Here is a 144,179-nt window from a genome sequence, read left to right as displayed (position 1 = left end):
GATTTAACTCCGCTGAACAATTTTGTATCATCTGCAAATTTGATTACCTCACTTGTCATATTTCTTTCCGGGTCATTTATAAATATATTGAAAAGTATGGGTCCCAATACAGATCCCTGAGGCACTCCACTGCCCACTCCCTTCCACTGAGAAAATTGTGCATTTAATCCTACTCTCTGTTTCCTGTCTTTTAGCCAGTTTGTAATCCACGAAAGGACATCACGTCCTATCCCATGACTTTTTACTGTTCCTAGAAGCCTCTCATAAGGAACTTTGTCAAATGCCTTCTGAAAATCCAAATATACTATATCTACTGGTTCACCTTTATCTACATGTTTATTAACTCCTTCAAATAAGTGAAGCAGATTTGTGAGGCAAGACTTGCCTTAGGTAAAGCCAGGTGCCCTTGTATGCACATATCTCCCACTATGCACACAAGTCAAAAGTTCAGGAAAATGGGGGTGGGGGGTGGGTGGGCATGGTCTGGGCATGGTATGTTGGGGGAAGGCCATGCTTGCACAGGTTCATGGCAGGGTCCCCTGCTACATAACTTTACTACTGCTATGGATGGCATGCAAGTAGAAAAACAAAAAAATCTAGGCTAGTCAGCGGGGTTTTAAGGGTTGGGAGGCTAACAAATTAGGGAGGTTTGGAAGTGCTATCCCTAACCTGGGTGAACTAAGAAGAAACTGGAATAACAGGGATTGGTATTGGCATGCATCCCTTACAAAATTTGTCCACTTACACGGTAGTCATGGCATTTGCGTGGACATGCATGCATCCATTTAAAATTGTGCGCACATATACACATGTACAGCCCATTTTAATACATATACATGCACATATGCATATACGCACGTATATTAAAAAATAGCCGCATCTCTAGATGCGAGCCAGCAAGTGAGGGTATATGTATGCCTGCGCGGCTGTTTCAGTTACCATCATAGTTAGTACTTTCCACGATGCTTCCTAATTAAAGCTACCACTATGTGCACAGTAGGAACGCCAGATAACACCAGTATTCTTTGGTGTTTAACTTGAAGAAATTCTTTTTCCCTATTAGTGAGCTAGGCCTAGGATGATGCATGTATAACCAGCCGCTTGATCTTTTCTCCTAAAGTAGATGTCTGATCTCAGGATTACTGTAGATAGTATGATGTTTGCACAAATTGTTTCTGCATTTCTGTTACATAATTATTATGATCCATCACTACCACTCCACCTCCTTTATTTGCAGGCTTGATAACTATTTCAATGTTGTTAGCTAATGAATGTAATGCTGATTGTTCTTCAGCTGTTAGATAATAAAATGTTTGAACATTTCTCCAAGATACCTAAATCTGATATTACCAAATCTTTAAAAGTCATCATAGCGTTTTTGGCTAGCTATGATGACAAATATTCCAACAATTTGAGGCCAGGGTAAATATGCTGGACTTCAGTTATCTAGATGAAAACCTTGTACTTGGAGAACTTTAATATATTCTCAAACTGTTTTTGTTGAAACATGGTGTCAAACATTTTGGCAGCATTCTTAGCTTTGAATGGGATATGTAAATTCAAGATCAATTAGAAAGAAAGAGGACAATTTTCATGGCATTTTAGATAGCATCATTTGGAATGGATTCTTTGTTACTGAATCCTGGCATCATCAGTTTGATACTGTTTTACTTAATGATGTCTGTCCGGAAGGGTATACTTATATTCAGCATGCTTGCAAACATAAGCAGGATGGAGGAGTTTTAATAATTCACAGAAAATAATTTGTTACTTGGTGTCTTAAACAAGCTAATTTTCCACCCATAAATCTGGTAACTGTTAGTATTCATTCTTGGGTGGTCTGTGTAATATACTGCCCACAAGATCTTGCTATTGCTGAATTGAATAGTTTTCTGGCATTTTTAGTTTCTTTATCATTAAGGTTACCTAAACTAATAGTAATTGGTAACTTTAATTTACATATTGATGATATTGTGTTTGCTCGAGCACAACATTTTTTATAGCAACTCTGGAATCTGCTGATCTTATGCAAATAGTTATTTTTCCTACACATGAAGCTGGGCAAATTTTACATTTCTTATTTTGTTATGAATGTAAAGCTGATAATGATTTCTGATCTTGTATTACATGAGGTTTTATGGTCAGATCATTTTTGATGCTTTTTGATGTCTGTTGAAACCTTCAAAACTTTATAATAATATTTCTCATAGTAAGGAATAGCAATGTGGGGCAGTAAATATTGCTGTGTTTCAAGATGTTTGGATTAATGATATTGATAAAGTAAATTGAGATGATGCTCCCTTGAATGACGTACTAAATGCATGTGTTGCGTCCGTCGGTGCTAGATGGCTTCGCCCCGTTTGCCTCACCTTATTCACGGCTCTTTCCGCTTACCTGGGTAATATGGCTACCGCAGCATCTACAAGCTGACCTCTCCGGCATCCCCGGAACGGCTATGGTGCAGCCTCCCCCCATTGCTCCTCCCACGTACCTACTAGAGTGCGCATGTACACCATGCCACCCTTGGCACGAACCTCGAGGGCATTCCCTCATGCTTACATCATGCCATCCGGGTTTATTACCTTCACTAGTTTGCTAGCTCTTTGAGTTAGCAAGGACTCAAATTTGTTCTTGTCTATGCTACTCTGCTGCTTCCGTGCTGCTGCTGGAAGCTCTCTGCCCTTCGGGGTAACTGCTAACCTGGGTATCTTCTCCTCGGGGGCCCTCTGCTTTATTTCAGGTGCCTTACAGGGAACAGGCACTCGCTCCTTGAGGGCCTGCTCTCCCTACCTCGGTGCCTGTACCTTCTTCAACATATCTGGTGGAATCGCATATCAACAGCAAACACCTAGTGAGTATTCTAACTCTCAGTCTATCTCATTCACAGTATCTCCTAGCTGGAAAACCTGCTGCAGAACCTCCTATCATCATCAAGGAGAGAAAGGCTCCCTCTGCCAAGGTCCCTGTGACTGCAACTACCAGACTGCCTCACTACTGCCACCTCTGGTGGTTCTCTTCAAGCTGTTTAATAAAGAACTGTGTTTTGTGCATTACGAGTCTAGCCTAGTGCTGTGGCTCCTCACGGGGCTCCTCCCCATGAGCATGATCATCCCCAACAGCACCCAAGGATCCACCAAAACACACTTAACCAAAACAGCATGGTGTCATAGTTTATCTAATATGTATGATAAAGTGGCTCTGCAAAGAAAGGTTTGATGTAGGAAAAATCTAAATGTGCTCCTTGGTATATCTCTACTTTGTTAGATCAGCAGAGCGAGCTGGATAGAGCTAGAAGAGATTGGAGGAAACATTGTACACAGCAAACAAAATTAGATTATGAGATTTTATTACATAAATGTTGAGTATCTTGTCATCAAACAACATGCAATTATTATTCAAAATTATTTGAATCTTCACTAAATAAGCCTTTGGAATAATTCAGGGTTGTAAAAATGTTAACTGTAAAACCAGTGCAAGTGGATGGGAAACCTTCCTCTCTTGATGAGTTAACAGATTATTTTGAAAGCAAGATTTTGAACATTCACAACAAGCAACTTGGAATATGTTGTTTCTACTACTATTATTAATATTTGGTCTGATTTTAGATCATTGACTACAAGAGAGATAACATCAGCAAATATGGGCCTTTGGTCTACCTTCTCACATCTGGAACCTTGTCCTTTCATTTTGGTAATGTTGCGTTCATGCATCTTCTTGCCCCTCGCTCCACCCTCTTACCTTGGGAGCGACTCCTTTTGGCTCTGATGGACAGTTGCAGCCGCGGCTTCTCTCTGCCTCTTGGTCCCGGTGTCCCCGGCCTGGCTTCATGCTACGGATCTGCCATGTTCCTGATGACGTAAGGGCATGTACATGCGCGCGCTCCAGACTTGTACCAGCAAGGGCGCAAACCTCGGGGGTGTCCCCCCCATAGTGATGTCATCAATGTCCACTTTAAAAGGTCTTTGTTTGCTAACCTCTAACGAGTTAGCAAGGAACTCCAATGGGACTTGCTTCGGCAGTCCACGATACTTGCAACAACGATCCGAGTTAACCCGGGGAATCCGTCCCCACTGCTCAGCCTTTTCAAACTTACCAGGAGTACCCGCTCCACGGGGGATCCACTCTCTATTCTTGATTTCAGAAGACTCCTCATTGCCTGGAAGCGATCGCGGACGTAAACACAGTGAGTTCTATTGTACATAGGAACCTGTACTCGCTCCATGAGGGCCTACATTCCTATAGCTCTGAAGACTCTCTTCCGTCTAAGATGTTATCGCAGGTACAGAGATCGAGAGTTAGATTGGCAAGATTGCAGACATGAACCTGTACTCACTCCATGAGGGCCCATGTTCCTAGAATCCTTAGACTCTCTTCTACGCTAGAAGCCATTTCATATACAACTATTGTGAGTTCTCATTACAGACTGTGTAGGGAACCAGTGCTCGCCTACGGCTCCTGTTCCTGAATATACTGAAGATTCTCTGTGGCTTAGAGACCATTGCAGACATCTACTATTGTGAATGTACCATCTTGTATCCAGTATACCCTGTCTACTCACTCCTTCTAGTCTCTCTCTACAGCTCAGCGACCCAGAGATTACATTCCAGAATCAGAAGGACTTCAGCCCTACTGGACACCTCAACTCTCTACTGCCACCTCTGATGGTCCAGCTTCCAGCTTAATAAAGAACTATTTGTGTTTACTTCATATTCTAGCCTAGCCGGTGGTTCCTCTCTGGATCTCCTCCTGGGGACGCTGCCAACTGCCATCAGCCCAGGGATTCACCATTTCCTCCTAGTGGTCATTCCTTACACTACTATCACTCTGTGGGAGCCAACCACTACAGACCACTAACATCGCTCACGGAAGTATTATATAGATCACTACCTTCTCTTTCTTTGGGACTTGCCAGAAGCCTATATATAACAGATTGCTACTCCGTAGCAGAGGCATGATTGATTGCTATCTCAGTAGCGAAGTATAATATCCTATTGTTAGCTCCTCTCCTCAGAAGAATATAATAGAACAGATTGCCAACTCCTCTTCCCTGGGGAGTTGGTCCATAACAGCTTGCTACCTTCCTTTCTTACAGGAACATCTAACAGTAGTTCACTACAAATTACTAACTCTTCCATCCTGGCGGGGTCAGCACTACAGATAGCTAACACCTCCCTTCTGGAGGAGCAGATCATGACAGATTGCTACTTCTCCTTTCAAGAGAAAAGCAGAACAGTTGCTACTCCATCCTCCTGGCAGGGTGAGTGGCAGCAGATTGCTGACTCCTCCCCCCTGGAGGAGGAGAGTGCTAACAGGTAAAAGTAATGAAGGAATATTTTATATTTTTATGATCCTATAGGTAATATAGTCAACATATCACTGACACAAGGCCCGGGGACTCCGCAGATTGAGCCCTTGGATTCCCGGGCTGCCTGGGCTTAGGTGGGCATCTGAGGGTCTCCCGGAGAGGTAGCGGAGAGGTGTGCCCACCTAGAATAGAGGTGCATGGCTGACGGTGAACAGATGAGCTAGACTGGAACAGAGAGTCCCGAAGACCACGGGTATGAGGCAGGAGCTGGAGGTCCTCCAGACAGAATAGGCAGCGCCTAGTGGTCTAAATCAAGGAAAGCCGCAGACAGCTTCAAGGCAGGTAGACCTGGTGGTCACAGGACAAGCAAAGAGAGTGTCCAAATGGAGCACAAGGATTTCCCGCCGCAAATCGTTTTCGTACGGAAAATGGCGCCGGCAGGAGATCGACTGCAGGAGGTCGTTCAGCGAGGCGCCGGAACCCTCGCTGAACGACCTCCTGCAGTCGATCTCCTGCCGGCGCCATTTTCCGTACGAAAACGATTCGCGGCGGGAAATCGCTCCCTGACCCCCGCTGGACCTCCAGGAACTTTTGGCCAGCTTGTGGGGGGCCTCCTGACCCCCACGAGACTTGCCAAAAGTCCAGCGGGGGTCCGGAAGGACCTCCTGCCGTCCAATCTTTTTCGTCTATGGCCGCCGCCATTTTTCGGCGCCATTTTGGAAAATGGCGCTGGCTGAAGACGACAAGATTCAGGAGCAGGAGCCCGTTCCGGACCGCTGCCGTTCCGGACCGCCGCTGGACCCGCAGGTTATTTAAGTTATTGGGGGGGGGGGTTCGGGAGGGTGGGGGATTTAATTTAAAGGGTCGGGGGTGGGTTTTAGGGGGTTTTAGTGTGCCGGCTCACGATTCTAACGATTTATAACGATAAATCGTTAGAATCTGTATTGTATTGTGTTCCATAACGGTTTAAGACGATATTAAAATTATCGGACGATAATTTTAATCGTCCTAAAACGATTCACATCCCTAATATTTAGGTCCTAGTCTCTGTGAGGGTAAACGAAGGCGAATGTGCCTGGTACTGATCCATACCTTGTAGCCTGGAAGAAACGTGGGGGCAGCGCGGCGATGTGCATCCGCAATTCTTCTTGCTCGTTTGGTGGCCTGACCCAGTCTCTGACTGACCTGTTTCCAGAGTTGTTGTATCGACTGGGCGGTAGCTTGGGCTGCTGGAGTTGGTACATTCAAGGGAACTGGCAGACAGGGCTGCCAGCCGTAGACTACGTGGAACGGGGAGCTTCCTGTGGTGGCTGCGACATGAATATTGTGAACGAATTCTGCCCTTGGGAGGAGATCGGTCCAATTGTCTTGCTGGTCATTCATGTAGGATTGAAGGAAGGCCTTTAAAAACCAGTTCATCCGTTCTGACTGGTCAATTGTCTGGGGATGATAGGCAGAGGTCAAATTTAATGTAATGTTGAATTTGCGACAAAGTGAACTCCAATCCTTTGCGGCGAATTGTGGACCTCGGTCTGATATGATCTCCTTTGGGAGCCCATGAAGGCAGAAAACATGGCTCAAGAAGAGGCAGCCCATTTCGGGAGCTGAAGGTAGGTTTGGAAGAGGTACAACATGGGCCATCTGGAGAAATGGTCTATGATGACCCAAATCACAGTGTTCCCTTTGGAGGGTGGCAGTTCATCAATGAAATCAGTGGCAAGGTTAGTCCAGAGTTCTGTAGGTACCAGGAGAGGCTGGAGAAGACCCCACGGGCGTCCAGTGGGCATCTTTTGCTGGTCACAGACGTAGCAGGAATCCACATAATCCCGAGAGTCCTTTACCATGCTGAGCCCCCAGTAATGCCTGAGGAGCATCTCCAGGGTTTGGGCCCGACCGGGGTGACCAGTGAGTCGGGAGTCATGAGCCCAGCATAGTACTCACTCTCGGAGGTGATGGGTCACCACCGTCTTACCCGGTGGCACGGTGGTGGTAACTGCGAGGGAGATGCAGGTGGGGGTCTATGATATGATTCAGCGCTTTGGGTGTATCCTCTGGATCGACTGAGCATGAGAGTACATCGGCACGGAGATTCTTCGCAGCTGGACGGTAACACAGCTCAAAATTGAATCGTGCAAAGAAGAGGGCCCAGTGGGCCTGCCGTGCATTCAGTAGCTGGGCCTCCTTCAGATGTTCCAGTTTTTTGTGATCTGTGTAGATGAACATATGTTGAGCCCCCTCAAGCCAGGGATGCCACTCCTGGAGGGCCAGCTTCATGGCCAGGAGTTCACGATCCACAATGGTATAATTGCGTTCAGCAGGTGAGAACTTATGGGAATAAAAGGAGCATGGAACTAGGGCTCCCCTGGTAGAGTATTGGCTGAGAACTGCCCCTGTACCAATAGCAGAGGCATCAGCCTCTACTATGAAGGGGCGGTTCAGGTCCAGATGTCGGAGATAGGAGCTGGTACAGAAGGCCTCCTTGAGGGCCTGGAAGGCAGACTGGGCTTTGGTACTCCACTCCCGGGGGTTACATCCCTTCCTAGTCATGGCAGTGAATGGAGCAGCTAACGTGGAGTAGTCTGCGATAAAGTAATAGTTTGTGAATCCCAGGAACCTTTGCAGCGCCCACAGACCAACAGTCTTGGGCCAGTTGTGAATACCCTGGAGTTTATAAGGATCCATGGTGAATCCTTGGCTGGAGATGATATAGCCCATAAATTGGAGACTGGACCATTCAAAGAGACATTTCTCAAGTTTGGCGTAGAGATGGTGGTCCCTAAGCTGCTGGAGGATGGTCTTGACATGAGAGAGATGAGATTCCACGTCTTTAGAGAAGATCAAGATGTCATCCAAATAGACTACTACATAGGAGTAGAGGAGGTCTCAGAAGATCTCATTCATCATTCTCTGTAAGATGGCTGGGGTGTTACATAGCCCAAAGGGCATCACTACATATTTGTAGTGTCTATCTTTCATACTGAACGCCATCTTCCAAAAATCTTCATGCTGAATGAAGAACAGATTATAGGCCCCAAGCAGGTGCAACTTGGTAAAAATTTGGGCATTCTAGAGCTGATCAAATAGCTTGCTAATGAGCTGAAGTGGGTACCGGTCTTTGCAGGTGACGGCGTTCAGACCACGGTAGTCAGCTTAGGGTGTTGAAAGTCCAGGAAGGGTCGTGGAGGTTAAGACAGGCACAGACAGGGACACCCATCATAGGCAGTGTGTCTGGCACTGAGAACTAGAGATGTGCATCAGGTGTCCAATTATTTTCCCTTTGAGGTTCATGTGGCCGCAGAAAAATCTAGTTTTCCTGCGGAACTGCATTTTTTTTCATCAAAAACTCATTTTTCGGCTTAGTGTGTGCTAACAAAAATAACAAAAACTAACATTTTTTTGTTAGTGCCTGACCTGTTATATCTGAAGCATGAAGTCTGGGAGTTGTATTAGACTCAGAATTCACATTGAAGCCTCATATTCAGCACCTAGCCAAGGTTGCATTTTATAAGCTTAAGATGCTAACACCCCTTAAGTCATTTTTGCCTGTCCATTTGTTTCATCTGGTGCTGCAGTCTTTAGCACTGGGAGATACTAATTACTGCAGCAGTCCATTTCTGGGTCTTTCAGATAATCCATTACATACTCTTCAACTTATACAGAATGCAGCTGCTTGCGTGTTATGAGGTTAATCAGAATGGGATCACATTACTCCAGCTTTGCAGGATCTGCATTAGCTCCTAATTAAATGGAGCTAATGCAGATCAGTAGCATGGGTTCTTCTTAGTGTTTGGGTAATTGCCAGGTTCTTGTGGCCTGGTTTTTGGCCTCTGTTGGAAACAGGATGCTGGGCTTGATGGACCCTTGGTCTGACCCAGCATGGCAATTTCTTATGTTCTTATGTTCTTATGTTCTTAAACTTTAAGATTTTAGTTTAAACAAACAAACTTGTATATGGTGCCCATTCATGTTCTTCCAAACATAAAATTGAGTAATATAATCCCTCATGTTCACTAAGCTCTTCTGGAGTGCATCTGTTGCATGTGCCATTTACATGAAATTATAGGATTGCACAAACTTTTCTGACTGTATTTTCTGAATGTTTTATCTGTGACCATAAACTTTGTTCTGGAAGTTGTGAAATATAAGATTGCTAAATAAATGAATAAATAAAATAAATAAGGATACATGGGGCAGGAGGGACCCAAGAGGACCACAGATTAACCAAAGGATTTTCAAAAAGGCAATCATTTTTAGAATGGGGATTTTGATCCCATCAAGCAAGATGTCCTTTCAGGATTCAACCTAGCTTGATGATCTTTCTACCTGGGTAACATGCAATAATTGTGGTATTACCACAAAGTGTGAAAAGTTAACGCACTTTGCAGTAATACCAATGCGAAGCGCTAAAATATCGCACATTGCGATAAATAGGCTATTACCATAAAACATGCCCCTCTTCTTATCTCATGCGGTATTTTGATGAATCTAGCCCATAGTTTGGATTTAAGGGCAAAGAAATTATATTATGAACTTTAAACTGCCCTGAAGTAAAAGGATGATGACAGCTTTGTTTGCATATAGAAATTTGCTTAAAAACCTTGACACCCTATAATTTGTTACATTTTGTCCAGACAAACACTTAAACACCCAAAGTAAGCATAGCTCCTCTCTTGCTGCTGTTTATTTCCTGGCCCTGATCATGTCTTCATATGTGATAACTTCTAATATTATAAAAATGAGGCAGGCTTCAAACCTGCTTGCTTCACTGAGCTTGGCAGCATAGGGGAAGGGTATAGCGATAGGAGTAATCTACCATCCACCTGACTCAAAATGATAAGAAGCGTGATGAAATGCTAATAGAAATAAGGGACGCTAACCAATTTGGCAATGTAGTAATAATGGGAGATTTCCATTACCTTAATAGAAAAGAGAGTCAACAATGGTACCTGAACAATGTCAACTGAAGCAATAAAGGGAACCAGCCAATTTTTTAAATATAAACTAACCTGAATGAAAGTTTCAGCAAGCCTGAAGTTGTGTATCTCAACAGACACCAACCAGTCTTTTAATCATTCACTTTTATTATACATTTTTATTTTAATGCCAAAAATATTTTTTCTTTCTATTTTTAAGTTTTCATAAAAACTGTCCCCGGTCTCAAAACAATGGAAAATAGACTCGTCTTAAATATCCTTAGAGAAAAGCCCGCGAACAACAATATCACAAGAGTCTTAACCTGGGAATGATAACACAACAGTCTTAAAAATCAAATCAATTAATCTGAAAAGATGAAAATGTACTTATCTTAATAGCAGAGGTTACCATCTCAGAATGGACTCGGCATCTCAAGATTTCTTTACCGGAACAGAGGAACTAAAGCCGATGTAACGTCTCATTAACTACTCAGCTGTCATCTGACATCACTGAAATATGTAAAAACCTCAGGGGTAGATCTTTAAAAAATACGCGATCGCGTACTTTTGTTCGCACACCAGGTGCGAACAAAAGTACGCTGGATTTTATAAGATACGCACGTAGCTGCGAGTATCTTATAAAATCCGGGGTCGGCGCTCGCAAGGGGGTGCACATTTGTGCAAACTGCGCGCGCCGAGCCCAGCGCGCGCTGCCTGTTCCCTCCGAGGCTGCTCCGATTTCGGAGAGGCCTCGGAGGGAACTTTCCTTCGCCCTAACCCCACCTTCCCCTCCCTTCCCCTACCTAACCTACCCCCCCGGCCCTATCTAAACCCCCCCCACCTTTGTCGGCAAAGTTACGCCTGCTAAAAGCAGGCGTAACTTTGCTCGTGCCGGCTGGCAGCCCCGCTCCGTCCTCCGGTCCCGGGGGCTGGTCCAGAAGCCTCGACCACGCCCCCGGGCCAGCGCCGCATCCCCGGGCCCACCAACAAAACGCCACGGCACGCCCCCAAAACGCTGCATCGTTTCGGGAACACCCCCGGACACGCCCCCTCCTGCCCCTTTTCGAAAGCCCTGGGACTTACGCGCATCCCGGGGCTTTACGCTCACCGGCAGCCTATGCAAAATAGGTGCGCCGGCGCACGCAGACCTTTTAAAATCCACCCCTCAATGTTGCTATCTCCTTCATGAAGCAATAGCCAGATTTCAATTACCCCAATATTGACTGGGTAAATATAACATTGGGACATGCTAGAGAGGTAAAGTTCCTGGAAGGAATAAATGAATGCTTCATGGAGCAATTGGTTCAGGAACCGATGAGAGGGAGCTATTTTAGATCTCAGTGGAGTGCAAGATTTGGTGAGAGAGGTCAGTGGTGGGGCCACTTAACAATAGTGTTCATAACATGATCCAATTTGAATTAATTACTAGAAGGGGAATAATAAGTAAATCTACAACTCTAGCACTAATCTTTGAAAAGGGAGACTTTGATAAAATGAGGAAGATATTTAGAAAAAAACTGAAAGGTGCAGCTACACAGGTTAACAGTGAACATTGTTTAAGAATACCTTTTTAGAAGTACAGTCCAGATGTATTCCACGCATTAACACAGGTGGAAGGAAGGCTAAATGACTGCCAGATTGGTTAAAAAGTGAAGTGAAAGAGGCTATTTAAGTAAAAAAAAACTTCCTTCAAAAATTGGATGAAGAATCCATCTGAAGAAAATAGGAAAAAGCATAAGCATTGGCAAGTTAATTGTAAAACATTGATAAGACAGGTTAAGAGAAAATTTGAAAAAAGGTTTTCCATAAAGGCAAAAACTCATAATAAAACCTATTTTAAATATATCCAAAGTAGAAAGCCTGTGAGAAAGTTCCATTAGATGACCAAGGGGTTAAAGGGCTTTTTGAAAAGATAAGGCCATCACGGAAAGAGTAAATTAATTCTTTGATGATGAAATTGTCATGGAGGATTCCTTCTTTTTACCTTTTCTGGGCAATCCTAGATTTCCTGCTGATAATCTAAGTAGTAAGTACTATCTTTCAGACCTTAGAAACCACACACAAAAATATAGTGTCTTCTTTTATTCATTCACAGAGTAAAAAGATAGATTCTTTTCAATATTGCATGGAGAATTTAAATTTTCAGCAATGTGATTATTTTGCATATTTCTAGATGTATAGCTTTGTGAAGAAAACCTTTGGTCTATGTTCTCAATTTTATACCTCAGAGGCCTTTCAACACTTTGTTCATTAGTGCTTTTGAGAGAAATATTCTTTTTCAATTATATACAAGTTTTTACACTCTGTTCAGTCATATACTTTAGCATCTTCGCTTGCTGCACAATGGAGTGCGCTTTCATTCTGAAGACAATATTCTTGCCTGTAATGAGATAATTTATAAATGCTTGAGCTTTGTATCTTTGAGAGAACTACAACTTAGAATATTGCATAAAACTGTTATTTCTTCTGTTCAGACTTATAAAATGGGTATTACAGATAATAGAAATTGTTTAAAGTGCAACTGCATAAGGCTACCTTATTACATGGTATAAGGTCTTCCCTTCTTAATTCTCTCTTCTGGAAGGATGTCTGTGGGAAAGTAACACAGACTTGTGTGTTGGAGTTGATTACTCATCTGTCTCTTGCTGAGTCTCACCAGATATTCCTATGTAAGCACTGTTTGATTGGAAAATAATGTATATTGTTGAACTGGTTGATGTTTGAAAGTTGCGACCGTCGCTGCTCGATGCCCTCACTCCGCCCTCCTTACCACTGTGGCGACTCCCTCCGGGTCTGATGGACAGTTTGCTACCACAGCATCTTCTTGCCGTCTTCCTCCGGCGTTCCCGGAGCGGCACGACGCTGTGGATCCGCCATGTTCCTGATGACATAGGGCGCGCGTGCTCCGAAGTATTTACCAGCAAGGGCGTGAACCTTGGGGTCATCCCCCTGAACTGACGTCATCTGCTTCCGATATAAAAAGTCACAGAAATTGCTAACGGATCCAGTTAGCATGGGAAACGCATTGGGATTCATTCCAAGCTACTCCGCCTCCTCGGACTGACCAGGGGTACCCGCTCTTCGGGGGCCTCGCTCTCTTTTCTCTATTTCAGATTGCTGATAGGAACCGGTACTCGCTCCTCGAGGGCCCATGTTCCTGAACACTCTGATGATTCTCTACTGCCTGGAAGCTATCACAGATACAGACATTTGTGAGTTACCATCGCTCTCTCAGAGCTTTCCATGGAACCAGTAGAGATGTGCATTCGTTTATCACGAATTAGGCATTTTAACGAAATTGCCTAATTCGTCATGGGTCGGGGGCCCCGAACCCCGAAACGGATTTTCCCAGAACTTCAGGGAAAATGAGTTTTTCGGGTTTGTACGGGGGAGGGGCACATTTTATTTTTTAAATAAAAAACCACCCCAAGCATTAAAATTTACTATAATACAACCCCCCCCCCCCCACCATCCCAATCCCTCCCCAAGACTTACTAACATCCCTGGTGGTCCAGTGGGGTCCCGCGAGCGATTTCTCCCTCCATGCTGTCGGGCTGTCCGGCCTGCCTCGCATCAAAATGGCACCGATAGCCTTTGACCTACTATGTCACATGGGCTACCGGTTCTAGGGGTCAGCCCCTGTCACATGGCCATCGGCGCCATCCATTGCTCCTACCATGTGACAGGGGCTGACCAATGGCACCGGTAGCCCCTGTGACATAGTAGGTCAAAGGCTATCGGCACCATTTTGATGCGAGGCAAGCCGGACAGCCCGACGGCATGGAGGGAGAAATTGCTCGTGGGACCCCGCTGGACCACCAGGGATGTTAGTAAGTCTTGGGGAGGGATTGGGATGGTGGGGGGGGGGGTTGTATTTAATGTATTATAGTAATTTTTATTGTTTGGGGTGGGTTTTTTAGAGCTTCGTTTTCCCGTGTCATTTTTTTGGGTCCGTTTCGTTTATCCCCGTTTAGTTTTTGTTCGTTTTTCCAAAAAACTAACCGAGGAAAAACAAACTTTACCCCGAAGCATCAGACTCAAAAAATGACCCGGTAGAAAAAAACGAAGCTCTAGGAACCAGGTACTCGCTCCTCAAGGGCCTAATCCTTTCCAGCTACTGAGCTTTCTAAAGACCTAATGTGAGATATGTCATCCAATTCTATCTATGAACTCAGTATACCTGTCTACTCACTATCTATAGTTTCTCTACAGCTCAGTCACCCTGGGATTGTGGTTCCATTTTTTAAGATGGTGCCGGCCATCCAGTGCTCCCTCCATGTGACAGGGGCCAGCCAATGGCACGGATACCCTGTCACATGGTAAGGGCAAAGGCCATCGGTGCCATTTTTATTAGTGGCACCCGACGGCTCGAGAGCGGGAGATCACTCCCGGGACCCCCACTGGACCACCAGGTACCTGTAAAATGTTTTTGGGGGGTCCGGAGGGTGAGGGAAGCAAAGGGATTAGTTTTAAAGGGTTAGGGTGGGTTTTTTGTTTATCGGCTCGGGCGCAGCCGATAAACAAAACCGCGATCGGGCCCGATGGAAAAAAACCCCACATGTGAATCGGAACCTGAATCCGAACCGATTCACATCTCTAGTATCCACCCCTTCCCCAATGCTCATCTACTTTCTTCTGCCTATCATCCCCTCACCTCCTCAAAATCATTCCTTGCTATTCATCTTATGCTCTACTTCTAGACCTTTTCTTCTGTTTCTTACCTCTTTCCAGCTTCCCATTCCTCCTCTTTCACCATTCCTTGACCCATTTTCATTCTTTCATCCTATCCCTTTCCATTGCTTCTCATCCCCTCCCTAGTTCTCTAGATACTTGGCACCATGTCTTGCCCATTTCTCACTTGTCAACCCTCATCTTGCACCCCACTGCTAACACCCTCTAGCTCATATCATATCCCTTATTCATCCTACCTACCTCCTATATCACTAATTTTCATTCATAATTCCAGTTTCCAGGTTCAACCCTCTAGACTCACATCCCATATCACCCAACCCCATCTCATCCCAGTCTCATTTTTCCAATCCCCTAGCTATCACTGACATACCAGATGCTGCTTTCCCTACACAACCACCCCCAATCTTCCTGTCCCCCAAAACTCATCTCACCTAATCACACAGTCTCCATATTCCCCCTCAATACTCTAAGTGATGCTTTCTGCACCTTATCCCCCAGTTGCCACCTACATACCCATAATTCAGCTACCACTTTTTCCACTCTTTATATTCCAGTCCTTAATTAAAAATCCACCAGTCACCATTCACCTTTTATCCCAACCCCAGTTGCTGTTCTCCCCACAAACCAAGTCACCTCAGAATCTCAGATCATGCTGTCTATATCCAACCCCAGTTTTCCACTCTCTTCATTCCCTCCTACTGCTAATCTCTAAATCCCCATTTTCCCCCAACCCAAATCCCAAGGTGCTTCTCTTTCCCTCCTAAACCCTAGTCCTCACTCTGCTCCTTACTGCCCTAGGTGTTGTTATTCCCTTTCCAAACCCAAGCCTCTGTTCTCCTCCAAATACTCTAAGTACTGCCCTTCCTTCCTCACTACTTTCCAGCCCTCACTGATACCACTGCACTGGCTGCCAGTACAATTCTGAATCTATTATAAAGTATTAAAATTCATATTTCAAATCATCCACACCGATAACCCTGGTCTGATAGGCATGACATTACTACTATGCACACCCAGCAAACACTAAGATCTCAAAATAAAGGGCTATTGACTGTGCCTACAAAACAGAGTACACATCTGACGCAAATAAGAGATTGTATGTTTTCCATAGCGGGCCCAAAACTGTGGAATTCTCTGAGATGCTACGTTTGATAGCAGAAAGAAAGAGGTGCAAAAGCGAACTGAAAACTTGGTTATTCAAAAATGCGTATAACCTAACCTAAAAAACATCAGAACGCAGAGCATACAATAACAAGGACAAAGATAATAATAAGTAATGCGAGAGTAACAGCATGACGATTATGTGAAAATTGTTGAAACAGAATTTCTGTACTACTAGCCTGATACCATAGAGCTTTAGTTTATATGTATCAGAACAACAAATTAGATTTATATGTTACTTTTGTAAACCATTGTGCTCTTCATTTGGAATGATGGTATATAAAATATCTAAATAAATAAATAAATAAATAAATAAATTAAATAAATACATAAATAATAAAGATTTTAACCACTTTGCATAATCTATATTAATTTTTCGATGTGCTTTTTCTTAGTAAGGTTCTCATATAAGTGGATACCTAAATCCCATATTTGATTTGATGCAGTAATTTGAAAATGACCCAGGTCCATAGCACTCTGCATTTAGTACAAAACTCCACAAAAATTTAGATTTCATGTAATGACTTTGTTATGATCCCTGCCATGGAGTTTATCCCCGCAAGCAGGCATTTTACCTTTTTCGCTGCTTTTTCCTTTGCGGCACATTGCCGCCGTTCTCGGGCCTCTCCCGCGGCCAGAGCCGCGGACTTCCTGTCCCTCTTCACGGCACGGAGCTGCCACCGACGTCGCTGATATCTTTGTGGCCAGGAGGCCATATCCCCGGGCTGGATTGGCAGCTGGAGCCGCCCCCAGGGTCCCCTGCAGTGGCTGGAGCCACTGCCGTCATCGAGGCCTGCTTCTCAGGCTAGCCCTGCCTTCTGCGTGGAAGACGTTGGTGCAGGCCGCTGTCTGCGGTCCTGCACAGTTCCTGCTTTTTCCCTTAGGCGCCAGTGCGCGCCTCTTCACAGAATTTAAAGGGCCAGCCACAGGAAGTGTGGCTGACCCCACCTATGAACTGATTTCCTGCCTAGCCCTATAAAAGGGCTGTCTTCACAGTACGTCTTCGCCTTGCATCGGAGTTACTTCACTCTGGAGGCTCCTGCCTGCCAGAGCTCCGTCAGGTCTTCTATCTTCTCCATGTAGTTCATCGTCTCATCTGTTCCTCATCATGCCATGTCTTCGTGCCTGAGGTCCTCGTCCAGGTGTCTTGGTGTCTCGTCTTGATCTTCTGCTTCCTGATGTCCCAAGTTCCTTGGTGTCCTGCTCCTGTGTCTTCAACGCTCTTGAGCCTTCCGTCCTTTCGGCCATAGGATCTCCAGGTGATGCTTCTTCATCTCGGGCGATACCGGCAGTGAACTCCGGTCCCTGTGCTCCTGAGCTTCCTGACCTGCAAGCCTTTGTGGAGCTCCGGATGACATCTGGCTCTCTCGTCGAAGTTCTGCCTCGGCTGGATTCTTCCCTGTGCTCGTACCGTTCTCAGCATGGTCCATGACCAGCCTCCTCGGGCTGTGTAGGGCGCGCAGTAGGACAGGGTGGTCTGCGACCAGTCCTGCAGGTGGACTGGTAGGGCACCCTGAGAGACAGTGCCAATGTCCTTCCGCCCAATCTCTCATCTCGTCTAGACTTAATCAAGTTCCTCGTCTCGTCCCGGATGCTGTTGCATCAGTCTTGGTACCATGTCAATGTCTTGTTCCTGATGTCGTCGCATCGACCCTGGACCGGGATGCCGTTGCATCAACCATTGGTCCATGATGTCTTCGCATCAGCCTTGGTGTCATGTCTTCAACTACCTTGGTGTCATGTTTTGTGCCAGCCCTCGTCTCTGATGCCGTCCACATCAGCCTTGGTGTCATGTCTTCGTCTGCGATGCCGTAGCATCGACCTTGGTGTTATGTCTTCATGTCAAGGCCAGTCTGCCCTCATCCTCAGGCCAGGCCTGCTGCTCCATGCCGATCCAAGCGGCAGGTCTGAAAGGGCTCAGAATGGTCGGAGGCCAATTCACATTCCAACATCATCCTGTTGTTGGCCTTGGGAGCTTGCAGGCCTGGCGGAGGGTAAGACCATCTGCCATAGTGGAACATGCCGTCAACCCTTGGTTCGGATCCATCTGGGGTTGGGCTGAGGCCCAAGTTCTCACTAAAACACCCCATTCTTAATAGAATGCAAGGCCTTTCGAGGCCATCCACGTAACAGAATGCAAGGCCTTTCGAGGCTGACCAACTAACAGAATGCAAGGCCATGTGCCCGACAGTGGTGCTCCGCTGATGGATCCGCCTTGTTCCAGAGTCTTGTTTGTTCCTGGACTGGTTATGGGACCAAACATGTTTTTTTTCAAGATTTTGTGTTCTCGACCTGCTGGAGGCACCAGCTTGTGATTTAAGTACTCTGAATAATTTTGTATCATCTGCTAATTTGATTACCTCACTCATCTTATTCTTTTCCAGATCATTTATAAATATATACTAAAAATCATGGGTCCTAGTACATGTACTTGAGGTACTAGGACCCTAGCTGGATAAGTCACTTATCTAGCTATCTTTTAGCCAGTCAATTTGTAGGTGGGCAATGGGCAGATTGGGGTAGCATTACTTAGTCGGATAAGTTATCCACCTAAGTTCTGATCTTCAATCTTAGGGGGTTATTTTCCAACTCGCTTTATGGCCTTTTTGCATGCAAAAAATGCCTTAATGCATACAAAAAGCACCATAACGCATGGTGTGATGCTAATTTTAAAAGGGGAGGAGTTGGGGCTGGCTTCAAAAAGCCATATCGCACAGTTTTAATGATGAAAATAACTACACTTTTTTCATTGGCGTTAAAGCTGTGCGATATTCCCATAACGCAAATTGCATTTTGGGCTGGGGAAGGATTGGAGAAGGACCCAGAGAGAGAGAGAGAGAGCCTCGGAGGATGGCACCATAGTAAGCAGCTACTTATGCTAATAGAGGAGGTCCACCTAGTAACTCAAGATGAGGTTTAGGTAGTAGTATAGGGGCTAGAGGTCACTTTGACATGCAGAGTGAGACGTACGAACAGAACAGTACACTCTAGTGAAGATTTGATATCCTTCAGAGTGAGGAAACTCACAAAAAGATGAGATTTGTACAATGTTCTCTCAACCTAGCTTGATATAGTCTATCAAGCTAGGTTGAAAGAACATTGTACAAATCCCAATTTTGTGATATAGAGAGTCCATCAAGCTAGGTTGAGAGAACATTGTACACATCTCATCTTTTACTCCGAAGGACATCAAATCTTCACTAGAGTGTACTGTTCTGTTTGTATGTCTCACTCTGTATGTCAAAGTGGTCCCTAACCCCTACACTACTACATAAACCTCACCTCGAGTTACTAGGTGGGCCTCCTGTAGAGATATAATAGCTAAATACTAGAAAACCCTTATAGCATGTTTCTCTCTCTCTCTCACCAGTGATTGTACATAAGAACTATAATAATTGTGATATTAACTGCTCTAAACTTACCTGAGTAATACTTATCTGTCTGAGCAGTGAATTGCCTGTGGATGTTGAGTAGCATAGTTAGATATGTCTTTCCAGCTAACTTAGATAGACAGCTTTTGAATACTGACTCCACAACACTTTCTGTTATGTAAGTTGGTATATTCAAATGTTATTTTATCAATCAACACTATTAAGCTGCATTCAAATGTCTCTATCAAGACATATTCCCTATGTCATGTGAATTAATATATTCAATCTTTATTTATTACCCAGTCAACCTGCTTGTAAAGCCCTGTTAAAAAATCATTGCTAAAGATACTCTCACTGAATCCCTCATCCTTCCAGTTAGTCTATCTTAAGCTAATAATATATTTGTTAACAATTACAATCATTAAAACCTTGGGAGAATAAAAAGGTTTTAAGTTGTTATCTAAAATGAATAAGAACAATTTCATTCTTTAAAGCTGCTGGTAGTTCATTCCACAGTGTAGGTCCCACCACACTAAATATGCTTTCACGTAATTCTGTTAATCTAACATGTTTGAGATGGAACATCCAATAGACTCTGAAAAGCCAGAATGTATGAAATGGCTATATTTACAAAACAGTATTAAAATACTGAGCGACCAAACCATTAATAAGCCTTAAAAACAAGAGTTAAGATTTTAAACTTGACTAGCCAAGCAATTGGGAGCTAGTGAAGCCTATATAAGATAGAGGGTAATATGATTCTCACCGAGGTCCTAGAGACAAGCCAAGCAGATGAACAGAGAATTCTGCTGCAAAAAAGAATTTGGCAAGTGATTTGACAATGCTGCCTCAATCCTTCTTTCGCTCCCATAAATATGCAAAGAAAGCATTCATAGGGTACCATCAGGACAGGGGAAATATGAAGGAGGGGGAGAGAATGGTAGAAAGAGAGAAAGAGAGAGATAGAAGGAGGTATTGGGGAAGAGACAGTGACAGAATAAATGCCTTAGAGCAATTGGACATGTATAAAAGGAACAGTCTAATTTATATTTTAATGAGACAGATAATACATTCCAATCGACAGAGAGAGTCTGCATAAAATCCCTCCTATACAGTCATTGTCAGCCTCTATCTGCTATTTAGGCTCCCAAGGAACATCTTTCCAAACTCAGGATAGCATATAGGATATTTTCTCCACCCTTCTGAATAGCTATTTATCATAGCCTAAGTCTCATTATTGCCAATTCAACCTAAGGGTTGAATTGGCAATAATGAGACTGTGCAAACCCTAATTGCTTTATGGGGGCATTTTCAGTCCCCACAGGTAGCTTATTGACCTGCGAATACTATGAACCTGAGTGTCTGGAAGTCAAATTTGAAAGTGAAGTACCGCACAGAGTTTGCTTTTGACAATTTGATAAGGTGCTGTCCAAAATTGACATCATGCTCCAATGGGAGGGGGCGGGGAGAGGGTTGCCACTTTTTTGATGAGGAGGTAGGGGGGATTGAACATATCATGATGTTACAAATTTAAACAGAAATTAATATCAGCCAAGGACCCAAATTCTAAGCTCAATAATGGTGTAAATACACAATGTAGCAGACCTCATACAAGATATACGTATTTCATGCTAATTAGCATAAGTATACCGCAGTATAATCATTGGTCATGTAGTGTCCAGAATTTTTTCAAAGAATTTTTTCTGCATACGTGAACATTAAAGCCCGTTGGCATATTGTGAGAAAGGTGACATTGCAAATTTTGCATAACATTTTCAAACGAAGCACTTAGCTAAGTAGTTCCGAGGAGTAAGCAGAGACATGGAGGTGAGGACGTGCACAGTGGCAAGCCCGACACGGACCGTGTTTCGGCTTCAAAAGCCTTCTTCAAGGGCAAATAGTATCTGCAAGTCAAACACATTATAAGTAAAAGAACATCACATCATGGATCATGCATATATAAATATTGTGTAGCAGTGGTACCAACGTGTGAGTGGAATGACAGCATCTTAAGCAGTGATATTGTTTCTCCTCTACCGGAGGGGACGCTCTCGCGCCATTTTTCAATGAACTGCAACCAATCAAAATTCAGGCTCCACCCAGGAAATGACGCACATGGTTGCTAAGTGATTTACAACAAGGAATACCATTCAATAGCTGCATTAAGCCCTTCGGGTTCCACACATCGTAAGTGAAATATCCAGCGCTGTTCCTTCATATTGAGGAGTTTCTGAAGATCTCCTCCTCTCTTTGTGGGGAGAATGCGGTCAATGACCCGCCATTTAAGGTCAATGAATTGATGTTTATTATCGAGGCAATGCTGGACAATTGGTGCATTGATTTTGCCCGTATTCACACAACTACGATGTTCAATTAGACGTGTCCTGATGTTGCGTTTTGTTCTACCAACGTAAATTTTAGTGCATGGGCAAATAATTATGTAAATCACATGAGTAGAAAGACAGGTCGAATGGAAATAAGCCTCATGGGTCATGCCTGCGTTGTCAGTCCAAAGGGGGCCATCCAAAGATTGAGCACACATTGAACATTTCCCACAAGCCCAGTGGCCGGGGGGTTCATCAGAGCCAATAGGAGCATCAGTGTATGTCCGGGTTTGAGTCAGCAGATCCCGGAGGTTTTTGCCTCTGCTAAAGGCAATTAACGGAAATTCAGAAAAAATTTGATGAATTTGAACAATATGCCAATGCTCTCGAAGGATCTTGACGATATCTTGAGATCTGGAAGAATAACGGATAGTGCATACCAGCGGAGGTTCTGATCGTGCTTCAGTAGATTCCAGTAACAGCCATTCGCGCTGTGCGTTAGAAGCTCTTTTTAAAGCTTTTTTGATTACAGACGGAGGGTAACCACGATGAAGTAATCGGGATGCCAAGTCTTGAGCTTGATAGGTAAACTCTACTTTATCAGAACAGAGTCGTCGAAGGCGCAAAAATTGGCCAATAGGAAGGCTTTTTTTTAAACTATAAGCATGAAAACTCGAAAAGTGGAGTAATGTATTTCTGTCTGTAGGTTTTTTGTAAAGAGTAGTGACAAAATGATCATTGTCTAATAAAATTAAAATGTCCAAAAATGAAATACTTGAATGATGATATTGCATGGAAAAACAGAGATTGGAATCTAAAGTATTTAACCACTGTAAAAAATTGTTTAAATGAGAAACGTCACTGTGCCAAAGAAAAAATATATCGTCAATGTACCGAGTCCAATTAGAGATATATGAAAAAATAGGAGCTGGATATAGTAGCTGTTCCTCGAAATTTGCCATGTACAGATTAGCTAAACTGGGGGCCATAGTGGCCCCCATCGCTGTTCCATGTGTCTGATTATAGAAATGATCATTTTCCAAAAAATAATTGTTACACAGGGCAAATTTAGCCAAAGTGACCAAAAACGTAGTAGGAACCCAATGAGGTCTGGGACGGGTATCCAAAAAGATAGTGCCTGCTGCATAGTCCCTCTCATCTCTTTTGAATTTAGAAATTTTAGATTGGCGTATCTCAGCTCGAAATTTGTCCATAGATTGATTGAACTCATGTAACTTCTTGGTGTAATCCTCTAAATTCTCTGATGTTTGTAGAGCACTTTTGATTTCATCACATGTAGTTGTTAAAGTGTGCGTCAAAAGTGCTCTACAAACATCAGAGAATTTAGAGGATTACACCAAGAAGTTACATGAGTTCAATCAATCTATGGACAAATTTCGAGCTGAGATACGCCAATCTAAAATTTCTAAATTCAAAAGAGATGAGAGGGACTATGCAGCAGGCACTATCTTCACCTGGCAACTTCGCAAAGCACCTAAACCACGCAAAGTCGCCTTTGCTGATTCTTCCTCTGGTTCTGATGAAGAGATCCCTGTAGTCCAACCACCTACAAATCCAGACTCGAGGTACAACAATTATCGCTCTTCAAATAGGCGCACTGGTCGCCGTTTTTTTCGACAACGCGGGAACAATTGGCCGGACACGGGCGGCCGCCCGCAGACCAGATCTCAGAGCGACCGCAACCCACCGTAATCAATATATCATCACAGCAACTTTCATCTGCCCAACTTTCCCTGCTTGAGAAGGGGCTCTCCTTTGTACCATCTTATTGTTATGACGCTTTTTTGACTAGATGTGATTTATTTCAATTCTTTCGTAAATTACAGCTGAAATTATTTTTTGCTTCCCAACCGCCTACTATAGACAGTTCCATTGTTGCTTCCAAATCTTTCTGGCTTCCCCCGGTTCCAATTGACCCTTACATTAAAACTTTTATTGATCTAGTCCTGAACGCTTTATCTCGTATTGAACATAATAAAGAACAGGTTCAATTCAATCTATCACGGGATCAACACAAAGCGCTTCTAGAATTAAAACAATCTTCCTCCCTCGTTATCAAACAAGCCGATAAGGGCGGTGCTACTATCGTCATGGATAAAGTTTTTTACACATCTATGGTTTCTGCACATGTCTCTGACATTAATAATTACACTATGCTTCTTCATGATCCCGGTCCATCTCTGCTCACACAGATAGAGGACTGCATTGAAGATGGTTTTGCCACTGGTTTCATTACAAAAAAAGAAGCTGGCTTCCTGGTAAACAAAGATTACAGATCACCTGTTATTTATATGCTTCCTAAGATACATAAGCATCCAACTAATCCTCCAGGTAGACCCATTGTCAATACAATAGGATCCTTGTTAGAACCTTTGTCCATCTTCATAGACAGATTTTTACAGCCTCTGATCCCTCAGATGGCATCTTTCGTTAAAGACACTAAATCCATGCTTACTCGTTTGGATTCTATACATGTAACATCTACTTGTCTGCTTGTGACTCTGGACATAAAAGCTCTATACACCAGCATTCCGCAGGCCACGGCTCTTTTGATCCTGGAACAATTTTTGGATACCCGTCCCAGACCTCATCGGGTTCCTACTACGTTTTTGGTCACTTTGGCTAAATTTGCCCTGTGTAACAATTATTTTTTGGAAAATGATCATTTCTATAATCAGACACATGGAACAGCGATGGGGGCCACTATGGCCCCCAGTTTAGCTAATCTGTACATGGCAAATTTCGAGGAACAGCTACTATATCCAGCTCCTATTTTTTCATATATCTCTAATTGGACTCGGTACATTGACGATATATTTTTTCTTTGGCACAGTGACGTTTCTCATTTAAACAATTTTTTACAGTGGTTAAATACTTTAGATTCCAATCTCTGTTTTTCCATGCAATATCATCATTCAAGTATTTCATTTTTGGACATTTTAATTTTATTAGACAATGATCATTTTGTCACTACTCTTTACAAAAAACCTACAGACAGAAATACATTACTCCACTTTTCGAGTTTTCATGCTTATAGTTTAAAAAAAAGCCTTCCTATTGGCCAATTTTTGCGCCTTCGACGACTCTGTTCTGATAAAGTAGAGTTTACCTATCAAGCTCAAGACTTGGCATCCCGATTACTTCATCGTGGTTACCCTCCGTCTGTAATCAAAAAAGCTTTAAAAAGAGCTTCTAACGCACAGCGCGAATGGCTGTTACTGGAATCTACTGAAGCACGATCAGAACCTCCGCTGGTATGCACTATCCGTTATTCTTCCAGATCTCAAGATATCGTCAAGATCCTTTGAGAGCATTGGCATATTGTTCAAATTCATCAAATTTTTTCTGAATTTCCGTTAATTGCCTTTAGCAGAGGCAAAAACCTCCGGGATCTGCTGACTCAAACCCGGACATACACTGATGCTCCTATCGGCTCTGATGAACCCCCCGGCCACTGGGCTTGTGGGAAATGTTCAATGTGTGCTCAATCTTTGGATGGCCCCCTTTGGACTGACAACGCAGGCATGACCCATGAGGCTTATTTCCATTCGACCTGTCTTTCTACTCATGTGATTTACATAATTATTTGCCCATGCACTAAAATTTACGTTGGTAGAACAAAACGCAACATCAGGACACGTCTAATTGAACATCGTAGTTGTGTGAATACGGGCAAAATCAATGCACCAATTGTCCAGCATTGCCTCGATAATAAACATCAATTCATTGACCTTAAATGGCGGGTCATTGACCGCATTCTCCCCACAAAGAGAGGAGGAGATCTTCAGAAACTCCTCAATATGAAGGAACAGCGCTGGATATTTCACTTACGATGTGTGGAACCCGAAGGGCTTAATGCAGCTATTGAATGGTATTCCTTGTTGTAAATCACTTAGCAACCATGTGCGTCATTTCCTGGGTGGAGCCTGAATTTTGATTGGTTGCAGTTCATTGAAAAATGGCGCGAGAGCGTCCCCTCCGGTAGAGGAGAAACAATATCACTGCTTAGTGCTTAAGATGCTGTCATTCCACTCACACGTTGGTACCACTGCTACACAATATTTATATATCATTATCCATGATGTGATGTTCTTTTACTTATAATGTGTTTGACTTGCAGATACTATTTGCCCTTGAAGAAGGCTTTTGAAGCCGAAACACGGTCCGTGTCGGGCTTGCCACTGTGCACGTCCTCACCTCCATGTCTCTGCTTACTCCTCGGAACTACTAAGCTAAGTGCTTCGTTTGAAAATGTTATGCAAAATTTGCAATGTCACCTTTCTCACAATATGCCAACGGGCTTTAATGTTCACGTATGCAGAAAAAATTCTTTGAAAAAATTCTGGACACTACATGACCAATGATTATACTGCGGTATACTTATGCTAATTAGCATGAAATACGTATATCTTGTATGAGGTCTGCTACATTGTGTATTTACACCATTATTGAGCTTAGAATTTGGGTCCTTGGCTGATATTAATTTCTGTATTACTGGGCAGCCATTCCCCCTTTTAATTGGGTGCTTTAGGACTGGTGTGATCATAAGTTACAAATTTAAAGTCATAAAATAACTTTGCTATCACAGCAGCAGTGGTGTAGCGAGGGTCTCCGGTGCCCGGGGGCCAAAACCACCTTTTTTGTAAGGCCCCCAATCAATTGCACAAATGAAATATAGAGTGATAGGATATGCAAGACATGCCATTGATATTTTGCTTCTATGGTGATGCTGCAAAGCCATACAACAGCGCACAATCATCAGGCAGTTCCAACCAAAATTGTCAGGCCACTGAGAGTGGCGGCGGCTCTTTGACAATGTGAGCCTATGGTGATGGTTGCACATGCAGAGACGGCTGAGGGGGGATATGATAGAGGTCTTTAAGATCATGAGAGGTCTTGAATGAGTAGATGTGAATCGGTTATTTACACTTTCGAATAATAGAAGGACTAGGGGGCATTCCATGAAGTTAGCAAGTAACACATTTAAGACTAATTGGAGAAAATTATTTTTCACTCAACGCACAATAAAGCTCTGGAATTTATTGCCAGAGGATGTGGTTAGTGCAGTTAGTGTAGCTGGGTTCAAAAAAGGTTTGGATAAGTTCTTGGAGGAGAAGTCCATTAGCGGCTATTAATCAAGTTTACATAGGGAATAGCCACTGCTATTAAGTGCATCAGTAGCATGGGATCTTCTTAGTGTTTGTATAATTGCCAGGTTCTTGTGGCTTGGTTTGGCCTCTGTTGGAAACAGGATGCTGGGCTTGATGGACCCTTGGTCTGACCCATCATGGCAATTTCTTATGTTCTTATGTTCTCATGATATGGCCGTGTTTGTAAGTAGGGAAATTTATAAGTTGAGCCACCCTAAAGCCTGCATGGAAGCCAGAAAGTTATTGCAAGTCACAGACAATGGACAGACAGCTGTATGCACGTTGAAGTTACCCTGAACAATAACATTCTTGAGGTCAGCCTTAGAGGCAAGGAGACAATCCATCAGTATTGATCAATTGCCAGGTTCTTGTGGCCTGGTTTGGCCTCTGTTGAAAACAGGATGCTGAGCTTGATGGACCCTTGGTCTGACCCAGCATGGCAATTTCTTATGTTCTTATGTGCTTATGTTCAGAGAATGTAGAGAGTGTGGAGTGGCAAAATAAAGCTGATCTAGATCTATGTGGGTTATCTGTTCCAGAAAACTATATTGCTGTCAGTAGCATCCCTGTATGAACAATAGCAAATCACTTTTCGTAGCCATGGCAGGATGAAACATTTTTAAAACAAAACAGTTCAGGGTCTTAGTTAGTTGATTTTGCAACATTGAACAGCTTTAATTGCAATACAAATGGACTGCAATGCGTGATGAATGCCTAAACTGTGTACAGTTCTAATGCTATTTTGTTCAAGTAAAACACGAACTGATAATTGTCTGCAGGCTAGTATTGCAGCTTAATATAAGGGTGTGTTCTAAGTTTGTGACATTATAATTGAAAGGGGATTTGTAGATTTGTGATGCAGTATGACAAGAGAGGGTGAGGGTTGATTTCATGTCAAAATAATGTGATGTCATTTATGGACGGCCCCTAATGGGCTGGTGCCACAGGGATTGTTTTTCCTGCATGTACATTAGGGGGTCTGCCCTAAAACCTCCCCCATCTCCACCTCTTTTCCAGCATACTTGGGAGGGGGAACAATTTTCAGAAGGCATTTTTCCTTAAGTAAATACCCATTTACCTGTGGAAAGGTCATTAGTGGAATTCCACAGGGATTAGTACTGGGATCTGTGCTGCTTAACCTATTCATAAATGATGTGGAAAAGGGAATGACAAGTGAGGTAATCAAGTATTCAGACGACCCCAAAGTAGTCATTTATTTTTTTTTGAAAGGACTTATAGTCTGCATGATCCAAAGTACTCGGCAGATTATAAAAAATGTACATAATTAAAACAATATTAAAATATTGAATATAGAATAAATAAAATAAATTACAATTTAATTAAAACAACATTAAAATTAGACATGCATTATATAACAAAATACATTTTCAGAACCAGGAAAGAAAATACACAAGCTGATTAAGATGCCATGGTGTTTGAGATATGGACCCTTGAGCCAGCTCTAGAGTAGAGAATCCACTGATGGAAGGCCCTCAGTGGCACTCATAGCCTGGAGGCAGAGCAGGACCAGGAGACCTGACAGGAACTTATTTATTTTATTTTTTTATTTATTTAAGTTTTTTATATACCAACATTCAAGACAATGGTCCCATCATGCTGGTTCACAAGAAACAGGGGTGAAACTTTACCATTTAACAAAAGTGCAAAAAAGCAGTTACATATAACAAGGACAACAATAACTTGGAATGAGAAGGGAAAAGAAGATTAGATATTGAAATATAAGTATAAATAACATTTTGAAAGGTGGCTATTAACGCTAATACTAGCGGAGCTTGTTGCGTGAAGGGAGATTAGATGTATTTATTTATTTAAGTTTTTTATATACCAACATTCAAGACAGTGGTCCCATCATGCTGGTTCACAAGAAACAGGGGTGAAACTTTACCATTTAACAAAAGTGCAAAAAAGCAGTTACATATAACAAGGACAACAATAACTTGGAATGAGAAGGGAAAAGAAGATTAGATATTGAAATATAAGTATAAATAACATTTTGAAAGGTGGCTATTAACGCTAATACTAGCGGAGCTTCACCTATACCAGCCCACGTTCCCAGTAGGTTGAGCCCTTGGGTGCCGGGACTGGCAGGAGGAGGTCTGCTGGTGGAGGAAGTCCGGTAGGTGATCTGAGTCAAGGCTAGCAGAAATCTGGAGAGACGGTGACAGTCTAGGAATCATGGCGGGCAGCAGAGGAGAAGCACAAAGAACCAGGCCAGAGGTTGGGGCAGGCAGAAGACAAGCAGAAGCCAGAGAACACGCCAGAGGTCAAGACGGGCAGAAGACAGGAGGATCCAGATACCAGGCCAATGTCAGAACCAAAGAGACAACTGAAGGCAAGAGCAGGAGAAGGGATGGAACTACGGAAGCAGGAGTGGAGCTGGAACAGGCAGGAACACAGGAATGGAGACTGTTACAAGCAGGAACACCAGGAACTAGCAACTAGTAACTCAGAAGAGCTGACCTGTTGCCAAGTCGAGGAAGGGAAGTCAAGTGGCCTTAAAAAGGCCTCTGCTGATGACTTCAGGTTTGGGGCCGGGCCGAGGTTTCCAGCCGCGGCCCCTTTAAATATCAGGCTTGGGCGCGTGCGCACGCCTAAGGGGAAGGAGTCCCCGAAGAGGTCGGTGGCATCCCCATGGCAAGGCCCTAGGACGGCCTGCATCGGAGTGATGAAGGCAGTTGAAGAAGCCGGCGTCCTCCGGTAAGGGAAGGGGGATCTGGCTGAGGCCGCCCGCGGCCAGGTTTCCCAACACATGAAACTGAAAGCTTGTGAATAGCACAGTGCTTTTAGTTGTTTCAAAAAGTTGGAGTAACATGGAATTATCTGGATTTCATAGAAAGACATCTTTCTTGTTTCAACTAGGCGTACAAAGCAGGCTGAAGGAACTTCTAATAAATTTCAGCCTTCTGATCTTAACACACTTAGTGGTTGGGATATTTTAAGTAAATTACTGACACATAATGAAGTTTCATGGTTGAGTGCTCGGTGAACCAAGGTTAGGATTTTAAATTGCACCCTCCATTGTATTGGGAGCCAGTGCAGTTCATATAAGATAGGAGTTATTAGGGATGTGAATCGTTTTAGGACGATTAAAATTATCGTCCGATAATTTTAATATCGTCTTAAACCGTTATGGAACACAATACAATAGAGATTCTAACGATTTATCGTTATAAATCGTTAGAATCGTGAGCCGGCACACTAAAACCCCCTAAAACCCACCCCCGACCCTTTAAATTAAATCCCCCACCCTCCCGAACCCCCCCCCCAAATGACTTAAATAACCTGCGGGTCCAGCGGCGGTCCGGAACGGCAGCGGTCCGGAACGGGCTCCTGCTACTGAATCTTGTTGTCTTCGGCCGGAGCCATTTTCCAAAATGGCGCCGAAAAATGGCGGCGGCCATAGACGAACACGATTGGACGGCAGGAGGTCCTTCCGGACCCCCGCTGGACTTTTGGCAAGTCTTGTGGGGGTCAGGAGGCCCCCCCAAGCTGGCCAAAAGTTCCTGGAGGTCCAGCGGGGGTCAGGGAGCGATTTCCCGCCGCGAATCGTTTTCGTACGGAAAATGGCGCTGGCAGGAGATCGACTGCAGGAGGTCGTTCAGCGAGGGTTCCGGCGCCTCGCTGAACGACCTCCTGCAGTCGATCTCCTGCCGGCGCCATTTTCCGTACGAAAACGATTCGCGGCGGGAAATCGATCCCTGACCCCCGCTGGACCTCCAGGAACTTTTGGCCAGCTTGGGGGGGGCCTCCTGACCCCCACAAGACTTGCCAAAAGTCCAGCGGGGGTCCGGAAGGACCTCCTGCCGTCCAATCGTGTTCGTCTATGGCCGCCGCCATTTTTCGGCGCCATTTTGGAAAATGGCGCCGGCTGAAGACAACAAGATTCAGTAGCAGGAGCCCGTTCCGGACCGCTGCCGTTCCGGACTGCCGCTGGACCCGCAGGTTATTTAAGTCATTTGGGGGGGGGTTCGGGAGGGTGGGGGATTTAATTTAAAGGGTCGGGGGTGGGTTTTAGGGGGTTTTAATGTGCCGGTTTTGCGATTTTACGTTTTTTCGATTTTTCACGATTTTTCACGATATTTTACCCCCCCAAACGGCAACAATACGATTCCCTCCCCCTCCCAGCCGAAATCGATCGTTAAGACGATCGAGGACACGATTCACATCTCTAGGAGTTATATGATCAAAACATTGGGCACCTGTGATAAGTATAAGTTGTCAAAACAGCAGAAGATTGCAAAATGCTGTAGAGGGACCTTATAAGATGTGGAGATGGGGCAATTGAATTGTAGATTGAATTTAATGACGAAGAGTTCCAAGTGATGCACATTGGAGAAAAGAATCCCAACTACAGATGCACAATGCTAGGTTCTATATTGGGATTCACCAGCCAGGAATAGGATCTTGGAGTCCTTGTAGAAAATTCATTGAAATCCTCAGCTCAGGGCACAGTGGCTGTCAAAAAAGCAAGTAGAATGTTAGGAATGATCTGAAAAGGAATGGAGAATCAAAAGGAAAATATCATATTGCCTCTATATGAAACCATAGTCCTACCACACCTTGAGTATTGAGTGCAGTCCTGGTCACCCCATCTCAAAAAAGACATAGTAGAACTAGAAAAAGTACAGAGGAGGGCAACAAAAATGATAAAGGAGATTGAACAGCTCTCCTATGAAGAGAGGCTCTATAGGCTAGGGCACATCAGCTTAGAAAGGTGATGGCTGAGATGGGTCATGATAGAAATTTTTATAAAATTATGAAAGGGATGGAACAGGTAAATAAAGAATGGTTATTTATCCCTTTCAAAAATACTAAAAATGGGGATACTCCAGGACACTAACAACCAGAAAATTTGAAACAAATTGTAGACAGTTCATTTTTAACACAATGCACAATCAAGCTGTGGAAACTGGTGCCCAAGCACTTGGTCAAGTTGACTAGCATAGCAGGATTTAAAAGTGGTTTGGACAAGTTACTGGAGGAAAAGTCCATAAAATACTATGAGCCAGGTAGACTATCCCAGAGGAACAGGAAATAGATCAGATCTACTTTATGAGAACTTGCTGAGTATTTGTGACCTGGATCAGCCACTTTCAGAGACAGGTTGCTGGGCTCGATGGACCTTGGTCTGACTCAGCATGGCATTTGTAATATTCTTATTTTGTTATTTACACCTTATGAAAATTGCTATGTAGTGACTCAACATATGATTAAGCTAAATACTTTGGGCCTGTAATTTGTTTCTTTTCTTTCTTGCTTAATTATGTTTGAAAAAAAATTGTTCATAAGGAAGGTAAATGGGTGAGAAAAGTAAAATTCACAGTTTCCTCTTTCCACTATGGTCCTTAAACTAAAATGTAATGCATGATAACTAATCCATGCCCTTACTTGAAAATGTACAAGTAAGGGCATGGATTAGCTTCTTTCTGTATTATTTAGAGTGCAGGGTAAACTACCACCTATCACATGCCTATATTTGCAGAAGCTAATGGATGAGCAGAGGATTTTCAAGTTTAAAAACTCTAGTTCTTGTGTGAATGAGATGCAGCTGGCTAACTTAATTTCACAGTACAGTTTATTTCTTTGATGAAACTTCTGCTCTGTGAAGAAGCTCATCAGTTTCCTTTATAGTAGCTAGGACCAAAGTGATAATTTATCCAAATAGAGGTGCTTAAGTAAACAACTTTGCCATATGATTTTGTTATCTAGAGAATTTTCAGAGAATGTTTATCATGCCCTTTGTTCTTTTACATGTATTTTAGAGATTTTTTGCCCTCCTAATTGAAAAGATGTCAGAAACAGTAATGATCTGGACAAGAGCAAAAATTCCATCTAAAATGTTAACTTTTGATATAAACAGCAGCAAGGTTTGTAGACTAACAAGAAATTTAAAACATGGGAGGAACTGTTCCAGATATATATTCGTACAATATACATGAAATGAGCTGAATGCCAAAAGGTAAAGTTTAAGGGGAGGTCAGAAGTTTTGTATGGCAGAGTGTTATCTCTCTAAATACCACGAATCTTGGAAAATGTCAAGTCTTTCTCTGTCATCTTTCAGTCAATTACTGTCAAATATCCATCTGTCCTTGCTGAAAGCAAATTTGAATTGAGCACTTGCAAAGGTTAAAACTAATAATGGCATTAACTTTCCATTGCTAAAGAACAGAAGCCCTCATCTGTTGTAAATTCATTGAATGCTTTTAGAAAATCTGATTTGATTGAATCCTACAAAATGTTTTATTATACTTCTTAATTTTTGGATGTTTTTGTTGTAGATTCACATCTACACATAATAACAGACATATTGGTGAAGAAGTTAAGAGGAGGAACATCTAGAATTCTTGATTGAAAATCATGTTCTTCCTCCACATTCATGTTTCTCAATAAATCAGACTGAGGGAAAAAGCAAAATGTTGATTATACTCTGATTTGGTTCAAGGCTAACTTGAACCACATATGATGTAACTAACGCCATTGTTCAAACTGGAAAATTATTTTGTTAAGTAGAAGAAGAACCAGTCAGATCCAAGAGTGACAAAAATGATCAGGACAGTCAAATTGTCAGAAAAATAAACCTTGAAATATAAGTATGGGTAATTTAATTTTTCTAATTCAATGCCACTACTGGAATACTGCAAGAAAGATTATTCTTTTGTATTTTGGCCTTTCAGCCTCATAGATGAGCTTCTAATTGGAAGAAATCAAGTTGATTTCTACCAGGTTTTCTTATGGTACTTCTACTCTGACAAGTTTTGGTCTTATTGATTGATTGCCTCATAAAACTGAATCTTTGAAGGTTGTGATATGTTTTAGTGGCCCAACATAAGTGATTAAAAGGAATTGTAAGATGCAACTTAATAAAGCAGAGACAAACTGTTATATAAGCAGATTTGACACCTGAGTTTCAATGCCAAGAAGAGCAGAATCATGCATCTGGGGTGCAGTAACCAAAAGAGCTATATATAATGGGGGATAAAAGACTAATATGCAACTGGTGGAGAGACCTTAGAGTAATAGGGTGTGGTGATCTGAATGTGGCCAAACAAAGTGACAAGGTGATAGTTAAAGCCAGAAAAATGCTGGGCTTCATAGACAGAGGAATAACAAGTAAGAAAAAAAAAGGGGGATAATGCCCTTGTACATGTCCTTGGTAAGGCCTCACCTGGATTATTATGTTCAGATCTGAACATCCTATCTCAAAAAGGATAGAGATAGGATGGATGTGGTCCAAAGAAGGTTATCTAAAATGGTGTGGGGTCTGTATAGAGGAGAGGATGAAGGATCTACATATGTATATCCTGGAAGAGAGGAAGTGCAGGGGAGATAGGATGTAGACCTTCAGTTAACTGAAAGGTTTTAATAATGCACAAAATTCAAAGGTTTTCCATTGGAAAGCAAACAGTAGAACTAGGAGTCACAAAAAGAAACTCCCAGGGGGATGACTCAGAACCAACATCAGGAAATATTTCTTCATGGAGATGGTGGTGAATGCCTGGAATGTCCTTCTGGAATAAGTAGTGAGAACAAAAACAGTAAACAAATTCAAAAGGCTAGAGATTGGAAATGAAGAAAAGGGTGCATGGGGGTAACCTGCATGTAGTGACAGTTATACCCTTAAGAGAAGACATGAAGATTATCCAATTAGGTTGCATGCTTTCGATGAACTGTAATATCCCTCTCCACTTCTACAGTGGGCAGAAAAAAGGGGAATTGGATTCAGAAAACAACCAATGCTGGGTCTCAACTTTGCTGGCTCAATAGAAACACCTTGTTTCCTCATCCAGACAGCTAACTTTCTTCCCAATCAGTCTTCAGACAAAGATCCTTTAAGTTTGAAATTATTTATTGTACAAGTAGTTTTTTATTACTTACAATTGTTGCTTTTAAAAGTATAACCGCAGGCAAAGATCTTTGTAGCTGGAAATAGGTAGGAGAGGGGAGAACGGACTTTCTTGGGATTCAAGGTGAGAAGACAAAAGGGTTCTGAAGCTGATTTAATCTTTAGAAATAAAATGATAAGAAGAATGTAAAAAAGCTGATCATATCACAGAGCTTTACAAGTGCTCCTGGCTTTGAGACCGCATGGTCAAGACTGAAACAGTCCTAGGGTGTTATTACAGAAAACATCTCCACAAGCTGGGGACAGGGGGCAAGGTCCAATGGCAGCGAGCCTATGACTCATGTGACACAGGGGGAGCATGAAGGGCAGACCCTTGAGCCAATAAGGCACTTAAGAAGACTCAAGTTAGATTGAGGGCATGCAGACTCTTCCCAGGTGAGAGAAAGCAAGGGGGTGGGAGTTTCTCTTAAGGGCAAAGCTCCTCTTAAAGGCAGGGCTCCCAGACTTTTATCATGGGTTACAAAAAGTGTTTCAATATCAAGAGTTCCCGGAAGGGAGGGGCTGCAGTAAACATAGTTAAGCTACAGTATATACAGATACAAACATGTACCCACTGCTGGGGACAGAACAGGAGATATGATGCAGACCTTCAGTTAACTGAAAGGTTTTAATGATGCACAAAATTCAAAGGTTTTCCATTGGAAAGCAAACAGTTGAACTAGGAGTCACAAAAAGAAACTCCCAGGGGGATGACTCAGAACCAACATCAGGAAATATTTCTTCATGGAGATGGTGGTGAATGCCTGGAATGTCCTTCTGGAAGAAGTAGTGAGAACAAAAACAGTAAACAAATTCAAAAGGCTAGAGATTGAAAATGAAGAAAAGGGTGCATGGGGGTAACCTGCATGTAGTGGCAGTTATATCCTTAAGAAAAGGCATGAAGATTATCCAATTAGGTTTCATGCTTTCAATGAACTGTAACATCCCTCTCCACTTTGACAGTGGGCAGAAAAAAGTGGAATTGGATTCGGAAAATAGCCAATGCTGGGTCTCAACTTTTATGGTCAGGGTATAATATGCAAACAATAGGGAGAAAAGCACAGGACTACTTCAATGGCTTAGTCCAAAAACAAAATATTCAATATTGTCTGAATTATCAAGAAAGCTGTTCATACCATAAAAATGTTGCTAGTAGTAATTTTGTTATGGGTTAGACAGTTGCCATGGTTTTGATTGTAAATATTACTACCCTTAATATAAGGCTTGGGAATAACCTGCATGGAGTGGCAGTTACTACCATAAGAAACTTGCTGGCTGACTAGCTGGACAATTTTGTTTTTTTCTGCCATCATTACTATAATACTATATTACTATGTAAAAACACATAGCACTTTGTGTGTACTTTATTTAAAGGTGACTGCCTACAGTATTATCTGTGTGGTGGGTGTATGGTAATACTAAAATCCATAGCAATAGTTAGTGCCACTAGTGATCTTGTTAAGATTCAATCCTGTCATTTGCATCACAGGAAAGGTATGGAAAGAATGTGAGAGGAAGAGGATAAGCCTGTTCCTGTACAGGTACCTAAGACCAGCATGATTGAGCAGCAGCACTGACAGTGATATTACCAGGAGTCCTTTGACCAAGAGAAAGAAAGATTTTTTTTAAAAGAGGGGAACCAGCTATAAAGGCAAGGTCCAGTAAGCAGCTGTCACAACAGCTGTAGATGACTGCTCCTATCTACACTGTTCCTATGTTGCAGGGGCAAAAGAGAACAGAGTTAGTGGAAGGTAGGGGTGTGCATTCGGATTGACCGCATTAGTAAAACGCAACTCATATTTTTTTTTTACTTAAAAAATTGATTCGACATAAACGATCGGATTTCCCACATATCGAACATAGATATGTTCGATATGTAGGAAATCGCGATTGTTGAGCCAAAATAAAAATATAAACCCCCTCACCCTCCTTAATCCCCCCCCCCCGACTTACCACAACTCCCTGGTGATGGAGCGAGGAGTGAGGACGCCATTTCTGCAATCCTTGGCGAGAAGCATGTGACGTCGGCGGCACGTCGAGTGACGCCGGCGTCACGTGATTCCCGGCGAGTTCGCGCCGGACGGCTCGTTCGGCCCAAAAAGAACTTTTGGCCAGCTTGGGGGGGTCAGGAGGCCTTTCGGACATAAAAAATATGAACATAAAATTTTGCTCTGCACATCCCTAGTGGAAGGTAGTAACATCAGTGGGAGACAAGGGTCAATACAAGATCAATGGAAACCAGTACAGCATTCTCTCCTGTTTCCTGCTGAGCAGTGAATGGGAGGAAATGAAAGCCTGCTCAAGGATGGTGGTGCCAGCAAGAGCTGTCACCAGTACCAGTGATATAAGAGTTGCATCAATCTGGCTCAGTCTTATTGTTCAGGATCCACTGCTGTTTGCAGTGGAGACCCCCACTTTGTCCAGACGAAGCATTTATTCTGAAGTATAAATAACTCAGCCCTCTTCTGTGGCAGCAATCATGAACACTATACTTGGGGAAACTGGAAAAGAAGAAGTAATAAATATTATATACATGGTTCCATGGTGTTATACATAAGGGGGTATATTTTAAAAGGGTTACGCGCATAAGGTACGCGCGTAACCCTTTTAAAACGCCCCTGCGCGCATCGAGCCTATTTTGCACAGGCTCGGCAGCGTGCACAAGCCCCAGGACGCGCGTATGTCCCGGGGCTTCGCTAGGGGGGCATGCCGGGGGCATGTCGGGTGGGCGGCGCGACATTCGGGGCGTGTCGGGGGCATGGTGCCAGCCCGGGGGTCTTCCGGGGGCACGGCCAAGGCCTCTGGAACAGCCCCCTGGTTGGGAGATGGCGCGCCAGCAGCCTGCTGGTGCGCTCGAGTTATGCCTGCCAGAGGCAGGCATAACTTTTACAATAATGGTAAGGGGGGGTTTAGCTAGGGCCGGGGGGGGGGGAGGGGGGTTAGGTAGGGGAAGGGAGGGGAAGGTGCGGGGGGTGGAATGAAAGTTCCCTCTGAAGCCGCTCTGATTTCGGCGTGGCCTCGGAGGGAACGGGCAGTGCGCGTAGGTTTTGCTGGTATGAGAGAGAGAGGAGAGAGAGAGCAACAGCAGAATCAGGAAAACTCAGACCAACTATTATGGGTAATAACCTACTGAGGTAACTCTTACAGTCCTACCCACTCCCATGCAGGGTCAGGTGACACAGCCAAGAAATGTTTACCCTTGCTATCTGGTCTGCAGGAAGGCTTTTGCTATTTGGCCTTCAATAACCCTTCTCAATGGTTCAATGGTCAACCTTCAAATCTATCCTTATCAGAAAATACCTGAGGTTTTCTCTTGTGGAAACCACACAACTGTCTAGCGATGTGCAGAGGGGCCGCATACATTGCATTCGGTATTTGTATTCGTCGGGGGGCAGCTACGTTGCATTCGGCAAGGGGGGCTCCCGATACGTTCGTGCGTTCATTCTTATTCATTTACCAGCTAAAATTTAATTAACTACAACCCCCCACCCTCCTAAACCCCCCAAGACTTACCAAAACTCCCTAGTGGTCCAGCGCGGGGTCCAGGAGCCATCTACTGCACTCACACCGTCGGCTGCCAGTATTCACAATGGCAGCGATAGCCTTTGCCCTCACTATGTCAGAGGGGCCAACCAATGGCACCGGTAGCCCCTGTAACATAGTAAGGGCAAAGGCTATCGGCGCCATTTTGTATACTGGCAGCGGACGGCCCGAGTGCAGGAGGTCGCTCCTGGACCCCCGCTGGACTACCAGGGAGTTTTGGTAAGACTTGGGGGGGTCAGGAGGGTGGGGGGTTTGTTTAAATTTGCTCCTTTAGATGGCAGAATAATTCGGTGAAGATTTGTTGTATTCGTGGGGAATCGCGATACGTTTCGCTTCCCCACGAATACAACGAAGGTGTGGTCTCACCATGGAGCGATACAGAGTGGTGATGCTTTTGGAAACCATCTACTCAGCACTCGTTGGAGTCTTTGCTTTTGGTAAGGATGCTTCATTGAAGGGCACTTTCTGGATTACTGTTACCTGGTTTAACCAGTAAGATTATTCAGATTTTACTAGTGCCCCCCCCACCCCTTATAGTTTCAAAGAGAAGGATCTTGCATTAGGGATGTGCAGCAGGGATGGATTCATCTCATTCGGTATTCGTATTCGTCGGGACCCAAATCTATTGCATCCGTTCTCTGGGAACCGTGATCCGTTCATTAGTTACATACGTATTTGTTTCCCAAAAAAAAACCCCATCCCAACCCGTTAAATTTAATTTACTACAACCCCCCACCCTTCTGACCTCCCCAAGACTTGACAAAAGTCCCTGGGGGTCCAGTGGGGGTCCTGGAGCGATCTCCTGCAATCGGGCCGTCGGTTGCCAGTATTCAAAATGGTGCTGATAGCCTTTGCCCTTACTATGTCACAGGGGCTATTGGCACCAACGGCCCAAGTGCAGGAGATCGCTCGAGGACCCCCGCTGGACCACGAGTGACTTTTGGCAAGTCTTGGGGGGGTCAGGAGGGTGGGAGTTTATTTGTTAGTGATACGTTGTATTCGTGAGGGTTCGCCATACGTTTCGTGACCCCCACGAATACAACGAATATGGCATATACGTTGTAGATTGCCAATACATTGCAAACAAATACACACCCCTATCTTGTATCTCCAGCCATATTTACTGTATCTCAACTGTATAAACACTGGCTCTATCTACTGTCTTGGAGAGCTTTCCATTCAGGACATGTATGTGGGCCATGAAGCCAAATACCCTCAGATGACTCATGCAAGTATAGCTTTACAATGTATGTTTGTACATATATCTATATCTATATATATATATCTATATCTATATATATATATCACATTTATTATACACTGTACACTGACTCTAATACTACAGGAACTTTCAGCTCGGTCTCAGTCATTAACCTAGTATCAATAATAGAATTGCAAAACTTATTAGCATATAACACTTAAGTTTTAGTGAAAGAATAAGCAAAACTTGGTTAACTTGCTCACAACACTGCACATAATACTTCACAGATTTATGCAAAAGTATTTGCTTGATTTTAGAAAAACAATGTTAGAGTGTCTGGTTATCTTAAATCTTTTTGCAAGTCCTTGCACTGCAATCAACAATATCCCAGCTCAAGTACCCTACTGTATAGCTGATTTGAATGCTGGACAGTTATTGCTGCTACTTCTGCTGATGAACTGCTCAAATCCACACAGCAACAGCCTTCAGCAAAGGAACTCTTTGCCTCCAAGAAATTAAGCAACTCTGAAGTCCTCACAAGACATAGATCCTTAATTACAAACAGATAATCGCTCTTAAGCATTTCAGCAGAACAAAAATTCCGTCTGTCCTGGGTTAAAAGTCAGTAGTCTTCCTGCACATGCTCTGTGCTAGCCTATAATTTAGTCAGATAAAAAACAAGCATGCCGGACGTGACTTACTTATTCAGATAACCAGCTAAGTTATCTGATGTGCCAAGTCAACCCTCTTGATCCACCCTAGCCCCCTGATACCTTTAATTAAATTCCCTACTGGGGCTGCGGAACATACTTCCTTGCTCTCAGTACTTCCAGCACTACCCCTTCACAGGCAGCACTAGGAGCGTAAGCTATGAGCTAAGCTTATTCTTCTAACACTGCCTCTGACAGATCAGTGCTGGTAAGAAATTTAAAGGTACTGGCGGGGGATGGAGTGGGTTGGGAGAGTTGTCACAGCACATCGGATTACTAAGGGAGTCATTTTCGTAGCGTATCGCACGCGAAAAGGGACTTTTCGCGTGCGATACCTAGATCAGGGCGGGTTCTGGGCGGCGTCTGAGCAGCGTCGGGGTGGCACCGGGGCGGACGCTGTGAAGACATCGCTGATGGTGAAAATGTAAGGACCCTTTTCGCTGCCAGTAGCGCGCCCAATAGCACCACCTTTAATGATGGCGCTATTGGGTGCGAAAGCCGGCAGCGATCGCACCGCGGAGGTGCGATCACTGCCGGCTTTCACAGGCCCACCCCCCGCCCCCCATTACCGCCAGATTCTCTAAGGTCTGTGACCTTAGAAAATCCAGGCCTAAGCTGGTAACAATTGAAAATCAGCTGTATTGGGAGGAAAATGTTTGGGGGAGGGGTTGGCATGGCACATTGGCACTGCAGGTGAGTGGAGGGGTCTGGGGACACAGATCAATTTCCATAATTTCTGAAAACCAGGGAAGGGGGGGACCAATCTGCAAACTGGGTGACTTTCTGAATGTGTAAAAGAGGTTTGGAGGGTGGAGGGTGAATGGCCGGACAGACCTATGTATGATGTTTTTTGGAGGAAGGAGTTTTGACAGTGCTACTTAACCAGATATCTTTTGAAAATATCGATTAAGTAGGACCTTATACAGCCACATAAGACTGGATAATTTAAAACCTGGTTGTATTCAGATATAGCTTGTTAAGTTTTTAAGTTACACAGCCACATGTAGTAAGATAAGTTTAGGCTACTATATTCAGCAGGATATAGAATATATGCATAGCCATATATGGAACAAGTTACCTAGCTAACTTTAACCAGATAAATTGTCCACTAAACAGCCTACTGAATATTGGCCTCTGTATCTTTTGAAAAGTTAAATATATGTTTTGCATTGAGTCTACTGTCTCATACAACTAATAAGAGTGATTTGCATAGCTATAAATCCACACGATCTCCGCTAATATGCATGCAAGTTATTAGTGGATACATCATTACGATTCTCTCAAAACAATTTTAACTAATTCCAGCATGATTTTAAAGGCAATGAATATGAAGGGCTGCTTAGTTTAATAACAAACAGAAAATAATTCTTAATCATTGCAGCAGAACAAAAACTCTGTCTTGGGTTAACATCAGTAGTCTGTACATTCTCTGCACCAGGCAGCCTGTAACTCTGTAGCCCTTAAAGTGACAGCACACAGTTTGCAGCCTTGCAGTATCGCAAATGACATATTTCACATTCTTTCATTATCTCTTACTAAAGGTGGGTTAAATTAAATCTGACTGCCTGACAGGTGCTTTAGTCCACAGCTTACATATTAACTCTGTTTGCTTAACTGCTCTGTCATCATGTTATTCAATAATTGTGTAAATTTTCACACTTCAACTAGCTTCTCTTGGTGTGACCATTCTATCATGCTATGAGCATATAACCCCTTGGGCAACTGCACTTCAAAATTATCAGACTTGCTAAATATTTTTCTCTCTCTTCTCAGTCTTCATTATAGTTGGGATGACTCTACTATATCCACTGATTCATTTAAATTCCCTTCCTCTTTTAATGAAGAAGAACACTGTTTTTTCATCAACTGTACTTTTCTGAATTAATAAGTCATCATGTGGTGCTGGTGTAATATCTACCTCAAACCTTTCCTGACATGACACTGGATGAAATTCCTCTGCATTAGCATTTAATTCCCTGTTTAACTGTTTTATCTGAACATGTATTCTAGGGATGTGAATCGTTTTCCATATCGTCTTAACGATAGAAATCGTGTGGCAGGGCAAGAAAATCGTCTTAGGCACGATTTTTTAGTTAAAAAATCGTTAAAAATCGTTTTTTCCGATTAGTGCGCACTAACTCGAGTTAGTGCGCACTAACTCCCGTTAGTGCGCACTAACTGGGAGTTAGTGCGCACTAACTGAAAATGATACAATTTGACACTTTTCAGGTCAGTTAAGGTCAGTTTAGGAATGAATATGTATTCCTATTGGCTGCCCTCTTATTTATTCATGTTACCAAGTTTCCTACTGACAGTATATGGGGGATGGGAAATGGAAACAGTTGGTAGCTTGACAAAACAAGTAATGTGATCAGTCAATGTGACTAGAACTTGTGCCCTAACCCTGATACCAGGGGTATTGTGATCTTCCTGCACACAGTGCCCTATCCCTATTAATACCAGGAGTGTTGTGATCTTCCTGCACACAGTGCCCTATCCCTAATACCAGGGGTGTTGTGATCTTCCTGCACACAGTGCCCTATTCCTGATACTGGGGGTGTTGTGATCTTCCTGCACACAGTGCCCTATTCCTGATACCGGGGGTGTTGTGATCTTCTTGCACACATCCCGGTATCAGGGATAGGGCACTGCATGCAGGAAGATCACAACACTCCTGGTATTAATAGGGATAGGGCACTGCATGCAGGAAGATCACAACACTCCTGGTATTAATAGGGATAGGGCACTGCATGCAGGAAGATCACAACACCCCTGGTATCAGGGATAGGGCACTGTGTGCAGGAAGATCACAATACCCCGGAGGAGTGAGGGTCAGGCAGCTCCCCCCTGTCTGTGAAGCCAGCCTCTCACTAGTAATGCAGGGAGGGAGCTGTCTCAGACTTCACCATCCTCCTCCCCCCCCCCCCCCTCACCCACACACCATTCACTAGCTGGGACATGGGGGAAGTCAGGAGTGAGGGTCAGGCAGCTCCCCCCTGTCTGTGAAGCCAGCCTCTCACTAGTAATGCAGGGAGGGAGCTGTCTCAGACTTCACCATCCTCCCCCCCCCCCCCTCACCCACACACCATTCACTAGCTGGGACATGGGGGAAGTCAGGAGTGAGGGTCAGGCAGCTCCCCCCTGTCTGTGAAGCCAGCCTCTCACTAGTAATGCAGGGAGGGAGCTGTCTCAGACTTCACCATCCTCCCCCCCCCCTCACCCACACACCATTCACTAGCTGGGACATGGGGGAAGTCAGGAGTGAGGGTCAGGCAGCTCCCCCCTGTCTGTGAAGCCAGCCTCTCACTAGTAATGCAGGGAGGGAGCTGTCTCAGACTTCACCATCCTCCCCCCCCCCCCTCACCCACACACCATTCACTAGCTGGGACATGGGGGAAGTCAGGAGTGAGGGTCAGGCAGCTCCCCCCTGTCTGTGAAGCCAGCCTCTCACTAGTAATGCAGGGAGGGAGCTGTCTCAGACTTCACCATCCTCCCCCCCCCCCCTCACCCACACACCATTCACTAGCTGGGACATGGGGGAAGTCAGGAGTGAGGGTCAGGCAGCTCCCCCCTGTCTGTGAAGCCAGCCTCTCACTAGTAATGCAGGGAGGGAGCTGTCTCAGACTTCACCATCCTCCCCCCCCCCCCTCACCCATACACCATTCACTAGCTAGGACATGGGGGAAGTCAGGAGTGAGGGTCAGGCAGCTCCCCCCTGTCTGTGAAGCCAGCCTCTCACTAGTAATGCAGGGAGGGAGCTGTCTCAGACTTCACCATCCTCCCCCCCCCCCTCACCCACACACCATTCACTAGCTGGGACATGGGGGAAGTCAGGAGTGAGGGTCAGGCAGCTCCCCCCTGTCTGTGAAGCCAGCCTCTCACTAGTAATGCAGGGAGGGAGCTGTCTCAGACTTCACCATCCTCCCTCCCCCCTCACCCACACACCATTCACTAGCTGGGACATGGGGGAAGTCAGGAGTGAGGGTCAGGCAGCTCCCCCCTGTCTGTGAAGCCAGCCTCTCACTAGTAATGCAGGGAGGGAGCTGTCTCAGACTTCACCATCTTCCCCCCCCCCCCCTCACCCACACACCATTCACTAGCTGGGACATGGGGGAAGTCAGGAGTGAGGGTCAGGCAGCTCCCCCCTGTCTGTGAAGCCAGCCTCTCACTAGTAATGCAGGGAGGGAGCTGTCTCAGACTTCACCATCCTCCCCCCCCCCCTCACCCACACACCATTCACTAGCTGGGACATGGGGGAAGTCAGGAGTGAGGGTCAGGCAGCTCCCCCCTGTCTGTGAAGCCAGCCTCTCACTAGTAATGCAGGGAGGGAGCTGTCTCAGACTTCACCATCCTCCCCCCCCCCTCACCCACACACCATTCACTAGCTGGGACATGGGGGAAGTCAGGAGTGAGGGTCAGGCAGCTCCCCCCTGTCTGTGAAGCCAGCCTCTCACTAGTAATGCAGGGAGGGAGCTGTCTCAGACTGGTATCAGGGTTAGGGCACTGTGTGCAGGAAGATCACAACACTCCTGGTATTAATAGGGATAGGGCACTGTAAGAGATGACTGTAGTAGATTGAATAAAGATCTGATGTTTCTGCTCTCCTCACACCAAACAAAAACAACACACAAGCAGAGAAGCCCTTCTTACAAAGCTGAGCTAGTGAGTTAAGTAGGAGGAAAAGTAAACATACTTGTGCCAGTGTGGCTACTTAAAAATACACTTACCAACAATCAATTACATATATTTGAACTGTGTACAGTTCCAGCCAGGACCACCTTTCTAAAATGCACAGTGATTGGCAAATTCAACATGCACTAGCATTTCAGGTGCCTGCTAACAAAAATAATAAACAAACAAGTTCTAGTCATGTGAGTGCTGATCATTACATTACTTTTTTTGTCAAGCTTCCAACTGTTTCCATTTCACATCCCCCCAACCATTACCTCAGTATTAGCCTTGGTAACATCAATAGATAAGAGCACAGCCAGCCAATAGGAATACATACATACATATTCATTCCTAAGTGACCTTTACTGACCTGGGAAGTGTGAACACTTTGTTTCATTTTCTGTTGGTGTTCGTTAGTTTCCAGTTCCATTTCCCATCCCCCCAACCATCACCTCAGTGGTAACCTTGGTAACATCAATAGATAAGAGGGCAGCCAGCCAATAGGAACACATATTCATTCCTAACTGACCTTCAGTGACCTGGAAAGTGTTTATTTGTATCATTTTCAGTTAGTGCGCACTAAATCGAGTTAGTGCGCACTAACGGGGAGTTAGTGCGCACTAACTCGAGTTAGTGCGCACTAACACGATTTAACGATTTTTAACGATAAATCGTTAGAATTTCTATTGTATCGTGTTCTATAACGATTTAAGACGATATAAACATTATCGGACGATAATTTTAATCGTTGAAAAACGATTCACATCCCTAATGTATTCTCCCCTGTTTTTGTCAGATCCTGCAGCAGCTCCCTGTAATGGAATCATCCACATTGTTATAAGTTTCTGTCTTACTCTCAGTTGACTAGTTATACTGAGTGGTCTATTAGAGATGTTAGCCACCTAACTTCCTGAAATAAATCTACAGGGATGTAGATTTCAATAGCAAGGGGTAACAGGGAATTTGGATTTAGACAGTAACCAACAAGGGCCCTGAATTTTATAGTTTGGGAAATGGATAAGCATGGGGTTTACTGCACATCGCAGCAGAAGCAGATACTATCAAAGCATGCTGGGCAGGCTGGATGGACCATTTGGTCTTTTTCTGCTTTCATTTCTATGTTTCTATAAGTAGATCTCTATGCAGACTTCTTTCTAGTCCATCTTCTGTATCTGGTCTCATCACATAGACTGGTAATTCTTCAATTTGCTTCATGAAAATGTACACTGAAGGTTCCCAATGGTCAGAAAGGTAATGCTTGCCTCTCAATTTCACATTTGTAATGAGTACTCTATCACCTCTTCCACTAAAGATGGCATCACTTTCACATCCTATCTTGTTTGTTGTTTGGTGCTTCTCAGCATCATGGGTAGCTAGTTCATAAGCATACTTTATTCTCTGATGCAACTCTCTCACATATTGATGATGGGTCTTGGCAGTATTAGTCACTGGACTGATGCCTATTGGATGCCTATATGTCTATTGGAAGCTGAAGTTCTCTTCTAGGATGAGAAAGAATGGAGAAACTCCAGTACTGTCATTGCAGGTACAATTGTATGAGTGTACTAGTGGGTGAATATATTTTCTCCAATATTCCTTATATTTATCCTCTTTGTTCCTAGCATCTCTCTCAAGGTTCTATTAAAACATTCAATTGGATTACCTTGAGAATAGTATGAAGGGGTTCTGAATTTGGTACTTGTTACTCTATATAACTCTGAAATGAATTTAGATTCAAAATTGGCTGCTTGGTCACAATGGCCACAATAATCAAAGCTGAATGGGTATGTAACTTAGTCGAATATACCATATCCGACTAAATTATGTGGGATATTCAGCTCCCCAGCAGGAGAAGGGCCAGAATCTAGGGAAAATTCAGACATGCTCTTCCGCCTGTCCAGCCCCCTCCCTTTAGGTTGAGCCCACAACTTGTGGTGGCTGGCAGATGTTTCCAGGAGTAGTACATAGCAGGCTGGGGTCTGTGTAGCAGAGTTCAGATGAAGTCATTGTCCAAGTTGGAGGTCTTGGCAGGCATTGGCAATGAACAGATGAAGTCAGGATACAAGTAGACAGTCAGGGCAGGCAGCAACCAGGCAAAGACAAGGGCAGAGACAGTCTGAATCAGTAACAAGATCAGTTCAAGGGATGCTGACAGGGAAGGCAAGATGAAACAGAAAAAAGGGAACCATGCAGGAGCAGTGTAATGGCACAGGAAACAAGGGCTGAAATGGGAGGCAAGGTATGGAATGGAAACAGGGACTAGAATAGGAGGCAAGGAATGAGACCAGAGACAGGGACTGGAACTGGAGGCAAGACATATTTGGGAGAGAATGGCTGAAACCAAAGGCCCACAGGGAGTAAGGACCACAGGGAGGACTGGGCAGGAGAATACAACACAAGGGAAAACAAGGCAGGACAAGACTAGAATGATGAATATACAAAGGCTAATAAGGAACTAAAGAAAAGCAAGGTAAATATAAGACCAGACAAGGGAGAACCAGACAAGGAGGCCTAAGCATGCCACAAAGGAAGGCAGAGCAAGATTAATAGGCCTGAACACCACCAGACAGGGAAAGGAAGACAAGGCATGAAGACTAAATAATCTGCAGGACAAGGCAGGAAACCCAAGGAAGCTGCATGACAAGACAGGAAGGATGAAGAGGTCACAAGACAAGGCATAGAGGTTAAGGAGCCTGCAGAACAAGTTAGAAAGGCTAAACAGGCTGCAGACAAGGCCGAAAGACCAAGGATGCCACAGGAAAAGGCAAGAAGGCTGTAGAGGTCTTAGGATAAGACATAACATGAAGGCCACAGGGGCAATGCAGACATGAAGCAAGGCAAGCTGGGCCAATGCAAATAGCTAAGGTGACTTGATGAACAGGCACCAAGTTGTAGCAGAGGCAGGACTAAATAGGGCTGGCCTTTTTGAATCATGAGATCATCAAGGAGGTGACTAAAGTGGGAGAGAGAACATGGCCTGTGAGAACCTCTGCAGATGGGGTCAGCATGCCTAGCAGACAGTATCATTACACTATTCAGCCAGAAATGTTATATCCAGCTAAGTTAAATCTTCTCAATGGCAGGTCTAACTTATCCAATTAACTTAACTGGATAAGACCAAATATAACTATCTAGTTGAGTTAACCAGATACTATAATTACTAGAGATGTGAATCATGTGCCAGATCATCTTAACGATCAGATTCGGCTGGGGGGGGGGGGGGGGGAATCTGATTGTTAAGATATGTGAATTGGAATTGCTTCCAATTCCAATTCACATCACTAATTTTTTTTTTAGGGAGGCCTGCGCCGCTAAAAAAAAACAACCCACCCGACCCTTTAAATCGACCCCACCCTCCCGACCACCCCAAAACCTTTTAAAATTACCTGGTGGTCCAGGGGGGTCTCGGGAGGCCTCGGGGAGAGATCCAGGGGGGCCTCAGGGAGAGGAGATATCCAGGGGGGCCTCGGGGAGAGATTTCCCGTTCCCAGGCATCAGCAGTTCTAAAAAAAAAAATGGCGCCGATGCCCCTTTGCCCTTACCATGTGACAGGGTATCCGTGCCATTGGCCGGCCCCTGTCACATGGTAGGAGCACTGGATGGCCGGCGCCATCTTTAAAGATGGCGCCGGCCATCTTTACTCATCAGCCCCTATTATAGAGTATAGTATAATAGGGGCTGATGAGTAAAGATGGCCGGCGCCATCTTTATTCATCAGCCCCTATTATACTATTCATCAGCCCCTATTATACTATACTCTATAATAGGGGCTGATGAGTAAAGATGGCCGGCGCCATCTTTAAAGATGGTGCCGGCCATCCAGTGCTCCTACCATGTGACAGGGGCCGGCCAATGGCACGGATACCCTGTCACATGGTAAGGGCAAAGGGGCATCGGCGCCATTTGTTTTTAGAACAGCTGATGCCTGGGAATGGGAAATCTCTCCCCGAGGCCCCCCTGGATCTCTCCTCTCCCCGAGGCCCCCCTGGATCTATCCCTGAGGCCCCCCTGGACCACCAGGTAATTTTAAAAGGTTTAGGGGGGTTGGGAGGGTGGGGTCAATTTAAAGGGTCGGGTGGGTTTTTTTTTCTTAGTGGCACGGGCCTCCCTAAAGAAAAAGGGTCGGGAGGGTGGGGGAGGCTAAGGGGGGTCGATTTAAAGGGTCGGGTGGGGATTTTTTTTTATCAGGCCATCGGCGCCATTTTAATTAGTGGCAGCCAAAATGGTGCCGATGGCCCGAGAGCGGGAGATCACGCTGGGACCCCCCCACTGGACCACCAGGTAATTTAACATTTTGAGGGGGTTCGGGAGGGTGGGGGAGGGTAAGGAATTGGTTTTAAAGGGTCGGGGTGGGTTTAGGGGTTGTTTTGGTGTGCCGGTTTTCCCGCCCTCCCCCAAATAATTCCCGTGCCCTATTTAACGATACAATACAAATGCCCCTGACGATAAATCGGGGGCATTTGTATTGTATCGTGCACTCTAACGATTTAGGACGATTTTAAAATTATCTGACGATAATTTTAATCGTTCAAAAATGATTCACATCCCTAACAATTACTACAATCTGCCCATTCTCTTTCCCAGAATATCTATCTCTAATTGGCTGGATAAGTACTTATCTGGCTAAGTGGTAACCTCTGAACATAGCAAGATATTAAGTGGCTGCCACTTAGCTGGATAAATTGCTACTTATCTAGCTAATTACTGCTAAATATTGGCCTTCCAGAATCCTATTTGGAAATCCATAGTGACAGATTAAATTTCCCCACAAAGTAGCAGTAATATCCTTGCAGTTTGGTCTCTAGTTGGATATGCTTGGGCATAAACTGTGGAAGAGGGAAAGGATGGGTGGCGCCAGGGTCAGGCATGACCTGTAGAAAAGAGTGGGACCAGGATCAAGTGTAAACTCTCTCACACACACACACATACCCAAATCATACTACACGGCTGCCCTTGTCTCAGTATATACAGCTTCAGCAATCTCTGTTCTTCTCTGCTTCCTACAGGGGCTGGGTTGGGGGTGAGGGGAGCAAAAATAATCTATGCAACTTCTGGCTCTGTTCTGTTTCCTGAGGGGAGCCAGAACTGATATACACTGCTGGCTCTGCTCTGCTTTCTTGGGACCTAAAAAAGAGGTAGCAGAATGCTGCTCTGTGTTGTTCTGCCAAAAATTAAGCACCTGATACAGGACCTAAAAAAAAGGTTGAATTAATACAAGTTTGAAATTTGTGAGCAAACGTAGTATTCATCAAGGCCAGGGTTTAAGTCCTAACAATTGACATTACAGCTCAAAAGTTTCATACTTGTTCTAATTCATATCCTTTTTTCAGTCTGTTCTTGGCTCTGCAGTGTTTGCTTCAGTATCACCCCTTTCCCTTCTGTTTCCTGCAATACAGGAGAGGTAGAGAGAAAGAGGAGCAAGAGGGGTGGGGCTCGATTAAAGAAGAGAGTAGCTGTTCTCTTCTCTGTGTGCTCCAGGTTTACCTCATCCTCATAAGAACATAAGATATGCCATACTGGGTCAGACCAAGGGTCCATCAAGCCCAGCATCCTGTATTCAAAAGTGGCCAATCCAAATCACAAGTACCTGGCAAGTGCCCAAACATTAGGTAAATCACAAGCTACTATTGCTCATTAATTATCATAATAGCAGTTTATGGATTTTTCCTCTAGGGTTTTATCCAAACCTTTTTTAAACCCAGTTACACTAACTGCTGAAACCACACCCCCTGGCAATGAATTCCAGAGCTTAACTATGCACTGAGTGAAAATGAATTTTCTTCGATTTGTTTTAAATGAACTACTTGCTACTTTCATGGATTGCCCGCTGGTACTTCTATTACCTGAGAGAGTAAATACCCGCTTTACATTAACTTGTAGGGATGTGAATCGGGCTTCGGACGATTGAAAATATCGTCGATATTTTCAAAATCGTCAGAAATCGGGGGCTCTCCTGAAATGATAGGAAAACCCCACAATATTGATCGTGGGGGTTCTCTTATCGTTTTGGGGGAGGACGGGAAAAGGCACACAAAAATAACTCCTAAACCCACCCCGACCCTTTAAAACTAATCCCTTTGCTTTCCCCACCCTCCCGACCCCCCAAAAAACATTTTACAGGTACCTGGTGGTCCAGTGGGGGTCCCGGGAGCGATCTCCTGCTCCCGGGCCATCGGCTGCCACTAATCAAAATGGCGCCGATGGCCCTTTGCCCTTACCATGTGACAGGGTATCCGTGCCATTTGCCGGCCCCTGTCACATGGTAGGAGCACTGGATGGCCCGTGCCATTTTTAAAGATGGCGCCGGCCATCCAGTGCTCCCTCCATGTGGGGACCCCCACTGGACCACCAGGTACCTGTAAAATGTTTTTAGGGGTCGGGAGGGTGGGGGAAGCAAAGGGATTAGTTTTAAAGGGTCGGGTGGGTTTTTTGTTTATCAGCTCGGGTGCAGCCGATAAACAAAACCGCGATTGGGCCCGATGAAAAAAAACCACATGTGAATCGGAACCAGAATCCGAACCGATTCCGGTTCCGATTCACATCTCTATTAACTTATTCAGTCCTTTCATGATTTTGTAGACTTCTATCATACCCCCCCCCCCCCCAAGTCGTTTCTTCTCCAAATTGAACAGCCCTAACTTCTTTAGCTTTTCCTCATAGGACAGCTATTCCATGCCCCTTATTTTGCTCAACCTTCTCTATACTTTCTCCAGTGCAGGTGTATCCTTTTTTAGATGTGGTGACCAGAATTGCACACAGTATTCAAGGTGCAGTCTCACCATGGAATGATACAGAGGCATTATGATATCCTCTGTTTTATTTGCCATTCCTTTCCTAATAATTCCTAACTTTCTGTTTGCTTTTTTGATCGCAACACCACACTGAGCCAACAATTTCAATATATTAACCACTATGATGCCTAGATCTCTTTCTGTGAGGTAACTCCTAAGATATAACCTAACATTGTGTAACTACAGCAACAGTTCTTTTTCCTTACATGCATCACTTTGCACTTGTCCATGTTCAATTTTGTCTGCCATTTGGAAGCCCAATCTTTGAGTTTTGCACGGTCCTCCTGCAATTCATCACAATCCGCTTCAGATTTAACTACTCTACATTATTTTATGTCATTCGCAAATTTGATCACCTCACTCACTGTAGGAGATTTGTGAGACAACTCCATGTTGGCTGTGTCCTATCAAACCATGTCTATCTAAATGTTTTGTGATTTTCTTCAATATAACAGTCTTCATGATTTTTCCCAGCACTGAAGTCAGGCTCACTGATCTATAGTTTCCTGGATCACCCCTGGATCCCTTTTGAAATATAGGGGTTACATTGCCATCTTCCAATTTTCAGGTCTCTCGGATGATTTTAATAACTGATTACAAATTAATTGAAATATGAAATTTCATTTTTTAATTCTTTCAGAACCCTGGGGTGTATACCATCTGGTCCAGGTGATTTACTACTCTTCAATTTGTCAGTTAGGCCACAGGTTCACCATGAATTGGTTCAGTTGATCTGATTCATCACCTATAAAAACCTTCTCTGGAATGGGTATCTCTCCTACATCCTCTTCAGTAAACACTGAAGCAAAGAAATTGTTTAATCTTTCCAGAATGGCCTTTTCTTCTCTTAGTGCCCCTTTAACCTCATGTCTTCCCTGCAGACTGCCTGGAAGGGAGGGGCTGGAGCAGAATGCTAGGGGGCATTCCATGAAGTTAGCAAGTAGCATATTTAAGACTAATCAGAGAAAATTCTTTTTCACTCAACGCACAATAAAGCTCTGGAATTTGTTGCCAGAGGATGTGGTTAGTGCAGTTAGAGGAGCTGGGTTCAAAAAATGTTTGGATAAGTTCTTGGAGGAGAAGTCCATTAACTGCTATTAATCAAGTTTACTTAGAGGTAGATTTTATAAATCTACGCTGGATTTTATAAGATACGCGCGTAGCCACGCGTATCTTATAAAATCTGGGGTCAGCATGTGCAAGGAGGTGCACATTTGTGCAACTTGCGCGCGCCGAGCCCCGGGCGTGCAGCCCGTTCCCTCCGAGGCCACTCAGAAATCGGAGCAGCCTCAAAGGGAACTTTCCTTCTACCCCCCGCACCTTCCCCTCCCTTACCCCCCCCCCCCCCCAGCCCTATCTAAACCTTCCCCCTACCTTTGTTGTTAAAGTTACGCCTGCCAGAGGCAGGCATAACTCTGCGCATGCCAGCGGGCTGCTGGCGCGCTATCACCCGACCCGGGAGCTGGTCTGGAAGCCTCGACCACGCCCCCGGGCTGGCACCACGCCCCCGACATGCCCCAAAATTCACACCGCCCACCCGACAAGCCCCCAGTCATGCAGAGTGTTAGGGATTATAATTATACAATGTATTTTTTCTTCAATCTTTACTATTTTTTATTTATTTATTATGTTTTTTATTTTCTTTAGTATTATTATTATTTTATCTTTTATAATTTGAAGTTGTGAACCGTTTTGGTCGGATACCCTCCGTGAAAATCGCTATATAAAATGTTTTAAATAAAATAAATAAATAGACATGTCCCCCTTTCGAAGCCCCGGGACCTACGCGCATCCCTAGGCTTGCACGCGCCGCCGAGCCTATGCAAAATAGGCTCGGCGCATGCAGGGGGGGGTTTAAAAGGGTTATGCGCGTACTTTATGCGCATAACCCTTTTAAAATCCGGCCCTTAGGGAATAGCCACTGCTATTAATTGCATCAGTAGCATGGGATCTTCTTAGTGTTTGGGTAATTGCCAGCTTCTTTTGGCCTCTGTTGAAAACAGGATGCTGGGTTTGATGGACCCTTGGTCTGACCCAGCATGGCAATTTCTTATGTTCTTATGTTCTTATGCTGTGCCTCTTAAGCGTGGGATAAAAGTGCCAAAACTGCATTTTAGGCCTTTCCCCCACACATTATGCCCTGGACCTACTTAATACAATGAGCTGTGACAACTAGGATATTCCATGTATCCTTATCATCAGGCACCACAGTGTTAAAAAAAAAAAAAGTTAACTAATTCCAATGGAGCATAAGCTTTGATGTTTGCCAAGGGGGCCATGATTTCTGCTCTAGATTTTTTTTTGCACACACATTTCTCATATGTCTTAATCCACTATTCATTATGGGGGTAATTTTCAAAGGAGTTACGCGCATAAATGTAACTACTATTGTAGCAATTTTCAAAAGCCATTTACTCACGTAAAGTGCACTTATGTGAATAAATCCTATGGACGATTCAATGGCATATATTGTAGCAATTTTCAAAAGCCCACTTACTCGAGTAAAGTGCATTTACATGCGTAAAACCCAGATTTACGCATGTAAATGCTTTTTAAAATCCGCCCCAATATAGACAAAAAGGTATACATATATTACACAAAGAACCCCTTTATTACATATAGAATAACAAACCATTAACTGTTAGGGATATTACCTTTTTCATGAGAAAAGAGTTTTGACTTTTTATTTTATTTACTTTTTTACATATCATTAAAAATTATTTTCCAAAAATTACACAAACAATTCAAATTCCATATTTAATTTATGACACTCCAAAAAATTATACCTCAAACAATATTCCCCCAGTGAAAACAAATTCCTCAAGATAACATTTGCATTGATCTCTACCATTTTTTCCCCTGGTAGAACATCTGTAAACATTTTTATCTTTATTTACATATTAATATCATAGAAAGTACACATTTTCACATTTCATATTACAATATCATAACATGGATAAAGAGCGCAACATTTGGCATTTCTCCCCCTTCCCTTCCCACAAGAGACACTGATACAACTATTGGGTTTAAATAAGACTACAGTTTATTCATCACATCCAAAACCGAGCCTAACACAAACACCCTGAGCTTCACTCAATGTTACCCCCACCCCTGACAAACCCCCCGCTGTTTCCTACCACCACTCCCAATGGAATACAGAATAACTCTCCCCTCCCTGGAGACATCAGCTCTACAGTGGTCCAACTGCCATTGACTGATCCTCCCTGCTACAGCCCCAGCAGGGAAAATCTACAGCCTGACCAGTGACCTGACTGTCTCCTGTAGCAGCCTCCCCTTCCCAGCTACACGTGCCCCTCCCCCCAGGTCAGAAGCTTGTCCTTTAACAGTTGTGAAACATAGGCTTGCGTTTTCCTCCACAAAACAAAGACAACACAAACTGTGCTTTTTCCCCCACTGCTGACCCATGACTCTTACCCAAAAAAACTTTTCACCTGCTTCTTGAAGTGCTTTATTAAACAAGTGCAACCCAATGTCCAACAAATGTATCCCATAGGACCTATATAGACCCAGAGATGCATCAGAAGCTCAATCATGCTTAATCCAAAAGCAACCTTGTCCCACAACCCATGTCCCAATCTGCTGATAACCCCAAGTTTCCATATAGGCTGGTCTTGGAACTTAAATCAAATTGCAGTGTCCCCCACCACCTGAACCAGGCAGATGACATTGCATTCATCAAACTAGAAAAGTCTTTCCTTGCTGCAACCACAAATTCCCTAAAATCTTCCCACGTCATTTGTCCCAAGTGAAGCACCAGGACATCTGGGGTGTGATGACTCCTCCATAGCTCCTTGATATCTGGCAACAACTGGCTCCATCTCATACCTCTTTGCCCAAACCAGCAGAAGCTCCATCCAGCTGTCACTAAACCCAAACTCTCACCGTAAGGCCTTATCAATGCTCGTAATCCCAGTGAACAAATGAGTGGTCCACAACCCAGGCACACCGATGGTTGATGCAACCTTCCCTTCTTTCTGACACAAACAAGACAAACCACAATTACTGCCCCTCAACCACTGTCAGGCCAGCTCCTAATCATCTGACTCTGTTCCACAGATGAGCCCACCTCCACCACAGAATGCAGAAGGAATGCATTTTATACAAATCTTTAGCCCAATCAACATGCCTAATGACAATCCGCAATATGCTTGCAAACTGATACCTCTTCAAAGGTGATCCATCTTCATGCAGTAAACAATGACCCCCCCGACCACCAGCCATTATGACAAGAATGAATGGGCACAATGAACCGGGCATGTTAAAACATTTGACCACCTAAGTGTGATCGTCTGCCCTCTCCCTCTCTGGTATACCTTAGAACTGTGAAAATAAAAATGATACCCCCTTATCTTCCACCCATACATTGCCCCTTAACAACCCAGCCCCATCTCCCTAGGGCTACCGAATTAGCTACTAATTCCCCAACCCTTATTCCCCTAAAAAAGGCAAAAACATATTCCACCTGAAATAGTAATACATCATAAGGGAACCAACAAACACACCCCAAATGTCCCGATATGACTAATAATTCCATGCAATGAATCTGCTTATCTGATAATATCCCCCACCCCCTCTCCCAACCCCACAGCAAAACTCACCGCAGGATGAACCCAACCCAAAATTTTTGAAAAAAGGAAAATCCCATTAAGTATATGAGCACAGTTGCCAAAAAGTAACCAGCCTGTTTCACTCACAAAATGTACTGAAAGATGGCGACATTCAGAACTAGCCCTCTTCTTCACCCTTGAGCATGTAAGAAACAAGAGACAACACTTCTACCCTTTACATAAGATACCCATATCACTGGCACCACTGACATCCAAATCATTTCCCATGTGTTCTCCTACCAAACCATCAGAGGTAATCTGGAACTGCTGCTCCCATCTCTTCCACCTCTGGGATCAAACTCCAAAAGACTTCCCACTTTAAATGAGAAACAGCATTAGCAATTGAGTTTTCCACCTGCGGAATATGCTTCACTGTCACCATCACCTTCCATTGGAGACAGAGCAACACAAGCTGCCATAATAAGACAGATTCATGTTTATACCTAGCTGTTCACCTGTCTCATGTACTTAAATCATTTTCACTTTTGTTCACAATAATATCCACAATCAACATCTTAGAAAATACATAGGGGCAGATTTTAAATGTTATGCGTGCGGGGTACATTTGTGCGCGCTACCCGGCGCGCACAAATGTACACCTGATTTTATAACATGCTCGCGCTGCCGTGCGTATGTTATAAAATCCGGGGACCGCAGGCGCAAGGGGTGTACACTTGTGCACCTTGCGCGCGCCGAGCCCAAGGAGAGCCCTGATGGCTTTCCCCGTTCCATACAAGGTCGCTTTGAAATCGGAGCAGCCTTGGAGGGAACTTTTTTTTAGATTCCCCTCCTTTCCCCCCTTCCCCTCTCTAACCCACCCCCTAGCCCTAACTAAATCCCCCCCCCTACCTTTTTTTCAGGAGTTACGCATGTCCAAGCAAATTAAGCCCGAGGCAGGCGTAACTTGCGCGCTCTGGCCAGCTGCCGGCGTGCCACGTCCCGGCAGAGGCCACTGTGCCGGAGCACTCGGGACCACCCCCGGACTGCCGCCATGCCACCGGACCGCCACCACGCCCCTGGCCCTGCCCCCCAGCCCGCCCATTTTGGAAAGCCCTGGGACATTCGTGTGACCCAGGGCTTGCGCGCGCAGGGCTAGGTTTTCGGGCATAACACGCGTATCTTATGTGCGTAACCCTTTGAAAATCTACCCCATAATTTTTAAGCAGTACAATATCATCAATTTATCCTATAGCAACTGTTCAATTTTTTCCTTTTTTTCTTATTTTTATTCTGCAACCACATCATAAACAATTGATAATATTCACACTCATATGGTTTTCTTCAGTATGTTCTTCTTATAGGACTGTGCAATTCTCCATACTCCATATAGTGTTGAGCTTAGTATATCCTATTATAAAATTGTACCGCCCTCCAACATAGCTATGTTTTGCCTCATTAGCCGTTTTCAAGGAGGCTCATTAGTGCTCAGTGGGAGTTCAGTTCTTTCAGCCACAATCCTTTTTGTGTCAGGTTGTCACATGCTGTGCTCTCCTCAGCTAGCTTCTCTTACTCTTTAACAGTTGCTCATCATGCTCTCAGTGACTTTTACCTAAAGAAAAAATACCTTATTTTTATTTTAACCTCTAATCCTCTCTCAAAACAACTTTTATAAGGAATTCTCACTTAACTTAATTGAAACCTTCTCACATGACAATATTTCAAATGTCTCCATCTGAAAAACAAACAAACAAAAAAAAAAAAGGAACTTACAGATATAACCAAGGACTCCCAAGCTCTCAAATAAACACCCTGACTTGGGATTTCCATTACTGCAGCCACAATCCTCTCTTATCAAGCTGTCACATGCCAGGCTCTCCTCAGTAGCTTCTTATTCTAGCAATTGCTTGTCATACTCTCAGTGAGTTTCACCTGAAAAAAGATATCTTGTTTTTAACTTCTAATCTCCTTTCAAAATAACATTCAGATTAGCTTCTCACTCCACTAAAATACCTTCCCACATAACATTGGTCTACAAACCTTGCAGCATAAAGAAGAGGAAAACTTATAGACATAACCACAGGGCTGCTAAACTCTCACCTCCCTCTGATTTGCCATCTGCTGCCTCCAGACAGTTCTCTCAATCCGTTCTTCCAGCATAGGTAGCAAATACTTAAACCTAGAGTCGGTTACTATTTTTATATCAGGTGACCACATACTTTCTGACTTCATATCCTGCAGCCACTCTTTTCATTCTGCCTGTCTCATTTTCAAACAAATTTAATATGCAGGATTCAAAGGGCAGACAATCCTACTGCTACTCTTCACATTTTGCCTGCTTTATTATCAATCAGCTTAATTAGGCAGGATTTCCTCTCCTTTCATTCTACCTACCCCATTTTAAATCACTTTGTCATGCACAATTTAAGGGGTAACAGTATACATCATGTATACATGAAAATGCTGTTATATGTGTTTTTTTCCAAACAGATATTTATACTATACCATACTACTCTACTTCACGGCTTAACCCATTATTGTACATTATTTGCCACTTATAAATCCAATGTCGCTCATGCCATTGCAGAACCTTAGAAACATTTCCTCCTCTCCTTAACAGTATCTAATCTAAAACTACATATTTCAGATCATCTATTTTATGTCCTATCTCCACCAATGTTCTACAAGTGTGGCTTCTCTCCTGTGATTTTTTTATGCAGCTTATATATTCACTAATGTGCACTTTTATTTTTCTTTTTGTATGACCTATATATAACATGGGCACTATACAGCATATATTACCTGTATAGAACTGCAAGATGTGACCTTTCTTAAAGAGTGTATAGTCTGTAAGGTGGGGAGTCTAAAAGAAGCAGTCTCTATACAATGTCTGCATGCTATACACGCCCCTCCCCCCCCCCCCCACACACACACACACACACACACTTCTTATGTTCTATCAAGTCTTCCTTTTCTGCTGTTTGCTTAGTAAATGAGACCCCCAAGTAAACTGTTGCAGAGCAAACCTTTCCAACTAACGGCTCGATCCAGTAAGGCCGCGGTAAAAACAGTGAGGTAGTGTCAGGCGCACCCTTCCTCCCCGCACGCACAGTTCTCTTCACTAACTCCCCGATACTCTCCTCTAATCGCATGCAAATGCATGCCGCGGCTGTGAAGCGTTAGGGAAGGGTTATGCCCGCGCAACCCATTTTACTGTATAGGCGCTGTAACAGCGCCTATACAGTAACCTGGGTGCGCTGGTACCTGTCATTTCAAATGACATTTGAAATGACAGGCACCAGGAAGTGTAAAAAAGTTTAAAAAGTGTAAAAAACAAAAAACCTGTGTGTTATATAAAAAAATAAAACAATTTTAAATACCTGTCGGAGGGCCGTGGGTCCAGGCGGCCGGTGGGCGGCGGGCAGCCATCAGCGGCATCCGGTAGTCCCTTCTCCCTTCCTCCCTCCCTCCCCTGCCTGGATGAGCGCCAAAATCGCACGGGCGGGTCGGCAGCGGGGGGGGGGGGGGGGCGGCAGCAGGATCCGGGAGCGGCGGGTAGGCAGCAGCGGGGTCCGGGGGGTCCGGGGCAGCGGCAGCGGGGGGGGGGGGGGGGGCGGCAGCGGGGGGGCGGCAGCAGGATCCGGGAGCGGCGGGTAGGCAGCAGCGGGGTCCGGGGGTGGCAGCGAGATCCGGGGAGCCAGCAGCGGCAGCATGTTCGATCGCGCAGGCAGGTAGGTGGCAAAGTAAAGATGGCCGCCAGCACGGGAAAATCGTGCAATTGGCCGCTGAAGACGTGACGTCACACCCCGTGACGCCAAACGTCGTGACGTCACGTCTTCAGCGGCCAATTGCACGATTTTCCCGTGCAGGCGGCCATCTTTACTTTGCCACCTACCTGCCTGCGCGATCGAACATGCTGCCGCTGCTGGCTCCCCGGATCTCGCTGCCACCCCCGGACCCCGCTGCTGCCTACCCGCCGCTCCCGGATCCTGCTGCCGCCCCCCCCCCCCCCCCCGCTGCCGCTGCCCCGGACCCCCCGGACCCCGCTGCTGCCTACCCGCCGCTCCCGGATCCTGCTGCCGCCCCCCCCCCCCCCCGCTGCCGACCCGCCCGTGCGATTTTGGCGCTCATCCAGGCAGGGGAGGGAGGGAGGAAGGGAGAAGGGACTACCGGATGCCGCTGATGGCTGCCCGCCGCCCACCGGTCGCCTGGACCCACGGCCCTCCGACAGGTATTTAAAATTGTTTTATTTTTTTATATAACACACAGGTTTTTTGTTTTTTACACTTTTTACACTTACCATAGCAGGCCCGAGCCTTGCTACTTTTTCGTTTGTTTTTTTTTGCCCTGGTCCCGTCCGGTCTCCTGCAGCCCCGTCCGGTCCGGACGGGGCTGCAGGAGACCGGACGGGACCAGGGCGGGTAAGCAATGTTTTTACCCTACACTACACTACACTAACTCCTACTAGGGGGAGGCGGTAAACTAGCAGGTTAAGGCCGCGGCAGAACAGCGGGTTACGGAGGAGATAATATCAGCGCCCGTTACAGTATCGCAGGGGAATAGCTAATTCCTTCATTATACAGCTTTTTCGTTCATTTACATGCCGGGTGCGGAAAGGGTTATGCGTCTGTTTTCAGAAGCGATACGGACGCGTGAAACTGGACACTGTATCGCCGAACTGCCTTGCGCGCCCGAATTGTGCGCTACGAGCACGTTACAGACGGGCAATCCTCGAGCGGACGATACTGGATCGAGCTGTTTGTGTGGTATTTCCTATAGGAAATTGAGAATATTTACCTGGTGCCTTTGTGTGTCCCTCACAAGAAAGTTTGGGGAGAATGAGATTGTGGAGTAAACTAATCTTTAGTTTGTATGCTTCATTAAAAAGGAAATGTAGGAAATTCTAAGTGTATTTTCCTAATGAAAAGAAAAGAAAGATAGGCAATTCTATGTGTGTTCTATGTGTGTTTGATAAAATAAAAGAATGGTAGGTAATTCTAAATGTATTTGCCTGCTAAAAAGAAACAAAGATAGGCAATTATATTAATTATACTGATCATGTTTCCTATTATATATATATATATATATATATATATATATATATATATATATATATATATATATATATATATATATATATAATGCTATATAGATGTAGAGGAGGAATTTAAAAGCCAGTTATAGAGATACAGTTTCTTTTTCTTTCCTTTCTGTTTTTCTGAGACAAACCACAATGGATTCTGGTTTCTTGTTCAGAAGCTCTGCAATAAGAAAGATGCAGAAAGCAGCAGGTCCTGCACCTGAGGTTGATAGAAAGTTCAGATCAGACAGATTGAAATATGGAAATATCAAAGGTTGAAAAGTCACTATTTGGCCTGATCAAAGTCACACCAGTGTCCTCCAGCCAATCAGCAAGAAGAAGTGGGCAGATACCGAAAAACCTCAAGCTTCACAATAGACTAAGACAGCACCTGTGACATTTCAGAAGCAGGTGACATTTTGATGAAGTAATGATAACCTTGTAGTATGGTTTTGTGAAATTGTCCTCTTGAAAAACCTGACATCATGAGCAAAATTACCACAGGTCCTATCTGGCAAGACAGCCAATAGCATGTTTGATATTGTATGCTATTTCAGATAGCTAAATTGCTCTAAAGAGAACAAAGAAATACCACAAGCAGTGTTAAAAAATAGATGTTTTGCAGCTGAAGTCTTATGTAAATCAATATCTCTGGATAGACTATCTTTGTCACTAGACTTGATTTGCACAAGCATAGAAACATAGAAATGATGGAAGAAAAGTATCAATGGTCCATCCAGTCTGCCCAGCAAGCTTATGGTAGTTTCTGCTGCACCATACAAGTCACCCCCATACTTATCACTTTCACAGACCGTCAAAGTCAGGGTCCTTGTTGGTTGCTGTTTGAGTCCAATTCCCCATCATCTCTTGCTATTGAAGCAGAGAGCAATGTTGGAGTTGCATCAAGAGTTTAAGGGTAGTTACAGCCACATCAGCAGGTTACCCTATGCTTATTTTTTTTACCAGACCACAAAATTCAATGTTCTTGTTCATTGCTGTCTGAATCTAATTCCCTTTTTCCTCTTTACTGTTGAAGCAAAGAGCAATGATGGAGTTGCATCAACAACATGAAGGCTTATTGCCACACCAGCAAGTTACACCCATGTACTCATTTCTTTATTTTCATCCTCTAGCCTTTAGGTGTCCACAGTGTTTATCCCATGCCATTTTGAAATCTTTTACTGTTTTTGTCTTCACCACCTCCTCTGAAAGGGCATTCCAGGCATTCACCACCCTCTCCATGAAGAAACATTTCCTGATGTTTGTTTTGAGTCATCCTCCCAGGAGTTTCATTTCATGACCCCTAGTTCTAATGATTTCTTTCCAACAGAAAAGGTATGTTGTTGATTATGCACCATTAAAACTGTTATGGTTTTGAGGTGTTTGGGTGGATTCTTGGGTACTGTGGAAGATGACCACGCCCATGGGGAGGAGCCCCGTGGAGAGCCACAGTACTGGGCTAGACTCAGGATGCACAAACACAGAGTTTTGTCTTTTATTGTACAGCTGATGTATACCCCCAGAGGTGGCAGTAGTGAGGTGATCCAGAGGTAGCAGTCCAGGGACCCTCGGCAGAGGGAACCCGTCTCATCCAGATGGAATAGGGAGATCCAGGTGTAGGTTTCCCAGCATGGCAGAGCTGTAGATAAGACAGACTGAGAATTAGATTACTCACTAGATGGTAGCTGTATGGTTGATGATTTCACCAGGCAGAAGTTGATGGTTACAGGCACCAAGGCAGGGAGAGCAGGCCCTCGAGTAGCGAGTACCTGATCCCAGTAAGGCACCTGAAACCAAAGGGCAAAGAGAGCTTCCAGTGGCAGCACAGAAGCGGCAGAATAGCTTAGACCAGACGAATCCAATCCTATTACGATCCTTGCTAACTCAATGACCTAGCAAACAAGTGTAGGCTAAATACCCGGATGGCATGACGTCACTCGAGGGGGATGCCCCTGAGGTTTCCACCATAACGTGGATAAAGGCATGGGTGGTGTGCGCACGCACACCCTAGGAGGCCCTTAGGAGAAACATGGTGTGAGGCTTTGCCATAGCCATTTCGGGGATGCTGGAGAATGCGGCTTGGAGACGCGGCGCTAGCCATCTTCCCAAGGCTAGCGGGGAGAGCAGAGAAAAAGGTGAGGCACAAGGGTCGAAGCCGTCTAGACTGACAGACGCAACAAAAACCTCTCAGATATCTGAAAGTCTATATCATATCTCCCTTGCACCTCCTTTCCTCCAGGTTATTCATATTTAGGGCCTTCAACCTCTCGTGATACGTCATTTGATGGAGACCACCCACCATTTTGGTCACCCTGCTCTGGACTGCCTCCATTCTGTCTCTGTCCTTTTTGAGATACGGTCTCCAGTACTGAACACGGTACTCCAGATGAGACCTCACCAAGGACTTGTTAAAGGGGATTATATCTTCCTTTCCTCTCTCTATGCAGCCCAGCATACGTCTGGCTTTAGCTATCATCTTCTTAATTTGCTTCGCCGTCTTCAGCTTGCTAGACACTATCACCCCGAGGTCCCTCTCTTGCTTCGTGCACAACAGCCCTTCACTCCCCATCACATAAAGCTCTTTTGGATTACCATATCCCAGATGCATTATTCTGCACTTCTTGGCATTAAATCTCAGCTGCCATATCTTCAACCACTGTTCAAGCTTCCGTAAATCATGTCTCATTCTCTCTACTCCTTCTGGTGTGTCCATTCTGTTCCGGATCTTAGTATCATCCACATCCACAAAAAAGTCATCCCTTCTGCAAAATCGCTTGAAAAGATATTTAACAAAACCCATCCCAACACCAATCCCTGTGGCACTCTGCTTGACACCACTCTCTCTTCAGAGTAGATGCTGTCTTCTGTCCATCAACCAGTTTGTAATCCATGCCACCCCTTGGCTCTCAATCCCAAGCTTCTCATTTTATTTACAAGTCTCATATGTGGGACCGGATCAAAAGCTTTACTGAAATTCAAGTAGTGTTGTACTTTGGATATTGAGGCATGGGCCCTCGGTCGCTGCAAGAGATGGGACCTCCCACAGGGTGTAGTCCTGTGGGGACTTGCAGCGATAAGCTAGCTCCAAGCAGAGATGGACACAGAGAAGTTAGATTTTATTATATTGCAACATAGATGGTAACCCGAGGAAACGGTAATGATCCCAGCCAGAAGATGATGGCAATGTTCCATCTGAAGGCTGCAGAGTAGAAAAGGCAGTTCCATAGTCTTACCAGGTCCCAAGAGGGAGATGGGTCCAGAAGTGGTCCACGAAGTGGGGTAGGCCGAGAACTCAGGCCTAGATGGAAAGGCCATTGAGAGTAGATCCGGTAGTGGTCCATGGTGCAGGGTAGGTCGAGGATCCATGAAGAGAGAGATGAGACAATGCAGAGACAGAACTGGAGCGGTAGTACTCATTCTGATGCTGGCAGTTGTAGTAGGAGAGAACCCCTGAGGAGCAGAGGTCCGGGACGAAATAAGGTCCCCGAGGCGCAGGTACCTTAGACATCCTTGTAGATGGTTGGCAACCCCAGAGGGTAGACAGGAGCGAGGCACGGGCCCCAAGGAGTGGGTACCTTAGGCATCCTTGTTGATAGCAGATAACCCCGAAGGGTGTAGAGGAGCAAGGCAGGCCCCCATGGAGCGGGTACCTAAGTCGTCCTGGAGCAAGAGTACACAGAGTGGAAGCATCTGGTAACATTGAGATCAGCATGGAGGATTCCTTGCTAACTCGTATTAGGAATTAGGGGTGTGAATCGTGTAATCGATCGTCTTAACGATCCATTTTGGCTGGGGGGGAGGGAAATCTGATCGTTGTGTTTTTTTTTTCTAAAAATCATTAAAAATCGTAAATCGGGGGAGGGCGGGAAAACCGGCACACCAAAAAAACCCTAAAACCCACCTGAACCTTTAAAACAAATCCCCCACCCTCCCGAACCCCCCCCCAAAATGTTTTAAATTACCCGGGGTCCCATCACCCGTATGACATAGTGAGGGCAAAGGTAGCGCCGATGCCATTTTGAAGATTGGCAATACGGCCCGCGTGCAGGAGGTTGCTCCCGGACCCCCGCTGGACTTTTGGCAAGTCTTGTGGGGGTCAGGAGCCCCCCCCCCCAAGCTGGCCAAAAGTCCCTGGGGGTCCCTTGGGGGTCCGGGAGCGATCTCCCGCACGCGTGACATCGGGAGCCAGGAAACAAAATGGCGCCGGCGCTACCTTTGCCCTGTCACATGATAAGGGCAAAGGGCCACCGGCGCCATTTCTCAACGCAGCGGTGGCCAGAGAGCGGGAGGAGATCGCGTCGGGACCCCCCCACTGGACCACAGGTAATTTAAAACATTTGGGGGGGGGGGGTTCGGGAGGGTGGGGGATTTGTTTTAAAGGTTCGGGTGGGTTTTAGGGTTTTTTTGGTGTGCCGGTTTTCCATTTCCTATTTAACGATACAATACAAATGCCCCTGACGATAAATCAGGGGCATTTGTATTGTATCGTGTATCTAACGATTTTGGACGATTTTAAAATTATCTAACGATAATTTTAATCGTTCAAAAATGTGAACGGAGTTTAAATGCCAGAGCTAGTGACACCATGCGGTGGGGTCACCCCCGAGGTTCCCGCCATGATGCACTTAAAGGATGGTGTTGCACGCATGTGCGTGCTCTAGTTGATTCCGGGAGAAAGATGGCGGTCGCAGTCGCCCATGCCGGACCGGGGATGCCGGAGGGGTCGGTGTGGAGAAGCGGAGGCAGCCATCTTCCCAAAAGGAATCGAGTCAGGCAGGAAAAAGGTAACCAACATCCTATTCCCCAATGTCTTTCAACCATTCCCTTTTCCCCTACTTCCACCAGCCTCTGATCTCACCCTATTCTCATCTACCTTCCTGTACTTCTCATTCCCGCATCAGCCCCTGCTCCTTCCCTCACTCATTCCTTCCCTTGCCTCCAGCCCATTTTTTCTCTTACTCCCTATTTGCTTCCTATTACCTTTCTTTCACCACATCCCCAGCCCCATCCCCACCCTCTATCACCCCTTTCACAGATTCATCCCTTTCCTCACACCCTTCCACAGCACCCCAATTCTTTTCCACTGCCTTTCACCTTCTCTCCAGTCCTCCAGGCCATTCACATCACCTTTTAGTTCTTCCCCATCCTTTAGCTGCTTTATCATACACCTTATCTCACACCCTCACTCATACTCCCCCCAGCCAATCTAACACCCCCATTAGTATCCACCAAACTGTCAAGTTCCCGCTACCCCCAACTCTCTCAGAATTCCAACACTTAACCCTGCCCCGGTACAAAGGTCTCTGCTCTCCCCAAGACCCTGTTTTTCCCCTGCTTTCCACCCCAGTACCTGCTCTCTTTGAGTCCCCAAATCCCATTCTTCTCTTGATTTACCCCTCAATCCCCGCCTTCCATTCTTCCCTTCATTAACCCCCAGTCCCTGATTCCCATTTTCTTCTGTTGCTCCCCCAATTCCTGTTTCCCTTTTTCCCCTGCTCTCTCCCTCAGTTCCATTCTTTCCCTGTACTTTTCCTTCTATCCCTTGCCCTAACCACCACCTCTAAGTCATTATGCTACAGATTAAATATGGGCAGCTCCGAAACCGTTCATAACACAATCTTGAAATCGCCAAATTGAGCTTGGGACAAGATGGCCGCCAACTGAGATGCATGCATGAACTCCTCTCCTTGGATTTTCTCAGAATTTGAATTTTCCTTGTGTGAAATGCCTCACACTAAGCAGAAAGCCAGATTAAGGGAGAATGTTACTAGCTCTCACTTACCTGGCTCAACTCAGCCGTGGATCCAGGAGTTCTTTGTGCCGATGCCAGTTTTAACTCCCGGAGCGATGGCTGCTGCAGCGGTAGATGTGGAGAGGAAATCTCCGGTGCTGGCAAATGAAATCTCATTAAGCCCGGGAGTTCCTGCTACACCAGCTCTTTCTTGGTAAGGTCCCATGATTGCGACGGCTGAATGGAGGAATTGCACAGAGACCCAAGTGGGTCGGGTGTTTGCCTTGAAGAGGCTGAGTTTCTCATCTCGGGCAGTGTGAGAGAGGAGGATGAAGCTGCAGCATACAAATTGCCCATGAGGGAAGATTCAGCTGCTGCCATTATTTCACCTCCGGCCTTAGTAAAAGCTAGGCCCGACGGCTTGAGTAGAGCTGTGCCTGGAGGAGAGGACATCAAGGTCCAGGTTGGCAAATTTCATCTTTCAGGACCCCCTATTATAATGCTGAATACTTTGTAGAATGTAATTGTTAATTTGGAAGCTTTGATTGGTGGGTTAACTTCTGCAGTTATGGACACTAATTAAAGTCTCCAGGACAGTTCTAGTAAAATATTGATGCAAGAATCAAGGATAACAATTTTAGACTCTCCAGTGGATTTGTTGCATCAGGTACAGAAACAACTAGGAAAATCTGAAATAATTTCTTCTAAGAAGATCGAGAACATTGAGAATGGGTTGCGTTCTCTTAATTTGAGAGTTCTTAACTTTCCTATAGTTAAGAAAATTGCTCCTATAGAATTATTTGGAATTATGTTTCTCAAATCCTTAAGTTTCTTAGTTCTCCAATGCCTATTCTAACTAAGGCATACTACCTACCTCAAGCGCAAAGCGAGGATGCTCCTAGAGATGATATACTTTTGGAATCGTCATTAAATTTAACTAATTTCCTTCAAGATTCCTTAACAATGGAGATTAAACATCGAGGAATCTTACTGGTGACTTTTGCCTTTCCAGCAGATTGTGATACTACTCTGCGTTTTTTCCTGCATAATCGATCAATGTTGTTCTATGGTGAGAAGCTCTGGATGTATCCAGATTTAAACAGGGTTACACAACTTCGTCGTAAGAAGTTTCTTCCTATTCACACACGGGCGGATTTTAAAAGCCTTGCTCGCGTAAATCTGCCCGGATTTACGCGAGCAGGGCCCTCGCGCGCCGGCGCGCCTATTTTGCATAGGCCGCCGGCGCGTGCAGAGCCCCGGGATGCGCATAAGTCCCGGGTTTTTTTAGGGGGCGTGTCAGAGGCGTATCGGGGGCGGGTCCAAACGATGTGGCATTTTGGGGGCGGGACGCGATGTTTCGGGGGTGGGATCGGGGGCGTGGTTTCAGCCCAGGGCGTTCCAGGGGGCGTTGCTGCGCCCTACAGAACCGCCCCCGGGTCGGGTCTCGGCGTGCCAGCAGCCCACTGGTGCGCGTGGATTTACGTCTCCCTCCGGGAGGCGTAAATCCATGGATAAAGGTGGGGGGGGTTTAGATAGGGCCGGGGGGGTGGGTTAGGTAGGGGAAGGGAGGGGAAGGTGAGGGGAGGGCAAAAGAAAGTTCCCTCTGAGGCCTCTCCGATTTCAGAGCGGCCTCGGAGGGAACGGAGGCAGGCTGCGCGGCTCGGCGCGCGCCGGCTGCCCAAAATCGGCAGCCTTGCGCGCGCCGATCCAGGATTTTATAAGATACGCGCGGCTACGCGCGTATCTTATAAAATCCAGTGTACTTTTGTTTGCGCCTGGTGCGCCAACAAAAGTAGGCGTTCGCGCTTTTTTAAAAAATCTACCCCACAGAGGTTATAACTAAAGGGGGCCATTTCCTGCTCCGTTATCCCTGTAATATTCTCTTAAAATTAACAATGTTAATTACCATTTTTTTTTTAACCATCTCAACTAAGGGCCCTTCTTGACTCTCTACTCTGAATGGGTCGGCTAAGATGGAATCTGGTTGTCTCTCAGTATTTCCTTTTTTTTTCTTCTTGTTATTTCCTCTCCCCGCTCCTTCTTGTACTCCCCTTTTCCTTTGTACTATATGAAGTAGAAGCATTTTTGTTTTTGTCTTTTGCCATCTTTATGATGTGTAAATGATTATTTCCTATTTTTCAATTTCTGTATACCTCATAATTCTAATGCAAGAGAATCTTGCATGTATAATTTAAATTGTAGAAATAAAAAAAAAAAAAAAGAAATTGCCAAAACTCACAAAACTTATCTTATTCAGTTGTGTATTTTTATTGTATTCCTTCTTCTTTATCTAAATCGGATGCCTGCTGGTGGTGATGTTATCACGCCCAATGCCCACTTCAATTCCCAGTGTTCCAGCCCGATATGGGACCACGTTTTGAACTTAAACAACTTTAATATCACAACCAGCAGGCATTTTGGCGATTTCAATATTATGTTATGAACAGTTTCAGACAGTTTTAGAAAAGACTGGATATTTTACTTGCAACAGAAAATTTCAAAAAATAATTTTTACAGTTTTGCATCTGGATGATAGTGATAATGACCAATGATTATATATAAGATAGAGTAAAAAGTGGCTACACAAATCACTGATGCCTGTTATGAAGGTCATTTACTATTTATGATCATCTTTTAACGTGATCTTGCAAACAGAGGGGAGGAAGATTATTATTAATATATTTGGATATTCTCCACTTGTCCTCAAGAAAATATATAGTCAATTGTGAAGTTGTTTGATAATTAGAAGTCATCAGTGCCTCTCCCTATAAATTGAAAGGAAAGTTGTCATCCAGCAGCATGAGCTTTGCTATCTCCACCAGTATGTTGTTCTTCCTTTGGCTAATGGCTAGTGCTACACTGCTGTACTTGGGTGTATAGAACACTTTGGTTTGGTGCTCATTCTTTTGACATCCTCAGGTGACACTCAAGTCACTTTTTTCATATATTCTTTGTTGTCTGTCTGGGTGGTTCTAGGATTGCCCTGGAACTTGTTGTTTATCCATGCCACATTTGGGCCAATGCAATAATGGCATGCTAAAAACATAAATCCAAACTAGGTGTCCTTTTTTTTTAAGTGCACACAATTACCTTTCCAGGGTATCCAATGCAAAAAACAAATTAGCTGCCATGCTAAAAAGGATGTGCAAGGGATAAATTGTCCATCCCTAGCATGTCCATAGCATGGGATGACTTGGAGATGTGGCTGTGTGCAGGTTTGGAAAATGGACGCTCAATTTATGAGCATCCTTTTTTACTTGCAGCAGCTATTTTAACAACACAATATGCGTGCACAATATACATACCCTGGAGCATGTATATTATGGGTGTATATTGTGCATACCCCAGTTTTTGTTTTTTGTCAAGACACTTTTTTTGCATGGTGCTGCTTTCTGTGGTTCTTCTTACTTAGTATCACGATGATAAAAACAGGAGGAATAGAAAAGCAGGGTTTTTTTGTTTTTAAGTTGAGCCCTTTATGTGGGGGAAGACTTTACACCTGCTCCAGGTTAAAAAGGTGCCTCAGGCACACACAGATTTTTTCCATTGCAGGGTAATAGCTAATAGCCTCGTCTCCATGACATTTACATGTGATTAGTGCTATTAGCTACGCTTTTGTTTGGACTTGCATTTTGGACACGCTGATCCTCTTATTGCACTGGGGGTTATGGACACGCGCTTTGGGCAATCGGCGCCATTTTCAATACTGGCAGGTGATCGCCTTTGCCCTCACTATGTCACAGGGGCTGCCCCTGTGACATATGAGGGCAAAGGCGATCGATGCCATTTTGAGTACTAGCATCCGACGGCCGGAGTGCAGGAGGTCGCTCCCGGACTCCCGCTGGACTTTTGGCAAGTCTTGTAGAGGTCAGGATGGTCCCCCAAGACTTGCCAAAAGTTCCTGGTGGTCCAGCGGGGGTCCGGGAGTGACCTCCTGCACTCGGACCATCAGCTGCCAGTAATCAAAATGGCGCCGATAGCCTTTGCCCATACTATGTCACAGGGGCTACCTGTGCCATTGGTCAGCCCCTGTCACATGGTAGGAGCATAAGATGGTGCTGATGGTCATGTGACAGGGGCTGAACAATGGTACCGGTAGCCCCTGTGACATAGTAGGTCAAAGGCTATCAGCGCCATTTTGAAACCAGCAACAAGGTTGTGAGTGCAGGGGATGGCTCCCGGACCCCCCCCCCCCCCCGCTGGACCACCAGGGAGTTTTTGGTAAGTCTTGGGGGGGGCAGGAGGGTAGGGGGTTGTAGTTAATTTAATTTTAGTGGGGGAATGAATTGACGTATTAATGAATGGGGGCGCCATACGGCCGAATGCAACGTATCTGCCCCCCGACGAATCCGAATCCTGAATGCAACGTATGACATCCCTCTGCACATCCCTACTGGGAACTTGCAACTGGATCTCCCTATAACATCTCTGTGAGACGGGTCCCTTCTGCTGAGGGTCCCTGGACTGCTACCTCTGGATCACCTCACTACTGCCACCTCTGGTGGTACATCTCAACTGTATAATAAAAGACAATATCTGTGTTTGCGTGTCTCGAGTCTAGCCTAGTACTGTGGTCCCTCACAGGGCTCCTCCCCGTGGGCATGGTCATCTCCACAGTACCTAAGAATCCACTCAAACACCTCAAAACCACAACAAAACAATCTTCACCTATGGAAATTAATATTGTCCACTCTGGATGTGTGTAAAAATATGCTTGTTCATCAACACATGTACTTTTATCAACGTCATGGAGAGGGGTTCTCTAGGGCAAGGAAGGGAATGGGTTATGCAGCAGTGCATGTAGCTTTGTATTTTCAAAACTATGTACATTGTTTCCAACAGAAATATTAGCTGCAGAGAAAGCATGTGCAAATCCCTATGGATAATTTTTCCAATGGTAATATTCAAAGCAAAATTACTCACATAAATTTGCTTCGATTACTTGTGGAAACCATGTGAGTAAAAGATACCCATAGAGTTTGCACCACTGTGGATAGTTTGATTATTGCTCTCACAGTGCATCAGCAAAACACACAGAGACAAAATATATTCCACACTATGTATTGTAATGTACAAGATGCAAGAAAGGGAGAATGGACAAGGCTCACATATAGAATAATTATTTACAAAAAATAGTGGCTATTTATATGTATTTGTACAATGAAGGAAACCTATGGGATAGAATTAGAAAGCAAAACTGACAAGATCCTTTTTTTTTTCATACATCAGGAATATGGAATCATTTGATGTCTTGCAGAGATCATGGTGATAGAAAGTAGGGATCGCTCTTACCGCAAAATCACTTTCATGGACTTTGGGTAGGGTAGGAAAGACATGGAAGAAGAGAGGTCTGAGTAGAATTGAGATTTGGAGTCCCCTTCAAAGCTCACAAAAGGGGAAGGAGAAGGTGAGAGATCAGAATCCTTGGATACCTCTGAGGGAAGTGTCTGCTCTTGCCAGGAGGGTATATGCTTTTGCTATGGGGATGTCACTGTACTGCAGAGTGGTGTCTGCTCTGCTGTATGTAATTGTGTTGGAGGGGGAGAGAGGGAAATGGATAGCTCTGTAAAGACAATTGGCGATGATCAAGTTTGCATTATTTATTTATTTTATTTATTTATTTATTTAGTGATTTCTTTATATACCGCGGCACGTTAATAACATCACCTCGGTTTACAATGAACAATAAATAAGCAGCAGGCTTTACAATTAAATGAAATTAAGAGGAAACATTATAAATACCACATAAAACAAAACTATTAAACCAATGATAATCATATTCTACAGTTGAGGCATGCCTAATAACCTAATGCCTAATAACCTAATGCCTAATGCCTCCACAGACCCACCACAACTACCAGCACACCCACACTCAAGTTAGAGATCTGGGGGTAATCCTCGACAACCGCCTTAATCTAAAGAATATGATCAATACTACAACCAAAGATTGCTTCCACAGACTACAGGTGTTGAAAAGACTCAAACCTCTCCTATACTTCCACGACTTCAGGACAGTTCTTCAATCCTTAATATTTGCTCAAATAGACTACTGCAGCGCTCTACTCATAGGCCTACCCAGCTCAACCACCAAGCCACTACAGATGATACAAAACGCCGCGGCCAGAATTTTAACCAACACCAACCGGAGAGAACATATTACTCCCATTCTCCGAAACCTACACTGGTTACCAGTCCACCACAGAGTCCTTCACAAATCACTCATCCTGATACACAAATCCATCCATAACCATCTTCACCTTGACCTTGAAATCCCTCTCAAACTCCATACTTCCAACAGACCGATTAGAGAAATCTACAAAGGAGCGCTACAAGCCCCTCCAACCAAAGCCACCCGCCTCATCTCGACCAGGGACCGAGCTTTTTCAATAGCAGGTCCTGCCATCTGGAACAACCTCCCCGCAGATCTCAGGTTGGAACCTTGCCTCCTAACATTTAAGAAAAAACTTAAGACTTGGCTGTTCCGTCAAGCCTTCCTGGATCCTTCGGACACACATTAGACGATCAACCTGTTCACGAGCTACGGAACCGTGCTCCTCCTCTATTTACTTCATATACTTTAGTAACTTCTCTAATAATCTAACCTGCACTAGCCCGGACTCCATTATGACTCTCTAGTTTTAAGTTATTGCCCTACTCGGGCCTTTATTTTTCAGCTGTCCAAGCTTCCAAGTTTAGAGTCCTTCTTTAATGTAACCTTGCTTTCCTTCTAATTATAAATTGTTGTTCCGTTTGTTACAGTTCTCTACCCCCGTTCGATGTAAACCGATCTGATATGGTATTTAACCATGAAGGTCTGTATAGAAAAATGCTAAATAAATAAATAAATAATAAGGAAGGGAGATCAGAAACAGGTAAAATAAAACTTAGCAAAGAGCAATTAATTAATATGGAGTGTGGATATGGATCCGAAATACAGACTTTACAAAGGGTGGGTGTAGAGTGGACATTTAGATATAATAGATGAGCAGGAGTTATAGCAAGATATCTATTTGAAGGCAGATAAAGTATTTTGAGTGGAACAAGCGATCAGCATTTCTGAAGAGGAGATAATTATTGAGTGTAAGCTTGTTTGAACAGCCAGGTTTTAAGGTTCTGTTTAAATTTCCTATGGAAGGGCTCTAGGCGCAGGTCTGTAGGCATTTTGTTCCAGATGTTGGTTCCGGCGATCGTGAATGAGCGGTCTCTCGTAGCAGCGTGTTTGATGTGTTTAAGTGGTGAAGTAACGAGTTTGGCTTGGTGCATTTTTCTTATTGGTCTCTTTGATGTGCGGAATGTAAACTGATCAGAGAACCATTGCATATCTTGGTTATAGATAGACTTATGAATGAGGGTTAACTTGGCTGATAATGCTGGTAATGCTGGTAATGCTGATGTGTTCTTGGCAAGAGAAACATGGATACATTCCTGTTGTGGGTAACAGGAGAAGTGAGGGTAATATTATTTTTAGTTAAATAGATAAGAAAATGCTTTAAAACTGACATTTATGGTAAAATTAGCTATCATAGTATAGAGTTTCAGAGTTCCTATCCCCAGCTCTTAGTGAGAAGTTGTCAGCTGATTGGGACAGTCATAGCCCATGCTGGAACCTAAGGGCTGCTGGAAACTGTTAGTATACTGTATCCATGGTAACTCAAGTACTTCAAGCTAAGCCTGCAGGACAGATGTTGCAGTTGGGATTCCAGTTAGAGAGTGGTAGTTTAGAGAGACAGAGCAGAGGGGTTTTATATCCCAGCTCTACCAGAGCCTTCTCAGAAACTTTAAAAAGTAGTAGAAAGCACAGAGAGGAAGGCACACAACAGAGAGTGTATGAGTATTGTGTGTGTGAGTTTATACAGAGAATTTTAATAGTGGTGGAGTCAGTATATTCCAGTAAGAGTCAGGATAAAGACAGTTAATCCTGTAAGAATAATTTTACCTGCAGCTTCTGTGATTTTAGCAGCTGTTGGTAGAAAACTCATGTGCTATTTGAACCTGATAAGTGTGATTTGAACCTGATAAGTGTGTATATCCCTGCTATATCTTTTTCTCTGGTATCAAGGGAAAAAGAAGAAATTAAAGTTCTTGAGAGAAGTTGATCTCTTGAGAGAACCTCTGCTACATGATAACTGAATTCTTGAGGAGAAAAAAAAACCAGCATCATTAATATGGGACAATGTGTCTGGCAAGCTAATATTGGGTTTAAGGATCAATTTGCCTAAACTGGTGGTCATGTGGCTGGTAAGGTAAATGAGTACCAGAACCCCACTATAAGAGATGTACTGATAAAAAAAAAAAAAAAAAGAAATAGAGAGTGCAGTATTTGAAAAAGCATTTCTCACCCAGTGAAGGAATATTACTCTAATAGGGAAACAAATCAAGTACTGGAAACAGATTAGTGCTCAGAGTTTAACACTCAGAACTGTAAGGGGTAGATTTTTAAAGACACTCATGCACGTCCATTTGCCGCTGGACCTGGCACATGCCCATGGACGCACGTATTTTATAACATGCACACATGGCTGTGTGTTTTTTATAAAATACGAGCGGTGTGTGCACATGGACAGTGGATTTTGTAATCTGTGCATGCATGTGCGTGCTGCATGTGCAAGGGGGTAGATAATTGCAATTTCCGTGTGGTGACACAACGAGGCCTTCCCTAGTTCCCTAGCAGTCTGCGCCAATTAAGGAGCAGAATGGGAGGGAACTTCCCTACCCCCTACCCTAACCTCCCTTCCCTTTCCCCTATACTCCCCTCACCCTAAACCCTTTCTCTTACCTTTCTATTTTTTTGTTTTGTTGCTTACTGCTCCAACGAAGCAGTAACAACTTGCAATTGCCAGGATGCCCTTCCACGGTAAAGCGGCTGCCTCCAGCCCCGCACCTCCCTTCCCTCTTCCTCGCCCCTTTATCTGGGCCCAGCACTTTGGCATGTAACAGGGGTTACGTGCATATCTGGACCCCTTTGAAGATGCAAGCGGCCACACGCATAACCCCCGTTTTTTGCACGTGGGGGGCATTTAAAATTTGGCTGTAAGTTTACTAAAAAAAAACCAGATATAAGTGCAGTGGTGATATCATATCTGTACTACAGAGCAGAGTATAAAGTTATATGTTAATCCTAAGAGGGTTATAGAAAATGACCCAGCCTTATATTATTTAAATACCTGATCTGGAAAACATTGATCTGAACTAAGTATATGAGTCCAAAGAGAGAGGGTAAGAGTGTGTAATTTCTTAAACCATACAGAAGAAACCACTGAAGCAATTCATCTGTGCAAAGATAGTAAGAGGGAAATTTAATTATATTTTTATTTTATTCACTAAGCTAGCCCAATCCAACAAGACTCCTGGACAACAGTTTGAGGGAACTCAAATAAATATACTTGTGGAAGACAATGTCAGTGCCAGTGAAATTAAGAATACACTCTTTCTGTTATTTAAAACTTACCCCTTAACAAAAATAAAAGGGATGGGGGCTCAATAGTGGGCAGCCATGTTTGTGGCAGTGCAGTTTCACCCCCTGCGGTGTGGCTGCACCATCCACTATTGCTCCCATAGTACCCCGAGAAAAGGTATAGTTATTTCCTGCACTGCTGCCGGGGATAATGTGAAAAACATTATTGCCCACAGCGCTGCTGGGAGATAACTCCACCAACCTACACTCCTTCCCTTCCCCTAATTTTAATAATACCACCATGATACCAGCACATTGCACAATAAAGAATGACCCTATTTGTTAGGCACAAAGTCAAGCCAGGAGACTATGCTCCCTTATTAGACCCGGTGACAATGTCTCTCCAACACGCCGGCGCCATTTTGAATATTGGCAATACGGCCCACGTGCAGGAGGTCGCTCCCGGACCCCCGCTGGACTTTTGGCAAGTCTTGTGGGGGTCAGGAGGCCCCCCCCAAGCTGGCCAAAAGTCCCTGGGGGTCCAGCGGGGGTCCGGGAGCGATCTCCTGCACTCGTGACATCGGGTGACAGGAACCAAAATGGGGCCGGCGCTACCTTTGCCCTGTCATATGGTAAGGGCTAAGGGCCACCGGCGCCATTTCTTTTAACGCAGCCGTGGCCCGAGAGTGGGAGATCACGCCGGTACCCCCCCACTGGACCCCAGGTAATTTAAAACATTTTGGGGGGCTTCGGGAGGGTGGGGGATTTATTTTAAAGGGTCGGGGTGGGTTTTAGGGTGCCGGTTTTCCCGCCCTCCCCCGATTTATGATTTTTTGACGATAAATCGGGGGAATTGTTATTGTATCGCGGCTCTAACGATTTTTGACGATTTAAAATATATCTGACGATTGTTTTAAATCGTCAAAAAATGATTCACATCCCTAGTATAAGATATCTATTGAAATATAACAAGGACATTGTAAATGTGATCCTGACAATATTACTGATATTGCATACTTGTTCTTAAAACTTGCTAAAGTGTAATAAATAAAAATGAATTCCTCCAGTTATTGACATATAACTGCATTCCAACTAAGTTATTTCCATTGAGACCGTCTTCCCTCTCTAGCCCTGGGAGACTGCCTGGGTGGGCTCTGTCCCATAGTTCTTTGGAAGAAGACCCAGCAAGAAGAAGAACAGTCACATTTTCCTCTCTCAATCTGACAGTGACCCTCTTATTAACATCTGAAACCCTATTCATTGAAACTTTGCACTCAGCTACTGAAGCGGGAGAGTCAGTACCATGAAATGTCTGATTGGTGAGGCATGCATCACTGGTCACTATAACGTAATTCATATTAATGCAGTATTCTATTTACTATTCTGTATTATTCACTTAACACAGTTTGATGAGTGCTGCATTATATAATGCTTTCTTAATTTACGTTAATATATAGGCCTAATAGAAACAGGCATTTTTGCACCACTATTTATGAATTATTTTAAATGAAGAATAAATAGGAACATAAGGATGCACCAAAAATATATTGTGCTGATTTTAAAATAATGTATTTATGCATTAATAATAGTACATGATGAAAACTGAAAAACAGGGAAACTGAAAAAAATTAATTCATACTGAAAATGTTTCTGTGTGCAAGAATAAAACTTCATGGAATAATATTTAAATTAAAAAAAATATATGATCTCTAAGGAACATGTGATAGAAGAATTCAATGAGTTTCATGTGGAAGGTGACTAAACCAATAGCTTGTGGATAAAATAATTCCTATGCGGATGCCCGACTGGAAACTGCTTACAGACTGAGAGAAGAAAGTGTGCAGTAACATCTAAGAAGAAAATGAAGGAGAGAAGGATATCAGGGAAAATGACATCAGATAACAAAATATTATTCTAAAATATACAATGCAGGAAGGGTAGAAACACTTTGATGACATCTTATCTGTGTGCTGCTAGAAATGGTGCAGTAGTAAAGAGAAAAGATGTTCCCAAAGACACCCTGCTGATGCAAAATAATTGGAATGTGTGCTGTAAAGCGAGATGAAATGAATTCTGTTATAAAAAGGGATCTTGTCAGCTCTGCTCTCTAACTCTGTCCCTTAGGGTTTCTTCATTGTACAAGTGCATATAGATGGCCCTTATTTTTGAAAATAATTATTATTTCAGTGAACCTGGTGCATTTTCTTTTCTTTATATATTGCACCTCACAATGTACATTGTTGAATATATTTTGTCTCCTGGGGGCTTTCTTGACACACCTTTTCCAAACAGAACCCCCACCCACACACACACTTGGACCATTATTGGTAACATGATAGAAACTGGCTACTCAGACACTCAGTACACACAGACAGGAGTTATGCTGCAACTACAGCAATTCTTACCAACAAATCCTACTATGTTTTCACACTTGCAGGCATACGCAATCATGTATACAGTCATGCAAGCATTTGACATATGCAGAATCATGCATGCGCACTCATCAGTTGACTAAAAAGGAACACATCTCTGTTGCTACCCTGGTAGCTCTTGCAGTCACTAGGTCAGCTTGCCATTTTGCTGGTCAAGTATTTAGTAGCTAAGTGGTAGGGTGCCCTGGGTACTCCCATGCATCAGGAAGAAAGCCCTAGAGGTTGATTTTAAAAACAATGCCATGAGGGATAGAGGGGGTAGGAAAAGAAGCTGGTGATGCCAGAGGGTGGAGGGAAGGGGAAGCTGAAGCTTAATGGAAGAACCTTGGGAAGCATAAATGGTAATTTGCCATCTTCCTCTTCCAATTACATTACAAAATATTCATTCTCCAGTCATAGCAAATGAGGATGGAGCCTTCCACCACACCAGTAGAGGACTCCAGAATCAAATCACTACCGCCAGATCTACGCCAAGAGACCTGCCATCTACCTTTTAAGAAAAATCTAAAAATGTGGCTTTTCAGGCAAACATATACAGAATCACAAGTTTACTTAGACACCGGCCAAAAGAAAAATAGCTCAACACCAGATCCAGTTTCACCTTTACCCCCCATCAAGACTCAACTACGCCAGATCTGAACTTCTCACCTTAAAGACTTCCTAAAGACTTCTTAAAGACTTCTTAAAGACTTCTTCTCTGATTCATCTGTCTTCCTTAACTCATGGATTTCTCGCATACTTTGCACATCAACATGGTCTGTGCACCCTCAAATCTCAATTTAGTCTACCCTTTAATTTTTTTCTAGATATTTATTCTCGCTATAAACATGCCGAATATTTACCTACGTCCTGTTGACGAGTTACTATTATTATTATCTATGTAATATTTAATTTAATTTATTATTAATATCTATATGTTATAGGTTATATGCTAAATGCTATATGTTATACGTTATATGTTAAGAAACACTGTTCCATGTAACGCCATTTGTGCGAAAGTTTTGTTATATGTAAACCGACCTGATTCGATACTTGTATTGAGAATGTCGGTATATAAAAATCCGAAATAAATAAATAAATAAATAAATAAATCCTGCAAACAGTGTCTTGTATAACATTATTGAATTGTTTATTTAATGAGCAAACTTTTTTATATTTTAGGAATCTGTATTCATTTTAAAATAAATGGTAATACAAACCAAAGCAGCCTTTTTTTTTTTTCAGATTGTATTACGCTAAAATAAATACACAATCTTCCTGAAAATCCCAAAATTTGGGGTGTATTCATTTCGGAAAATATTATGCACTATTTGCAATTAAATGCACAGAGATCACCGATGTGTCTACTTTTACCCATGGGAAAAACTAATATAAATAGTTTTGCATTTTGAAAACTAGGATGGTACATTTCAAAGGGGTGTGTGGGTGCACATTGATGTGTATGCGTCGGTGTGCGCCCAGGGATGTGGTGATTTTATAACATATGCGTACATACACATATAGGGGTAGATTTTAAAAGGGTGCGCGCTGACCACGCTCCCTCCCCGCCCCTGGACTATCCCTGCCCCACCCCTGGACCACCCCTTTTTGCAAGCCCCGGGACTTACACGTGTCCTGGGGCTTTATGCGCATCGCTGGGCCTTTTTAAAATAGGCCCGGCGTGTGTAAGGCCGGTTACACATGTAACCTTTTTAAAATCGGGCCCGTATGCTATAAAATAGCCTTTGTGCCCATATGTGTGCTGCTAATTTGTAAGTAGGCATGCCAAACCACACAATTTGAGTTACGGCCTCATAAGTCAGGGAATTTTATATCTATCATGCATCCACACCAAGACTAGTTTCAGCATTTCGCACATCAGCTTGCCTTCTGCAGAACTAGGACCTCCAAAAGTCCCTGGTTTAATAGCCTGAACTCTCCCCAGTAACCCCAGACCCTTTAAACCTTTTTTGTTTTTTAAATTTACACCCACTTCATAGAAGAAGGAAAGTTACACGGCACTAGACCTGGGCACACGCCCAGACATATAAATATTTGTTTGCACACCTCCTGACCTCATCCTGGAACACCCGTGCCCTGCCCACCCGGCACCCATTTTTGATTCTGAAAGAGATGCGTGCACAGCGGGATATACACGCAGATGTAGGTGGCTTTTAAAATACGGCAGGTGCATGTAAGCCCTTCATGTGTGTGCTTACCTTTATGTCCGTTGTTTTTCAGGGAAAGAATATCTGGAGTAAAAGCAAGTGCAAAATTCTACAAGTACTTTGTCCATAACCAATTTTGTACTTTCCCTTTGAGAACTGAGAAAAAGTCTGAGGGAAAACGTGCCCACAGACTTTGAGCTTGCACACAGAGGTTTGACAGATCCCCCTAAAAGGCTCAGGGGTTCAGGCTAATAGGCACCCCGAGCTCCCACAATACACACTCGCACTCGATATGTCATGCTGAAGCTCACAGGAGCATGTCTTCTCCTCTAGCCACTTAAAACGCATCTACTATAAAATATATAACAATTTGAATTAATAAGGGGTAATTTTATAACAGTCCACATTCATTTGCATGCTATGTGCCCAAATTGCACCAGTTTTCCAAGGGAAATTATACATGTAAATTTGGTTTGCATGTTATTCAAGCAAAATTACAGGCACACAATTATACCTGTTGTTTTGTGTGAATAGTTTTGACAAAAGAATTAACATGCATGCATATGTGGTGCCCGCCCTCCCTCCCTCTTGATCAGCCACTAGATGGCCCTAGGTCCCTGTTAAAAACCCTTCCATCCCTTTCTGCCCCTCCCACCCTTTAGGGTTTGGATTGAACATCCCATCCTATTTAGTGCAGCCATTTTAGAGTTCAGGGGAGTCATTTTTAGTTAGCATCAGAGCAGAGAGGATATATTTTTTTCACTCTCTGGTGAGGCCTCCCAGCAACATCAGGAGCTTTAGCTTGGAGAAGATTTCTCACAGTGTACACCCTACCAGAGAATCTTATTCTTTTTTTTTTTTTTTTGCAGTGAGATATTTTTGCTGGATTCCCTTTGAGACTCTCTTGAAGGGGCTGAAGACCTATGAGACCACTCTATACCCTAGGTGATGCAAGCTCTAGTGACAGTACCCAGCAGCTTGAGATTTTTGATGGCCAAGATTTATCCTAATTTTTCCAGAAAGGGCAGCTGTAGAAACCGTTCACCCTTTGGAGAAAGGCTCCTCCTTGACACAAAGGACAAGGGCTAAAGACCTGTGAGCCTTAACTTACTCCCTAGATGGGGCAAGTACCAGTGATAGTGAAGCAGCAGACACTGAGAGATTTTCAGATAGCGAGTATTTGCATATTGTTTTATGGGAAGTTTTTTTTTTTTTTACTCACCATTCCCAATAGAATTCCAGGGCTGGAATAGCCTGGTTCCCATGTTCTAAAGACCTTTCCTGAAAGATAAGTCACCAGCACCAACACTGAGGAGAAGGACCAAGTTCCTGGAGTTCCATACATTGATCCCCACCCCATGGGGCAGATTTTAAATACTTGCGCGAGCGCGTACTTTTGTTCGTGCAGCAGGCGCGAACAAAAGTACGCTGGATTTTATAAGATACGCCCGTAGCCGCTCGTATCTTATAAAATCCGGAGTCGGCGCATGCAAGGGGGTGCACATTTGTGCAACCTGCGCGCGCCGAGCCCAGCGCGCGCTGCCTGTTCCCTCTGAGGCCACTCCGATTTCGGAGCGGCCTCGGAGGGAACTTTCCTTCGCCCTCTCCCCACCTTCCCCTCCCTTCCCCTACCTAACCCACCCCCCCCCGGCCCTATCTAAACCCCCCCCCTTACCTTTTTTGGCAAAGTTACGCCTCCTGAAAGCAGGCGTTAATTTGCGCGTGTCGGCCGGCTGCCCCGCTCCGTGGACCGGTCCCGGGGGCTGTTCCGGAGGCCGCGGCCATGCCCACGTCGCCGCCCCAGAAACGCCGCCCCCGCCCCCTAAATGCCGCGTCATCCAGCCACGCCCCCGCCACGCCCCGACAGGAAGCCCCGGGACTTACGCGCGTCCCGGGGCTCTGCGCGCATCGGCGGCCTATGCAAAAGGAAGGATTTACGCGCGCAGGGGTTTTAAAATCCGCCCCCATGGGAGCAAGACAAGCTGGGCAATCGTGAATAAACTAGACTCAGGTAGGATTTTTCCAAGTTTGAGGGGACCCCTCCATTAGGATTCCTGTTTGCCCACTGGGAAAGCTTTGTGTACTTTGAAATCACCATGGGAAGCTTTACTCAGATACCTGAGATAAAGGACACCTATCCAGAAGAGAAAAAACACATTTGTACAACAGTCAGCTGTAAATTCACCTTTATGAAAAATTGACTTTAATTTAATTGTTAAAGAATCAGAAAACATTTAAATTAGCACCCGGTGCCTTGTCCTGCCTGGTTTCTCCCAGCATCTGGCCCCTTGAGATGCAGCATCTAACACCACCCAAAGAGAGAGAGAGAGAGAAAGAGACAAATCACTGCCTGGGCCATAAGCGAGACCTTCCCCCCACAAAAATGATTCCACCCTTGGGACAGAGAGTAAAGTGATGGGAGAAGTGCTAGCTGGAGCAGCCCCACAGAATAAATTGGTTTGTGTGCTCCTGGAACCTATCCTCCTCCCAAGTAAGCATTAGATTTACTAAAATAAAATAAAATAAAAAGTCCTAACCCCACCCAGGTCCTCCCCATGGAACACCGCTACCAGACGCACATGAAATTAAATGCATACAGTATGTGGGGGGGGGGGGGGCGCAAATTTACTCACATATCAGGCATTCAGTTTTCTAAAGGTTCATTTCACTGGGTAAATCACTTCTTTATTGGCAGCAGTCCTTTTAAATATGTGGTGACAGTTAAGGAAGCCTTGAGAAACATGTGTAGTAATTTATTCTCAAAATAGACAATTTCCTGATACCTACAAGCACATTTTGTTAGCATAAAATGTAAGGTCCCAGTGCAAACTCTTTGAACTAAAGGATATGTTCTGCAGAGGGGAAATAATTGCGTGCCAGATAAAGCCAAATCAACCAATTAAATTCCAAAGTTTACTGCTTGAAAGTTCACTCTAGGTGAGAGAGATATCCAGACAATGATACTTTGAGCTGGGTCCCAAAATGTTTTTCATTGATTAGTTAATTTATTTTCTCTTTCAAACAGTAAAATAGTTTCTAACCTTTACTGTCTCTAACTTGATTTTCTGACTCAGCATGGCTCTCTTTTATCTCATTTTTTTCCACTTCTTCTCTCTTTTGCATCTTTCTCTTTCTTTAACTCTTTCCTTCGGAATGTATTTTTATCCCTTTCTTCTTATTCTATGCCTAGTTCTTCTTCTTTGTCCTCCTCCAGTTTCTTCTATGCTTTCTCCTCTTCCTGATTTCCTCTATATTCCTCTATATTCATCTTCTTCCTGTACAATATCCTCCTTTCCCCAGCCAACGTGCTCTCTGCTCTTTGCTCTCATCTCCTCTTGTCTACCTTCCTCCATTGTTCCCATCCCAAGTCTTTCTCTTCTCTCCCCTTCATGTTGTACATTATGTCCTCACTTTGCTAGCAGCCTCCATCCTTATTATTATTTTTGCTTATCCCTAGCCTTCCTCTCTGCCTTCTCTGTTCTCTGTGTTTTCTCCCCCCCTCTCTACCTCCTGCATTCTTACCTCTCTCTACACTAACAAGCATACAAGGGTATGCTTGTTCAAAGAGACTTGGCTCTTTGAATAAGCATATCCTGACTAGTCCTCCCCCTCTTCCTCACTCTCCCCCCCCCCTCACTCTCCCCCCCTCTGCATCTCCCCCCCTCCTCCTCATTGCAACTGAGCCTATATGAAGCCTTACCATTCATTGTATAATACCGTTACCTTGTTCCACTTATTTATTGTTCCACATAATTTTTTGTTCCATTGTTTCCACATAATTTATTTAATTTATATGCATTTCGTTCATCTTCAGGCCCATTCGGCCTCTTTGCTTGTTTTTTTTTTCTCCCCTTCCCACATCCTGTTCTTTGTAATTTCCACCTGCTTGCAGTTATTATGTAAACCGGCATGATGTTCCATACTAATGTTGGTATATAAAATCTTTAAATAAATAAATTAAATAAATAAATAAATAAATTGTCACTTCTCCCTTTCCTCCAGCAGTCTTCTAATCTCTCCCTCATCCTTTTGTACTAATCAGCCTCCCCCTTCCCCAAAGTGGTTTCTACCTCATCACATTATACATTGTCTCCCTTCTCTCCCTTTCCTAGCAAGAGCAGGTCTTCAGGAAAGGGAGACAGGCTCACTGTCCATTCACTTTTTTCCCATAGGGTGTGGCTTTTCCAGAGAAGGGATAGAAATGAATCATTCCTACTTTCTACTTGTACTGCACTACTGACAGGAACACTTAGAGAAAGGAGGGGAGATGCAGATTGCTGGCCAGCCTTTCCTTCCACTGTGATAGAAATAGTGCTTTGATGGAGGGTACAGGAATGCAGTGGATCAACCACCGATGATCATCAAATGGCCTTCTGAATATAAGGCAGTGGTTCTCAAACCTGGGGGACCCAAAGCCAGTCTCATTTTCATGCAATGGAGGCAGTGTATGCAAATGTATCTCATACATATTCATTATGGATGTCCCGAAAGCCTGACTGACTGGGGGTCCTCCAGGACAGGTTTGAAAACCAGTGTGATAAGGAAAGGGTCAAAGAGGCAGCTCTTTTGAACAGAAAGAGGGAGGTAACATAAAAAATTCAAGGATAGGCATGGAAAATCCCCTTAGAGCTGCAGGGTCCCATTGAATGGATGTGAGGTTATCAGAGTTTTGGTGGGTAAATTTGGAATGCTGATTCCCTATGGGGTAGATTTTCTAACCTGCGCGCACGGGGTACATTTGTGCGCACTACCTGGCGCGCACAAATATACACCTGATTTTATAACATGCGCGCCCTGCACCACGCATGTTATAAAATCCAGGGTTAGCGTGCTCAAGGGGGTACACACTTGTGCACCTTGCGCGCGCTGAGCCCTAGGGGAGCCCCGATTTCAGAACGGCCTCAGAGGGAATAGGGAAAGCCATCAGAGGCCTCAGAGGGAACTTTCCTTCCACTCCCCCCACCTTCCCCTATCTATCCCACCCCCCCAGCCCTATATAATCCCCCCTACCTTGTTTTCAATAGTTACACCTGCCTCTGGCAGGTGTAACTTACGCGCGCCGGCCAGCTGCTGGCGCGCCATCCCCTGGCACAGCCACTGTGCAAGAGGCCTTGGTCCTGCCCCCGGACCGGCGCCCCACCCATGGCCCTGCCCCCTTCCTGCCCCTTTTTCAAAGCCCCGGGACATACGTGCATCCTGGGGCTTGCGCGCGTCGCCGAGACTATGCAAAATAGGCTCGGCACGCGCAGGAGCAGGTTTTCGGGGTTACGTGCATAAGTTACAAGCGTAACCCTTTGAAAACCTACCCCTATGGTTCCTACAGTGAGTGAACAGTTAATTTGGGGAAAGGGAAAATGACAGCTTTGAGCATGCAGTCTTGGAGAACACAGTTGTCCGTCAGCATGGCAGGTCAGGGGACTGTGCCCAGAGAAACTGTAGTATTCTCCTTAGAAAATAAGCACAATCTTTACATTTTGTTACCAGAAAGTATTTTAGACACAATACAAAAGTTTCAGGATGAGCAGATATGTCCTACATAGAAAAGAAAATTAAATGTACCATAGAAAATTGAGTTCAGAAAAAATTCAATTCTTTCCAATGTGTAAATTCAATTACAAGAGATGTGGCCCATTCCTCAAACTGTGACTTGGGTCCCATGATTTTTTGCACTAGGTAATCAAGATTTTCTGTTGGGTAAAACTTTCCAAATTGTAATCTCTCTTTTTCTTCTCATCCTATGGTATTTTCTCGGCTCTTTTTGGTTTCTCCCTTTCTGATTTCTTCCCGCCTTTTTATTTCTTATTTCATTTCAATTTCTTCCTTGTTCCTGACCAGCAACAGTGGATTTTTTTTCTCCCTTTCATCTTTCTCTTGCAGTTTGTTTTTTCTTCCTCCCTTTCTCCTCTTCTTCCCTCACACCATGGGCTCTCATGACGCTCTCTTCTTCTGGCTTCCTCCCTTAGCAGAATCCACAGTTTCCCTGCTGCTTGCGGATTTCATGACTCCTTCAGTGAGAAAAATATTGGAAGCCCGTGACAGAGCTTTCTCTTTTGTTAGTCCTTTGTTTTAGAATACATTGCCCTGCCATTTGCAGGCAATTGCATGTTCCTTGACTTTCAAAAAGCAATTAAAAACATTTTTGTTTAAAATAGCTTTTGAAGAAGCCTTGCAAGCCCCAGCCTATTGACGTAACTGCTTGTATAAAGATAGCTCACTGTGTTTGAGGACTGTTCATCTAAAGCCAGACTTGTGCTTTGTACTATTGATGTCTTGTTTTAAGTAATTTTATGAACATTGATTTGTTATAGGCTTTGATAAAGTACAAGGTATTAATGATTTTAAATAAATAAAGTAAATTGAGGCCAAGTCTGGCAAAGAAAGCAGAAGCAGTCAGTGAAAGAGAAACAGAACTAGTGCATTCTTATAGGCCCAGCCTTCTGCATGGATCCCAGGAGGGGGCATGGTCAATTAGCACATGCTAACTCAATGCTTCTATTACTGCTTGCTTCTGCCACTCCTGCCAGAGTGAATAGCAGCCCTAGATTTCACAGGCTGCTGGAATGCTGCGGTCTGCTCCATAAGTGGGAACACTTGAGTGTGAAGTGGGTGGTAGGTTTGAGGTTCACAGTTGGAAAAGAGGGCAAGGGAAAGCCAATGGGTTGACAGTTTTTATATTTTGATGGGGCATCAGGGACATTGCTGGGATCTAGGATGTGTCATGGCAAGAGTGGCCAACTCCGGTCCTCAAGAGCTAGAAACCAGCCAGGTTTTCAGGATATCCACAACGAATGTGCATGAGATAGATTTGCATGCACTGTTCACCTAAGGCCAGACTTGTGCTTTGTCCTATTGATGTCATGTTTTAAGTGATTTTATGAAAGATTGCATGCAAACTATCTCATGCATATTCATTGTGGATATCCTAAACACCAGGCCTATTTGTGGCTCTTGAGGGCCAGAGTTGGCCACCCCTGTGCTACGGGCAAGGAGAAGGAGCAAAGAAGGGAAAGAGGCCTTAGCACCCAATGCCCCAAATATTTTCCAATGTGCCAGTCTGGAGTTTTCCACCTTTTAGGCTGGCATAGTGGAAAATACTCAGAACACTGCAAAACAGATTTGGGGCATGGGTCCAAAGAGCCCTATGCCTAGAGATGCCCCTAATTTCAAATACACTTCAAAGTTTGTGCATCTTTTCTTCAGTTCTTCAGATGCATTACTGACAATAACAAACAGCCTCTGCTGTTTCACCTGAAATGCAGTCTTCCAAATGAAAATTGTTTGCTAAAATATCCAGGAGATGTGTTTTATGTTTACTGTGTGGAAACAAGCCTGAAGGAAATCATTTTGAAGCATATTACAACTCTCTGGGGTAAAAACAAAAAGTAATCAATGTCAATATATTTTGAAGACCCCCAGTTAGCTTAAAATTCATTGCTTTTCAGAAAAGGTTCAAACATGTCCCAAGGTATGGGAAATTTGTTAAGTTATTTTAGAATATGAAATTGGAGGAAAGCAAACTTTTAGTAATGTGCGGTAAATACGGTAAGCAGAAGACTGGAAATAAAGTGTATTTTTGTGGGGAAAAAATGAATGAAAAATGTTTTGCCTGGCATATATGTATTCATTTTAATGGGATGTGAAAGTGTAATATAAAACACAGAAGGTCAGAATATACCCAGCAAGAAAAAAGCATTCCTCACAAATGAGTCACATATGAAACCTTTTACTGGTATAAGGAAAGACGTACCAAATTTCTTAAAGGCATAAGCAGTGCTTTATACTTATAATCTTAATTACAAAAATAGCATGAGATCCTCTCCCCAATTACAAATACTAACATTTATTTGATGCTTCTGAGAGATAATATTGAATCTATTGATTATAAAATATACAACGACAAAAATTCTCTTTGACTTATGAGCTATTGGAACTGCCAAAGTGACGAGGGGAATCCTCAAATGTTCCACTAGGCGTTGAAGTATAAAGTTGCCTCTTGCCCCTGAATCCACCAGAGCAAGAGTTTGAACTTCAGATGGTTCGCAGATCAGGGAGACTGGGAGAGCGAGTGGAGGAGAAGTCGTGGTAAGATCTAAGAACAGTCCTCCCGCAGGACTTAGGCCCAACCGTTTCCCGGATGAATAGGGCATGCTGGGACATCGTGACCAGTCTGTCCACAGTACATACACAAGCCATGCCTCTTCCGAAGTCTTCTCTCTTTTGAAGTCAGGTGACTGCGACCAAGTTGCATCGGTTCTTCTCCACTGGCGACAGGTATTTCTGGAACTGTCTGGAGTGCAGGTTGAGCACAAGTCTCCTTCTGAACTGGTCTAATGGTAGGCTTGAGCTCTTTCACCTTATCATGGAGCCGGTGGCCAATTCTAGTAGCCAAAGCCACTAGTTCATCCAGCGAGTCAGGTGTCTCACGAGCGGCCAGCTCGCCTTTCAAGTGAGTATACAGACCTCTGAAGCAGAGGGTTTTCAGGCATTTGGAATCTCATCATAGTTCCACAGCAAGAGTCAAACTCTATTGCAAATTCAGCCAGTGGTCGGTTGCCTTGCTTCAGGTCCACCAGTGTAGAACCAGCAACAGTCACTGGAACAGGATCGTCAAAGACGGACTTAAATCCAAAAATCCATCAATATCCTGCAAAATTGGATCCTTACGTTCCCACAGTGTTGAGGCCCAAGACAAGGCCCTTCCATCAAGATAAGATAGAATGTATGTAGACTTGGTGTAGGCTGTGGGGAAGTGAGAAGGCTGTAATGCGAAATCATTGCAGCACTGATTTAGAAAACCTCTAGTCCTTTGAATCTCTCCAGAGAAACGAACTGGAGCAGCCAGAGGTACAGTTGTCTTTAAAGTTACTTGAGATAACTGACCTTCATTACTGGAAGTAGCGCCTTGATTCTTCTGTGCGTGTAGCTGATGGTACGCAGAAGTGAGTTTCTCCAATGTGTCCTGTTGTTCAGCAATGCGCAGGGCCAGGCCCAGTATGGCCTGCAGGGCATTAAGCGGTGCCGAATTCATAGAGTTAGCAATCTATTTTGTAGGGTTTGGGTGGACCCTTGGACACTGTGACAGCTGACCACGCACACGGGGGGAAGTCCCATAAGGGGCCACAGTTCAGGCTCAGCTCCGGACACACAAACACTGATTATATCTTTTATTAGACAATTTATGAAGCCACCAGAGGTGGCGGTAGTGAGTAGAAGATGAAGCCCGGCTGGGCTAGTATTCCGCAGGGCGCTGGAACAGCGGCCTCTCTGGTAGTAGTGCTGTAGGAAGAAGAACTGAGAAAATGAGAACACTGAGATATTCACAGAGTCCCCAGTATGGAGAAGCCCTGAGATAGGGAGAGCTGGCCCTCGAGGAGAGAGTATCAGACCCCTGGGCACAGAGACTCATTGGCAAGTACTCATGCAGCAGTTCTCTGTGGAAGGTGGCACTGGTGCTGGAATGGAGGCAGGCCCTCGAGGAGCGAGTACCTGGTTCCAGGGAAACAGCTCTGAGGAGTAGATGGGAGTTGTACTCACAGATGGTGACTGTTGCAAATTCTTCCAAGTAGAAGAGGAGATGGACACAGGCAGCGAGTCAGGGAACATGGGCCCTCAAGGAGCAAGTACCGGATCCTGATAGCGATCTGAAAGAAGCAGAGAGGCCCCCAAGGAGCGGATACCTCATTAACAGCAAAGAGTCCAAATAGAAGTTGGAGGCAGAGTACTGGTAGGGAGAGCAAATCCCAGCCGTAGGAATTCCCCTTGCTAACTCAAAGGCTAGCAATAAACAACAGGCTTAAATATCTGGGCAGCGTGATGTCATTACAGGGGGAAGCCCCTGAGGTTCGCGCCATAGAGGAAATAAGAATGAGGGCCGCGCAGTGCACTCGTCCTAAGGTATCTGAGGAGCATGGCGGGAATCAGTGCCCAAGCCGGTCCGGGGACGTCGGGAGAGGACGACGGGCAGACGCCGTGGCAGACAAATGTCCACAGGGAGCAGGAGGAGTCGAAGAAAAAGAAAGGTAGGCGGAGTGAAGCCGTCGGGCCACGACAGTTGCAACACATATGTATTCCACACATTAAGAAAGGTGGAAGGAAGGCAAAATGATTACTGTCATGGTAAAAAGGTGAGGTGAAAGAGGCTATTTTAGCCAAAAAAAATCCTTCAAAAATTGGAAGAAGGATCCATCTGAAAGAAAATAAGATAAAACATAAGCATTGTCAAGTTAAGTGTAAAACATTGATAAGACAGGCGTAGAGAGAATTTGAAATGAAGTTGGCCACAGAGGCAAAAACTCATAATAAAATCTTTTTAAATACATCCGAAGCAAGAAACCTGTGAGGAAATCGGTTAGACCATTAGATGACCGAGGGGTTAAAGGGGCTCTTAGGGAAGATAAGGCCATTGCAGAAAGACTAAATTAATTCTTTGCTTCAGTGTTTACTAATGAGGATGTTGGGGAGATGCCAGTTCCGGAGATGGTATGCATCCTAGGGTACTAAAGGAAATAAAAAATGAAATTTCTGATCTATTAGTTAAAATTTGTAACCTATCATTAAAATCATCCATTGTACCTGAAGACTGGAGGGTGGCCAATGTAACCCCATTATTTAAAAAAGGCTCCTGGAACGATCCGGGTAACTATATGCCAGTGAGCCTGACTTCAGTGCCAGGAAAAATAGTGGAAACTATTCTCAAGTTCAAAATTGTAGAGCATATAGAAAGACATGATTTAATGGGACACAGTCAACATGGATTTACCCAAGGGAAGTCTTGCCTAACAAATCTGCTTCATTTTTTTGAAATGGTTAATAAACATGTGGATAAAGGTGAACTGGTAGATGTAGTGTATTTGGATTTTCAGAAGGCGTTTGACTAAGTCCCTCATGAGAGGCTTCTAAGAAAACTAAAAAGTCATGGGATAGGAGGAGATGTCCTTTCGTGGATTACAAACTGGTTAAAAGACAGGAGACAGATAGTAGGATTAAATGGTCAATTTTCTCAGTGGAAAAGGGAAACAGTGGAGTGCCTCATGGATCTGTACTTGGACTGGTGCTTTTCAATATATATATAAATGATCTGGAAAGGAATACGACGAGTGCGGTTAGCAGATTTGCGGATGATACAAAATCGTGCAGAGCAGTTAAATCACAAGTGGATTGTGATACATTACAGGAGGACCTTGGCAAGACTAGAAGATTGGGCTTCCAAATGGCAGATGAAATTTAATGTAGACAAGTGCAATGTGTTGCATATAGGGAAAAATAACCCTTGCTGTAGTTACATGTTGTTAGGTTCCATATTAGGAGCTACCACCCAGGAAAAAGATCTAGGCATCATAGTGGCTAATACTTTAAAATTGTTGGCTCAGTGTGCTGAAGCAGTCAAAAAAGCAAACAGAATGTTAGGATTATTAGGAAGGGAATGGTTAATAAAATGGAAAATGTCATAATGCCTCTGTATTGCTCCATAGTGAGACCGCACATTGAATACTGTGTACAATTCTGGTCGCCGCATCTCAAAAAAAATATAGTTGTGATGGAGAAGGTGCAGAGAAGCCGACTGAAATGATAAAAGGGATGGAACAGCTCCCCTATGAGGAAAGGCTGAAGAGGTCAGGGCTGTTCAGCTTGGAGAAGAAATGGCATTTGTTTGCCATTAAAGTCATTGCATTGCAGCTTATTTTGGGTTCCTGAATTGGAGTTTTTACATTACATTACATTACTTCTCATAAAATTTTAGGAAGACATCACCAGAAAGGGGAAAGAACTCCAAAGTACCTAGACTAACAAAAGCAGAAAATATGGCAGAAAAAACCCCAAGGCACTGATAAAGGGGCAATGCAGCACAATGAGTGATATCAATAAATAAAGGAACCATGAGAGATGCAAAGCAGCCTCCAATAATGGCATCAAGATGTAAAGTCTGGAATAAGGCAGCATGAAAGAGCTGCAGAAAGTCCTTTCTACCAGTGGAAAGTAGTTAAGTCTGGATATGGCAGAAAATCTTAGTGTAAGAAAGACTTCAAGGTATAATATGAGGGATATAGCAGCAGGAAAAAGCGGCATGGGAGATATCTGTCTTCATGTTGCAATCCTTGTCACATGTCAGATTTAGTTTAAAAGAATAATCTGTCATCAGTATAATTGTTGTAACGTAATCTTTATTTCATTCCCTACTTGTTGCGGTTCTGGCCTCGAGCACTGCGGCCAGGCCCTTACCTCCGGGTTTCCGGACCTGCTCCCACTTCCAGAGGCTTGACTTGTGGCCTGGTTAGCGCTGGGGCTGTGCTGCTGCGGTCCCTCCCATGGACGCCCGGCTCCTAGGCGTGTGCGCGCGCCACTTGGGCGCTTTTCTAGGCCGTTTCCCGCCAGTGGTGACTCCGCCCAACTTCTGACATCAGACGCTGCGGCCATCCAGTCTTTGCCTTGCAACGGGTTAGCTTCCCGGTTTCCTGTTGCGCTGTCCCCCGGAGTGACTTGCTTCGCTTCGTCGCTCCGTTCCTGCTACAGTACCTGCCTGGTCCCTGCCTGCTTGCTACAGTACCTGCCTGATTCCTGCTTGCTTGCTACGGTTCCAGCCTGCCTGCTACAGGACCAGCCTGCCTGCTACTGTTCCTGCCTGGTTCCAGTACCTGAATCCTGTTACAGTTCCTGCCTGGTTCCAGAATCCGTACCCAGTTACCGCATTTTTACTGTCTTAGTCTGGTTCCAGTTACCTGTCCTGATCCACAACCCGCCTAAGTCCCAGCGGCCGGGTCCCTACGGGCTCCTCCCGGGGGGGCTTCGGCTTCCAAAGGTGAAGCCACCTAAGTCCCAGCGGTTGGGCTCCTACGGGCTCCTCCCGGGGGAACACCAGCTTCCAGGGTGAAGAGCACCTCTACGTCCTGCCTGAACATCTGCCTCCCAGCCTGCTATTCACTAGAGACATTGTCCACCTTTCTCAGTCTCCAGCAGGTCGGCCCAAGGGTCCACTAAACAGAGACTCCCATAACCCTACTTGAGCTTAATCTTGCTACCGGGTGGAATTATGGGTTTCTTGTGAAATGTGCTTGCCGAATTAAACTTTAGTCACAATCAGAGAATGTAAATGGTTTCTCATTAGTGTGGTTTTCATGGTACATTTTGAGGTTTGTTTTGTAAAAAAAAGGATGTACCATATTCTATAAACACAATCTCTTACCTTTATTGATTTTCAAGTGCTGCTTTAGTTCTCATTTCCTTCTGAAACTTTTACTACATTCAGAACATAGAAAGACATGGAAATGCATGTTTTCTATACTGCATGTTTTTCTGCCTTTTGACTGAGGGCTTTTATGGAAAATCCACCCCTGTATATTCAACAAACAGGGTGGGAGATCCAATCTGTGACATAGAGGTTTAGAAGAAAATGAAGAATTACAAAACAGGCAGATTGGGAGCAGAAGCCAGTATTTTTTTTATCTTTTTTCACATTTTTTTCTGGGGACAAAATACCCAAATATAACCAACAAAGGTAAAGGCTAGAATAGGAAAAACACCAAAAGGCTTCTAAAGAGAGTACCATCAACAATGGCATGAACCCTCCAAGGCTGTACAGGAGAAGCAAGGTAGCGCCAAGTGTGGCATGACTAGCTAAAGGCACCATGAAGGGGGAACAAAGCACCAAAAGAAACAGAAAATACCCCAAGACAGTGATAGAGTGAAAGTAAGTGAAAGAGTGGCATGAATATCCAAAGCATAATGAGAAACGCAAAGCAGCCACCCAGTGTGGCAAGTACACCCCAAGGCTCCAAATGAGGGGCAAACAACACTAATAAAATAATAAAAAAAAGTCCCTAGGCATGGAGAAGCTGGAAGAAATCTCTGGAGGAGGCCTGATGTCATTTTCAAAGAAGCTGTTTGGGTTTGGAGTTGGTCTTCACTGAAGGCTAAGATTCTACTGAGTAGAGTCACTGAGTGCTCTTTAGCCACTAGCTGTTTACTATCCTGTGATTCAGAAAAACTAGGACAGTGTCTTTTTCTGAATACGTGTTTTGCAAATACTGCCTCCATCCTCCATTACCTCAGCAGCAATAATCATGGAAGAGTGCAGTCCTGGTGGTTCTGGGTGCTGCATTTCTGCTGTCCTTGTCTTTTGCTGTGGTATAATTCATCAAAGGTTAAATATAGGATAAGGCCAATTATCACCAGAACAGTAAGATGTGGAATCTGAAGAAAATGTCCAAGAAAGCATGAATGTGGTAAACACACCTGCATATCCTCTGAAAACTCAATAGATACTATATAAAAAAATCAGAGGGTCTAAGGCAATTATTCATGCCAGTCTATCTTTTATTTCCAATTGTTTTCAAATTGTACAAAAACATTAATTCTTGTGCAGGGACTCTATCTAGCCATTTCAAAATGATCCAAACATGCTTTACCCCTTATAGCATGCTCTACTCCTCATTAGCTACACTCCACACATACTCATTTCACATTCATACTTCATTCCTCAATCACACCTCACATAAAAATATACAGTTTGAAAATATGCTTTGTAGCATTACCAATACACCAATTTTTTACAAATTTAAACCACATGCACTGATATTTTCATGTTACATTCAAGGTACACATTTGATATAACACATCTAGTTATATTTTTATATTGGAACTTTACATCCAATTAATCAACCAGTCATATTGCTGAAGGCTGTATTTGTTCCTAAAATAGTTGTACAACGAGAGCCTCATTTCACCTTAAATCTAGGGCTTCTTCAGGGACATCATAGATTAAAGGTTTCTCATTTGTAGCTCGGCTCATAAGATCTAGTACATGTGTTCCTATAAAATCGGTGCACTGCATAACATATATTGTAACTGGATTTTTTTGAGCAATTGACAAAGTTGAAAAAACAGGGATTTGAATTATTTAGATTAGTTATGATTATATTGTCTATTATATTTTAGATACGTGAAATGAAACTCATGTTATGAGGTGCACCGATTTAAGTTCTTGGGGAGGGCTTATATTCCTTCTAATGTAGCGCAGCACTTTATGCCATGGCTTGTGTGACAAATGTAAATCTGTACAAGGTTCTTACCTCCATATGTTTTGGGAATGTACTTTGGTCAGTTCCTTTTGTGGCAAAGTCTTAAGCTATATGGCCTGTTTATTGACTGTTGTGCTTCCTCCTTCATGGGAATTGATGTTGTTTAACTGAATACCTCAGACACTGCTCCGTGGGAAAGGTCCCCGTTTGCTGCTCCACAAAGCTTCTACTGGCAGTCTCCAGATCCACCATCTTTTTGGACATGGCGGAATCATCTCCCCCGATTGATACAGTTGGAATGACAAGTGGCTTGTACATCCTTTCATCATCAACGAGCTTTTCTACAGACTTGGGAGTCTTATATCCAGACCTTGCCGCATAGGCTTCGTAGCCTTATTCTCAATGGCTGGTTTCTTCCTTTGTGGGACTCGAGATTTCAAATCTATTGGATATTATTAAGAGCTGCAGACCATGAGGAGCCTAAGGGTGGGGGGAGGAGTAGGTGGGTGGGGGTTTGTGACTAGTGTGCGAAACATGTAAATTGTACGTTTTCTTCGTTTACTGCTCTGCCTGCTTGCAAATGCTGTTCCGGCAATGTGCTGTCGGGCTTTGATGAATGTACGGTTGAGCTATATTATTTTTGAAATCTTAATAAAATTGTGTTGAAGTAAATATGTAAGTTGCTATTTTAAAAGAGACTTACACACTATGGGGAGATTTTATAACATGCCATGCAGCCTACATGTGCGCACGCAACCCAATGCGCATACATGTACGCCCAATTTTATAATATGTGCGTGCAGGCGCACGCATGTTAAAAAAATCCGGGGTCGGCACGCGCAAGGGGGTGCACAATTGTGCACCTTGTGCGTGCTGAGCCGCGCTGCCTTCCTCTGTTCCCTTCTCCCTAGCCTGACCTTCCCACCCCTTCCCCTAACCTTCCCCCCCTAGCCCTACTCTAACCCCCCCAAACATTTTATCCTACCTTTTGTGCCTGCTTCCAGGCATGTTGTGTTGCAGGCCTCTGGCCCTTCACGCCCATGTCCCGCCCCTTTTGTAAAGCCTCGGGACTTACATGAGTCCTGGGGCTTTACGCGCACCGCCAGGCCTTTTTAAAATTAGCCCGGTGCATGTAAACTTTTGAAAATCTACCCCATAGACTTAGTAATGTACTCACATAATTTTACACATGCTAATTATCTTGCATAAATTATATCTAATGTATTTATAGTGTATTGGCAGGTGGGAGTACTGTGATGGAGTTCAGGCTAAATAACCAGGAAGGTCTCAATGACCTGGAAAAGAACTGGGATTTAATGGTGGAGTAATTGATAAACTGATAATTTCAATTTTGCGCACATATTTTAAAATAGATGAACTTGCATAAATCGAGATTTACATAAATAAATCCTAATTTATTTTAACACTTAAAATAAATGCATATATATTTTTAAAATACATAGGAAAAGTTCATGCATTCAATGCATTGAAATACTCACTTTCAATCAAATGAAAATATTTGCTTGTAAGCATATATACACGCACATGTTGCAGGCTAGAGATATTATTTTATAATTCATGAATATCTGATACAAGCAGGTTATAAAATGCTATCATAAATCTATGCATTGTCATACATGTTGTATATTCAGCACATGCAGTTCTCTAAAGTTTATTCTCCCTACTAGTTTGAAAATCCACACCATTGGGCTGAATTGACAAAATGCTTTATGCATGTAAATGGGCTTTTGAAAATTTCTATGTTATATACCACTTTTATGCATGTAACTCCTTTGAAAATTATCTGTATAGGGGCGGATTTTAAAACGAGCGCGAACAGCCTACTTTTGTTTGCGCTCCAGGCGCAAACAAAAGTACGCTGGATTTTAGTAGATACGCGCGGAGCCGCGCGTATCCACTAAAATCCTGGATCGGCGCGCGCAAGGCTATCGATTTTGTATAGCCTGCGCGCGCCGAGCCGCGCTGCCTCCCCCCGTTCCCTCCAAGGCCGCTCCGAAATCGGAGCGGCCTTGGAGGGAACTTTCCTTTGCCCTCCCCTCACCTTCCCCTCCCTTCCCCTACCTAACCCACCTGCCCGGCCCTGTCTACACCCCCCCCTTACCTTTGTCGGGGGATTTACGCCCCCCGGAGGGAGACGTAAATCCCCGCGCGCCAGCGGGCCTGCTGCGCGCCGGGCCGCGACCTGGGGGCGGGTACGGAGGGCGCGGCCACGCCCCCGGGCCATAGCCACGCCCCGTACCCGCCCCCAAAACGCTGCCGACACGCCCCCGGAACGCCGCGACGACCGGGCCCGCCCCCGACACGCCCCCGACACGCCCCCCTCCGAGAACCCCGGGACTTACGCGAGTCCCGGGGCTCTGCGCGCGCCGGGAGGCCTATGTAAAATAGGCTTCCCGGCGCGCAGGGCCCTGCTCGCCTAAATCCGCCCGGTTTTGGGCGGATTTAGGCGAGCAGGGCTCTGAAAATCTACCCCAGAGACCTCGAAAAGAACCCTCCTCACTCTCCTTGACCCTTCATCCCATTCTCCATCCTGAGCTGCAAAGAAAGAATCACCAATCCCCACAATCTGCAAAAAAAAACAAACCCAAAAAAACCCCCAAAAAACCCTCTGCTAATCACTTTTCCTCCCCCCTCCCAGATTCCCAAAAATCTTCTAATACCTAACTGGCAAAAGGCGACAGCAATACCCACTACCAACTCAGCCTCTAATGATGATCTGGCTTTGTTTATCAGATACATCACCATTACCTTCTCATCAGTAAGTTAATTCCTGGTCCAGTGACTCTTCCATTCTCAGTGAGTCCAGTTCCAGTGAATCTATTGATTCCAGTGACTTTGGCTCCTGTGTCTATGTCCACAGCATCTTTTTCCATTATTCTGAGCATTTGCCTCTGGCCCCAGGTGAAGGACCAGCTCCTAATTCAGTTATTCTGGATCTGGATCCAGACTTTTTAACACCTGTTTCCATGATTCCGGATAACATGGCTGATTATGAGCACATAGGGGGCCCTCACTTGTCTCTGTCCACAGGTGAAGGGCCTGCTCCAGGTCCCATCACTCCATTTCTTTTTTATGTGACTTTATTTCTTGCTTTTATAGTTCTAAATAGCCTGTTTGAACCTGTGCCTATAGAGGGTACAAGTTATAGTTGGCTTAAAGTAGAGGGCCAGCTCAGTACCTGTAACACGTGATCCTATGCATATGATGATGTACCTTGTTCACCTTGACTCCAGCACCACTGATTCTGGATAACTTCCCTGATCCCAAACATATAGGGGGTGTTCATATGTGTCTGACCCTAGGAAAAGGGCCAGCTTAGGTTCTTGTGACTCTCATGCTCATAAATAATAAGGTTAATAACCCTCTTTTTCAAAATCTATTGTTTCAACCCTTAGGCATTTCTTCCATGACTGACAAAACAAAAGATTGAAAATAGTGTTTACACATTGCCATTTGTCCTTTGAACTTAGGAATTCCTGGCAGAGGAAGACACATTTAGGTTAATATATGATTCTATAAGCCACTGACTTATATTTAAAAAGGACAGCCTGTAGCAACAAGATTGAAATAGGAACTAAATCCCCAAATTAATATTTTGGGAAAAAACTAAAGTAAGAAAATGTCTCTGCTAGATAAAACCTTTTTTACTAGAGCTGTTGTCAGTTACATTCCACTCTCATTGAAACAAATAGAATTGACACAGTAATTCTCACAAACTCTGTTCAAATGAAACCTATGAACAAATAATAATAGAAAAAATGGTCAATTTGATTTTCTCTGAAAATCTTAGATAAGGAAACATAATTATTTTTTGGTTTTTTTTATTATTAGTTCATAAACAATACTGTGATCCAGCAAATGAGGCCTATGTATACCTAGAACTTGGAGAAGATAATTCACAAAATAGCAGATACTTTCTCTTGCTTGCTTTGTTAAAGTTAGACTAGGAGGAACAGAGTTGAACCACATGAGGAACTGAGGACCAGAATTTTAAGAAGAAAGTGTGCTGATGCACTCCAGTATTGAACTGAAATCTACAGAGATTCTTCATAAATGTGAACTGATTCAAATACCTGCTACTAATATAACTTTCTGGTCAAAAATACATACAGAAATGCTTACAAATACATACAAATTGATTGATACAGTAAGAAACAAGAAAATATGATTTACAAAAATATGTTGTTTTCACATATTGGGCTGGATTTTAAAAAAGATATGGGCGTAAATCCAGAGGATCTACATGCATAACCGGCCTTACATGCACCGGGCCTATTTTAAAAAGGCCTGGCGGCATGCGTAAAGCCTGGAGACGTGCATAAGTCCTGGGGCATGCAAAAAGGGTTGATCCAGGGGCATTTGCCTCTGTGCCGGGGATTGCGCGCCAGCAATCGGCTGGCAGGCGCAAATGGTAAAACAAACATTTTTGGGGGGTTAGAGTAGGGCTAGGGGGGAAAGGTTAGGGGAAGGGGTGAGAAGGTCAGGTTAGGGGGAAGTAAAGTTCTCTCACAGGCCGCTCCGATTTTGGAGTGGCCTGGAAGGGAATGGGGGAAGGCTGCACGGCTCGGCAAGTGCAAGGTGCACAATTGTGCACCCCTTGCGCGCGCCAACCCCTGATTTTATAAATTGTGTGCCCCTGCGCACACAAGTTATGAAATCGGGTATACATGTGCGCCCACCGGGTAGCGTGTGCACATGTACACCCGTGGGCAACTTTTTAAAATCTACCCCATTGAGTATTAAGTAATATAATTTTTACATACCTTGGTAAATTTCAGGAAACAAGTAAAACCTGCTAGACACTATTGTGTGTGAAAATTTTGAGAAAAGAACCTTTGTATTGGTTTAAAGTAAATGAGAAGTTTGCATTTATTAGTGAACTGAAATGTATCTGATATTTTGTGTTGGTGAATCATTCTTTCTGTAAGACTGGAAAATTAAAAGCTAATATTTGAAATTCTTTGAAAGTGAGATGCCTAAAAAAATAGAAAACAAACTGCTTAACAGTGAAAAGATAAAATAAATTTAAAAGAACTATAATTATCTGATGAAGATTTAATCTTAAATATTACCAAAGTTATTCCTGAAAAGTACAAAATAAATATTACTTCTTAACTAAAGAAGATTATTTAATGTAAATTCTTTGTAAGATAAACTTTATTTCATATTAGAATTTGAGTTAGTGCAGTCATGATGGTAAGTTAACTTTAAATCATTTAAAACAAATGTTATCATTGATTAACACCTAAACTAATCATATGGCACCTACTTTGATCCCCTGTCTCCAATGAAACTCTTTATATTGTAAATAAGTTATATACAGAAGATGTGTGTGTGTGACTTCTATTGGAGAAAAAGTGAGGGAGAGATACCATACAATTTGGTTTATGACCATTCTGAAGTTGTCTTTCCCTGGTCAACACATGGGGGCTTATATAGTATCTGGCCTTTAGCTTCCAGTGAACATTTCTGCTCTCTGTTAATATTATTTCATTTTGTCTTGTTTGCTGTTCTTTGATTGGCCTAGCAGGAGCTATATCATATTGATTGGGTTATTACTTTCCCACCTCTGGCTGTGCTCCTGTCTGGTTAATTGTCACATCTGTGCTTGTGGATCTCTGTACCAGCCTCTTTATGCATTTATTTATTTATTTATTATCTTGAAAAAAATATTTTATTCTGCATCTTCAATGTCTGTGCAGTGCAGAGTACAGGGTTAACATGCACAGTTTTACAATCCAGCCAATACATTTTAAAATCACAACATAAAACAAATTAAAACACAGTTCTGTACTCTTGTTAGTCTGGGTTTCCTATCTGTCTTCCAATTTCTTTGAATATCTTTGAGCTGATTTTGACTATTCTTCTGCCTAATGGACTAGTGGCTTGTTGCTAAGGTACTGTATAGCAATGAAAAAGCATTGTATAAAGCTTCTGATTCTGGTTTCCAATTTTAGTAGCTCTTTTTATGACAACAGCAAACTTTAAGAAGATCCTAATCCCTAGCGTTGGCCTATGCCTCAGCTAGGGATACTGTCTTTAAAGAACTCCACTAATTGCCCTGTTTTCCTCAGACTCAGAGAAAATTCAGTTTAACACTTCCCTCTATTTTCTTTCACTGAACTAGTTTCTAATCTAATACTCTTATTGGGGTCTACCCTCAGGCTGTTTAATTTATTTATGAGCCTCTAAATTTGAAACAGTATAAAAGGTTTTGCTGAAAACTAAGTAACTATATCCAGTGCACATCACTGATCTAATTCAAAAAAAGTATCTCAAACTCTCTTTTCTCCACCACTGTTACTACCATCCCAAGTTTAATTTCATAATAAGAACATAAGAACATAAGAAATTGCCATGCTAGGTCAGACCCAGGGTCCATCAAGCCCAGCATCCTGTTTCCAACAGAGGCCAAAACCAGGCCACAAGAACCTGGCAATTACCCAAACACTAAGAAGAACCCATGCTACTGATGCAATTAATAGCAGTGGCTATTCCCTAAGTATAATTGATTAATAGCCATTAATGGACTTCTCCTCCAAGAACTTATCCAAACCTTTTTTGAACCCAGCTACACTAACGGCACTAACCACCTCCTCTGGCAACAAATTCCAGAGCTTTATTGTGCATTGAGTGAAAAAGAATTTTCTCCGATTAGTCTTAAATGTGTTACTTGCTAACTTCATGGAATGCCCCCTAGTCCTTCTATTATTCGAAAGTGTAAATAACCGAGTCACATCTACTCGTTCAAGACCTCTTATGATCTTAAAGACCTCTATCATATCCCCCCTCAGCCGTCTCTTCTCCAATAACGTAGTTACTACACCACTGAATATATCTGGCTATCTTAAAGTTAGCTGGATATGTTTATCTTGCTCACTTTAAGACATGCACTGAGCTGACCAGACATAGCCGAATAAGTTATCTGACTTATCTGAAAATCTGAGTTATTCAGATAACTAATCCAGCTAAGATGGCTTCTCCCCAGAATGCCTTCCCCCCACCAACTACTTAGTTGGATAACTTTTTATCTGGATAACTAGTTATCCGGCTAAATGTTGGCCATTCAGTGGGGCCAGATATCTAGCCACCGCTACTTAGCTGGACAACCCTAAGTTTCCTGGCTAAGTAGTAATGAATATCACCCTCATAGAGGTTGATATACAGTAAACTGATGTCATTACTTTTTGCAGGTAAAACTATGCTGGTAACTTTTCTCAGATATTCAGTGGGCTTCGCAGTTAAGTATACCACTGAAAACATGTGGATAAAGTTATGTGCATAACTTTACTTGGATAGAATAAGGACTGTGATTTTTCTAACTAGTCTTATGTATGTAACTTTAGCTGGACAATGTTCAATACATGCGCTAATGTGTGCTCACAAGCTAAAGTTTAACCCCGATTCTGGAACTCAACCAATGACACCCTTTTTTGTCCCTATAAATTTTGTATGCGCAAAATGTAGTGCACAAAGATTTTTTGATTGGTGAGGAAAAGTATTTGGATGCTAAGTTTTGTGCAGGTAACTCAAAGTTACCCACACAAAGCCTTTCAATATTGATCTCATAGTAGATATAATAAAAAAGGACCTTTGGTCCAAGTAGTCTGCTTAGCTGTCACTGTGAACACTTATAGAAGTGAGTATCTCCCAAATGTCAGCCATACAAGCTTGATTGCCTAACTGTTCTAGGTACGGCCATTGCCTATCCTTACTTACACTGTGCTAACAATATCTCCTAACTAGCAAATAAGTTTGACCAAATTCAGGATATCACATATCCATAACTGGGAAGAAGCATACACATTTGTTTAAAAAAAAATGGGTAACCTGAACGAAAACAGTCCATTTTTATTTAATTTTGTTTTACCCAAAATGTATGCACAATCCCAAGGAAAACTCCCAAAAATTTCAGGTATTTTTATTTTGGCAAATAGTGTGAGCTATTAGCATATAATACTATTTACCAAGAAATCAATCAGGCAGTCCTAGTCTGTGGCCTAGGACTGCCTGATTGAGCTGAATCAAGCCTATCCAAGGCCTGCCCTGGTCCCTCAAACCTCAAATCCCTCACTCCCTAACAAGAGGCTTGGGTATGTGCTTAATTAGCTGGGCTGAGCGAAGAGCAGTTGAGGCCTTTCCAGGCCCCTTGAATCTCCCTGCCCCCCAGGGAAATCAGCCAGATCTAAGGACTTGCAAGGCCCCCACTTACCCATTCTGTGAAGGTCCTGACATGAGAGAGCTACACTTACTCCTGCACAGCACCGTGGCTCTTTAAAAATGGTGCCAGACTCTGGCACCACAGCGACGTCAAAATGGGGCTGGTCTCAAGGCTGACTGGCATTATTTTATTGTATGGCAAATCAAGAAAATGGTATCAGCAAGCCCTGAAAATGGCACCATTTTAACATTACATTAACACCAGTCTCAGGACTGAATTCCATTTTTATAGAGACACAGCAGGCTGGCAATAAGAGGAGATCACTCATGATCCTTCATCCTTTTAGGACCCTCATGAAAGGGATAAATGGGGACCAGGGAGGCCCCTGACTATAGCTGATTTCTGGGGGGCAGTAGGAAGTAAGTATATGTAATTGTTTTTCCTGAATTAGGCAATGTCAGCAATATTCCCTAATTCAAAATGGTTTGGGAGAACTGAAAACTGCTTGAATTTTTTCCGAAATTTCGGAAAAAATTCATTTTTGAGTTAGTGCGCGCTAACCCCAAAAATCGGGGCCTCCCCAAAAAAAAACTTGAACCGCAGGAAAAACGAAATTCCCCTGGGGGGGGGGGGAGGGGCCCTGAAACAAAGCCCAACACAAAATTTTTACCCAACGCACATCACCAGTAGGAAGGTCACAGGAGCCCTGTAATACCCTGGCTGGGCTTGGTTCAGTCCAGTTGGGAAGGCCCTGGATCCAGGCCATAGAATTTTGTTGGTGGTAGATGGGGTTTGGTAGACCCCTGGAAGACCTCAGAAATTCCCTTGGAAGCTCCATGAAACAGGACTGGGAACCCAGAGAGGCTCTATTTTGGGTACTTTTTTTGTGGGTTCTTTAAGTATTTAATCCAGTTCAACTAAAAAGAAATAAACTTTAAAATGAAATGAAAAAACAAAACAAAATAAAAATATTTATGTAAACCACTCTAGGTAGGAACAAATAAATGTTGCAGGGTAATTTGGAGTTTCATCTTAAAATAATCAATTCCTTAGATGGTAACCAGGGAAGTTTATAATCAAGAATAAAGTAGAATTAGAAATAAAAGACGATTGTTAAACTTTTAAGATTCTGTTTATTTTTAAATTCCCTTTCTGAAGAGAATTAATTTGGTATTAAGAATATAGTAATAATTGCAATTACAACTGCAAAGAAATTGTGAATTAGGAATAAGAACCTGGTTCTTTTATAAATAGTGAATTGTAAATCAGATAAGTATAGCATTCGCTTTCTTTCTTATAATCACTCTATTTCTTCTAACAAATACTTAATCCTAACTCTTGGTGGTCTTTTGTGAATTATTTGAATCATACAAGAATATGGAATCTCTACCAAGATAACCCCCCAAAAATGATTTCTCAGTTAAGATTTTTTTTTTGAAGTCTATATCCCTGTCTTTGTGTATGGTATGTGTTTTCTCTAATTTCTTTTATATAAGAATCTCTGCTAGTAATTGTGCATTCAGTTTAAAACTTATCTCAGATTCCCTCAATGCAGCTGCATTGGCAGTGGGGGGGGGGGGGGGGGGGGGAGTTTGTATTCACTGTTAGCTATTGGTGCCTTGCCTTTATCCAAGGAATGATGAGAAGCTTTAGATAATTGAGTTTGAAGCTTGATTTTGAGCCTTGATAATGTGGACTGAGAGGATTACCACTCTTGAACCTGTAGTCTGAAACAGCTCCTGCTATCCTATCTTTACAAACGCAATAAAAGAAACTGACTCTCATTTTGTGATTATCTTCCACAGACTAAATAAGTACCTTTAATTGTACTTTAATACTCACTACAAGAAAATAATATATAATCAATTTTCCCTATCTAATGGGAGAGATATGAATCTTTGAGAGTAAATGAAATGAGAGTGTGAATGGAACTTATCACATGAGAATAGGATGCATGAGATCAGCTTTGCCCTTATAAAAAGAAAATAATACTCTTCAGAGAAATCCTTTCCCTATATCTTATGTGAGAATGAAAAGTGTGTATGAAAAAAAAAAGAAACTTCTGTAGGTTTTACAACATAACATGCAAATTCAGTTATACAAGTTTATGCTTCTTACATTTACTCTTGTTTCTCAATTCCCATTGTTTTAAGTAGTAATGATGACATTATGAGAATTTATATATCACCCCTTATTTATTGCATGAGATTGTGAAATTCACCATCCAGAAATATGAGAAAGCTATGCTTGGTAAAACAATCCAGTAGCTCATTAACTTCACTTAACCTCTCTTTCAGTGTATTCAGCACTAACACTGTATTCAGGTCAAACATTATAGCAGTGCTTCAGAGGATCTTCACTCACAAGCAGGGAATTTATTTAACCAACCAATCAGATTATTTTTCTGTGGGTTCTATATTTCCAGAATATATTAATATATTTATCCTTTTCAGGCTGCATAGAGAGAGGAATATCTAGTAAGAGAAAGGAAGTGATGATCTCTTTGTACAGGGCCTTGGTGAGGCCTCACCTAGAGTACTGTGTTCAGTTCTGGAGACCATATCTCCAAAGGGACAGAGACAGGATGGAGGTGGTCCAGAGAAGGGAGACCAAAAAGGTGGATGGTATACATAAAATGACTTATGAGGAGAGTTTGAAGAACCTAAATATGTACACCCTGTAGGAGATTAAGAACAGGGGTAATATGATAGAGACTTTCAGATACTTGAAAGGTTTTAATGATCCATGGTCAACAACAAACCTTTTACGTTGGAAAAAAATCAGTAGAACTAGGGGCCACAATTTGAAGCTCCAGGGAGGAAGATTCAGAACCAATGTAAGGAATTATTTTTTCAAGAAAATGGTGATGGATGACTGGAATGCCCTTCCGGAGGAAGTGGTGAAGACTAAAACTGTGAAGGATTTCAAAGGGGCATGGGATAAACACTGTGGATCCATAAAGGCTAGTGGATGGGAATGAAGAGAAGAGTCATGGGGATGGATTACTGTACCTTGTGATACTACCCTTACTCAATAAGCCTTCACATGGTTAATGGAGCTCCAACATTGCTCTCTGCTTCAATGGCAAGGGGAAATTTGGAAAAGAGGATTTGCATTCAGACAACAACCAACAAGGATATAACTTCACAATCAGGGTAAACAAATTAGAGTTGGGGTAGCTTGCTTATCACGTCGGTTACTACCTTAAACCAATTAAGCCTGATACATCACTTTGAATGCATATACAGCATTGCTCTCTGCTTCAACGACAGGGGGAAATTTGGAAAAGAAGATTTGCATTCAGACAACAACCAACAAGGATAGAACTTCACAATCTGGGTAAACAAATTAGCATGGGGGTAGCTTTCTTATTACGGCGGTTACTACCTTAAACCAATTAAGCCTGATACATCACTTTGAATGCATATACAGCATTGCTCTCTGCTTCAACGGCAGGGGGAAATGTGGAAAAGAGGATTTGCATTCAGACAACAACCAACAAGGACAGAACTTCACAATCTGGGTAAACAAGCATGGGGGTAGTTTTCTTATTATGGCGGTTACTACCTTAAACCAATTAAGCCTGATACATCACTTTGAAGGCATATAAAGCATTGCTCTCTGCTTCAACGGCAAGGGGAAATGTGGAAAACAGGATTTACATTCAGACAACATCCAACAAGGCATTGATCTATGCAGTCTGGGTAAACAAGCATCAGGGTAACTTGCTTGATGTGGCGGTTGCTATCCTTAACCATTAAGCCTTATGCTCACCTTTGATGCAGCACCAACAATGCTCTCTGCATCAATGACAGGGGATGGCAGGACATTTGAGTCAAACATTTACTAACAAGGGCCCTGAACTTGGTGGTTGATGATACAGATAAGTATAGTAAAACAAGTTTGGAAGCTTGCTGGGCAGACTGGATAGGCCGATTGGTCTTTGTTTGCCATCATATCTATATTTCTATGTTTCTATGTTATTAAGGTTGAATCAGCCAATTCTCTCTATCACAGCACTAACTAGGCTGGCAAAAATCCATGAACTAGCACTTCAGTAATTTTTAAAAATTGCCACCTATCACTTCTTACTTTTCAGGATTATTTGTACTGAATTTGACTCTCACACTCACACACAAGCATTCACTAAGGAAATCCAAATAAATCAGTGTCTTTTACAGTAGTTAGGCATAACTATAGCCACCGGAATCACAGCCTCTCAGTCTGCAGATATCTCTCTTTCTCTCTCACTCTCTGTGTTTTATTTCACTCTCTGTGTTTTATTTCACAGAGAATATTCCTACTTTGATAACATCATGTGAAAATAGTTCCACCCCATCTAATTTATAACTCTAATGACCAAGAATCCACAGAAAAACCTAATGGTAATTACGTTTAGGAGATTAGAATTTCTTTAAAAACCCAAACATTTACCTATTGTTGCGTCTGTTGGTCGCTGACGGCTGCGACCACTCTGCCTTACCTCTTTTCTTCCCTTTTCCTCCTCCTTGGGCAAGATGGCTACTTCCGCTGCCGAGTGCCGAGGGCCTCAGCGTCTCCAGCTCAGCATGGGTGTTTCAGTCCGCCATGCTCACTCCCGTGGCCTCCTAGGGCACGCGCGTGCACATCTCCTACTCTCAAATACACGTCATGGCGGGAACCTCAGGGGTGTCCCCATCGCATAATGTCAATACATCCGGGTATTTAAAGCCTCCGCTATGCTTCCACCTTTGAGTTAACAAAGACTATGGTCTAGCTTCTCTGACTGCTCTAAGTTGCATGCTTAGATAATGCTCTACACTCCAGGGCCTCGCTCCGTTAGAAGCTCTAGGCACTTGTTCCTCGGGGGTCTCTTGCTTCCATCTACCCTTCGGGGCCTCTACTAATTAGACAACTGCTCCTTGGGGGTCTATCTCTCTTATCATTTTCAGGACCTCAGGACTATCAGTTACTCCCTCCTCAAGGGCCTACCGGTCTAGTATCCTACACCACGGACTGTCGGTCCCACCATCTTCACTGCCAGGAAGATGCCTGCACTATGTTCCAGTGAGTACCTTTATGATCCGGTTCTCCAACTCCACCCACCAGGCTCGGTTTATCCCACACCGCGGGTCCCTATCTACCTTGAACATCTGGGTGAGATTCTACATCTGAGACTGTCAGAATGTATTGGCACCTTGCTGGACTCCAGTGCCTCTCCTTCCTGCCTCATACCATCTACAGCAGTACAATAAAGCTTTCTACCAACAAGTGTCTGCTCTCTGCATTTAGCCTATCACTGTGGTTCCCCATGGGGCCTCTACCCATGGGAGGAGTCATGTCCATTGCGACTAAGGGTCCACAATGCCACAAACACAAAAGATTGCTAAATCCATGGACTCAGCTCAGCTCGCAGCCTTGTAGGCCATTCCTGGCCTAGCTCAGCGGATCACGGAACAACAAAAGTCTTTGGAGAGCCTAGCTATTGCCTTCAATCAGTTGCATGCTCAATGGAATTCTTCAGCGACTCCTGTAAAAAAATTGCTGTCTCCAGTGGTGACCCTCAAGACCACTGTACCCTTATCCACACTTAGCCGCTTTATGGGTTAAGCCAAGATGTGCAGAGGGTTTATTAATCAATGCAGCATGCATTTTGCATTACAGCCTACCTTCTTTCCCACAGAAGCTTCCAAAACCACCTACATCCTATCTTTTCTAGAGGGACGAGCCTTGGCTTGGGCTTCACCGTTATGGGAACATGAAGATCCTATCCTGAATGACCTATCAGGATTTCTTAAGCTTTTCAAGTCTGTCTTTGATGACCCGGCTCACCAGACTGTCGCTGGATCTGCTTTGCTCAATCTCCAGCAAGGTAACAAGCCGCTTACAGACTTTACTATTGAATTAAAGACTCTAGCATCCGAACTACATAGGGACACTGGATGCTTACGTGCCATATTCATGGAGGGCCTCAACTCTCACTTAAAGGATGAATTAGTGGGTCATGATTTGCCTGTTACCCTTGAGTCCCTGATGGAACTGGCTGGGAGAATTGACAGCTGTATCCGAGACCGGACTCAGGAGGCTAAGTGTCCACAAAAGTCTACTGTGGGGGATAAACAATCTAAACCTGTGCCTATTTCCTCCAGCCTGCCATCTGCTCCCTTAGAAGAGGAAGAGCCTATGCAATTAGGCCGAAGCCATTTAACTTCCAAGGAGAGACTTTTTCACAAACGCATGGGGTTATGTATGTACTGTGGCCAATTGGGCCATGCCGTCCAAACCTGTCCCATCTGTCCGGGAAACTGATGGGCCTAGGATCTGCAGGAGGACTTCTCCTGGGCCTCACATCTCCTACTCCTCTATTATCCTTACCAGTATCCCTACTCTGCAGAGGATTTGGATTTTGCTCTTATTGACTCTGGAGCCAGAGGTAATTTTATCTTGAAGCGCTTAGTTAAACATGTACGGATTCCTACCACACCAATAGCTAAGCCATTGCTATTGTGCTGTATCCATGGAGAACCACTTCCTGGAGAAGTTTCATTGACTACCCAGGCCATTGGCCTGTGCACTGGAGCTTTACACTCTGAATCCATCTCATTTCTCATATTGGAAAAAGCCATGCATCCGGTGGTACTGGGGCAACCTTGGCTTCAAGATAATATGCCACAATTTAATTGGGCCACATTGGAATTGTCCCGGTGGGGACATGACTATCATGACTGGTGTCTCGCTGAAATTTCACCACTCATTTTCATGCCCACTACACCATCATTACCTGGTTTACCTCCACAATACGCCTCATTCCAGGATTTTTTCTCAAAACAAGCAGCAGATGTACTTCCACCGCACAGAGTATTCAACTGAGCCATAAATCTGAAGCCTAATTCAGAACTTCCCAGAAGAAGGGTTTACCCTCGGTCAGTAGCTGGGAGTCAAGCCATGTCCACTTACATTCAAGAGAACCTGCAGAAGGGATTCATTAGACCCTCCAAATCCCCTATTGGTGCAGCATTCTTTTTTGTAGGGAAGAAAGATGGCACCTTACGCCCCTGCATCACTTACAGAGATCTGAATGAGATTACCATCAAGGACAGGTATCCCCTGCCCTTAATTTCTGAACTGTTTGACTGGCTTCAAGGAGCCAAGATATTCTCCAAATTCGACCTTAAAGGAGCTTACAACTTGGTGCGTATTCGTGAAGGATAGGAAAGGAAGACTGCTTTTAACACCCGCAATGGACACTTCGAATATCTCGTCATGCCCTTTGGTTTGAGTAACGCACCTGCAGTCTTTCAAAATATGATGAACGATATCTTATGGGACCTTCTTTATCAATGCTTAGTAGTATATCTTGATGATATATTGATCTGCTCCCAAGATCTATAAACTCATCAGGAGGATGTCAAGAAAGTTTTAAGACACCTGCATGAGTACCACCTATAAACAAAGCTTGAAAAATGTGAATTCCACAAGTAGTCTGTACCCTTCCTGGGATACATTGTTTCTAAGAACGGGTTTCAGATGGACCCCAAGAAATTAGAGAGTATCCGGGACTGGCCCCAACCTACAGGCCTGAAAGCACTGCGCCGTTTCTTGGGATTCACCAATTACTATCGTTCCTTTATTAAAAACTACTCATCATTGACAGTCCTTCTAACTGCTATGACCAAGAAGGGAGCCAATCCCACCAATTGGTCTCCTGAAGCTATATCAGCCTTCCTGACGCTCAAAGAGACTTTTCAAAAGAAGCTGTGCCTCCGCCATCCTGACCCACATAGTCTGTTCATCGTCGAGGTCGACGCATCAGACGTTGGCGTGGGAGCAGTTTTAAGCCAGTATAGTGAATCCAATGTGCTCCATCCTTGCTCCTTCTTCTCAAGGCAATTCTCGCCTGCCGAAAGAAATTATGGAATTGGAGACAAAGAGTTACCCGCAATCAAGATGGCCTTTGAAGAGTGGTGTCCTTGACTGGAAGTCATACAACACCAAATAGTAGTGTACACCAATCACAAAAATTTGGAGAACCTCAGACATGCTCAGCGACTCAATCACCATCAAGCAAGATGGTCCCTGTTCTTTAACAGATTTGACTTCCTTCTGAAGTATCATCCAGGAGAGAAGAACACTCGGGCAGATGCCTTGTCATGATCCTTCTCCCCGCAGGATGTGTCAGACAAACCTCATCACATCATTGTCCCCAGAAGAGTGATTCTTGCAGCCACTCATGTGGTACCTACCGGGAAGACGGTGGTGGCCAGAAATCTAAGGAAGAAGCTGTTGAAGTGGGCTTTACGGGTGAAGCCAAGATGTGCAGAGGGTTTGTTAATCAATGCAGCATGCATTTTGCATTACATCCTACTCTCTTTCCCACAGAAGCTTCCAAGACCACCTACATCCTATCTTTTCTAGAGGGATGAGCCTTGGCCTGGGCTTCATCGTTATGGAACATGAAGATCCTATCCTGAATGACCTATCAGGATTTCTTAAGCTTTTCAAGTCTGTCTTTGATGACCTGCTTTGCCAGACTGTCGCTGGATCTGCTTTGCTCAATCTCCAGCAAGGCAACAAGCCGCTTATAGACTTTGCTATTGTATTTAAGACTCTAGCATCAAAACTACATGGATGCTTATGTGCCATATTCATGGAGTACCTCAACTCTCGCTTAAAGGATGAATTAGTGGATTGTGATTTGCCTGATACCCTTTAGTCCCTGATGGAACTGGCTGGGAGAATTGACCGCCGTATCTGAGACTGGACTCAGGAGGCTAAGAGTCCATGAAAGTCTACTGTGGGGGATAACCGTTCTAAACCTGTGCCTATTGCCTCCAGCCTGCTGACTGCTCCCTTAGAAGAGGAAGAGCTTATGCAATTAAGCCAAAGCCATTTAACTTCCAAGGAGAGACATTTTCACAAATGCATATGGTTATGCATGTACTGTGGCCATTCGGGCCATGCTGTCCAAACCTGTCCCATCTGTCCGGGAAACTTACGGGCCTAGGATCTGCAGTAGGACTTCTCCTGGGCCTCACCTCTCCTACTCCTCCATTATCCTTACCAGTATCCCTGCTCTGCGAAGGAATTGAATTTCAGACCCTCGCTCTTATTGACTCTGGAGCCGGAGTCATCTCCATTGCGACTAAGGGTCCACAATGCCACAAACTCATAAAATAAACCGTGATGTTACAGATTTATGTATTCCTACAATAACCTGCTCACTTGCCAGTTCATTGTAAACATGCAGTAAACATGACATTGCTATGATGACATTCCCCTAGCTCTGTTTTTTTTATTTTCATCAAGAGAAACAGAACTCGATTTAACAGCTTCACTGAAAAAATTTGAATGTAAATGTGAAGAAATTCAAAAGAAATTAAATCAAATCCCACCTTAAAAAGATCTTAAAATCCACCAAAAGAAGCTCAAACCACAGAAAACACTCCTTGAGAAATCCCCACTCTTTCAAGTCCTGTGATAACTTCTTTGAAAACATTCCCACAATGCTCATTTCCATAAGAAGAGAACAATAAGTTTTAATCTCAAAACAAGGTGTTAAAAGTCACCTTAAGCACTTCTTCAGATGTGTACAGCTACAATCTGGCATGTTTTAAAAAAAAATATCTAGCTATTTTGAGCCTCTGAAACCCCCTCTCCCAAACAGGATAAATAACTTTTTTCTGAGTGAATTTTAAGTTTAAATTCTTACTGTTTTCCGGTTACCAGACCTTCTTTTCAAAACCTGTAAATCAGTGATTTTAATTTAAAAAGAGATATTTGATGTTTTTAGGATTGATTTCGCCAAGGTTCACCTGGGGGCTACCAAAGTTTACAGGAAGCTTCTTTGACCTATCCCCACCTAAATCACCAAAGGGTAAATTTTAAAATGCTGGCCTGTGCAATTCTGGGAGATATGTGTGTGGCTTGGGTGCGTGCGCACTGTGCACATTTTCAAAACACCAAGCCATTCGCGTATCTTCTGATATGCGTGGAAAAGCCGGTTTTGAAAAAAGGAGTGGGGAGAGAATGGGCTGGGAACAGGATCTGGGAAGGCTGTGGGTGGGGCATGGGTAGACCAGGACAGTAGGGATGTGAATCGTTTTTTTGACGATTTAAAATATCGTCCGATATATTTTAAATCGTCAAAAATCATTAGAGGCAATATACAATAGGAATTCCCCCGATTTATCGTCAAAAATCGTAAATCGGGGGAAGGGGGAGGGGAAGGGCGGGAAAACTGGCACACTAAAACAACCCTAAAACCCACCCCGACCCTTTAAAATAAATCCCCCACCCTCCCGAACCCCCCTCCAAATGTCTTAAAATACCTGGGGTCCAGTGGGGGGGGGGGGGGGTCCCACTGTGATCTTCCACTCTCGGGCCACGGGTGCGTTAATAGAAATGGCGCCGGCACCATTTTGGTTCCTGTCCCCCGACGTCAGGAGCATAGGAGATCACTCCCGGACCCCCGCTGGACCCTCAGGGACTTTTGGCCAGCTTGGGGGGGCCTCCTGACCCCCACAAGACTTGCCAAAAGTCCAGCGGGGGTCCGGAAGCGACCTCCTGCACTCGAATCGTATTTGCCGTATTGCAAAATGGCCATTTTGCAATACAAAATGGCGGCCGCCCGGACCACCGCTGGACTTTTGGCAAGTCTTGTGGGGGTCAGGAGGCCCCCCCAAGCTGGCCAAAAGTCCCTGGGGTCCAGCGGGGGTCCGGGAGCGATCTCCTGCGCTCGTGACGTCGGGGAACTGGAACCAAAATGGTGCCGGCACTACCTTTGCCCTGTCATATGACAGGGCAAAGGTAGCATCGGCGCCATTTCTATTAATGCACCCGTGGCCCGAGAGTGGAAGATCACAGCGAGACCCCCCCACTGGACCCCAGGTAATTTAAGACATTTGGGAGTGTTTGGGAGGGTGGGGGATTTATTTTAAAGGGTCAGGGTGGGTTTTAGGGTTGTTTTAGTGTGCCGGTTTTCCCGCCCTCCCCTGATTTACGATTTACACGATTTAAAAAAAAACAAAAACGTACGATCCGATTCCCTCCCCCCCCCCCAGCCAAAATCGATCGTTAAGACAATCGATCACACGATTCACATCTCTACAGGACAGCACCATTAGGGACCATCCCACTGAAGCGCGTGCTAGCAGCTGAATGGCCCGCACAACTTACTACTGCTAGGCAGAGCAGGAAAGTTTAAAACAAAAAAAAAGGGAAGGGCGGTTATAGGGGTCATGGAGGATAGGGGGAAAGGCATGCAGGTTAGCTAGAGGGTTAGGAAGTTCCCTCCCAGTCCACTCCTTTATTGGAGCGAACTGGGTGGTAACTGGGGAAATGCCCTATCATGTCGCTGTGCGTTTCTAAGAAAATCTCCCATTGAATGTGTGAGTTGGAACTCATGCACACATGCACTTGCCAAAGTTCCTCATGAGAGGCTTCTAGGATAAGTAAAAAGTCATGGGATAGGTGGCGATGTCCTTTCGTGGATTACAAATTGGCTAAAAGACAGGAAACAGAGAGTAGGGTTAAATGGACAATTTTCTCAGTGGAAGGGAGTGGACAGTGGAGTGCCTCAGGGATCTGTATTGGGACCCAAACTTTTGAATACAATTATAAATGATCTGGAAGGAAATACGACGAGTGAGATAATCAAATTTGCAGATGATACAAAATTGTTCAGAGTAATTAAATCACAAGCAGATTGTGATAAATTGCAGGAAGACCTTTTGAGACTGGAAAATTGGGCATCAAAATGGCAGATGAAATTTAATGTGGATAAGTGCAAGGTGATGCATATAGGGAAAAATACCCCATGCTATAGTTACACAATGTTAGGTTCCATATTAGGTGCTACAACCCAAGAAAGAGATCTAGGCGTCATAGTGGATAACACATTGAAATCTTCAGTTCAGTGTGCTGCGGCAGTCAAAAAAGCAAACAGAATATTGGGAATTATTAGAAAGGGAATGGTGAATAAATCAGAAAATGTCATAATGCCTCTGTATTGCTCAGTGCTGAGACCGCACCTTGAATACTCACTGTGTACAATTCTTGTTGCCGCATCTCAAAAAAGATATAGTTGCGATGGAGAAGGTACAGAGAAGGTCGACCAAAATGATAAGGGGAATGGAACAGCTCCTCTATGAGGAAAGACTAAAGAGGTTAGGACTTTTCAGCTTGGAGAAGAAATTTCTGAGGGGGGATAGGATAGAGGTGTTTAAAATCATGAGAGGTCTAGAACAGGTAGATGTAAATCGGTTATTTACTCTTTCAGATAATAGAAAGACTAGGGGGGACTCCATGAAGTTAGCATGTGGCACATTTAAAACTAATCGTAGAAAGTTCTTTTTCACTCAACGCACAACTAAACTCTGGAATTTGTTACCAGAGGTTGTGGTTAGTGCAGTTAGTGTAGCTGTGTTTAAAAAAGGATTGGATAAGTTCTTGGAGGAGAAGTCCATTACCTGCTATTAATTAAGTTAACTTAGAAAATAACCACTTCTATTACTAACAACAGTAACATGGAATAGACTTAGTTTTTGGGTACTTGCCAGGTTCTTATGGCTTGGATTGGCCACTACTGGAAACAGGATGCTGGGCTTGATGGACCCTTGGTCTGACCCAGTATGGCATGTTCTTATGTTCTTCAATAGTACAATATTATATAATTTTTATAATGCTGGTGTCTTTATTGAATTACAAATATTCCAGTATTCCATAATAAACGATTAAGCAACTTGGAAACTGGATTAGAACTGTTTTAAAAACAAAATTTAAAATGCTTCAATTTTGTAGGACTTATATATTTCTGAACAGTATTGAAGTAAGAAACATTTCAGTCCCAAGTGAGGATATATAAAATAATTTCTTCAAGATAACTATAAGGAAAATAGCTGAAAGCTAATTCAGCAAAAATCCCTAGCTGTTTAATGCAATGTTAAGGGACCTCAAGAATATGAATATACTCCTCTGATTATAAGCAGACAATTTTTGCTTGGTAGAACTCTGTATTCCTTCATCTTACTGTTTTCTTACATTAAGAACTTAAGAACATAAGAACATGCCATACTGGGTCAGACCAAGGGGCCTTCAAGCCCAGCATCCTGTCTCCAACAGTGGCCAATCCAGGCCATAAGAACCTGGCAAGTACCCAAAACCTAAGTCTATGCCATGTTACTGTTGCTGGTAATAGCAGTGGTTATTTTCTAAGTCAGTATACACACACATGCAAGATAATAAACATAGAAACAAAGAAAGTGATGGCATAAAAGGACCCTACTGTTGCGCGTCCCGGCCGTGCTAGGCCTGCACCTGGGTCTGCTCACCTCGCCCTTGCTCCAGCGGGTTCCAGCCCGACCTCTCCCGCGACCACAGCCAGCTCCCTGTGCCCTTCGGGGCCTTTGACCTCCCAGTGTTCCTCTCGGCTTGGCTTGGCGTCCTCCTCCGCATTGGGTCCGCCCCAGGCGCGCGCGTGGACCACCCAGCCCTTTAAAGGGCCCGGGTGGGAAACCGCTCCGCGGCATGCAGTGATGACGTCACTTAACTTCAGTATATAAGTCGAGGCCCTTTCCCCAGAACCTCACCTTGGTAATCAGGTCGTCACCTCAGTTTGAAGCTAGTTGCCATCCTTGTTCCTGTGCCTGTTCCAGTGTTCCCGTGGTCCTTCCTGTGTTCCAGTGTCTGTTCCTGTGTTCCTTCGTTCCTGAGTCCTTTTCCATGTTCCACTACCCAGGTTGTACCCTCTCAGACTGATACCCGGTATTTACCTCGGCCTGTCTTTGACCTCGCTTGAACTGATAATTAGAACAGAGCTCTGCTTGCCTTTTGACTACACTCGGACCAATACCTGGAATTGACCTCTGCTTGCCTTTGACCATTCTCGTACTGATACCTGGAACTGACCTCTGCTTGCCTTTGACTACGCTAGGACTGATACATGGAACTGACCCTCTCTTTGGCTTACCATCCTCGGATGGATACCCTGGCTTTGACCCTTGCGCTCCATTCGAACACTCTCTTTGCTCCTCCTGTGACCACCAGGTCCACCTGCTTTGACACCGCCTGCGACCTTCTTCGAGCTGGACCACTAGGCATTCCCTATCCTAATCGGAAGACCTTCAGTTCCTACCTTGTTCCTGTGGTCTCCGGTACTCTCGGTTCCGGTCTAGCTCGCCTGTTCACTGACAGCCACCCACCTTTTCTCTTGGTGGGCACACCTCTCCATCATCGCTCCGGGAGACCCCCAGAGGCCCACCTAAGCCCAGGCAGTCCAGGAATCCAAGGGCTCAACCCGCGGAGCCCCCGGACCGTTATTGGTGAAGTTCCTGTCAGCCTCTGTCTCCTCGTATGCTCCGCCTCCTGGCGGCCGTTGCCCTCTGGGATTCCTTAGAGGGCCGTACCAATCCTGCGCCAGGCCAAGGGTCCACTTCCAGCGTAACAGGTTGCCAAGGCCATAGACTCGGCAGTCCTCCGCCCTGCAGGCTATCCTGGGCCTGGCTACACGTGTCCGGAAGCAGCAGCAATACCTCGAGGCTTTGGCCACCTGCTTGGCATTGTGCTAAATGTTTAGGCCCAGTACTCCCAAAGGTATTATAGGTAGGCATTATGGCTTGTTCATGTTCAGTGTTGTTCTGTAGAAAGAGAAGCATTTAGGCCCACCTGATTACTGGAGGGTCCCCTGTTTGTAACTCTGACATGTTAGTTATCATATATGCCTCAGTCAGATGTCTGTCATGCTGCAGGCATAGAAAATATTCTGGAAGGAGTAATGACTATGATGACATCAATAGAAGGAAGGGACAAGTTTGGCACAGACATTATTGATAGTTGATGATGAACTGTCTGGGAAACTCACACTTCTGCATTGTAAGGTAACCTAACTGCTGGAGGCAGTCTGTACCACAGAATACATATGTGAGTATGTGTGAGTGATGTGCTGTGTTAGCCTCAGTCTAGATTGGTGTCTGAGCGTGATGTAGAGCTCGTTACTCTCTTCCATACTACGACAATGCATACACTAGGCAATGTAATGTGTGTGCACACATACAGCTCACACTGGTTTAACACACAAGCAAGCCTATGCCCCCACTCTTTATGATGGATGCCTCGGATATGTGAATGTGTAAGATGTGGAGAAAATGGCTTCATGCTTTGCTTTCTAATATTCCCCCTTGGCCAGATACTGTTTATTCATTGGGTTGAGAGGGGGCATGCAAAAAGTGGCTGTGTCTGAATTCAGATTTTCTGTATCACTTTGCCAGATGAGTACATATCTGCCTGTAGTGTACACTGGCCCCTACCCCAATACCTGATGCTCTCCCACCCAGGAACTGGAGTGGGCCTATTTCTACTTGTATTTGGGGTATGCCTGTTTGGAAAAAATTCAGCTGGCAGGGAGGCTGTGTCTTTTTTTGGGTGTGGGGGTAGGTTTTGATGATGTCCACTGTTTTGGGGATGCAGGGCTGGAAGGAAGTAGGAGGGACTCTGGTGCCCTCACGACAGTTTCTTTCAGATTCTCCTGATAAAAGGGTGGGGGAGAGTTCTGTGCCAGCATATGGATGATAGCTGGGGGCGGGGGGGGGGGGGGGGCAAGAGGCTTGACGGCATCCTATTAGAGGTTCTCATTTTCAAGACTGATGACAAGTTAAGCACTTATCTCTACAACATATCCTGGTAATTAGACCAACATCCTGCCACACAAGGCTCTCTAACTTGATGCTTACTCTGCCATGTGTTTATGCTGCCTAAGTAATAGGAGCCTAGAATAGGGGCCACTTGACTCCATGTGATTATAGGGGACAGGTTCAGCTACAAACGGGAGCCACATCACTAGTCCACTATGTAGCCTCATGATTATGCACCTCTGTCTACTTGCATCCTGCTCTAACACCATGTCAGTTGCTGTATGACAGCTGAGGAGGAGAGAGGGAGTTGAGCAGGATAGAGATTACCCACTGTCCAAGAGTAGACAGCATGTGAGATCATTCTTAGCAAACAGGTATTATATAGATCCCCAACCCAAGCCAGTGCAGGGGTGGCAGCCAGTCTGTGGAAATCTGCCGTCCCAAGGAACTGCAGACCTCATAGCTGTCTACTCATAGCTGTCTGCTCTTCACTTCTCATAAACTTGTAAAAATAATAAAGTTTTCAGATGTTTTTAAAACAATTTTAAATCAGAAGTATCACGTAATTCCTTAGGTAGGGAATTCCAAATTAATGGACCAGCAACAGAGAAGGCCCACTTCCTTGTTTCTGATAAATGAGCCTCTCTAACAGAAGGGACTTTCAACAATCCCAGATCTCAGGAATGATGAAACCAACCTGGGATATAAAATTGTAATAAATTCTGTAAATATAAAGCTTTAAAATTTAAAACCAGAAATTTAAAACAATTACAAAGTAGAGGTATCAAACAATGTAATTCACAAAAAAAAGTGGGTAATATGGTCCCAAGTTCAACCACACATAATCAATCATGCAGCAGAAATTTGCAATATCTGCAAAGCATGGATACTGGTTCCCGGCAATCCCATATATAAACCATTGTAGTAATCTATGGATGAAAGAACGAATGATTGCACCAAAGTACACAAATCATTCTGCTCCGAGATTTACCACAGATGGCCTAGCATTTGTAATTTGGAAAAAAACAGATCTTGATACTATATTTAACTGAGGCAAAAAATTTACATTTTCATCAAACAAAATCCCTACATTTCTAGTGACTGTTTTACATGGTATCATAATACCATTTATCCTGATCAGATGAACAGTAAAATCCTGGGTCCTAATGCTGGCTGGATTCCGCCTCTGCCATCCATGCATGTCCGAAGTGCGGCATTCCCCGATGCCACCTCTGCTTGGCTGTCACTCTTCATAGCCAGAAAGAAGCTGCCTGTTCTTCACATCCTGTGGGCTGTTGACTTCCATTCTGATCTTGCTTGTCAGCATTCTAAGCATGTGTGCATGTGCCTCTGTTGAAGATTTAAAGGGCCTATGGCGGGAAATGCCACAGCACCTCCCGATGATGTAATCTCCTGCCAGTCCTATAAAAGGGCTCCTTCATCTCCTTCCTGTAGCATTCACAAACATCTGCTAGTGCTTTCAAGGTCCTCCATGTTGCCTGTTCCATGTTCCTGGTCTCTTGGTTCCTGTGATGTCCTGTTATCTTCATTTTGTTCCTGAATCCAAGTCTTTGCCATGTTCCTGAATCCAAGTTTTTGCCTTGTTCTTGAATCCAAGACTTTGCCTTGTTCCTGATTCCAAGTCTTCATCCTGATCAGAGTATTCAGAGTCTTCATTTACTGATTCAAGTATTTGGAAGTCCATCCCTGGTTTCTGAGTCTGAGGTCCAAGTTCTGAGTTCCTGAGTCTGAATCCAAGTTCCTGAGTCTGAATCTGAGTTCCTGAATCTGAGTTCCTCAATCCTGTCCCTGTCTTTGGAGTTCTTGTTCCAGCTTCCGTCTTGCTTCTGAGTCCAGTGCCTGCAATGCTATTTTGAGGTCAGCGATCAGCCCACAGGTTGTGTAGAGCAGGCAGTAGTGCTGGACCTCCTCAGTTCCTTCATCATGTTCCAAGTCCTGATGCCATATCCTCATTAAGTTCCAAGTCCAGAGTCTGCATTGCCTTTGGTGTGGTATGCCACTAGCCTACAGGCTGTGCAGGGCATGCTGCAGTGCAGGGCTCTCCCAGAGCTTTTTCATTCCAAGTCTTCAGTGTCAAGTCTTCAGTGCCTTTGCTAGTTCCAAGTCCAGAGTCTTTGCCTTGTTCCAAGTCTTCAGAGTCATGTTCAAGCCTTCATCACATCTTGTCTTGATTCCTCAGCCTCTGTCTGACATCACACTCAAACTGCTTCCAAGTGGTATTCTAAAAGGGCTTTTGAGTAGCCAGAGGGCTACCCCAGCATTGTATTGCTGGGCCTCCTTTCATGGTGCGTGCTGGACATCCAAGTGTTCCTGTTCCAAGTCAAATGTGTTCCTAGTTCCAAGACGAGAGCATTCCCACTCCAGTTAGCCCGTTCTTGGATTCATTTGCCCACCAATGGCATGGACTGTGGCCAGACCTAGGGTGGTTCAGATTGTACTGTGGCACATGGGATCATACTCTTAAGTGTCCATCCATGCTCACAGCAGTATACCATCACCATAGGCCCCAGCACAGGAACTCTGTAGACAGGATAGGCCCAACATGCTTCTTCCCTCTAGTGGACACAGAAACTCTGTACAGAGTCCCAGCCAGGCTTGTTTACACAAGTATTGTTATTTGGCCTGTGTGTGGTGTCTGAGAGAGAGAAAGCATGTGTATGGTGAGAGCCTGTGTGTGTGTGAGAGAGAGAGAAAGCATGTGAGAATGAGAACCTGACTGTGTGTTTGAAGGAAGAAGATAGATGGAGAGACAAGAAATAGAAAAAAAGACAATATAAAAAGAATTGGCAAAAAAATAAGAAAGGGAAGTTGGAACAAAAAAGCCTGTGACAAACCGATTAGAAAACTAAGATCAGACAGCAAAGATAAAAAAAAAAAAAAACTTTTTATTGACTGGCACATGTAATCTTTGGTAATGTGCAAGAGTAGCACTTTCTCTATGCAGATCTCACAATGTACAAGATCAGCATGGAGGAAGTGGAAACCCACAAGGCCTGCACAGAGGAGGCAGCAGAATGGGCTTCAGTTCCAGTAGCAGCAATCAGTAGGGATGTGAATCGGGCTTCGGACGATTGAAAATATTGTACGATATTTTCAAAATCGTCAAAAATCAGGGGCTCGCCCAAAACGATATGAAAACCCCACAAAATTGTTCATGGGGGTTCTCTTATCATTTTGGGGGAGGGTGGGGAAAACAGCCATCCAGTGCTCCTACCATGTGACAGGGGCCGGCCAATGGCACGGATACCCTGTCACATGGTAAGGGCAAAGGCCATTGGCGCCATTTTGATTAGTGGCAGCTGATGGCCCGAGAGCGGGAGATCGTTCCCGGGACTCCCACTGGACCACCAGGTACCTGTAAAAAGTTTTTTGGAGGGTCGGGAGGGTAAGGGACGCTAAGGGATTAGTTTTAAAGGGTTGGGGTGGGTTTTTTGTTTATCGGCTCGGGCACAGCTGATAAACAAAACCGAGATCGGGCTGAAAAAAAACCCACGATGTGAATCGGAACCGGAATCAGAACCGATTCCGGTTCCGATTCACATCTCTAGCAATCAGCGCCTCCCCAATTGCCATGCGGCAGCAGTGACAGTGGCAGCAGAGGAATGAGAGAGGCTCCGAGGTTGCTGGCAAAAGAAAGAGAGGGGGTCTGCCTTTAGTGTGTGCATGTGTATGAATGGGAGTCTGCCTGGGGGTGTATGTGTGTGTGAATGCATGGGTGCCTGCCTGAGGGTGTGTCTGTGTATGAGAATGAATGGGTGCCTTCCTGGGGTTTGTATGAGTGAGAATAGGTGCCTGCCTGTGTGTGGTGTCTGTGTGTGTGAGAATGAATTGGTGCCTGCCTGGGGCTGGTGAGGGAGTGGTGTGAAAATGAATGGAAGCCTGCCTGGGGGTCAGTGTGTGTGTGTGTGTGTGTGTGTGTGTGTGTGTGTATGTGTGTGTGTGTTTGTATGAGAATGATTGGGAGCTTTTCCTGAGTTGTGTGTGTTTGTGTGTATGTGAGGGAGCCAGTGAAAGTGAGAGCATGAGTGTGTATGAGAAAATCCAGGGGAGTAAGAGTTTGTGTGGGGGGGGGGGGAGGGGGGGAGAAGATAACCTCCTAATCCTCAACAATATCAGGGTGACTGGAAATCAAGAGCTCCCACGAATGGACAGCAAAGGCTTTTTAAAATCCTTATTAGTTTTAATTATTGGGTGTTATTTGATATATGTGCTGTTTTGAAATATTTTATTGGTGTTTGGGAAATTGTAAAAAATGTATATGATTTTAATTAATAGAAATTCTATTTATCAGTAGTTTTAAAATATTCTTTTATTAGTATGGTTTTCTATTATAACTGATGCTTTATGTTTCTTGATTTTATTGTTTTATGAGGAATGGTGGTTCTGTTTTTCCATTGTTAATACACAGAGTCTGGCTTCTTGGGGTTTCCATTTCAGGTTTTTTCTAATTTGTGCTCCTTTATTTTGTATTCTGTATTTGGTGAGGGTCTGTCTCTGTGTGTGTGTGACCATGATGAGAGATTCTGCTAGCGTGTAGTGTCTGTATAGGGAATCTATAGCAATCGGGTTTGTTTTGTTTCCTCAGTAGGTGATGTATTGGTATTCTAGGACCCAGTGTAATATTTACCCTTGCTTTTTCACAGGTAGGGTTATTGTTGTTTGAGTCCTTGGTGTTATTACTGTTATGTTATGATGGAATTGCAGTATAAATTTTGATTGTCTTTTTTGTGGGGTTTTGTGTTAGTTCACTCTAAAATTACAACTGGCTATACATCCACCTCTATCATTTTTATACACTTTTCATTCATTTTTAAGGCACAATCATATGTGAAAAAAAATGTGACTAATTACTCAGAGAAAAACCACCATTGTATCTTAGTCACATACATTTTCTTATATTTTCAGTGCAACCCTTATTTATAAATATAACTTAAAGGTGAATTTTAAAAGCTGGGTGTGCGCCAAAATCAGGCTATGTGCGCACATGTAGGAAATACGCATGTACTTCTGACTTTAAAAGCCACCTACATTTGCACACATTTCCCAATATGTGAATAACTCATTTTGAATGAAAAAAGAAGTGTGATGTAGGTAGGGCATGGGTGTTCCAGGAAAGGGGCCAAGAGGTGTGTGCACAAGCACTTAGATGCCTGAGTATGCATCCAGGTCCAATACTGCATAAATTTACTTCTGCTGTGGAGGAGGTGTAAGTTTAAAAAAAAAAAAGCTTCATTGAGGGGTTTAAGGTGTCTGGGGTAACTGGGAGGAGTGCAGGCTAAAGAACCAGGGGGATTTGGAGGACCTAGATCTAAAATGGGTGAATTGGTAGTCAAATTGGTGAAACTGGTTATGGCATGGATGCTTGCATTTTATAAAATCCCCCAACTTGTATGGCTCAAATACAACATTACTCAGCTGTGCACACCCACTTGCAAAATTGGACACACATATATATGCGCCTTGGCTATTTTATAACATACTTGCTACAGTTGCCCAACACATTTGACATAAGATGCTCACATTGATGCAAACTGCGCAACTGATGCCAAACAGTACATGTATTCTTCTTAGCATTGGTACTTATGTCTTCTTTATTTCCACAGCTCTAGCCCAGGACTATGTCAGTCCCAGCCATCAATCCCCAGAAACCAGCAGTTAAGTCCCAGGGATCAGAAGCACTGCAGCAGTTTTCCATGGCCCCTTACTGATGGATGCACAGACTCAGTTCAATGAGGAGAAGGAGGAGAAGCAGCAGCAGCCTCCTGAGCAAATGCAGATTCTGGCACCCCTTGAGTTAGCAAACCTGCTCAATGTAAACCTCAACATAGCAGGCTTCATGGAGAATCCCAACCTGCAGTGGGATGCAGTTGATCCAACTCAACCCATCTCCAGCACACCACGTCACAAACAGGAGGCAGCAGTCACCAAGCTGGAGCAGCCCACCAGCCCCATCATGCCACATTTAGAGGCCTAAATAGCAGCTCTGACCACACCCAACACAGCACCAGCACCAAAGCCAACACAGCCCTCGATTCACAAACAACTGGACTGGCTGGAAAGGAAGCATGATGTACACCTCCACCACATATGAGCAGAGCTAGTGCATTTGAGGAGGGCTGTCAATAGTCAGATCCAGGCCTTGTGTGATCAGATGGCAGCCCACATGCAAGCTATCACCACAGTGGCAACATCAAATAACATGACTAGTGTCTTAACCCACATTTTCCAATACATGCCTGAGACTCCACCTGTGCCTTTCCCTGTCATCCCAGAACTCCACACCCTGCAGCTCTCTCTCATACAATCATTCATACACACAGTCTCTCACTGGTACATGCTGTCTGACTCACAAACACAGGCTCTCTCTCACTCCACATGCTGTCTTGCTCAAGCACAGGCTCTCACTGTCACATACTGTCTCTCTCATACACACAGAGGTTCTCACATGCTGTCTCTGCAAACATTCAGGTCCTCACTACCACACACAGTCTCTCAACTCACTCTCTCACACACACACACACACACACACACACACACACACACACACACACACACTCTACAGACCTTCAGCCTCTCTCTTGCCTCTGGGCCTCCTCTTCACGGGCCACTGCAGGATGGTCTCTGCAGCAGCCTTGATCTTCTCGGGCCGCCCACCATGTGGGATCCATGTTGGTGGCCCTACTACCGGGCCTCCTCCTCTTCTCAGCCTGCTGCGACTTGAGATTCATGGATGACTAGAAATGCTGCTCCTCTTCTGCACGTGGCTGATGCTCCTCCTCCTTCCTGCCCGCGCGGCTCCAGCAATATTTTCTTCTGGGGCCACACGGGCAGGAAGGAGGAGGAGCACCTTCAGGTTTGGACGCAACCTTTTTCTTTGGGCCTTGGTGACATGAGCTCCACCACAGCCCTACTGATCTTCCTGCTGTGTTTGTCCAGCACACAGCACAGCGATACTTCACTACTCAGCCGCAGTGGGATGAGGTCCACCGGCGGCCGCATTGGCTCCCCCTGACCTCCCCTCGGTATACCACTTGCTCCACCCCCTGACGTGCACTGGGCTTGTGCGACACACCAGCACACTGCAGGCGACATACTAAAGTGTTGTGACACACACTTTGGAAAGCTCTGTTCTATTAGAAGAATATAGGGAGGATCTATATGTTAGAGGAATATTCTGGGGAGGAATTCTTTTGTGGATGGGACTGCTTGGTGTCAGGTTAGGGGAGACTTCACTTGTGGCTATTGCCTCTTAAAATATCACAGACCCATCTCCTGTGATTGCACATTGCCCTAGTCCCAGAACACACATTGCCATGGTCAATAATGGCATAATTTGTCCTGTCATGGCTACACATATTCCCTGGGCAACCAGTGGATTTACTAAACTCACATACAACAATTAAGTAAATCCAGCAAGAAATTACATCAAAATAACATGTTAAAGACCCAAATTAACATAACTTATTAAAGTGATTCCATAGAGCGTATGTATAGATTAATTGAAGCTTAATTACCCACTGAAAAAAACTAATCCCCTCTCTTCCCTAAAAGAAAGCTGAACATTGTAAATATGGAAATGAAAGCTATAGAGATGATGGAAAAGAATATATTCTACAGTCAAGGTTTTAAGGAAAATGGATATTTTTATTGGAGAAAAGAAAGATTCAATATAAAAATTCAGATTTCAAACAGCCTAATTAAAGTAAAATTCAAGATATACCCAAAATGAACATTGCATCAGTGTTTTAGAGGTGCATACAAATGTATTGACCAGTAAGCAATGAAATTTAGGATACTACTCACAAATCACTGCTCAGAAATTGGCCTTGGGACATTCTATTAACTTTAACGACCAAGTAATAATAACCACTACAGTACCAGCAATAAACCTAAAAAGAAAAGTAAAACTTTAGGTATACAATGTTTGAAAACTTATCCTTAATAAAATTCCCTGCCATGCAGACCATTAAACATGAGTTCTTCTTGGTAAGGGCGAACATATGTATATCACTGTGAGAAATGAGAATACTCAGTATCATCAATAAAGTGACAGAAGAAACAACTCCTATAACGGAAGTGATACGCTTAATGGTATCATGGCAATGTTATAGGGATATAGTATACTAGGGATGTGAATCGTGTCCTCGATTGTCTTAACGATCGATTTCGGCTGGGAGGGGGAGGGAATCGTATTGTTGCCGTTTGGGGGGGTAAAATATCATGAAAAATCGTGAAAAATCGTGAAAAATCAAAAAATCGAAAAATCGCAAAACCGGCACATTAAAACCCCCTAAAACCCACCCCCGACCCTTTAAATTAAATCCCCCACCCTCCCGAACCCCCCCCAAATGACTTAAATAACCTGCGGGTCCAGCGGCGGTCCGGAACGGCAGCGGTCCGGAACGGGCTCCTGCTCCTGAATCTTGTTGTCTTCAGCCGGCGCCATTTTCCAAAATGGCGCTGAAAAATGGCGGCGGCCATAGACGAACACGATTGGACGGCAGGAGGTCCTTCCGGACCCCCGCTGGACTTTTGGAAAGTCTCGTGGGGGTCAGGAGGCCCCCCACAAGCTGGCCAAAAGTTCCTGGAGGTCCAGCGGGGGTCAGGGAGCGATTTCCCGCCGCGAATCGTTTTCGTACGGAAAATGGCGCCGGCAGGAGATCGACTGCAGGAGGTTGTTCAGCGAGGCGCCGGAACCCTCGCTGAATGACCTCCTGCAGTTGATCTCCTGCCGGCGCCATTTTCCGTACGAAAACGATTCGCGGCGGGAAATCGCTCCCTGACCCCCGCTGGACCTCCAGGAACTTTTGGCCAGCTTGTGGGGGGCCTCCTGACCCCCACGAGACTTGCCAAAAGTCCAGCGGGGGTCCGGAAGGACCTCCTGCCATCCAATCGTGTTCGTCTATGGCCGCCGCCATTTTTCGGCGCAATTTTGGAAAATGGCGCCGGCTGAAGACAACAAGATTCAGGAGCAGGAGCCCGTTCCGGACCGCTGCCGTTCCGGACCGCCGCTGGACCCGCAGGTTATTTAAGTCATTTGGGGGGGGGGTTCGGGAGGGTGGGGGATTTAATTTAAAGGGTCGGGGGTGGGTTTTAGGGGGTTTTAGTGTGCCGGCTCACGATTCTAACGATTTATAACGATAAATCGTTAGAATCTCTATTGTATTGTGTTCCATAACGGTTTAAGACGATATTAAAATTATCGGACAATAATTTTAATCGTCCTAAAACGATTCACATCCCTATAGTATACAGCAGTCTACTGAAAATAAAAGTCAAATAACATTGAATTCAGAATATATGTGATTTAAGGGGAAAATTTGCCAGTTCATTTTCAAAACTTGTCATTTTACTTTTTTTGATAAAGTTTCCAAACTTGCACAATACAAACAATACCATAGGCAGATCTATACACCAACCCATGGCAATTCATCCTAAAACATTTGCATTAAAAATGCAAAGCTCCATATTCAAAAGTGTTATATGGGTAAAAGTGGCTTTTAGCCCATATAAATCTTACCCTTTAAATGTCTCTGTCCATGTTTCGTTGAAGAATCAGGTTGTCTTAGTTACTAAATCCCAGACTAAAAATAAATTACCTAAAGTATTTACTAATCTATTACTAAATAACCTCCCCCTGAAGTTTATTTGTTATGATTCAAACATGACTAAAATTATCTGAATTACTTCCTTGTGTTTCTCTGCCAACCAATGTCAAGTTATTCTGCGTAGTCCAACCCCTAATTAGTGGGCAAATCTATAAAGTTAGAATGGAAAGTAGAAGTGTGCAGGAGTAGGGGTGGGGAGGAAGTCCTTTACCTCTATTATTCCTTTCTAATCTTAAGCAGTAATAATGCACAATAAATGTAAAATATCACTTTATCAAATATAAACAGAATAAAACCAATTAAAAAAAATAGCCCCATCAAAATGAAGTATCAGCAGTTGTCGATTTCCAGCCAGAAAAATTGTCTGTTCGTAGTTCATTTCCTTCAAGAATGACAGATCTTTCTTAGCTTGGCTGACCTTTATACAGTACTCAGGCCCTGATACAATTAACACAGGTTACAAGCTCTTTTCAACTCCTAAGACTTCAAACACTTTTCCTTTGCACTATTAAATCTAAAGAAAAAATATTCAGCCAGGCAATCCTTTCCCTTCGATTCTTATTTTCTAAACCTAAAGAGTGTTAATGCCCAACAAACAAAAGAGCAATGCAATATATCTCTTCTTCAAAAATAAAAAAATAGCAATTAAGACAAAAAATCAAAATAAGGTCACAGTAGTTGAATTCAGGCAAGAAAAATTACCTGTTTGAGATTCAGCTGAGGGCAAAAGGAGGTGGTATCACTGAAACGGATGGTGGTGAGTCTGCTGCTGCTGTAGTGAGAGTGTTGAATCATGTGAACAACTGGTCCGTGGAGGCTGCCAGAATTTCCAGGACCTTTTGTTGATCCTGCAACTAATAGGGAAGAGCTAGAATGGCCTGCACCCTGCAGGGGTGTTGAGTCTGCTTGGCCCATAGTCTCAGCAATCTGTTGCATTCGTGGACCCTTGGACCAAGGTAGAGTTGGCACAAACTTCAAGGAGGATCCCTGCAGGTCCCCACTATTGGCAGGTGGACCCGGATGAGGCAGAAGCCCAACTGGAGCTTTGCATCTACCAGCCAACATTCCCCTCAGGTTGAGCCTTTGGGTACCAGAGCTATCAGGTCTTAGATGGCAGACTCTGCTAATGGTAGATAGATCCATTGGGGTTGTTGGGTAAGAGTAGTCATAGGTGAGGTGAATCAAGAAACAGGCAGTGGTCAGTGACAAGTGACATTCAAGAATGTCCAGGAAGATGGCAGTGGTCGGGAGGCAGGTGGCATTCAGGTGTCTGACCAAAGGGAAGGAGGGGTGGATAGGCAGGGCAGGAAGACACGGAATAGCACAGAAAGCAAGGCACACTGAAGAACAGAAGAACTGAAGATACGACCACAGGAACTGATGAATGAAGAAAAGGACCATTAGAACTGAAGAATGAGTGTTAGGATTTGTGGGTTTCGTGGACCCTTGGCCCAAGGTGAGGGTTGATACCACCTGTGGGAAGGAGCCCCACAGGTCCTCACCATCATGAGGCGAGGTCAGGTGCAGCAGAAAATCTAGTAGTGGGTAGAGGGTCAGAGCATCCCACGTAATAGCCACATGATCGCAGTAACTTGCAGAGACTTCTCTGAGGGATCCCGAGGAGCGGGTGAGTGACACAGTTCAGAGGGAACCCACAGTATACAGGCTGAGCTGGAGATGCAAGTGCCAGAGCAGGAACCTTCAAGAGAGAAGCGTAGGCAGTCCCCGAGGAGCATGGAGCACAAGGCTGGAAGTTCAGGAGGTATGCTGCAGAGGCAGTCCCGAGGGGCGTGACTGCATAGCGAAGGGGGCTCTGGTGTGATGATGTAGGCTGTCCCATGGGGCAAGGAAGCCTGAGTTGAATCTCCTAAGTAATGATGTAGACAACCCCGAGGAGCGGGGCTGTGCACGATGGATCCTCTGGTAGAGGAACGGAGACACTACCCCGAGAAGCAGGGAGGTGCAAAGTACAGTCACTGGTGTAGAACGTAGGCACTGCCCTGAGGAGTGTTGAAGCACAGACACAGTCATTAGTGTAGAATGTAGGCACTGCCCCAAGGAGCGGGAAGCACAAAGTATAGTCACTGGCGTAGGCACTGCCCCGAGGAGCAAGGAAGTGCATTGTTGAGTCTCCAAAGCAGTAAGGCAGTTCTGAAAGGCAACCCCAAAGAGCAGGGAAGCTGGCAGGCAGGACCTCTGGAAGACTCAGGGCTAGCCTGAGGAGCAGGGAAATCCTGGAGACAAGGTCTCCAACTAGAGCATAAGCAGACCCCGAGCTAGAGTCCAGAGTTGCAGGTAGATCCGAGACAGAAACCACAGGTCTGAGGAGACAGAAGCAAGCACCAGTAGTGAAGGAATTTGTTGCCAAGTTAGCTAGCAAGGGGCGAAGGCGATGTTTAAGAACCCCGACCTAGTGATGTCATCAGTTTAGGATGCCCCTGTGGTTCCCGTCATTGAGTCTTCAAAGGAGGGCCCAGTGACGCGCGCTCGCACTCCAAGGAAGGCCCGGAGTTGGCGTGGGTGGCGGTTGCATCCCGACCGCCTTGGGAAGCCTTGGGAAACTGTAGGTATGCGGCAGTAGCGGCTAGCCCCAGCCACGAGCATGCCCGGAGAGGAGAGAAGGGCATCACATGACGCAAGTTGAATCGGTCGCAGCTGTCTGCGACTGAGAGTCATAACAGTACCCCTCCTTTTAAGACCCCCCCCCCGGGGGTTTGGGTTTTCGAGGATGTGTGGCATGGAGCTGCTGGATAAGCTCTTTGTCCAGGATATTGGCGGCAGGTTTCCAACTGTTCTCCTCAGGTTCAAAACCCTCCCATGACAGGAGATATTCCCACTTTCTACCACATTTCCTTACGTCCAGGACATGTTGGACTTTACAAGTGACGTCCACTTCAGAGGAGAGTGGTTGAGGCTCTGATGGTTTTTTAGAGAAGCCAGACAGTACCATTGGTTTCAGTAGTGAAATGTGGAAGGCTAGGTGGATTTTGAGAGAAGAAGGCAGCTGGAGTCTGTAGGTGACTGGACCCAGGTGGCGGAGCACCGGAAAGGGACCAATATACCTTGGAGCGAAGTGAGCCGATGGTAGCTTAAGTTGGATAAACCGGGTGCTAAGCCACACTATATCACCTGGTTTAAACTGGGGTGCTTCGCGATGATGTGCATCAAAGAACTTTTTGATCTTTGGGTAGCCTGCTGGAGCAGCTGCTTGATGCTTTTCCAAAGTTGATGCAGCTCCTGGGTGGTTGACTGTGCCCTGGAGAGGGCACGGATAGTGGAAGCGGAAGCGGTGGTAGAGGCCGACATCCATAGACCACCTGGATGGGAGATGAACCAGTGGAAGCAGACTGATGAGAGTGTAGGGTCAACTCCTCCCAAGGAAGGAGGTCGGCCCAATCATTCTGCCATAGATTCACATAGGCCTACAAATATTGCTTCAAGTCCTATTAATCCTTTCTATTTGTCCATTGGCTTGGGGATGGTAAGCTGAGGTGAAATCTAACGAAATGTTGAATTTTTTGCAGAGAGACCTCCAAAAGCGTGCAGTGAATTGGACTCCCCGATCTAAAAGGATATGCTTAGGGAGGCTGTGGAGCCAGAATATGTGTTGGATGAACAATGTAGCAAGCTGCAGTGCTGAAGGGAGACCAGGCAGAGCCAGGAAGTGGGCCATTTTTGAAAAACAGTTGACCGTGACCAGATGGTGTTATTGCTACTGGAGGCAGGTAGGTCCACTATGAAATCCGACATGATGTGGGTCCATGACTCACTCGGGATAGGCAGCGGTTGCAGGAGTCCTCACGGATGTCTCACAGGAGACTTATGGCGGGTGCAAGTAGGACAGGACTCTACATAGGCCTGTGTGTCTTTTCTCATGGTAGGCCTCCAATAGAACTGCTGGAGTGTGGAGAGTGTTCTAGACTGGACCGGGTGTCCTACTGTCAAGGAGTAATGAGCCCACCAAAGAACCCTCCATCATAATTGGTGAGAGACCACCGTTTTCCCAGGTGGCACTAGAAATGTGGCAGACAGAATGACCTTAGCAGAGTCAATTATGTGCTGTGGGGTATCGGGAACATCCTCTGCAATGAAGGATCTGGAGAGAGCATCGGCACAACAATTTTTATTGACAGGTCGGTAGCGCAGCAGGAAATTGAATCAGGTAAAAAAGAGGGCCCAACAGGCCTGGCCATGGTTCAGATGCTGAGCATAGTGTAAATACTCGAGCTTTTTGTGATCGCCATACACTGTGATCTGGTGTTGGGCTCCCTCGAGCTAGGGATTCCATTCCTCAAAGGCCAGCTTGATAGCCAGTAACTCCTTATACCCGATTGTGTAAATTTGTTCTGTTAGAGAGAAGATCTGGGGAAAAAAAGAACATGCGTGTAAGGTATAGGTAGTCGAGTACTGGCTTAGAACCGCCCCTACTCCAACGTCGGAGGCATTGACCTCGACTACGAATGGACGCCTGGGATCCAGATGGCGGAGACATGGCTCCTGGAGAAAGGCGGTCTTAAGATCCTGGAAGATGTCATGGCTTCGGGTGACCACTGAGAGGGATTGGCCCCCTTGCGCATCATGGCCATGAGTAGTGCGGTCAGGGTGGAATAATGGTGAATAAAATACCGGTAATAACTTGCAAAGCCAAGGAATCTCTGTAATGACTTGAGATCCGTAGGTTGAGGACAATCACGGATGTTCTTCAATTTCTGGGGATCTATTGTGAACCCTTGACTGGAAACCACAAAGCCAAGGAAAGGAACGGTCTCCTGCTCGAAGGAACACTTTTTGAGTTTGGCATAGAGTTGATTGTCCTGTAGATGCAGGAGGACATGAGAGACATCCTGGCTGTGGCTTTATAGGTCTTGGGAGAAGACTAGGATGTCATCAAGGTACACCACAACGAATTGGTAAAGCATATCTCTAAAGACTTCATTCATCAGATTCTGAAAGACCGCAGGGGTTTTGCAAAGGGCAAATGGCATCACAAGGTATTCAAAGTGGCCATCACATGTGTTAAACGTGGTCTTCCATTCGTTGCCTTTGTGGATACGGACCAAATTGTAAGCTCCCCTGAGGTCCAATTTGGAGAAGATTTTCATTCCCTGAAGCCTATCAAAAAGCTCTGAAATCAAAGGCAATGGATAGCGATCTTTTAGAGTGATCTCATTTAGGCCTCAGTAATTGATGCAGGGAAGGAGTGAGCCATCTTTTTACCCAAAAAAGAAAAGTCCCGCTACCGCGGGAGACTTGGAGGGCCAAATGAAGCCTTTGGCCAGGTTCTCACGGATGTTCTCTGACATGACCTGAGTCTCTGTTAGCGATAATGGGTAGATCTTGTTGGGTAGCAAGTTTATTTCATAATCGTAGGAATGATGCAGGGGTATGGTGAACACAGCCTTCTTAGAGAATGCATCAGCAAATGAGGAGTATTGTGGTGGAAGACCGGGAGGAGAGAGCGAAGCATTCAGGCAAGGCAGGGGCAAGACAGACTCCAGACAGTTTCTTGGCAGGAGGAGCCCCAGCCAGAGAGCTGTAAGGTGGTCCAGTTGAACTGCAGGGTATGTTGCTGTAGCCACGGCAGTCCCAGGATCACAGGATGTATGGCTTTGTCCAGAATGTGGAAGGAAATGGTTTCTACAGTAGGCCGAGGAACTGGCATAAAGGTGGAGGAATTGAGCTTGGTAGACTTCATGACGGCAGTCACAGTGACATCTAAACGAGTGATCAGGTTATTAATGGCTGCTACCAGTGCAGGGGTTGTTGCTCACTGATTCTTTGTGCCAGGCCAGGATAGCTGAGACCTCTGCCAGGTCCATGGACATGGCAATCTGTTAGGATTTGTGGGTTTCCTGGACCCTTGGCCCGAGGTGAGGGTTAATACCACCTGTGGGGAGGAGCCCCAGAGGTCTTCACCGTCGGGAGGTGAGGTCAGGTGCAGCAGAAGATGTAGTAGTGTATAGAGGAACAGAGTGTCCTGCGTCATAGCCACGTGATCGCAGGAGCTTGTAGAAAAACCTCTGTGGGGGATTCCAAGGAGTGGAGTGAGTGACACAGTTCAGAGGGAACCCACAGTATACAGGCTGAGCTGGAGATGCAAGTGCCAGAGCAAGAACCTCCAAGAAAGAAGCACTAGGGAAGCCCCGAGGAGTGGAGAGCGCGAAGCAGGACGTTCAGGAGGTATGCTGCAGAGGCAGTCCTGAGGGGCAGGGTTGGGCAGCGAAGGAGTCTCTGGTGTGATGATGTAGGCTGTCCCATGAAGCGGGGAAGCCCGAGTCGAATCTCTGAAATAATGACTTAGGCAACCTGAGGAGTGGGGCTGCGCACGATGGTACCTCTGGTAGAGGAACAGAGACACTACCCCAAGAAGTGTGGAGGTGCAAAGTACAGGCACTGGTGTAGAATGTATGCACTGCCCCGAGGAGTGAGGAACCACAGAGTTGAGTCTCCAAAGCAGTACGGCAGTTCTGAAAGGCAACCCCGAAGAGCAGGGAGGCCGGCAGGCAGGACCTCTGGAAAGCGCAGGGCTAGCCCGAGGAACGGGGAAAGCCTAGAGACAAGGTCTCCAACTGGAGCACAAGCGAGCCCCTGAGGAGTGGTACCCAAGACAGAGTCTAGAGTTGCAGGTAGATCCGAGACAGAAACCACGGGTCTGAGGAGACAGGAGCAAGCACCAGTAGTGAAGGAACTTGTTGACAAAACAGCTAACAAGGGGCATAGGCAGTGCTTAAGAACCCCAACCTAGGGATGTCATCAGTTGGGGACGCCCCTGAGGTTCCCATCATTGAGTCTTCAAAGGAATGCCTAGTGGCGCGCACTAACGCTCCTAGGAAGGCCCAGAGTCGGAGTGGGTGGCGGCGGCATCCCAACCATCACGGGGAGCCCTGGTAAACCGGAGATATACGGCGGTAGCGGATAGCCCCAGCTGCAAGCATGCCCAGAGAGGAGAGAAGGGCAGCACATGACATGAGTTGAATCAGTCACAGCCATCTGTGACCGACGGTCATAACAATGAGATACTGGAACTGAAGGAAAAAGACACTGGAAGTGAGGAACAAGGATATTGGAACTGAAGAAAAAAGGCAAAGGAACACTTGGACTGAAGTCAGGGGACACTGACAACACTCAGTACTCGCCGAGGCAAGGAAGAGGTGCACAGGAGCGCCTTTTCTAGGCCTAACAGAATGAAGACATCAAGGGCATCACCAGCCCTTTCCTGCCCTGAGCCCTTTAAAAGACAGGCTGTTGGGCATGTGCATGCCATAGGGGGAGCCTGGACGAGTGTCAGTGGTATCCCACCATGAAGAACCTTGGCAGCATCCTCCCACATCGAGGCATGATGTCACGCCACGCTGGGGAGCCAAGCAATCTGAGGGCATTGGGGATGACTGTTGAAGCTCGGCCCGAGCTTCAACAGTGCAGCCATTCATTAGAGGAGCCCACAGACTGCCAAAAATGCAACAGCATGTTTGGGAAGACTTAAAACAGAGAATTGCAATAATCCAAGTTGAATAGGATAATAGCTTGAACTGTAGATAGAAAATCACAACTACTCAATAAAGGCTTTAGAAATGCAATAATCACAGTTTATAATATCCATATCTAAGCCTTAAACTGATCACCAGTAGTAGGAATTGTAACAAGGCTTTTAATAATTTGAAATAATTCCATCTAATTGTTGTTTGGATGTTGGAATTGCAATGCAATAGAAGCTTTGCTTCATTACACATCTTGCGATATTATTCAAGCTGGTTTCTATAAGAGAGAAGGTTGTCAGCAGACTGAGAGGTCAAAGTTAATAGTGCTGCATACGCAAAAACAGCCACATACACGAGGGATGAGCGTGTATTTTAAAAGGTGCAAATTACACGTGTATCTATGTGTACTCCTGCAACAGGGTACTCAATAATGCACGGGAGAGAGATAGAGGAGAGGAGGAGGAGGAGGAGGAAAAAGTATCCCACACATAGACTCTACAGGACATGGACTCAGTTTTTAGATCTGAGGAGGAAGTCATGCGTAGCTTCAGGTTTAATAAAGAAACCATACAGTACTTATGCCAGCATTTACAGGAAGACCTACAATCCAGCAGCCAGAAGGGGCCATGCCAGCACATCTCAAGATTACCACTGCCCTAGCTTTTTTTTCTACCGGAACCTTCCAAACTCCTCTGGGAGTCATGACTGGTGGTTAGTGCAGTTAGTATAGCTGGGTGTAAAGATGGTTTGGATAAGTTCTTGGAGGAGAAGTCCATTACCTGCTATTAAGAGCTAGAGGTGCCATCTTTGAATCAGTGTGCTGTGGGAAGGAACCGGGCATGGCCGAAAAACTGAAAGAGATTCCCCTGAAGAAGGCAGGAACAACCGCCAAAGCATTGCCGATGTTGGGAGGTATAACAGCGTGTATACAGTGGCAGACAGTACCATAACAAAACAGCAAGTATACTTTACAGCGGCAGACAGCACTGCGACAAAACAGCAAGTGAAGCGCCAGTGAGTGCGAGTGTGGTGTGTAAAAGCAGCACCGAAGAAATAGTGGATGAAAAAACAAGAGAATGAAAATTTGGAGCACTTTGGTGTCGGGCTTTAATTAAGATAAGTAGCGTAATTGTGGTATTAAATTTGGGTAACACAAGTGGGAGACTGAAGTCTTTTAAAAAAAAATTGAAAAAATTATAATCAATGGGAAAGAGTAAATGAGGTGACCGTGAGTGCCATATACATGAAACTGGTTGCAGCCCTTTGTGGGCAAGAGCCAGATGACTGTAAGAGCACATTGTTTTTCTGATACAATTTCCCAAAAGTAAATTTGAGCGTGTTTAATTCTAGAAAATGTGAATGATAGGTTCCTCTACGATTGGGGTTAGTTAATTGTAGATTTACATGTTAATGTTTCACATCACAGGTAAGTAAGTGTATAAAGAATGTCAATGTTCACAGTCAGTTCAGGCCCTCCATTCCTCTTTCTGTACCTTTTGATGCTCCCATAAAATTGTAAATCATGTACCCCTTTCAAATATCTAGTCTCATTTACCATGGGCTTTTACTCTGTCTGCCTAGCTACTGAGGTAACCAATTATCTGCATACACTCTTGAAGAGAGTTACTTATTGGATCTCAATCCGGTGTAATGCAAGCTCATCTATCACATTTCAGTCATATGGTTGAATAGGAAATTTGCCAAAGAAGATTCCATTTATTTGGGTCTGGAGGTGAGAGGACAGTAGACGGCACTAAGTCAGGTTAACATACAGATATGGAAAGTCCAAAAATTATCCCATGTACCAGTCTCCTTCTAAAAAGGCATGCCCTCTGTGTGCAGACCATTAGTCCAACTATAATATCATGGCATATACAGCAGTGATCTTTTAGTGCAGTGCCCTACACTCCAGACCTGATGCTCTGGAGCCAAGGGGTGAATCATGCTCTTCTCTGTGAGCAATTGTGGCCTACATCATGATAGCAGAAGGACTGCAAATGGCTCCACAAACTATATGCCATGTAGATACACTAGCACTTATATACATTATATATCTTGTATACATTACTCACTGTGTTGCAGGTCAGGCTGTGAGATGTCCAGGTCCCCCAACTCACTCACAGCTGACTCTGCAATGCTGGACAGCATTATCTGATCCGCCACTGTGAAGGTGACCTGGGAATCTACCCCCGCCGCCTGCCTCCATGCCTGTTTTATTTTCACAAGACATCACAGGTCTCTCCATTTGTTGCAAAACTCGCCCACACTCCTGCTGTTTTTTTAAAAACAGCATTAATTTTGTACCTAATCTGCTCTCAGATCTGTTCCTTCTAATAGGAGTCTACAATTTTTGCCTTCTCTCCATAGAGAGCACTATAAGCCTTCATCACTTCCTTTACAAGGAGGGCAACCTCCCTGGGCAGAAAATTAGGCTTACACATGTGTTCTGGCTGGCCCTGAGACATGGTGGTGCAAAGAAAGAAGGGCCAGACTCCCTCCTTTTATGCCCACAAAGGCACATAGTGCACGTAGAGATACACATTCATGAGTGCAAATCACGTGCATATTCATGTAAGTGGCCAGTGCTTATGCATGTACATCTTACGTGCATATAAAATTAAAATACAGAGCATTGTTACGCATGTTAATTAGTACACACGTAAATCATTCTTTTTTCAATTCTAGTGAGCTACCTATTAATCCGAGTGAATGTAAAACAGCTGCTGACAATTACACTTCCCATCAACCTCCAAGTGTGAGGCAAGTTCTCAGAATTACCATCAAGGCAGTCACTCTGCTAGTTCTTAGCATTTACCATATATAGAAGAGGGGGTGGTGGAGTGAGTGATTGCCTTTAGCTGGGAGCTTGGGTGTTTGAGTCAAACAAAAGCGCATGAGCCTGCACATCCTACTTTTCAGAGATGCTGTGGGATGGACATAAGTAGGTGTTATAGAAGTTATTTTTGGGGGGGTTTCGGAGGAAATTTCCTTAGCTCATCCTTCAGCAGGGGATTCCCAGCTAACACTTGTGTGCATGGAGGACTAGGTAAGGTACAGCTCATAATTAAGACAGTATTTTTAAAACAGGTATAGCATAGTATGGGTTTAGGAACTGAACTCTAGCATTTATTTCCTCTTACATCTTAGGTCCATGGGGCAAAGAGGCATGTTAATAGGACGCTTTAGTATACTATGGCACTATTGTTTAGGGATGTGAATCGTTTTTTGACGATTTAAAACAATTGTCAGATATATTTTAAATCGTCAAAAATCGTTAAGAGTCGCGATACAATAGAAATTCCCCCGATTTATCGTCAAAAATCATAAATCGGGGGCGGGGGGAAGGCGGGGAAAACCGGCACACCAAAAAAGCCCCTAAACCCACCCCGACCCTATAAAATGAATCCCTTACCTTCCCCCCCCTCCCGAACCCCCCCCCCCCCCAAGCTTTTTTTTTTCTCCCACTCTCGGTCCATCGACGCCATTTTGGCTGCCACTCAAAAATGGCGCCGATAGCCCGATAAAAACAAACAAACACCCGACCCTTTAAAAATGACCCCTTAGCTTCCCCCACCCTCCCGAGCCCCCCAAAACATTTTAAAATTACCTGGTGGTCTAGTGGTGGTCCCGGGAGCGATCTCCCGTTCTCAGGCCGTCAGCTGCCACTCATAAAAATGGTGCCGATGGCCCTTTGCCCTTACCATATGATAGGGTATCCGTGCCATTGGCCGGCCCCTGTCACATGGTAGGAGCACTGGCTGGCCGGCGCCATCTTTAAAGATGGCCGCCGCCGTATTTAAAGATGGCCGCCGCCGTCGTAAAGATGGCCGCCGATAAAATGGCACGGATTCCCTGTCACATGGTAAGGGCAAAGGGCCATCTGTGCCATTTTTATTAATGCAGCCGATGGCCCGAGAGCGGGAGATCGCTCCCCGTGCACCCACTGGACCACCAGGTAATTTTAAAATGGTTTTTGGGAGTTCGGGAGGGTGGGGGAGGGTTTTTTTGTTATCGGATCGGGCGCAGCCGATAACAAAAAAAAAATTGAGCCGGACGATAAAAATTTTAAGATTTTGAATCGGAACCGGAACCAATCAAATCCCGGGTCTCTTCTCTATACGTGAGTAGCTGCATTCCAAATTTTAAGTGGTGCCATTCTTTCTGGGTCCCAGGGTATGCAGCAATATGTGAAGGTTGCAGTGCACATGTATTTTATTTTATTTTTTCAGGTGGATGTCAACGTCGTCGTTCGTTGCTGCTTATTGTGGAGATGGTGCTTGTGCTCCAGAAATTCCTTCCAGCGCAGATGCATCTCACACTTACAAGCCTCATCTCTTTGCAGATGCCTCTCCCTCCTTGACTGCTGGCATGTTTCTTTAAGGTAAAATTAATTACATGAACTGATAACACATGTCTGCATTTTTTTTTACGGTCTGTTCTTCATTTTCTAGTAGAGATGTGCAATCGTTTTTCCCGAATTAGGAAATGTCAACAAAATTGCCTAATTCGGAATAGTTCGGGAGAACCAAAAAGCGATTTAATTTTTTCTGAAATTTCGGAAAAAATTCATTTTTGAGTTAGAGTATGCTAACTCCTGAAACGCGTGCACTAACTCTGCCAGGTTAGTGTGCACTATCCCCAAAAATTGGGGACCCCGAAAAAAAAACAACCCCGAACCATGGTAAAAACAAAATTCCCACGGGGGCCCAGAAATGAAGCCCAACATGAAATTTTTACCCGAAGCACATCTCTATTTTCTAGTTATTACATTCTCATGACTTACTCCCTCTTCCACCTCCCCCCCCCCCCTTCCTCCACTCTCCTCTTCCTCCTCTCACTAGTTTCTCAATAAATACAGACACGTGAATTTTTCACAAATAATTTTTTTTTCAGCTTTGAAAAACTATTTACATGTAAAAGAAAAAAATAATAAAAGAACAGGGAAGGGGATATCTAGGGACAAAATATTGTACAAAATTTTAAAACAAAAACAATCCCAGGAAGTTAGGTAGGAGAGTGTTCAGGACGATAACATTCTGTTGCCCAGGTTTGTCACAGCTGCCCTCAGGAGTTGTAAGACCCAAAGGTGGGCATTCAGCATCCTGAGCACGTCCTTTCATAGGCATGCAAAGCTCTCTGCTCCATCGCCATCCCCCTCCGAAAAACCTTGAACTCACACCTGGTGAGAGGCTCATCATTGGGAGCATTTGCTATAAATGATGACGCTTTTGGCTGCTGAGCTGGGAGAGAAGCAGACAAAGCTGAGGGCCATGTATGCCTATCACGGCCAGAAAAGGCTGGCTGGTCTGGGTCTCCACATCCTTTATTCCCACGGCAAAACAGGAAGGAGGCCTCAGGAATGGGAAAGGTGTCAGGAGTTGCTGTAGGCACAGGGTGCACCTCTTCTGCTAGGTATGGCAGATCACTGCCACTACCTCTGTAGGTGGTGACTGGGGTGGGGGAAGATCATCCTGGTCTCCCCCCAGCAGCGGCTGCTACTTTTGCGAGGGCTGGGGCTGGTGCTTCCTCCTCACCATCCTCCTCTCTTTCTGCCTCTTCCTCAGCACTTGTCACATACCAGTATGGAGGTCACATTAACAGCTACAGAACACACTCGGTGTTCTCATCTTATTTCTTTTGTATAGATTGAGGATCTGAAGAAAAAGGCCTAGTGGCTGTGCCTCCAGAAGAGGAGGTGACTTGATTGGCTTTGTGTTCAGTGGGATGAGGCTGGTGGTAAGTAAATCTGCAAGCCTACTGGCCACTGTCCCCATAAAAATAAAATAGGGACAGTGCCTAGGTGTCCCCTGAGGGACACCTAGGCACTGTCCCCATTTTATGACTGCCTAGGTGTCCCCTGAGGACTGGCTTGAGAGATATTGCTATAGATATCAGCATGAAAAGATTTTCTTATCCCTGAGAAAGTAAGTAGCATCTCTTCCTTACAGCATTATTATACTTGTGCCTATAAGGTTTCAGTCATTCCATGTAAATCTGGTCTATTATGCCTGTGACATAGTATGACATAGTCAACAAATGAACACCCATGCTAGTAATGTCAGGTTAAACTATTACAGTCTCCATATTTATCTATTTAATATTATATTATAGGGTGGTTACTTGCCCCCCACCCCCCCCACCCCATGCCTCACCATACCTAGCCACTCCCACAGTGTCTCCTTATGCAGTAGTTTACCTAATCCCATTACCCACATTCTACTTACCCACATTGATAGGATGCTCGCTGGTTGAACTCCTGCTGCAGGTCTCTCCAGGCCTTATGCATCATATGCAGGTTCCTCCACCAGCCAGGCACGAGGAAGAACTCTTCCTTCTTTGCCACCACAAGGGACACCAGATAGGTGAAGTCCTTGGTGGTGAAATTAGGTACCCAAGCTTTTGCTGGCATGTTCAGGCTATACACCCACGCACAAGAAGTCCCACCCTCACAATTGCGCATACATGCACACAGATCTACATGTGTTTCATAGTACATGCGTGGATCTGCACCATATACACATGTACATTTCATCGAAAACATGTATTTTCCATCATGTGCGCAACTTTGCATGTACAATACAAAATAAGTTTGATTTGCTGCGCACACCCATGTACACGCATTTATTGGCACACGCGTGCTCCTTTTAAAATTAGCCAGTGAGAATGCCCCCAGGTTCTTTCAAGTCTGTGCAAAATTCATCACATCTTAACAAGATCAGGACCAAACCACTTGGAATTCTTATAGCATCTTATTTGAATGTTTTTAAAAGGAGCAATATGGTCAAGTTCTTTTAGTATTAAAGCATCCCAGTCATATCCGGCAGCTTCAGTAGAGATGGGATTAAAATTATTCAATGCTGGCTAAGAACTGCCTTGAGCTGATCTAAATCAATAGGAATTCTTCTTTTACATGATCAGCCCTTAGAGGACCATGCTGCAATTGACTTACCACCAGATAAAAAAACGAAAGTACATAGTGATCGGTTCACGCTACCTTTTCTATGGACAAATTAAGAGGAAAGTGTGCAAGCTGATTCATTGATAAAGATCAAATCAAGGATATGTCTATGTTTGTATTTGGAAGCATTTACAATCTGATGCCAACCCAGGCAAGACATGATGTCCAAAAACTGCAAGACATAAGAAGGAGGAATATTGAAGTTGCC

Source organism: Rhinatrema bivittatum, chromosome 2, assembly GCF_901001135.1.
Source record: "Rhinatrema bivittatum chromosome 2, aRhiBiv1.1, whole genome shotgun sequence".
Classification (NCBI taxonomy): Eukaryota; Metazoa; Chordata; class Amphibia; order Gymnophiona; family Rhinatrematidae; genus Rhinatrema; species Rhinatrema bivittatum.
The sequence above is the reverse complement of the archived record's forward strand: the minus strand, read 5'-3'. Positions refer to the sequence as shown.